General features: G+C 39.9%; 2 protein-coding genes across 2 annotated transcripts; one reads left to right on the top strand and one right to left on the bottom strand.

Moving 5' to 3' along the window:
* Window positions 1-29,792: 29,792 nt before the first annotated feature.
* LOC108666780 (transcription initiation factor TFIID subunit 3) lies at window positions 29,793-53,602 on the bottom strand. Its single transcript, XM_047882053.1, has 9 exons — window positions 53,586-53,602; window positions 50,432-52,664; window positions 49,956-50,173; window positions 36,899-37,195; window positions 33,308-33,666; window positions 32,568-32,794; window positions 31,818-31,918; window positions 30,084-30,201; window positions 29,793-29,984 (listed from the first exon to the last, which is right to left on the bottom strand). The coding sequence occupies exons 2-9, from the start codon at window positions 52,619-52,621 to the stop codon at window positions 29,961-29,963; spliced, it is 3,534 nt and encodes a 1,177-aa protein (XP_047738009.1). The 5' UTR covers window positions 52,622-52,664; window positions 53,586-53,602; the 3' UTR covers window positions 29,793-29,960.
* A 3,974-nt stretch (window positions 53,603-57,576) lies between these two features.
* Window positions 57,577-71,038, top strand: LOC108666781. The gene is made up of 9 exons (XM_018153705.2): window positions 57,577-57,797; window positions 60,173-60,261; window positions 60,525-60,679; window positions 61,749-61,879; window positions 62,194-62,333; window positions 63,585-64,091; window positions 64,775-64,959; window positions 65,910-66,090; window positions 66,718-71,038. The coding sequence occupies exons 1-9, from the start codon at window positions 57,683-57,685 to the stop codon at window positions 68,635-68,637; spliced, it is 3,423 nt and encodes a 1,140-aa protein (XP_018009194.2). The 5' UTR covers window positions 57,577-57,682; the 3' UTR covers window positions 68,638-71,038.
* Window positions 71,039-101,135: the final 30,097 nt, after the last annotated feature.

The raw sequence follows: 101,135 nt of genomic DNA on the forward strand, positions 1-101,135 counted from the left end.
TATACTATACTATACTATACTATACTATACTATACTATACTATACTATACTATACTATACTATACTATACTATACTATACTATACTATACTATACTATACTATTAACTTTTAAGTGTGAGATTAACTAAGCATTATCAAAGTGCATGGCTTTGACAGAAGCATCGAGCTTCATAAGTCATGGTATACTTGGAAGAGGAGGCAAAAATTACGAGCGGTGCGTCAGCCTGCTTGCTTGCGGTGGCCTCGATGCGTATAACGTTAATATAACGCATACCGTGCTGAACGTAGCGTTATAACGCTACGTGAACGCTTGCTGTGTAACGCCACCTTCACTTTCTCCAACACAAATGTTGGCCGAGAGCTCGCGCACAAGGTTAGATATCAGCCCAATAACGCCTCTGATGAGGGATGGCTGGTGGTCAGTAGTGAGGGGAAATGATGACATACGTGGCGACACAATCGAACAAATAAATTGTTTATTAGAGCGCAGGAGTTACCTTTCCCTAAAATGAATAAATTTATGAATCTAGATGACTATAATGAGCATTAAAAAAACATGATATGTTCTCACATTTCAATGAAGCCCAATAGTAGGAAATTATTGTAGGCAAGCTTTACATGCTAAAAACGATAAAAAATTACTTAATATTAATGCGATGAAAATGAACTCGACCAAATGAATGATGGCTGAAGCTTGAAGTACACGTAATGGAAGAAATTAATAGTTATTCCAAAACGTTACACTCCGAAAAAAACCTCGTTTAAATAGTGATGCACATTTTAACGTTTCTCTGGGTCATTTTGACCCAGAGAAACTGGATTTTAGTTTTACGTATCAATGTTATGCTTATCAATTGCGGTATAAAAATTGAGTATCGATGTTATGCACGTTTTTTGCTGGTCCTCTAAGAACGTGAGTTGCTATTTGTACAAAATAGTCCATTAATTTCTCCGACATTAATGTCATTAATGTGAATTGAACAACACAAAATGTAGGTATCATTACCCAGCTTTGTGTGTCATGGCCAGTAATTCTTCACAAGAACATCTGAGTGAGATCATCTAGTATTTTTACATCTCCTACAGTGACGAGGGACCCGGAGTTTTATTGTGTTTCTTTAGTGTATGCACGTTTGTCGAGTCATTGTGTGCACCAATTGAAACTGACAATGGAAAGATTGTATACCTACAAAATAAAATAGCATCATCACAGTGTCAATAGAATCACGACAGTAGGAGGCGAAGTCGATACTTCGGGGCTGTTAGTTGAGCCCAATATTACATGGGTAACTAAAACCTCCGATCATCACTCCCACATGATGTAAACGCTACACTCATATAAATCTCTATATTTTCAATTCTATTTAACGATTGCATTGCAAAATTGGATACCTAATTACGATTCCTGATATCAGGGAATAACATTATATTAGAAAATTATTGAGTATTGATAACATCAGTGTTGGAATGACCGAAATGGAATGAGCCGCGCCATGTGCTGATTGCCACGTCATGTGCTGCTCTTGGCCGTCACGGCTCGTGTAGCGGCAAACACTTTCGTCTTCTCGTCGTGTGCTGCTCTTGGCCTTCACGGCTCGTGTAGCGGCAAACACTTTCGTCTTCTCGTCGTGTGCTGCTCTTGGCCGTCACGGTTTCTGTAGCGGCAAACACTTTCGTCTTCTGCGTCGTGTGCTGCTCTTGGCCGTCACGGCTCGTGTAGCGGCAAACACTTTCGTCTTCTCGTCATGTACTGCTCTTGGCCGTCACTGCTCGTGTAGCGGCAAAAACTTTCATCTTCTTCGTCATGTGCTGCTCTTGGCCGTCACGGCTCTTGTAGCGGCAAATACTTTCATCTTCTTCGTCATGTGCTGCTCTTGACCGTCACGGCTCTTGTAGCGGTAAACACTTTCATCTTCTACGTCATGTGCTGCTCTTGGCCGTCACGGCTCTTGTAGCGGCAAATACTTTCATCTTCTTCGTCATGTGCTGCTCTTGGCCGTCACGGCTCGTGCAGCGGCAAAGACTTTCATCTACGTGGTAGTCCTCCCTCGATGCCGCGCATCGCACTTTAACAGCACGAAGGAAGTTATTGGAGATTTTATGACTTAGTTTGTTATGCAAGTCAGTAAGGGTCAAATGCCAGCGGATATTGTGCAGTATAGCGCGCGGTTCATTTCTTAGACAATAGTATGGGCTTGAGAAGGCAGGATTAGAAAAAGCGGAGGGTGGAAAAACCTTGTAAAAGGGCCAACAATCACAATGCATAATAAATTATAAACATTTGGCTAAGTTAGTAAGTAAAGGTAAAAGGGAAATGCAGGACTTGGGTTATCGCGCCTACAATGTGCAGTTGGAATTAGTTATTTTTCCGGGCAGCGGCATTCACAAACCAGACGTAAATGTTGGTGGCATCGTGGCAGTGTGGAGAGGGCTCACGACTGGTCCGTACTGCCACAGCTATGCTGGGCAGTTCAAAGATCAAATGATTGGACGTCTGAGTGGTGTAAGTAGCTGATCAGGAATCAAATGATTGGACGTCTGAGTGTTGTAAGTAGCTGATCAGGAATCAAATGATTGGACGTCTGAGTGGATCAAGTAGCTGATCAGGAATCAAACGATTGGATGTCCGATTGGAGCAAGTATCAGAAAATAGATCAAATGATTGGATGTCTGGATGAAGTAATGATGTCGGTAGTGACTGAAAAAATCAGAGCAGGACGTAAGCTGTATCACTCGATTTCAAGGACCGTCCTTGGAAAGTAAAGGTAAAAGAAAACACGACCAAAGTCCAGTGTTTGATTAACACACAGTGCTTGGCCTCGAAGAAGCAAACACAGATCATTAAGCAATCATTCAGTTAGCTGTGAAGTTACAACACATAATTTATAGCCTTGACACATATTCCAATTGTAAACTGTTTGCGGAAAGTGATGGGAAACCAAGGTTCCAAGAAGCAGGCATATGTCATCGTCAAGCAAGTGGTCCGTTGACGACAGTGCGACGCTTTTTCTCAACTTCAAATTAAGTTCTAGTCTTTAAATAGATGAGACTGTGTTCAAAAACTAGCTACAATGTCTATCTGGCTTACTAAGTCTGGCTCACTCCGTGTGGATGTTATGACAGATGGAAAATCGCTAACGGGAGAGCGCACGTGAGAATTTTTCGCCAAGAGATCCCAGGCGTCACCGCGACCATGTGAACCCTGCATAGAACAATGCAGTGGCGTGATGCAACAAGTAGGTTGTGTCATCTAGATGTATCATCTAGATGTATTGTCTTGATGTGTCAGCTAGATGTAACATCTAAATGTGTCATCTAGATGTGTCATCTAGATGTATCATCTAGAGGCATCATCTAGATGTATCATCTAGATTAGTCATCTAGATGTATCATTTAGAAATTTTAGATGCATCGTATAGGTATAGGTACGGAAACTCGGGTAAGTGCAGTTCAATTTACCCGATTAATATCGCAGTATAATTGAAAATAAATGCCCGAGGCATACACTCCAAGACAATACAATTCCTATGATGCACTAAATCTTTCAGCCACATGCAATGTTGACAACATTGCATGTGGTGAAGGGAAGTATGCGGTGTGTCTGCGTGGTAAGTTGAAGTCTGCGGTGTGTCTGCGTGGTGAAAGACGCAGTCAGCGGTGTTCCTGCGTGATGAAAGACGCAGTCTGCGGTGTGCCTGCGTGATGAAAGACGCAGTCTGCGGTGTGCCTGCGTGGTGAAAGACGCAGTCTGCGGTGTAGGTGTTCCCGCGTGATGAAAGACGCAGTCTGCGGTGTGCCTGCGTGATGAAAGACGCAGTCTGCGGTGTGCCTGCGTGATGAAAGACGCAGTCTGAAACAGACTCAGTCTGAAACACGCAGTCTCTGCTTTGCCCAAGCGGTGTTGCAATTTAGTTATCAAGTTTCATAAAAAATTATATTGGTCTTTAAAGTTGAGGAACAGAAAGTTAAATTTTTGGCAATTTAGATTGAAATTTCGAGGCTCACCTTGAATATATAAAATTTAAAATACACTTTGAACAAATTTTTTTGTGAGCTCCTTAAATAAATGTTTAATGTATGGGCAATTTCAATAAATATTTCGAAGGCTATTTAAAAAATATATATTTAAAGGCTCACTTCAAGGCAAACATTCAAATGCAAGTGCTCCATTGCCACTCGCATCAAGCAGCAGTATCACAGGAATATTAATTAGCTAGGGAAATTGGGCATAGAATTGGACATGGAATTGGGCATTGAATTGGGCATAGAATTGGACATGGAATTGGACATGGAATTGGACATGGAATTGGACATGGAATTGGACATGGAATTGGGCATGGAATTGGGCATGGAATTGGGCTTGGAATTGGCCATGGAATTGGACATGGAATTGGACATAGAATTGGGCTTGGAATTGGCCATGGAATTGGACATGGAATTGGGCATAGAATTGGGCATGGAATTGGGCATAGAATTGGCCATTGAATTGGACATGGAATTAGGCATGAATTGGACATGGAATTGGACATGGAATTAGGCATGAATTGGACATGGAATTGGGCATAAAATCGGTCACAGAAGCACAAACTACTGCAATGACCCGCCATAATTTGATATAAACAAGCCAGCGTAATACGTGACACGTCTGTCTGCAGGCGTGTTGCCCAGCATGTCAGGTTGGTCAGCACGACATGTTAGTCAGCATGACGTGTTGGTCAGCATGACGTGTTGGTCAGCATGACGTGTTGGTCAGCATGACATGTTGGTCAGCATGTCAGGTTGGTCAGCACGACATGTTGGTCAGCATGACGTGTTGGTCAGCATGACATGTTGGTCAGCATGACGTGTTGGTCAGCATGACATGTTGGTCAGCATGACGTGTTGGTCAGCATGACATGTTGGTCAGCATGACGTGTTGGTCAGCATGACNATTTTGGCTGTCGTGTGTCAAGGACACATTGAGTCACATTGTACATAATATTTTATATTGTATGGTGCTCCGTCTCTTCTATTCTATATTATATATATAGAATTCTATATATATAATTTATTCTATTATATATATAGAATATATATATATAGAATAGAATATATATAATATATTCTATTATTCTATGCAGGTCCTTACCATGATGTCAAGCCATAATTTGCAAAAGTAACATTGTATTGAGTTTTATGTTGATAATCTATAATTTAATTTAACGGCAAGAAATAATGAAATTTAAAAAAAGAATTAATTAAGAATTTAAGTTTAATTAAGAATTTGAATCCCCATATTTTCAACGGATATGCTCTGGACATAAGCTTCATTATCAGTTCAACAAAATTTTAATTAATACTAACTTTATAATCGATATCAAAAGCAGAATTTGCACACACTTTAATCCTTAATCAAATACTTGGTAATTACTAATACATTTGAGTCGTTAATCTAACATTTTAAGTCAAACACTATGATAGAACACTTTAGTCAAACACTTTAATCCTTAATCAAACACTTGGTAATTCCTAAAACATTAGAGTCATTAATCAATAATTTTAAGCCAAACACTATGATAGAACACTTAAGTCAAACAGTTTAATCCTTAATCTAACACTTGGTAATTACTAATACATTTGAGTCGTTAATCTAACATTTTAAGTCAAACACTATGATAGAACTCTTTGGTCAAACAGTTTAATCCTTAATCAAACAATTGGTATTTCCTTAAATATGTGAGTCGTTAATCCAACATTTTAAGTCAAACATTATGATAGAAGACTTAAGTTAAACAGTTTAATCCTTAATCAAACACTTAGTATTTCCTAAAACATTTTAGTCATTAATCCAACATTTCAAGTCAAACATTATGATAGAATTAACACTTTGGTCAAACAGTTTAATCAAAGCAATCAAAGTCACAACACGCGCGTCGACCTTCACATCCCGAACACGGAAGGCGGCCGCTGGCGATCACGTCACGCGAAATACGAATGAGTCGGAGTGTTCCCTTCACGCTAGCGGTGGACCGGAGTGTTCCCTTCACGCTAGCGGTGAGCCGGAGTGTTCCCTTCACGCTAGAGGTGAGCCGGAGACACGCTAGCGGTGAGCCGGAGTGTTCCCTTCACGCTAGCGGGGAGCCGGAGTGTTCCCTTCACGTTTGCATTTTTTTTCTTGCTATGCACTCATAATCTTGAGAAATCAACAAGATGTTGAGAATATCACAGAATGTTTTAAAATTCTCATGGTCTTAACAAACTTGAATAATAAAGGAAATTATTTCAGTACACCATATACATATGTGATAATTTTCATAACAAAGATTATGTGACGCAGAATAAATGCTAGGCTTTGAACGCGCTTTATTGTGACATTCTCTGCTTCTGGGGAACCAAATTGTATTTTTTAAATGCTCAAAAAATTCCATCAGCTGAATGGAAACAGATTTGTAGCAGAATCTGTCTGAACTCCAATCAACTAGTTATGCATTGTAATGAGCTGTAATGTACAGTGAAGCATGGTAATGAACTGTGAAGAATTGTAATAAACTGTGAAGAATTATAATGAACTGCCTGAGATGAAAGGAACAGCAATTTACATTACTGAATTGTAATGATGTTGGGTTCAGTCATAGTCATAGTTCGCATTTCAACGAGTCTCTACATTTATTGATAAGTCAGAATACCTCAACGTAGAAAATGAATGAGAGAATTACAAAGAGCAGAGGGAATTCCATCTGTCCTGCTGAGATAAAAAAATGTCGCGAATAAATAAACATTATAATGAATAAGACAGGAAGATATAGTAGCGCAGTACAGCAGCGCGTGGTGAGCGCAGTACGTGTGGTGAATAACAATGTTCAAATCCGTCGCGGATTGACGCAGTTCTATAATTTGTGTCTTGCTTTAGACTCACTTTTTTCATCAACGATTCGACATGTCAGCAAATAATAATGGATTTACTTAGAGATACGAGCAAAAAACTTGTGAAACCATGGTTTTCCGATGGCTGAAATCGAAGGTCAAAATAAAAAATTCATGAACACCAAGTAAACCAAAAATTGGAAAAGCAGGCAAGCTTTGCAGCAGTTATGATGGCGGCAGCAGCAAGCAGTGACCTAATGACCTTATGATGAGTTTAGGACGTCGTATATATATAGTCCACGGTCACGCTGATGCGCCGCCTTCGTCGTCCTCCGTCTCCGGTCGTCGATAGTCAGGTCACCCCGCCCCCGGGTCCCGAATGTAACGTTGGACGTGTTCCGTCTATTTGCCCACCTCCGGACCAGCTGATGCAAGATGCTGTTGCTTGTCACTTGTTGAGGGTAGTTTCCCATAACTGGAACATCCGGGATTTTTTCAAAAATTTGTCCAGTCGATTTTTGATGTCGCAAGGGCAAACTCCCTTCCTCTCAGCTCCATCAGTAAGGTGTTAAACGGCCGCGGCTAGAGTACGACGTACTCTAGCCGCGGCTCGGTTGTTAAATTGAAGAATCCTGCACAGTTTCCCCCTCCATTCGTTGTAATGTGTCACTATTTTGGAGGTCTCACTCTCAAAGTTCGGAGTCAGTCCGGTTATTATCTTCCAAGTGTACAGTATGATATACCTTTCTCTCCTCCTCTCCAGTGAGTACAGTCCCAGGTGTTTCAACCAACCCCAGTAGTTCAGCTTCAGCTCCTTCATACCTCTGATCTTGGACGTAAAGGTCCGTTGGACTGCCTCCAGTTTCTTCACCGCGCCCGCCTTGAGCGGCGCCCAAAGCTGGCAGCAGTATTGAAGATTGCGGAGCACGAGGGCTCTGAAGAGTGTAATCATTGGCGCTGCTTCTCTCGTTCGAAATAGCCGCCAGATCCACTCATCCGTTGTCAGCCTTTCGCAACAACTTCGTGAATGTGGTCATCGAACGTGGCTTTGGTATTCATCAATACTGCGAGATCTCAAAGTAGTTGCTACTTCTCAATTTCTGTGTCATCCGTTGCCAAGTAGCAATGTGGCATCCCGGTCTCTGTAACGACTCTGGATCTCATTACTTTGAACTTGGTGCAGTTGAATTGCATACTATTCATTAGGGCCCAATCAGAGATTGTCGGCAAATCATCCTGTAACCTCTCGCAGTCTAGGTTCTCCGGGATCTTCATCAGCACTCTTGTATCGTCCGCCACACTTGTTTAGACTCACTCTATAGTAGCGGCCAATTGATCTTTGTAGAGACCATGAATGCCTGTTAAGTGTTCAGTTAAAGGAGTATAGAAGTCGAAATGCAAAAGAACACGCTCTGGTGAAAATAGTTGAAGTTTTAAGAAAGTTTTGTGTACAAGTCACCATTGATGAGGTTCGCAAGAAAATTCGTACGTTGAGTTCGCAACTCCATCGTGAAATGAATTTCATTGCAAATGAATTCCATCTCACTTCCATCATCCTGCTTCTGGATTATTGGCATTATTTTGTTTAGCAAACTGTTAAGCAAGTCAACTGGCAGTCCAGTATAATTTTGAAAGTCTGATGAATTCGCAACTGATAATTCTTAAAAAATGTAATTATGTGAGCCCCCTCTCTTCCTTGCAACCATTTTTTCACTTAAATACGGCGACGGCTACATCTTTTCTTTACAGTAGCACGCACACCCGAGAACAATTGTGCAGAGCTCAAATTCAGATACATCCATCCTCACGGACGTCTAACTGACAACTAATCGTCAAAGCGCGCGACGGTCTCGAGCTACCGCGTGCAAAAATAAGTATGAACGGTCGCGGGCGGTGAAGCGCTTGCTGCTGCGCCTCACCACCCGCAACCGCCCATATCGTTGCCCCTAGTATAAACGGGCCTTAACAGGAACGGTTTCGCCGGAAACCATGTTGTCCATTATTATACAGGTCAGCCTCTTCCATATACTGGACAAGCCTCTTGACCAGTATATGGATACTTATTTGTTGTAATTATTATTAAATGTATACTTATTTCCATATCTTCTGGTCCAAATTCAATGTTTTTAAACCCTTTTCCGCCTGGCAGCTCCTGGAAACTTCTATTTCATTCTCCTGTCTTGAGTAGCGGGTGTTACTAAAGACTGATTCAAATTGCGGCCTCAATAACTCTCGTATAACCTTGGTTATCTCCGACAAGGACATCGTTAGCCGTCAGCCGGCCCACTGGCGTCTTTATTTTAGCCTTGGACCGGGCGTATTTAAAGAAATACTTGGGGTTCTCTCTGATGACCTCAATAACTCGTTCCTCGGCAGCTAATTCTTCCGTCCTGAGCTAGTCCAGCAACATTTATTCGGTTTCCTTGTAGAGCTCTACTAGACTCTGACTCATCAGATCACTAGTGCATTCAGCTATCTGTTTATTAAATCACGTGCGTTTTCTCATGATGAATCGCCGGCCTCCCGGAATGCTGTGGAATTTAGGGCCCGTTTTTCTTGGGCTATGACGCATACAAACCTGTGCTTGTTTTCCACTTAGTTTTGATGGTAGAAGTTTGGTCCTGCCAGTCCCTCTTGGGGTATAACCCTGAGCTGGGTTTCAATTCCAATTGTCGTCTCCACCATCACCAGTCAATGGTCGGACAGTGAGTTTTTTCAAACCGGAACGTCAACTACCATTTTTTCATTATTGGTATAGAAGATATCGAGGATATTGTGTTTCATTGTCGGCGACCGTATTTTCTGGCTGAGCAAGTTTTCCGCAGCAAACTAGTTTGGCTTCTTGACTTCTGCATGTCGCGGTTATCAACCTCCAAGCAGCCGCAGGCAAGGTTTAACCTCCAAGGCGCAGTGCAGGAAAGGACTGCATTAGTTATGATGGCAGGCTGCAGCCAGCAGTTCTGGTGCAGTGCAGGAAAGGACTGCGGCAGTTACGATGGCTTCTTAAGCAAGCAGTGCTGGTGCAGTGCAGGCAAGGACTGCAGCAGTTATGAAGGTGGATACAGCCAGCAGTACTGGCAGCCTGTAAGCACTGCAGCAGTTATGATGATGACTGTAGCAAGCAGTTAATTATGATGGCTGTAACGCACACGATAGAATAAACAAGTAGCTGATTCTACTAGTGATCTGAGGAGACAGAGACTAGTAGATTTGCGTAAGGAACCGAATTCAGGCTGCAAGACTCGCACAGAATGGAAGAACAAGCTGCCGAGAAACGAGTCGTGGAGGTCGTCAAAGAAAACCCGAAGTATTCTTTTTTCAAATACGTCCAGTCCGGGGCTAAAATAAAGACGCCAGTACTGGCGTCTTTATTTTTTTTATCGCCTGCCTTCAGCGGGCGCAGGGTGACGATGCCCTTGTCTTATATGACAAGGACATGAGACTTCAAAATTACAGATCGGTGACCTTGACATCACAGGTGATCAAGGTTTTTAAGATGGAAGGGGCCAGGAGGCTTGTCCAGTATATGGCAGAGGCTGGACTGTATAATAATGGACAACATGTTTCCGGCGAAATTATTCCTATTTGTCACAGTTATTGCAACACCATCACCGCCTTATGGCCATACAGGAGCAGGAAGTTGCGTGGACGTAGTATACCTGAAATTTGCTAAAGCTTTTGACAAAGTTGACCATGGGGTGCTCTTCAGAAAGCTGAGACTGTTTGGGGTAGGAGGAAGCCTGTTAGGATGGATCCACAACTTCTTTACAAATAGAGTGCAAGCTGTCGCAATCGGAAACTCGAAATCGAGAGAAACGAGGGTGAAAAGCGGAGTGCCCCATGGCTCGGTGATTGGACCCATCCATTTCCTCATCCACATCGCCTTTAGCGACTAGGACCTTACCTACGCATCTACATATCGTCATTTGCGGACGATACAAGAGTGCTGATGAAGATCACAGAGGACCTAGCTAGTGTGCGAGAGGTTACAGTATGGCTTGTCGATATCTACGACTGGGCCCTAGTGAATAATACACATTTCGAAGTACTGCACTATGTTCGAAGTAATGAAATACAGAGTCGGCACATAGACCGGGATGCCACATCGCTACCTGACATGGGATGACACAGAAATTGAGTAAAAGCAACTTGTTCTAGATCTCGGTGTGTTGTTGAGTACTGAAGCCACGTTCGATAACCACATCGAGCAAATATGTAGTTGCGCGAGGTAAACATGGGATAGAGTGGATCTGGCGGACATTTCGAACAGGAGAAGCAGCACCAATGATTACACTCTTCAAAGCCCTCGTGCTCCCCAATCTTCGATACTGCTGCCAGCTTTGGGCGCCGCTCAAGGCGTGATGCGGTGCGGAAACTGCATGGAGGCAGTGCAGCGGGCCTTCACGTACAGGATCAGCGGTATTGGGAACTGGAGCTGAACTACTGGGAAAGGCTGAAACACCTAAGGCTGTACTCACTGGAGAGGAGAAAAGAGAAGAATATCATACTGTACACTTGGAAGATGATAACGGGACTTGCTGCCAACTTTGAGTGTGAGAACCACAGAATAGTGACACATTACAACGAAAGTAGAGGGAGGCTGTGTAGGATACACCATTCAATAACCATGCCGCAGCCGGAGTACAGACTCTTCGTGAGGGATCACTGTCGTGGTAGGACCAAGGCTATTTAACGCCTTACCATGCAAGGCGTTGAGTGGAGGGTAGTTTACCCTTGTGACTTTAAAGAGACAACTGGACGAGTTTCTGAAGGAGATACCGGATTGTCCAGTTACGAGAAACTGCCCTCAGCAGTTATGTGACAAGCAATTGCATCTTACATCAGCTGGCCCAAATGAGGGCAAATAGACGGAACACTTCCAACGTTACATCCGGGACCCGAGGGCGGGGGAACTGCCTAGCGACGACTCGGAGACGGAGGACAACGAAGGCGGAACATCAGCTTGACATGGACTGAGAAGTCTTAAGTTCAAGCTAATCTTAAGGTCAGTTCTGGTGCAGTGCAGGCAAGCACTGCAGCAATTATAATGGTGGATGCAGCCAGTAGTTGTGGTGCAGTGCAGAGAATCACTGCTGCAACTATGATGGCTGTTGCAGTGCGCAGTGCTGCAGTATCACAGGCAACACAACAGTAAGATTTCCAGAGCACTACTAGTGCAGCATGCTTTACAGTGTGTGAATGCATGCTTCATATACTAATATGTAAAGAATACATGCAGGCTTCGTCTGCTGAAACAATTGTGATTGATGTTTATTGAGGATATCAACATGTCAGTCTACACAATTAAGAGAATCCACATTTTTTTGAAAATTACAATGATCACTGTGATAAAGAGCGTCTGTTGGCCAAGCAGAGCTATATTCCTGTTGGCCAAGCAAAACGAATTTCCTGCTGGCCAAGCAGAGCTATGATCCTGTTGGGTAAGCAGAGCTATATTACTGTTGGCCGAGCAGAGCAAAATTCCTGTTGGCGAAATAGAGCTATATTCCTGTTGGCCAAGCAGAGCTATATTCCTGTTGGGTAAGCAGAGCAAAGTTCCTGTTGGCCAAACAGAACAATATTCCTGTTGACCAAGCAGAACAAATTTCCTGTTGGCCAAACAGAACTATATTCCTGTTGCCAAGAGCTCTTCCATTTATTATCGTAATCAATAGCGTCAACAGATCAGGAGGTTCAGCGGAGCCTTACAACTCCAGCGTGGTTTAACGGAAAAACTTTTACTCCAAATTGTGTGCTGGTTTAAAACTACAAATATAATTAACCTTGAAGAAAATTTTCAAATTTTGTTATATGTCAAAGGAAATACGCTGGCAGTAGGCACTGCGTTGTAGTGCAGTGCTCTGTACTGCGTAGCACTGCAGCCTAACGCCAGTTTTCTCAAAGGTTTTTACCGAGAAATATGAGATTTAAAGTCAGGATCAGGATTCGCAAGGAAGCTTTATAAGAAAATGACTTAAACTTTTCTTGAGGATCGAGAAGTTCTGTTTTTCCTTAAATTGACGAGGCGATGATGTAATTAACCGATGCTGGGTAGGGGCTGGACTTCGTACGTCATGACCATGACCACGTCATACAATATGACCATGACTACTTTACACAATATGACCATGACCACATCACACGTCATGACCATGACCGCGTCATACAATATGACCATGACTACGTCACACGTCATGACCATGACTACGTCATACAATATGACCATGACCACATCACATGTCATGACCATGACCACGTCACACAATATGACCATGACCACATCACACGCCATGACCATGACTACGTCATACAATATGACCATGACCACGTCATACAATATGACCATGACCGCGTCATACAATATGACCATGACCACATCACACGTCATGACCATGACCACGTCGCACGTCATGACCATGACCACATCACACGTCATGACCATGACCACGTCGCACGTCATGACCATGACCACGTCACACGTCATGACCATGACCACATCACACGTCATGACCATGACCACGTCATACAATATGACCATGACAACATCACACGTCATGACCATGACCACATCACACGTCATGACCATGACCACTTCACACAATATGACCATGACCACATCACACGCCATGACCATGACTACGTCACACAATATGACCATGACCACATCATACGATATGACCATGACCCCATCATACAATATGACCATGACTACGTCACGTAATATGACCATAACCACATCACACGTCATGACCATGACCACGTCACACAATATGACCATGACCACATCACACAATATGACCATGACCACGTCATACAATATGACCATGACTACGTCACACGTCATGACCATGACCACGTCACACAATATGACCATGACCACGTCATACAAAATGACCATGACTACGTCACATAATATGACCATGACCACATCACACGCCATGACCATGACCACGTCATACAATATGACCATGACCACGTCATACAATATGATCATGACCACATCATACAATATGACCATGACTACGTCACACAATACGACCATGAACACTTCACACGTCACAACCACGGTCATGTACAGACTTTCAAACAAGTTCTACGGCACCAATTCCCTGAGAATTTCCTCGCTGAGCTACAGACAACCAAGAGATGAAACGACCGTGACCGTCACACCGCACTTACTCAGGGACGGAAATCAACAGTTACTCTGGTACCGTTACTCACGGTAAAGAAAAAGAAGCATTTATTCACTGTGAGCGGCAGTTCAAGAAAACGAGTCAAGGTATCACAATATCAAGCACAATAAAAAAAGATAATAAAATATTCAAAAAATAGTTTTTTTGTGAGCATGAGGTAGCGAGCGAGGCTGTTATTCTGATTCTTTTGATATTTTCTGAGATAACAGCGGCTGAGCAGAATCTTTTTCCGACGTGAAATACAGAGAAATGTATACAAGACATTTTTCCTCAAATCTTATCGATAAGCAGATAGTCTATTTTATGTAACATTCATTCATGTATGTATATAAGTGCGTTAATCACACTTGCAGACACTGATTAATGTCAATTTTTTTCTATTTTTCTAAAATAATCCAAATATAGAAACATGTTCAGAGTAATTATCTGTTTTGTTTACAGCCAGTCAGAACATTACGAGGCTGTTCTTTGAACCTTAGAATTTATTTCAGAGCACGAATCCTGCGGCTTCGCAAAGGACATAGAATTAATAAACTAGAATGAATTTATTTTCAATTTAAAGGATCAAAAAATGTGATTTTATAATTAGACTTTTTTTCATTTTCTCAAAAAAGAGTCATCATCCCTCTGTCTGTACCGAGGGTCAACTCTTCGCAAATCAAGGGAGTAGTTTCCCTCACCATAATATCAAATTCCTAACAATAGGACATATAAAGACAGTAAAACTAAAAGAGATACTCAATTAATTTCTAACAAATTAAATGATATTATTTATTTATAATTGTTAGTACTATTAGCATATTAGTTACTAATTGTTAGTAATTGTTAGATTTGTTACTATTAGAAATGAGAAAAAGCGATACTCAATTAATTTATAACTAATTTAATGATATTATTTATTTATAATTGTTAGTACTATTAGCATATTAGTTAGTAATTGTTAGTAATTGTTAGATTTGTTACTATTAGAAATGAGAAAAAACGATACTCAATTAATTTATAACTAATTTAAGGATATTATTTATTTACAATTATTAGTACTATTAGTATATTAGTTAGTAATTGTTAGTAATTACTACATTTATTACTACTAGAAATGAGAACGTACCTCTTTTCTCAAAAAAAGGGTCAACTGTTGGGGGGTGGGTCAACTTCGCTATGCGAGGGATGACTATTCCTCAAAATATTATTTAATTTACAATATTTAATGATTTGAATATTCTAAATAATGAAATATTAATTCATAACTAATTCAATGATGACTATTCCTCACAATATTATTTAATTTACAATATGTAATTATTTAAATATCCTAAATAATTAAATTTTAATTTATAACTAATATATTTAATTTATAACTAAATTTGTTATATAATTTATTTACAACATATTTGTTGGTACTAGGAATGAAATAAACAATATATTTAATTTATAACTAATTTTCTTTTATAATTTATTTACAACTTATTTATTGGTACTAGGAATGATATAACTAATATATTTAATTTAAAACTAATTTTGTTATATAATTTATTTACAACATATTTATTACTAATAAAAAATGAGAACGTACCTCTCCTGCATGAGATATGTGGTCGCTCATCATTTGTTACTACGAGTAACAAGTGTCGTTATTAACACTTTGAAATAGATTAACAAGTGTCATTAACATTATTATTCATGTTACATCATTTGTTACTACTCATTTATTACTAATAAAAAATGAGAACGTACCTCTCCTGCATGAGATGTGAGGTCGCTCATCCAGCCACTGCAACATCTGCTTCAGCGCTTCAGTCTTGACCTCCTCGACCTCATTGAGCTCCGCCTTAGCGAGCTTCTTCACGGGCGAGCTCAGGGGCTGCTTCATTGAAGCGTCCGCTGAAGCTGAGATCTCAAAGCAGGCCTGAAACGGATTCATTTGATTCGCATTAATTTTACTATAAAACACTATACTATACTACGTATATATTTACTATATTTTATGTCGATTTTTGACGATGGTCAACCGGCGAATATAATATTTAATTGTATCGTATTGAGCATTTATTGGAGAACTGAGTATAGAGTTTACTGAGAGTAAACGTTTCAAGAGAACAAGAAACGTTTACAAAGGTCGAGAAACTTTTCATGAGAACAACAAACGTTAAAATACAATAAACGTTTCAAGAGAACAATAAACATTTATAAAGGACAATAAACGTTTCTCGAGGACAACAAACGTTTACAAAGGACAAGAAACTTTTCATGAGAATAACAAAAGGTAAAGTACAATAAACGTTTCAACAAAACAACAAACATTTACAAAGGACAATAAACGTTTCATGAGAACAATAAAGTTTACAAAGTACAATAAACGTTTCATGAGAACAAGAAACGTTTACTATGGACAATAAACGCTTCAAGAAGATAATAACCGTCTAAAGAAAACAATGATAGCTTAAAGAGGACGACAAAGTTTATGTATAAACTGCATGTTTTTGCATCCAAGGATAAACTAATTTATTTATCTGTAAATTTGATGGAGGAGACTGACTGTAAAAGTATTATCTTCTTTGTTCACGTCTCAACAAACCGAAGAAATGTATCGTGTGTTGAACTTTTTACCCGAAATTCAACAGATTTTGGCATAGGATTGAAGTACAAGCAGCTAGGCAGCTGTTTGCATTCATGAAGACTTGCGTGCGCGTTGCATGAGCGTGGCCGTGGGAGGTACATACTGTAAAACAACCCATAGGTTCCTGCACTGTTCGTAAAATCTCCTTTAAAAACCGTCTTACCGTCACTTCAGAGGTCGACCGGCGTGTAAAAAAATAACGCACAGCCATTTTCTTAAAAATTTAACACAATAAGCTCGTACAACATAAAAAATACGCTGAACCAGTTTATATAAACAGGGCGACCGGCTACTACGCCGGTCACAGGTTTCTTCCCGGTTATTTCGAAGAGTGATGTAACCTGGGGATCTTGAACAGTGATGTAACCAGGCCGGGGATCTTTACCCTAACAAAATTTAGAGTCGCCTCAGCTTCTGGTAATCCAAATCAGAAGCTGCCGCGTCTGTAAATTTTCACTGGTTAAGGAGCGGAAAAAAGTCCCATCATGCAATGGACGTGCAAGCAACGCGGTGACGTGAACCTGACCTCGTTCGCCATGCTGGGTCGCGTGAAAGTATACGGCAATTTATAGCATCGCCGTCGCCATGGCAACCGCATGCTTTAGAGCGGTACTAAAGTTTACCTTATTGCGCAAGTGATTGCCGTTTGAAAACTAATGTAATGGAACGGGAGTCGATTTAAATCTTCATATATATTCAACAGTACTTTTTTGTTTGTTTGAAAATATATTGAAACATATTAGCTCCTACCACTTTATTAAGTAGTTAATATTACAATTGAATTTTGTCATTAAAAATGTAGGACATCAGAGATAGCGGCAGGAAATCGCTTTAAGCTTCAATTTTAGATTCAATAAAGTATGTTTTACTTTCTAAAATGAAATTAATTACCGAATAAAATGTCCAGCAATAAATTATACATCACATTTATATTAGCCTACACAGAGGAACCAAGTTAACAGTGATAATGCACATTACCTGCATGGCCATGAATTTCATTTTTTTTAGACACACTGCATGGCCATGAATTTAATTTTTTTATTAAGACACACATAGAACGTGACACATGGAGCCCTGACAGGCGACTGAACCTCTGAGCCCTGAACGTGTTTTTGAGTGCGGCAATTTAGAGATCAATAGGCGAGATTAAGCACTTCGAGGCGAGGTCGTCTAATCGATGCCAGATATTCACATCAACACTTCATAAATAGATCCAAAATCAATAGACATCGAAGCGATGGTAATTTTCGTCCGCTCCTGAAATAAAACGGAATAATTTTATCTGATGAGAATATAATGCAGTTTGGGGAAGCTTGTTACATGAATTTGCACAAAATTTGCCATGACATTATTTCAGGAAACCATGCAGCGTCTAGCGGCTTTGGCCCAACTTCCCGGCCATAAGCACCCATCAAAATCCTGGTCCCAAGAAATACTGGCTTTACAATCCATCATTGACACCAGGGATGAGGTATTACGGCAGTATGGCACTATTACGGTTACGGTCTCTCTTAAATTTTACGGTCTCTCTTAAATTATACGTAAACTATTGAGTGTAGCAACCTGAGGACGTTAGTACTCAACAGAGAACATTTTAAAGTTGTCGTACGTGGCGGCAACCATCAGTGCAAGGCATTTTGCGCTCACTAGAACGTATCCTTTTTGGGAAGTAGGCGCGTGACAATATTGCTCCGGTTACTCATGTCAGGCGGTAGAGGGTTAAGTATTGCTTTTCAGGTTGAGAAGAAGTGATATTTTGGATGATATTATATAGTGTCATTGATATATGCTTGCCTCATGAGGATACCTCAAGGGGAGCAGATGAATAATATATATAATACAATAATTTTTCATCTCGCTTCGAAACAACGCTTTTACCAGAATTGTTCAATTGCGAACTGTGCAATTCCCCGACTCTAAAAGGAATTGTGCACGAATTTTTCTTCAAGTACCGGTATTGTTTGACATAAAATAGAACTCAAATAACGCAATAAAGATATGATTTTGGCATAAATATGCAACTGTAGAAATGGCTTTGAAATTTCAAAAAGTTGGAAAAATGTCACCAAAGGTATGCGAAATTTCAACTTCAAAAAACAAATAAGTTTTAATAATTTCTTGAAACTATATCCATGACAACTAATATATTTTTAGCTATTAAATTTTTTTCCTATTTCCTGTCGAATTTACGTAAGGAAACTATTTGCTTACGGTATCATATAGTGATTATGCAGTGTAAGAAGATTAAAAAGTTCTAATAATTGTTGTGACACAACAACGTGCAGGAGTACCAATTATCGGAATTGGTATTGGGATAAAAAAAAACATTTTTGCAGAAATCGGCATGAGCGCAAGATAAAAATTGCCGATTTTCAGCTTATTTTTTGTTTCGAATTAATTACCATAGTTGTCGAAAAATAACGCACGATACTGTAAAATGTGGAAACGCTTTGAAATTTCAACTAACGATTTTGAAATCCCACTATCTCCAAACCAATTAATCTGATTATTCGGTAAGGGATTAGTTTACTTTCCTTGCTTTGCACTCTTTTACAAGTGATCATTTGTTAATTTATTTACACATCAAGGATCTGCAAATTAATGAACCTTATTGAACCATGATCAGTTTTATAAGTTAGCTTCTAAGTTCGTTCTTAGCAACTTTCACGAGCTTTAATAAATACAAATTCATTGAATCGACTCATCTCTAGGCCTGACCCCTCACTCATCTCTAGACCTGACCCCTCACTCATCTCTAGGCCTGACCCCTCACTCATCTCTAGACCTGACCCCTCACTCATCTCTAGGCCTGACCCCTCACTCATCTCTAGACCTGACCCCTCACTCATCTCTAGGCCTGACCCCTCACTCATCTCTAGGCCTGACTCCCCTCCATCTTTTCTGGGCATTATTATTTAAATAAGGCCTAGAGAAGAATTATGAAATTATTAATTCTTAATTAATTTATCCCCTAATGTATAAATAAATAATGTCTCAAATTTATACATTAAGGGATCAATTTAAATTAAGCTTTGAAAATCAAATGATAAATTCAAAATTATTTAGAGTGTAAAAATTGCGTATTTAGTGGTGAAAACCGAAGCTTTTCTTCAATTGTAATTTTCATAGCTTTTTCGGTTCCTTTAAGTATTTCTGACCGGACTTCCAGTTTGAATTTCAACTAAGTTTCTTTAATTCAATGAATCGTAAATTCATTCCTAATTTTTGAAGCATAAGTTCGTAGTTTAACGCTCTGCCTATCGGGCGCATTGACTTGAAAAGTTGGAAGTTTGGTTTCCATTTCATTAATTTAATGCTATACTATTCACAATAATTTTATGCTATACTATTCACATTAATTTAATGCTATACTATTCACATTAATTTAATGCTATACTATTCACATTAATTTAATGCTATACTATTCACATTAATTTGATTCTGTACTATTCAATGTCTGCTAGCCTTCAGCAGCACCTAGCCTCGTCGTCTCTCGATATTTTAATCCTTTGCATACCGCAGTTAAGATTGCTTGTCATGCATCTAAAATTTAATTTTTTATAATATAGCAACGAAAGATTATTATGTTGCGCAGTTGAGACTCATATTTTCCGATGATTACGAGTGTCAAAGTCAAAGATATTTTTTAATGTACATGACTTTTGATTGAATCTTCGGTTACTTTTTTTTTGTTGGTAAAAAATCTATCGCGAATATCTTGTAATTTTCATCTCTGAACTTAGCAAGCGAAGAAATATGAGATGTAATCATGATTTGTTATCAGTATTGGACACATTTCACTTAGCCTATAAACCGAGCTTATATTCGCTTCCTTATCAGAATTTTTAGTCGTGATGATCGAGTCCTGTCTGATTATCGGTAGTGATGAGTCCTGTCTAATTATACACTGTTAGAAAAAACGGTGGGAAGACGGTCCCACTGGCGTTCTAGTGGCCGGTCGCCCCGTGAAAATAAACTGTTTCGCCGTTTTTATCAGATGTTTTACGGATTTCTAGTGTTAAATTAGAATAAAAACGGCGACACGGTGTTTCTTTTCACGTGCCGACCGGCCACTGAAACGCCGGTAATACCGTTAACGGTAATTTTTCTAACAGTGTAGGTAGTAATGAATCCTGTCTAATTATCGGTGGTGATAAGTCCTATCTAATTATCGGCAGTGATGTATTTCCTATAAACTCATCACTTCATCACCACCTTTATTTTTCACGCGGACTCAAGGTGACAATCAAACAGATTTCCAAGAAAATATTCCCTGTACTGATTGTTATTGAATTTACACTCCACGATTATGTACAATACAAATTGTATCAGTAAACATTATCATACTCCAACACTGTGAAATTAGGTGCTATGTACATATTGTTGTCGGGTCTGGCACGGTGAGATTAAAGAACACAAAACAACTATTTTGTGGTGTTTTTTTGTGAAGTTTTTGGATATGTGATATGTGAATTTTTTTTTATAATTTCCACTCTTCATAACAATGACAAGCACTTTTTCGATAGCTCATCACAAATAAGGGGTGGATAACATCGCTTAATTTATTACTTCTTGTGGACTGACTTCAAGAGGGCGTCAAAATGTCAGGGTCAGAACACAGAAAAAGCAAATTCTATAAACAAATTAGCGTACTTTGTTAGAGTTATTGATAAAATATAAATTTCTGATGAATGTCGGATATATATGATCTAATCGTACTGATAATGTAATATATTATCGTACATAAAATCAATCTTTTAGCAATACGTATAATCATGAGGGTCTATTATATCTCTGTAGATATGTTAACGTGCCAAGATCAGAGACACGGTAACGTGCCGAGATCAGTTAGTGATTCGTTAAATAACATAGTTCAAGCAAAAAAAGTGCCGAAAACTTTTCGGCTGCATGTAAAACAAAACAAAAAAATGTTACTTTACAAAACTTAAGTCGCGTATATTTTTCATAATCTCATACAATTATTAAGAAACGTTCTACGTAAACTTTTCGGCTGCATAAAAAATGTTACTTTTCAAAATATAAGTCGCGTATATTTTTCATAATCTCATACAATGATTATCATACAGTTATTAGTTTATTATATATTATTTATATTATTCTAATAAATAAAGCTAATTCTCTGGTCTTTAACAAAACTTTATTAAGAAATGTGTACGTAAACTTTTCGGCTGCATGAAAAAAACTTATCAAAAATTAAGTCGCATATTTTTTTCATGATCTCATACAATTATTAAGAAACGTTGTACGTAAACTTTTCGGCTGCATGAAAAAAAGTTACTTTTCAAAACTTAAGTCGCGTATATTTTTCATAATCTCATACAATTATTAAGAAATATTAGTGTAGGCTGGCAGAATTTCTTCTTTTAAGCAAGTTTTGTTAAAGACCAGAGAATTAGTTTTATTTATTAGTTTATTATATATTATTTATATCATTATAATAAATAAAACGAATTCTCTGGTCTTTAACAAAACTTGCTTAAAAGAAGAAATTCTGCCAGCCTACACTACACTACACTCCAGTCAAGAGAATTAGTTTTATTTATTAGCTATTAGTTTATTATATATTATTGATATGATATTATTCTAATAAATAAAACTAATTCTCTGGTCTTTAACAAAACTTTATTAAGAAATGTGTACGTAAACGTTTCGGCTGCATAAAAAATGTTACTTTTCAAAACTCAAGTCGCGTATATTTTTCATGATCTCATGCAATTATTAAGAAATTTTAGTGTAGGCTGGCAGAATTTCTTCTTTTAAGCAAGTTTTGTTTAAGCAAGTTTGGTTTGTCTTTAACAAAACTTCATTAAGAAACGTTGTACGTAAACTTCTCGGCTGCATACAAAACAAAACAAAAAAATCTTACTTTTCAAAACTTAAGTCGCGAATATTTTTCATGATCTCATACAATTATTAAGAAATGTGTACGTAAACTTATCGGCTGCATGAAAAACAAAACAAAAAATGTTACTTATCAAAACTTGCGTTGTACGTAAACTTTTCGGTTACATGAAAAAATGTTACTTTTCAAAACTTAAGTCGTATATATTTTTCATGATCTCATACAATTATTAAGAAATTAAGAAATGTGTACGTAAACTTTTCGCTCACGCGCGCCGGTTGCGAGCCTGACATTGCGTCGCGTTGACCTGAGCTTGCGTCACTGCGCTGTGTGCGTCTCTCACCTCGAGGCTGTGCGAAATATTCGGCGAACGTCGGCTGTGCAATACTGCGCCGTGCAGAATTTGGTCTTTGAACAAGACGATGTGACGTAAAGACGTAGAATATGTGACGTAAAGATGCAGACTGCAGACTATGTGACGTAAAGACGCAGACTGCAGACTATGTGACGTAAAAACGCAGACTTTGTGTCGTGTGTGTCGTGAAGATGTAGACTATGTGTCGTGAAGACGTAGACTATGTGGCGTAAAGACGCAGACTATGTGTCGTGAAGACGCAGACGATGTGTCGTGAAGACGCAGACGATGTGTCGTGAAGACGCAGACGATGTGTCGTAAAGACGCAGACTATGTGTCGTAAAGACGCAGACTATGTGTCGTAAAGACGCAGACTATGTGTCGTAAAGACGCAGACTATGTGTCGTAAAGACGTAGACGATGTGTCGTGAAGACGCAGACGATGTGTCGTAATGACGTAGACGATGTGTCGTAAAGACGCAGACTATGTGTCGTAAAGACGCAGACTATGTGTCGTAAAGACGCAGACGATGTGTCGTGAAGACGCAGACTATGTGACGTAATGACGTAGACGATGTGTCGTAAAGACGCAGACGATGTGTCGTAAAGACGTAGATGATGTGACGTAAAGACGTAGACGATGTGTCGTGAAGACGCAGACGATGTGTCGTGAAGACGCAGACTATGTGTCGTAAAGACGCAGACTATGTGTCGTAAAGACGCAGACTATGTGTCGTGAAGATGTAGACTAAGTAACGTAAAGACGCAGACGATGTGACGTAAAGACGTAGACTATGTGTCATAAAGACGAAGACTATGTGTCGCAAAGACGCAGACTATGTGTCGTAAAGACGTAGACTATCTGTTGTAAAGACGTAGACGATGTGACGTAAAGACGAAGACTATGTGTCGTAAAGACGAAGACTATGTGTCGTAAAGATGTAGACGTAGGCTGCTTGTTGTAAAGACGTTTGTGCAAGACCGTGTGCTGACTGTTGTAAAGACACAGACTGCTTCGTCAAAACGTTGGTTGTACAAATTTATACGCTGTGAAGACGTTTGCGTCTGAGACGAATGTCGTAAAGACGAAGACTGCGCTACGTCAAGACGTTGGCTGCTTATGCTCCGCGAAGACGTTGACCTCTAAGCCAGAAGATGCGCTGTGAAGACGTTGTCTTTGCAAGATTGCAAGACGCCGATTAGATTATTAAGAATCAAAGCAGACGCGCGTGCTGGAAACAGCTGATGTTATTCGCAACTACCCGATAAATGCTATCACGGGACTAAAAAGCGTCTTTTTTCATCTAAATGTGAATACCTTCTATTAATAAGACACAAAATAAAATTTTGTATTGACGCTATGACGGTTTCAAGTCACTTCAATAATGCATGGTCCTGGGAGAGACACCTCACATCCACACTTGCTGACTGCACACGCGCTACTGACGCTCCAGTCCTGGGGCCATACTTTCAAAATTCGCTAAGTGAACGTAAGTACTTACGCTCTATTTTCTTATCTATGATTGGTGGATTTTGCTTGAAAGGCCGTCAATGATTGGCTGATGAACTTACGATCTTTGAACTTTTTTTGAAAGTATGTGCCCAGCTCTGCTGGCCCCAGCTTTTAGAATAGAATAGAATAGAAGTGTCGGCGTTGAAGAAATAGGCCCATGGCCTGTTGCCGATTCTTGAACTTTTCGTGACTTGATTCACAAGGGATCCGGCCTTTGGAACCCGATCTTTCCATAACTGACGATTGATTGAGATAGCTGCTGGACTTATTGCCTGATCCGTAGTTTGCTAGGCATTTTAAGACTGAACATATGCTCCTGCATAGCTTCGTCTGGACTTATTGCTTGGTCCGTAATTTGCTAGGCATTTTAAGACTGAACATATGCTCCTGCATAGCTTCGTCTAGTCTGTTCTTGAAGATGTTCATACTCGGAGCGTCATTTTGAACAGTTTTTGGTTTAGTTTAGTTCTTCTTTTCTTCTTCGGCTTTATTTACTATACAATTTACCTTTAGAGTACCCCATTGACACGAAGATTCACTGAGTAAACACACTCACTCATGGGTATGTAATTTAATTATTACAGAATTATTTTCACCTGAACGACACAGCAAGGGACTTCTGTACATTTGATAAGATATTCACTGTGTTGTCTTGGTTACGAATGGACGTGGCGCCTGTACATGTTAACATGGCTATTAACAGCACAGTTATCATGGCTATAGCAGTACATGTCATCATAGCTATGACAGTACATGTTGTCATGGCCATATCAGCACATGTTATTATGGCCTATACCCGCACATTTATTATGACTGTGGCAGTATAAGCTACCATGGCTCTACCTTCAAAGACTAGTGCGACCGCAGTTAATCTTGTGTCTAGTACAGGAAGCTTGAAAAGTTTTAGAAAATTACTAATTTTTATTATATATCGTTTTTCAGGTCTTGATTTAAGCACTCCACAACAACCCTCCATTACACTCTCATTGATGCCTTTCGGCTCCAGATATGTAACCCGATTAACTATTTATACCATACGGTAATGTAGTCACAACTGAAATGTGTGCTCACCAGCCTGAGAATGCTGATGACTAACAGCTTCTTCAGGCGTAACTCAGGAGAATTCACACGTATTCAATATGGGAAAATATTTATTACGATATTGGAACATGTTGGTACGGTGGCATCAGCTGTAATCAGTTCTAAATTTTATATAAATTCTTCTGCTTTCAAGCGTTTCCACAAGTCAAGAAAAAAGTTGGTTGTTGAATGACGTAATAATCCTGCAATGTAAAATAGGACACCTGAAATCTAATACATTAGAGGACTGATGGAATCAATAGAATATACCATATTACTTCAATTATGAATCTTAAAACATGGATTATTGTGCGAAAAATATTTTAGGAAGCATTAAAGCCTCTTAAGACTCTGAAACAAGACTCCCAGCAAAGAATCATTCTTAGAAGAAGCGCTACGTACAGGTTATGTATATCAAACCAACTCGATATTTTCAGCGCTCTAATTCAAGCTTTGATTCAAGCGCATTTTTTCCACGACTAATTCGGATACAAATCATAGCAAAAATATTCTGGTAGCATAGCATGAAAATCTAATTTAGCGTTTTTAGATCAATTATTTTAGCAGCTTTTCGATAGAACAAATTCCGCCTAAAAGCAAGGCGGAATCGCATCCCGAATGCGAGACCTGTATGCAAGAGCTCGAAATCAAGCTAAAAAAAGTATTCGCACCGCAGTAAAAAACTTTGAAAAAAATATTGCACAAAATGCAAAATAGAACCCGGAATCCTTTTTTTAGGCTAGTGCGAGGGGTAAGACTAAGGACGGTATTTCTGATGTAATAGTAGACCAACGAAAGATATCCTCTGATGAGGGCAAGGCTAACGTTCTTAATGAGTTCTTTGGTAGTAGAAGTAGTAGTAGAAGTTGTAGAATGGTTTGCTAGCGCTTCAGCTATCAAGCTATTTTGCACCGGAGGTCAAAATGTAACATCGCCAGCAAGGCGGAAGAAAATTATTCAATATCTCAAATTATTCATCACCCACAAGGGGCGGAAGGTCTCAATTGTCCAGCCCGCTGAAGCTGGCTTGAAGGAAGCAGCGTTAGCATCTCAAAGAGACGAAGTGACAAGGAGGGACAGGTGAAAAGCAACAGAAACGAAGACACTCGAACAAGAGGTCGCTTACACGGGACGTCGGCCTCCCGCACGAGAGAGACAGAGAAGGGAAATGTAAGGAATCCTACCTACATAATAACTTAACCCCATATAAGATCTGCAGTCAGACACTGCGAGCTCAGCGGTGGGGTGCTCAGGAACATGTTATCATGGCTATAGCAGTAAATGTCATTAGCAATAGGAACGCAAAATCACATAGGACTTCTGACGAGCTCAGACACGCGTCAAATGAGTTCTTTAGCAGCGTGTTCAAAGGTGAGGACTTGAACAGTATTCCAGATATTGAGGAGTACCCAGTCGATTCGAAGTTGACAGGTTTTGAAATAAGAGGTTCTCAAGCACCTGGTCGCTCTAAATCCCATCAAGTCATGTGGTCCAGACGGCATCCATCCCAGATTGCTTAAAGAATTAAGCTACCGTCCTGGCCGACCCATTGACAGTATTCTTTAAAAAACTTGAGCAAAGGAACTTTGCCGACCGAATGGGAAGAAGCTCAAGTAACACCATTGTTCAAAAAAGGTGACAAAAAACGAAAAAAAGACTCAAATATGGTCTAAAATGCAGTAGTTCATGAAGCCCCTAAAGGCGAAGAACCGAGGAGAATCTGTGAATCTCGCTTGTAGCTTGCAATGAAAAATATTGTACGAATCGCAACTGAAGGCGCAGAAACAAGCATTGTTGTCAGATGTTTTCTCAAGCCTTCGCCTCCAGGTAGGAGAGTTGCTGACAACGTGCATTGTTTTGTGACGTTGACGGTGGTAACGTTGTGACGTCGGAAATACTAACACGATATTTTTAGTGAACGGGCAGATAATGAAATTATTTCTTTGCAGCGACGTAGTGGGCTGTTGATGGAATTGGTTAACAAAACGTCGTAATTTCCATTTCCTATAGTATTTACGTTAAATAAACGTCAGGTAACGAGAGAAACGCAAAGGTTTGATAAAAAATTAATCATAAAATTATAGTTATTAGAGAAGTGTACAGGAAAATGAATACGGTAATTGGATCGAGTGTATGATTTTATTCACATGTATTTACACCATTCAACAATATAACACAATAGATCGAGTAACGCTCAACATGAACAACAATCAACAAGATTATTGCGGTTCGCAAAACAACGGCGCTGCAGAAGAGAATAACCAAACAAATATCAATAAAAATTCTTCGCCAGCTACCCTGGCAAGAGAAATTTTTAAAGGTGGAATAAAGGATAAAAAGTAGAAGAAAAATTTAAGATCCATCTTTTAGCTAAAGGTAGATAATGTATTTCCCAGCATTATTAATCCTACTGACAAGTGACAACGACAATTCTAATCACCTATAACGCGTAGCTAACAGTTTAACTATCAGTGCTCGTTTAGCTGACGAGATATGAGGTAGGATACCAGAAGCTGAGTGTAACTGTCACAATTAATAAAGTAGCAATGACAGATCAGGAAATATTGAAGAAAAAATGTAAATACATTAACGAAGAATGTTTGCTGACATTAGTGAATAACAGCAAATAAGTTAAAAATTAGCAATGCAATGATTGAAATTACGGTGCTAGAGGAGCCCACAATACTGTGTTGAATTTCGCAAGGCAACTGCTGTGCAATGTTTCCGATTTAATATATAACAAATGCTTATGAAATGAATAACAAAGGCACAAAGTGAATGGAAATAATGTAACCATTAAACAACCATACAAATTCTAGTTTGTTTTTACAGGTTTCAGCCTCCAGATCTAGGGGGATGGTGAAGGCTGCTGGAGTGAATGTCATCATCCATCTGTTGCAGCACAATAACACTTTCGCAACTTGAATAAGTTATACACGTCGAAAAATAACTTTATTGCGTGTTATGTACGGGCACAATAACACTAAAGCAAATTGAACAAGTTATACCCCTCAAAAAATAACTTTATTACGTGTTATGTACGGGCACAATAACACTTTAGCAAATTGAACAAGTTATACCCCTCGAAAAATAACTTTATTACGTGTTATGTACGGGCACAATAACACTTTAGCAACTTGAATAAGTTATACCCGTCGAAAAATAACTTTATTACGTGGAGAAGTACGGCCAAAAGCGTCCGTACAAAGAACAAGTGGTTCATTGAACACCGCGAGCCGTAAATGTAATACGCTAAGCCAGACGATAAATGATAGCGCAGTTGATGAACACAGTAAACTTAAAGTATGTTAACACGTGCACCATATATACCGTATATACAAGACACAATCTACACAACAAGGCAACAATAATCCTCTCTGAATAATCAACAGAATCGTACACAACCAAATAATAAATGCTGTACAAGTTGATTTATGTAAACAGTTTATGTACAGTTGTATGTAATGGTTCTAATCAACATATAGATAATTTACGGTCACAAACCTGCAAATCTATGCGATTCCTAGTATCATAGTTCACACAAATCATGTCAAATTATAGGTTCATGTAGGTACAAAACTCTAAAGCACAAGCACAACATTAATTCCTAATGCACACTCATCGTATGACATGAACATCAAGCTGTGAATGACCCTGAGTGCTGAATGAGTGACAGTATTGCCGTGAATTTCCTCTAATTATCTACTGCACACTTATTTATTATTTATTTATTTATATTATTTATTTATCTACAGTAGACAATTCCTTGGAATTATCTACTGCAGAAAGATCCCTTGTAATTTCCTTGCATATCAACTATTGTTATGCGTACTAACGGCAATTGTCAGTTTTGGTGCAGTAGGAGTGCAGGCTATGCGTGTTACTGCCGTGGTGGTGCATCACTTGCATCACTTCCTCCTGCCGTAGTGGTGGTGGTGGTGTAAAGGATAGAAATAGTTGGGTATTTTAATGTTATGCGAGGCGATAATTTTTGTTCCAAAATGGTTTATTATTTTGAATTTGTCATTTTAGTTTAGAGTTTACGGAAGGCTATAAGTGCGGAAGGAGAAGGTGATAAGATTATTCTGTCATGGAAAGCCGGAGCGGAGGTATGTGCTGCGTTAGGATGTGGATATGTAAATATATATGTGAATAGATTGATGTGAACAAATTGTGTAAATACTTAGGTTATATATATATATGAATACTTTAATGTTTAGGTAACTATTATTTATCTGTTTTATTTGTTTCTTTTGTAGGAAAGCCTCAAATCTCAGAGTCAAGAGTTAGTCTCGAAAGCCATGCATCCAAGATGAAGTCTTGAAGTGTTAATGTGCCGAAGTTATTATATATTATTTTATTGTGTTCAGAGAGCCCCAACAATGGAGCATCACTTGCATCACTTCCTCCTGCCGTGGTGGTGCATCCCTTCCTCCTGCCGTGGTGGTGCATCACTTGCATCACTTCCTCCTGCCGTGGTGGTGCATCACTTGCATCACTTCCTCCTGCCGTGGTGGTGCATCACTTGCATCCCTTCCTCCTGCCGTGGTGGTGCATCACTCGCATCACTTCCTCCTGCCGTGGTGGTGGTGCATCACTTCCTCCTGCCGTGATGATGTTTCTTCTTCTCGCGCCGCGGGTTGCCCGGCAGGTTGCGCTGCTTGTGTTGCGCCAGACACCGCGGGCAGTACCAGTTCTCCGCCTCGTTGGGGGGCACCTGGATGCCCACGCACACCCTGCGGACCAAGCATCAAACATCAAACATCCAGCATCGAGTTGGGCGGTACCTGGATGCCCACGCACATGATTAGGAATAGGAATAAATTATAAACAATGATTAGGAATAGGAATAAATTATAAGCAAGAATAGGAAACTAGGACTTATGGGAAAAACACATGTCGTCACGAAAATTCAAGCGACGCCAACCGAGTGCGGGTCTACGCGTAATCGGGGCTATATAAGGCGAGCGCGGCGGATGTGGAGTCAGTTGAGCGCGGAGGCCCTTGTATTCCGCATGTCGTTGTAGCGCGACCAAGACTGAAGGTCGTGGACGGTGCAGGTGTTTTCTCTGACTTAGCCGACGTAATTGTGGAAAGACTTTCGCGAGAGTGAGATGAAAAGTGTTGCAAGTAACCGACGAAGGAGATAACTGTGAAAACCGAGACGAACACCGTGAGCCTTGTATAGGATTCACCACGACGAATTGCCACTGTTTCACGTTCGTACTGCCGCGAGAGGAAAACTGAACGACGGATTCGACACCACCGAGCACAGGGGCCACGACAGACTGCTGCGAAGCTAATTATCTGAAGCCGATATCGAAGAACTACAGAGAACCTGATCGAAGAACTACCCGACCGTGAGGATACTCATGTCCTAGTCCTACACCGGGCAACTGATTTCATCCTCGTGTTTTCGACGACTGCCGAAGTCACGATCGCGAAGGAGGCTTCACGGAGCATCCCCGACTCCGGGAACGTAACTGCAACCCACGACAACAGCCAGACCACGCAGCTTCGCCTTGGACTAGATCGTCTCAAACAAGCCCGGTGTGTAGATTAAATTATTAGCGTGCATTGTAGCCACTTTAATTTAGCCTCGCTGAATTAGTCTCAATTAGTTATTCGGAGCCCGTAGTAGTTGTCTAACTCTGTTGTCTCCGGCCCAGATCCGTGTAGGATAAGATTTTTCTTCTGCAAGTAAGCCCGTGCTCTCGTTATTGTCATCATTCCTGGCTCTGTAACTAGGCGTAGGGTATTTGTTTTTTAGTATATGAGGTCGGAGATAAATGTGTGTGTCTTTCTCCTTGTCAAGTCGTAGCTGCCAGTATAGGGAACCTTCCATCGCGACCTATTGACCACTCGGACAATGTACAGAAAATACCAACCTGACAGTAAATAGCGTACATACAAACTCTATCGAAGGAAAAGTTCATTCATGCGACTGATGAGATTAAAATAGGTGTCGAAATACCCGGCTGTATCGAAATAAATATGAATACTTATCGTCGCAACCTCCTATATCGATAAGCATGGCTTCGGTTGCTATCACTACATCAAGACTAAAAGAAAAGTAGAAAAATTAACGAACCGTCATTCTAATCACACACTCTGCGGTCCAAGCACCAAGCATCAGCTTATTATACAAGGGCAACGTTAGTTCAAATAAAGATAAGCTAGCCAAATTATAGCAAACTTATTACTAAGCAGCACAGAACATCAATGATGTCAGCGACTGCATTGAGATACTCGTTAATGATACCCGCGACTGCAGTGCGATATTTACCACTGAGACCTGCGACTGGAGTGCAATATTTACCACTGAGACCCACTTCTTCTCTGCGATACTCACCAATGATACCAATCATCGCAGGTATCGCAGCCGATCATCGGCGATCCATCGTCCTGCTTGCCGCACGTCGGACAGATCCAGACCTCGTTGCCCTGGTCGTCCTGGGGACAGACAGATCATACAGTTACGTCTATCATAATAATCATATTAAACGTCTATTAAATATCTATTATCGTGTCAATTATCAAGTTTGTCAATAGGACAACAATGTAAAACATCGAAGAAGAAAATAATTTTGATTGAAAAAAAAGGTGGTATACAGATAGAAGAATGAGTGATTATACTCAGCAGATCAATAATATAGTTAGCTGTGAATAGCTGGTGCATAACTACTAGTCACTTCACTAATGCATGTAATAACCTGCCACAAAATAACCTACCTACACTAAATAACCTACCACTAAATAACATACCTACCCTAAATAACCTACCTACACAAAATAACCTACCTACCTACACTAAATAACCTACCACAATATAACCTACCTACACTACATAACCTACCACAATATAACCTACCTACACTAAATAACCTACACTAAATAACCTACCACAAAATGACCTACCTACACTAAATAACCTACCACAAAATAACCTACCTACACTAAATAACCTACCACAAAATAACCTACCTACACTAAATAACCTACCACAAAATAACCTACCACAAAATAACATACCTACACTAAATAACCTACCTACACTAAATAACCTACAACAAAATAACCTACCTACCACAAAATAACCTACCACAAAATGCCCTAAGGACGATATAGCATCGGCCACGACGGGCGCCGCTAAGGGCTCCGGTAGGGGCGGGGGCGCTGCGGGCAAGACGGGCACACTGGCGATGGTGGTGGTGATGAGGCCTGATGATGACTTGGTGATGGTGGTGGTGATGAGGCCTGATGATGACTTGCTGCTGCTGACCCCGCGGGGGGATGGTGACGGGACACTTGCAGGCTTTTTCGTCGCGGCTGGGAAATGTCAATATAAAATGTCAATAAATATCAATAAATATGTATCATTATTGATAAATATCAATATATAAATATCAATATAACAAGCAATAGATGAAACATGGAGGAATAAATGCTTATAAATCCTTATTTATAATCTGGCATTATTTCGACAAAAGGGACGAGTTTCTGAAGAAGAAAACAAAAATAATGACATCATCCAAAAATACCTATCAACGTTATGCATAAAATTCATTTAAATCTGCTGTATTGGCTCTACATTTGTCGGGCGGGTTAAAATTGTAAAAAAAACACAGGATATGGGCTTATTTTACAATTATTTTATTTTTATGGGGGATCTCTAGGGCACAACCCACCTGCCACCAGGGCACAACCCACCTGCCACCAGAACACAACCCACCTGCCACCAGAACACAACCCACCTGCCACCAGAACACAACCCACCTGCCACCAGAACACAACCCACCTGCCACCAGAACACAACCCACCTGCCACCAGAACACAACCCACCTGCCACTTTGTCATCAACCACAGCACTCTTAATCTTGAGCGGAGGCACCACCCTGAGACCGGCATCTGGTGGAGGGGTCGCTCGGTCTTTGCTCGGCTTGGTCTCCTTATGGACCAAAGGCGGGCTCTCCCTATGGGCAGAGTTCCTGCCTTTATCTTTGGAAGAGGAGCCGCCGTGGAGCTTTGGAGGACGTGTGATGAGGGCGGAGATCTTGGCGAGCTCCGGAGACCCTGGTTGGTCGTCCCTAGTTAAAGGCGCAGCAGGAGGCGGTGAAGGGGAAGCTCGGCCCGTTGGGATAGAGGAGGTCACGGAGAAGCTCGAGAGACTCGAGTCGTGAGGCTCGCTTCTCTTTATTACGCTGAGGGGGCATAAAGGGATCAGTTAGGCATACAACTATCGAGGAAAAAACGAAATTACGGCTTTTACATATAGAATTTATAACGCTGCGGGGCATAGATGGATCAGTCAGACATACAACTATCGAAAGGAACACAAAATTAAGGCTTTTGCGTATAAAACTATTCGAAATTAAGATTTTTTATGATCAATACAAGTGAGAATACCACATTAAGCAACGCGTGATGAGAAGCTCGAGAGACTCGAGTCGTGAGGTTCACTTCTCTTTATTACGCTGAGGGGGCATAAAGGGATCAGTCAGACATACAACTTTCGAGGGGAAAACACAACTACAGCTTTTACAAATAAAACTATTCGGAATGAATTTTTTGTTTATAATTAATACAAGTGAGATTACCACACTAAGCAACGCGTGATATTTGTCACGTTACGAAGATATAAACTCAAGATGAACTTCCACCAAACTAATGCCCAATTTGGACGGGTTTCTGCAGAACTTTTGCGAGTAAACATGGAAATTAAATAAATTACTCATCGGCAATTGAGCATCCACCCCGAATGATACAAACTAAGTAATGAAACCAAGCTATCGAATAAGCGTACAAATTCATTTTAGTAACTTTTTTTTTGTAGAACGAGACATTCCAAGTTTTAGTGCGCACTAGTTAAGAATTGGGTAGGTATTAAAAAATGACCACGCTATTAGAAATGATTTTAAGAGCATGCCTGCCATTTTTAATGTTCATTTCAAGAGCGAATCCCTAGTTACCTATGATCATTTCAAGAGCGAATGCCTAGTTACTTATGATCATTTCAAGAGCGAATGCCTAGTCACTTATGATCATTGCAAGTTATGTTTCAAGAGCGAACAAGAGACTGAGATCGATAGGTGGTATTTGTACCAGCACTGTGATAACTTGTAGCAGGGGGAGGGTAAAGGCAGATTTCACGCTCATCATGGTTTCCTTTAGTTTAGCTACGAAATATTTCACGAAAGAAGTAATTGATCTTGCGTCTAAATGAATTCAATGCTTTTACTCAGTGAGCGCAAATTCAACGAGAAACATTGTACGAAATTATTACGTACAATGTCTGATATAAAAAATGTAAAGTCTGTATAAAAGAAATTTAAAGTCTGATATAAATTAAAACAGGATGATTAATATCACTAGCTTGTTGAAGGATTAATGACGAAGAAATTCCTGGGCAAAATTGTATTGTTATAAAAACTAGACCATGGATGGCGCTCAATAATTGAAATTTTCGACTTTTAGAAGCCAAATCAGGAACTATGGATCAGTTAGTTAGTTAGTTAGTTTAGTGGCCAAATGTTTACTAGCGCTTCAGCTATTTAGCTATCTCGCACCGAAATTCAAGATGAACATCACCGTAGAGGTGGAAGGTCTCAATTATTCATCACCCACAAGGGGCGGAAGGTCTCAGTTGTCCAGCCCGCTGAAGCTGGCTCGAAAGAAGCAGCGTTAGCATCTCAAAGAGACGAAGTGACAAGGAGGGACAGGTGAAAAGCAAACGGGACGTCGGCCGCCCGCACGAGAGAGACAGAGAAGGGAAATGTAAGGAATCCTACCTACATAATAACTTAATTTAAGGTATCCTGCCTACATAATAACTTAACCCCACAACTGAGATCTGCAGTCAGACACCGCGAGCTCAGCGATGGGGCGCTCAGGAACAATCCCCCCTAGGAACGCGAAATCCCATAGGACTTCTGGCGCGCACAGACACACGTCAGAAGTCCCCCCTGATGGGGAACTATGGATCAGGCCGATATTACCAGCAATGCTACCAAAAACTCTGCGCACTCCTAGTAGGTATGATACGTTAGGGATGAAGCACGTACGTATCAAATCCTCAAGTGCAAATTGACGGACTAACTAAAATATTTAAAATTTATCTGCGACAGAAGCAGCGAAAAGTCGAACAAACATACGTGGGTGTTACCTAAAAAAGAATGCAAGTATTAATCTAAAGCGAGATTTTATAGAAGACTAAGCTAAACTCGCAACTACAATTAGTACTACAATGCCAGGAAAACTTCTCCAAATAAAGTGGCTCTCAATCGAAAAAAGTCAGCCCTATATGAGGAATTGCACATAAATTTCAGAGCAATGACCTTAAATAAATTTGTAAAAGTTTTGAGGGCTCAGTTGTACCACTCAACAGAAAGAGTTCAAAAATTAACTTAGCTCATAAGCTGTTAAAAAGGCGGGCTCCGATCATCCTAAATAAATATAGCTGGTATGAGTAGCTGTCAAAAAAATATACTTAAATCACTAAGAATAAATATAGCTGGTATGAGTAATTTGGTAATAAAACCACTCCAGGATCACTACATAATGAACTTACAATAAGTTAACTGCAAGTTTTAGATGTGGCAACGCCATGTCAAAACCGCGACGTAAGAGAGCAAAACCTTCGCTGAGAATCACGTCAGAGAGTGGATATATTAAGCTAAGATATGAACAAAACTGAAACTTGAGTAACATTGAGTAGAGAACAAACCAAATGAACGAGCTAAACGAGCAAGTTGAGATCAAACCACTTATTAGACTCAAACAGCGCGTATACCGTCCAACGCTGGCCCGAGTTCACAGCCTTACAGAGACAAATCAAACATAAAAAAGAAACACGAAGACATAGCAAGAATATTAGCGGAAAGGCTCTTTGTTGTTGAAATTCCGATTGTTGCACACTAAGCGCAAAAAGAACAACCACAACTATCCATTTGAAGTAGAAGATGAGAGATGAAACAGAACGGTGCGTTTAGGAGAACAGGAGAACCTGAAGAAATCATTACAGACATGACTATCCAGTAAACTTGAAGTTAAATTAATAGCTGTCTTCTGTCAATGTCACAACTGAAGTCATCCTGTGGGTTTTGTACCGCAACTCCTGCGGAATCTGGAGCGCAATATTGCCATGACGATTAGGCATACAAGATGAATGTCAGAGGACCTGTTAGCACCTCAATAAAGGCCACGCACCGCGCAAAGAATGTCTTGCGACCATTGATGTATATATCTTCTGTTGGTATACATTACACGTTGGAATACATTCATTGTTGGTATACATTTACTGTTGTAATACATTTGCCGAGTCTCGCACGACACACTAGTATGTCGGAAGACAAAAAGAAGCCAGAAGCATGCATGGCATAAAAGAGAAGTTGTAATGGCGCAGAGGTGTACATGTACATGGATGAGACAACATACCCAATGGTGGTATGAGGGTGCAACTGGTGCTTAGGACGAGCTTGTTTCCTAGGTCTGCCCCTACGACCAGATATCCTGCCACGACTGAGTTCAGCAGAGCTCGGTCCCGGCAGAGGGCTGCCGTCGGTTATCACGAAGGATACGACACCCTCAGCAGGGCCAGCCGAAGATTTCGACATTTTCCGACCAGGCGAGGGTCGTACGGCAGATCGGCCTCCGTCGTATACGAGTTTTATGTCGGGGTCAGAGTGTATGCTAGGAGATCTACATGATGCACTAACAGCAATTGGTTTGGTTCTGAGCTTGGCAACAAATTAATTGCTTTTGTCAAGAAACGCGTGCAGAAACAAAAAATAAATTGTCCAGAAAATCCAAATCAAATCGTACGTGTTTCAAAATTTGCCGGGTGCATTTCCAAAAATTTTTACAATAAGAAGAAATATGGGTTCGGGTAGAGCAAGCGAGTCAGTAATATGGCTTGTAAATGAAGGCGGTTCATATATTAAAAAAAAAAGAAAAAAACAAGAGAACAAATGGGATTGGCCCAAAAAGTTTTCAATTGCAATTCGATAAGTTCATTTAATGAAAAACCAAAATAAACCACAAAAAGTACCTCAAGACATGCAGAAGTGCAAGTAACGCAACGAACATTGATGGAAAACCAGGACCAAGTGGAGACTCCACAGATATAACGATTAAATAGTCAAATGAAGAGAAATGACAAAGAAACCCAAGAATACGGACAAGGGACGAAATCAAATGTAATAATAGAAGAGACAGAAGTGGGATAAGTGTGAGTGTGAAGCGTTTAGGTGATGGTGTGCCGGAGGTGGCGGTGCAAGGGAGATTAGTTAATTAGATTAATTGCATGATTAGTTACTAAAGCTTCAAACTTAATTGTAACAACATCGGGGCACAGTCTACGAGCATCCAAGCTCATGTCATACTCATGTATGAGTATGTTACTCATACCCATGTCAAACATGACAGTTAGTATGTCATGTTAGTTATGACAGACATGTGTTAATGTATGTCATGTGTTGGTGTATGTGTACATGTTAATACACATACAGACATGCGTTAGTGTATGTTAGTACGTATGTGTTAGTTATGTCATGCCAGTTAGTAATAGTAAAATCCAATTTATAACACTAATTCACAATAATAAAGTAATCAAGATTGTGGCAAGTAAAAATAACCAGGTAACCGATTGATCGGCTTGTAAGAATGTATTTAAAAAAGCATCTGGTAGAACAGTGATAAGGTCAGAAGTTAAGGTATAATTATATAATATTATTGTAATCGTTTTTTAATTGTAATAATTGTATTACAATTACAATTGCATAATACAATTAAGAAATTTTGTGACTGTGACTTACATCTGTCTTACATCTTATAAAAGCTCTAAAGCCCCTACAAATCTAATCTATATTCACACAATTGAAGATAATACTTCTCGATGAACTAAAATACATACAAAATATAGAGAACACTCACCTCACACCGTTGTTCACTTTGAGACACCAAAATATCGACAATGAAATAATGAGTGCGGTATAGTTAATAATGAAATAATAATAAATATTTAATAATGAGTGAGGCTATCCCTAATGAAGAAACGTTGGAGCTAAATAAACACAGTAAAAGGGATACCCCGTAACTTGAAGTGCACGGTACTGACTGTAGGTTTAGATGGCAGGGGCCATACTTTCAAAACTCGCTAAGTGAACGTAAGTACTTACGCTCTATTTTCTTGTCTATGATTAAGTGAACGTAAGTACTTACGCTCTATTTTCTTGTCTATGATTGGTGGATTTTGCTTGAAAGGCCGTCAATGATTGGCTGATGAACTTACGATCTCTTAACTTTTTTGAAAGTATAGGCCCAGATCAATAAATGCAAATGGAAACTTGTTTAATATACCTGTTTGATCGCAGTAGTAAGATGGAAACACCGAGAATTCAATGAGGCAATATGCTAACAAGTTTATTGATTATACGGCACAGAAGCGTCGAACAGCGAAGAGTCTTGGGTAATAAAATTTGTGAATCATTTCAAAGCGTTGTGAACATCATTACTATTGCGAATTAAATCATGAATATGAATACTGAGCCAAATAAGTCGGAGACAACATTCGGCAGTGTTTTTTTGCGATGAATTTCTCCAGTGATAATTCCTTTTAGATACCCGTTCGTGGATAAATATTTATTATGCTCTTTTATTTCATCAATAAACAGAATGAACATAAGATTTAATAAAATCAATAAACAAACGACTCCAGGGGCCATACTTTCAAAACTCTCTAAGTGAACGTAAGTACTTACGCTCTATTTTCTTGTCTATGATTGGTGGATTTGGCTTGAAAGGCCGTCAATGATTGGCTGATGAACTTACGATCTCTTAACTTTTTTAGAAAGTATAGGCCCAGGCCTATGCAAAGCTACCAATAATTAGGGAAGAATTTCTCGCAGCATCTATTCAAGTGCCACTGAAACGTCTTAATTATTTAAGAAGGCGGCGGGAACTGTTTCCTCAGATATAGTGTGCGATTCCTGGAAAAAATGTTGTTCCATACAATTGAACTACAACGCGACCGACAAGACCGAACTTCAATACAATTGACAAGACCGAATTACTATAGAATTGACAAGGCCAAGGTCCAATATACAATTGACAAGACCGAAGTAAAAATACAATTGAGAAGACCGAAGTACAATACAATAGAAAAGACCGAAGTACAATACACGTGAGAAGACTGATATACAATACAATTGAGAAGACCGAAGTAAAAATACCTTTGAGAAGACCGAAGTACAATACAATTGAGAAGACCGAAGTACGTCACCACATACATCATGTACGTCACCACATACATCATGTACGTCACCACATACATCATGCACGTCACCACATACATCATGTACGTCACCACATACATTATGCACGTCACCACATACATCATGTACGCTACAGCAAAGATAAGAAACGAAATATTTTGGTTTTCATGAGATCAAAGGAGGTAGTGCGGTGACTACAGGCACTAAAACTGGCAACGTTTCATATTTTGTTCACATTTCAACTTTAAAAACGAACATAAATCTTAGCAAAGTGCAAAAAAACACTAGACATTTGCCACACGTTATCGAGACATCAGCCTGGCTTATACTTTCAAAAAAAGTTAAGAGATCGTAAGTTCATCAGCCAATCATTGACGGCCTTTCAAGCAAAATCCACCAATCATAGACAAGAAAATAGAGCGTAAGTACTTACGTTCACTATACTTTCAAAAAAAGTTAAGAGATCGTAAGTTCATCAGCCAATCATTGACGGCCTTTCAAGCAAAATCCACCAATCATAGACAAGAAGAAAATAGAGCGTAAGTACTTACGTTCACTTAGCGAGTTTTGAAAGTATGGCTGCAGAGGGCAATGTTCTCTTATTCGTACATCAGAGTTGGATGAACGAGTTTAACCCTCTACCACCTGACACGAGTAACCGGAGCAATATTGTCACGCGCCTACCTCCTAAAAAGGATACGTTCTAGTGAGCGCAAAATGACTTGCACTGATGGTTGCCGCCACGTACGATAACTTTAAAATGTTCTCTGTTGCGTACTAACGTCCTCAGGTTGCTACACTCAATAGTTTACGTATAATTCAAGTTGAAAGTTACTTTAAAATGTTCTCTGTTGCGTACTAACGTCCTCAGGTTGCTACACTCAATAGTTTACGTATAATTTAAGTTTAAAGTTATGTTCCTGGTGTCATAATTTAAAAACTCGCTAAGTTAACGTAAGTACTTACGCTCTATTTTCTTGTCTATGATTGGTGGATTTGGCTTGAAAGACCGTCAATGATTGGCTGATGAACTTACGACCTCTTAACTTTTTTTGCAAGTATAGGCCCAGAAGAGTGACATACGGCGGTAGAGGGTTAAGCAAGCATGCACTCACAATTCACAATCATTTTTCCAAACTTACGATCTCTCAACATTTTTTTTTTTTTTGAAAGTATGGGCCCAGCGGTTTTCACAACCATTTTGCCAGCACAACACGGGACGATAGATTAAATAAAGTGTATAAGGCACACCACACAGCCACCTTAGCTGCGGACGTCATTTGGGACGAGGGTTGTTTCTCCTATATTTGCGACTTGAGATCAAGATTTTTAAATCTAAAACTTGGACACACAAGAAAAAATTTTCCCGACAAACACTCCTATAAAAAAACGATCGTATTGATTATTAGGAGACAAATGCGTGTCTGAAAGACAAGTCCATTATATTCTACGTATGTTCTCAGGTTACTGTTATAAATATTGCTTCATTATTGCTCTCGTTAATATAAATACAAGTCAATAGAGTGATTATTTGGACATTTGATTTAAGGTTCAAATTGGAAGCTTTGCACGGCACGAGCACTAGAACATGGCAATGAATGTTCTCTAATTCGAAGTCCTTAAAAGCTGTCAAGTAATTAAAACACTAATCTCATTAAAATCTAATCTTAGTGAGCAAATCTTAGACGTTAATTTAGAGGTCGTAATTCAAATTTAGTCAGCGTCATGGCCCAGAACTTGGACCCAGACACGTGCAGAGCAAGCCATGGCCCAGAACTTGGACCCAGACACGTGCAGAGCAAGTCATGGCAATCGGGCTGGTCATCAACTCACCCATTGTTATCACGTAACTCACCCATTGTTATCGGGCTGGTCATCAACTCACCTGTTGTTATCACGTAACTCACCCATTGTTATCGGGCTGGTCATCAACTCACCCGTTGTTATCGGGCTGGTCATCAACTCACCCATTGTTATCGGGCTGGTCATCAACTCACCCATTGTTATCGGGCTGGTCATCAACTCACCCATTGTTATCAGGCTGGTCATCAACTCACTCGTTGTTATCCGGCTGGTCATCAATTCACCCGTTGTTATCGGGCTGGTCATCAACTCACCCGTTGTTATCAGGCTGGTCAACTCACCCATTGTTATCATGTAACTCACCCGTTCTTATCGGGCTGGTCATCCCTGGTCTGGCGCTGGGCCGAGCTCAGGAAGGCAGAGAGGCGTGAGGGGGACGAGGCTCCATTGGGGGTCATGTGGCCCCCTGGCCCATCCCCCGGGGCCCCGCCCAGCCCGTTCTGGTCCGGGTGAGGGCTGCCACCCAGCTTACCATCTTCTGTAATTTGTATTTGTTAATAAGTTTATTACAAATGCAGAGAACAGCAATTTTTAAATACCATCTTCTGGAATTTATATTAGTTAATAATCTAGATAATCTACATTAAAAATTAAAAATTACTTATCTCATACACAGAGATTAGCAATTTTTAAAATTCAATTGTTGCATCTATTAGAGATTATTAATTTTTTGTTAAAGTATTCATTTTTACTACTCAACAGTCTAATGACCATTCCAAGAATTCAGTCTGAATATGAATAGCATTATTATCACTCTCCTAAAAACACACACCTATCGTCTCCATGTTTTAATGAAACTAATAAGAGCAGAACTTACAAACCCATAAATTATACTATAAATTCAAATATAAAGCTAATAAGTCACCAATTATTTTATGAATAAAATGCTGGGTGAACAGTGATCATAATAAAAATTTCTAGTAATCTCAATTTGGGCATATAGTTCTCGTAAAATAATAATAGCAGACAATTATTTTGCTCATTAAAAGATTTTATTTGAGATTAAACAAAAATGTGCCTAAGACAAAAATGTGCCTAAGTTCTATCTTGATTAAGCAGAAAGAATATGTACGGTATTTGTATGTACACACATCGGTATTTGTATGTACACACATCGGTATTTGTATGTACATACACGGTATTTGTATGTAACACCGTGTTGAAACAAGCTTATTCTGCCTTCTGATACTAACTTATTTGTATGTAATACACATTCTTTACGTAAGTAGAGTAATAATGTGTAAGAATAATAATACCTATGCAAGTAGAGTAATAATATACATATAAGAATAATAATACCTATGTGAGAACAATATCCTTAAAGATTGCTTCACAAACCATTCAAGTCAGGTAGCATAGGAGGAAGATGTTCATGGATGTGCAGAGGCCGGGACAGAATTTCTCGACTCCCCGGCTTAAGGAAATTCAGTTCACTTGATCTTGGGATCGGGAACTTTGGGATCGGGTCTGGGAAAGGAACGCTGTCCACGGTGCTTGTGAACTCTTCCAGCTCAGGCAAGGAAACTTTCATCTCCAGGAACGCATAGCTGAGATCACTCAGAGTTGGCATGGTTCGGTTGTCTGAAAATATCAGTTAGGAGTTAATGAGTTGTTCTAAAAATTGACAAAATTTTTAATGTTTGAGAGTACAATTCAAGTGCTGGCTGAAAAAATGATATGAAACTTGTCAAAATATGTTTTTTTTTCAGTAAACCCTTTATATTTGATTTTTGTTACAGGCATTTTTTACAAATATTCAACATTTTATACAACTTTAATCAAGAAAAAATCAGGGAGATGTTGAAAAAAATCAGGCATATGTTGAAAAAATCAGGCAGATGTTGAAAAAAATCAGGCATATGTTGAAACAATCAGGCATATGTTGAAAAATCAGGCATATGTTGAAAAAATCAGGCAGACGTTGAAATAATCAGGCATATGTTGAAAAAATCAGGCATATGTTGAAAAAAATCAGGCATATGTTAAAACAATCAGGCATATGTTGAAAAAATCAGGCAGGGAAGTCACTAGTTGATAGCTCACCATGCTCAGCATATCTGTGCGTGAGGACGGCCGTCTCTCTCAGGTAGCGGTGCAGGAGGTCTGTGAGCACCTCCAGGGGCATTGCACAAATTCCCTGTAATTTTTTTGCATTAGAATTGACATTTACCTAAATGACAAATAGATAGCAGAGCATATTCCTGTCTCTTATACACATCTAGATGTGTATAAGAGACAGGTGGTGCTAACCCGACACTGTCCCGCTGTAGTGCTGGGTGAGTGGTGCTAACCCGACACTGTCCCGCTGTAGTGCTGGGTGAGTGGTGCTAACATCACACTGTCACGCTGTAGTGCTGGGTGAGTGGAGCTAACATCACACTGTCCTGCTGTAGTGCTGGGTGAGTGGAGCTAACATCACACTGTCCCGCTGTAGTGCTGGGTGAGTGGAGCTGACATCACACTGTCATGCTGGATTACTGAAGCTAATGACCCAAAAGTGTAAAGTAAATAGTTAAAAATAAATTGTACCAACATCTTCAATGATCATCTTATGTTTTTCAGTCATCACAATACTGATTCTTCACAAGCATTATAATGTTATTTCTCGAGCGCCTAGTGACGTACGGTAGTAGCTAGCTTGTGCAATAATTGATGATGAAGTTACAAGTGTCACTAGATAACACTTATGCAAACATTGCTTGTGTTGTAAGCACCACAATGTAACCCCTGCACCAACATGCCATGTGTTGCAGGCGCCACAACATGCCATGTGTTGCAGGCGCCACAACATGCCATGTGTTGCAGGCGCCACAACATGCCATGTGTTGGGCGCCACAAAGGCAAGACGGCGCAGGAGCTGTCTCTTATACACATCTAGACGTGCAGAGCAAGTCATGGCCCAGAACTTGGACCCAGACACGTGCAGAGCAAGTCATGGCACAGAACTTGGACCCAGACACGCAAACAGTGCGCCACGCCCAGGGTTAAGAAGAGAACTAAGTAAATTATACTAAAATACCTTTCAATTCAATTTTTTCAAATGTCTAACATTATAAATTTAATTCTGTACTATACACGACACAATAATTTCTATAGATATAGAGTGATAAATGCTTGCGAACCCTGCAGCGGTGTACAATAATATTGTTCCGTTAATACTATACATAAGTTATAACTTGGAAATACAATACTAGGGCCATACTTTCAAAACTCGCTAAGTGAACGTAAGTACTTACGCTCTATTTTCTTGTCTATGATTGGTGGATTTTGCTTGAAAGGCCGTCAATGATTGGCTGATGAACTTCCGATCTCTTAACTTTTTTGAAAGTATTGGCCCTGGGCATGTCAATTTTGATTACCCTTGGCTTAGGTGGCCACTTGTTAATTGAAATTTCGTTGCAACAAACGGGAAAGCAGGTAACGAGAGTAGGCATCTCGCCAGTCAAACTTCATTTAGTTGATTAGAAATTACATTAAAACGAAATTTGTTCCAAAAAGTTAGACAGAAGAGACGACAACGTTAGTAAAACCACATCGAGATTATTTTCAATAAAACGATGCGTTCATTTGACCTAGTAGGAACAACAGCACAGAATTTCGTTCGTCTCCTGAGGCTCCTAGTTTGTTTAGGGAGAACGACTGAGCACAATTTCTCCGCATGCCTAGTGCGTATAATTTATGTAATTTTAAATGACTTTTCATTATTCTTATAAAAGGAATAAACCTAGAACTGATGATAGTTGTGCCGCAAGGAAAAACAAATCAAGGATAGGCCATCAGTCCAGGCACACAAAACCTGCTTCAGCTTGTAGAGGAATAGCCACAGAAGTTAGCGAAGGAATGACTAAAAAAGAAGCTTTGAGTGTTGCTTCAGCTTCAAAAGCTGTCAAAGGAATGACTAACAAAGAAGCTTTGAGACTTGCTTCAGCTTCAAAAGCTGTCAAAGGAATGGCAAAAAAAGAAGCTAAGAGTGTTGCTTCAGCTTCAAAAGCTTCCAGAGAACTGACCACAGAAGCTGTACATTGTACAAGTTATGACCACAACAGCCCTTCATGTGATGACCACGAGCGGCAATTAACATCATATTCATGACTTATTTGATGATCCTTAGCAGCCATATAAGTCACAAATGGATGAAGGATTTATGACCACAACAGCTCTTCATGTGATGACCACGAGCGGATATATACATCATATTCATGACTAATTTGATGATCCTTAGCAGCCATGTAAGTCACAAATGAATGATGGATTGTGACGCAGCAGCAGAACATCATATTCATGACTTATTTGATGATCCATAGCAGCCATGTAAGTCACAAATGAATGAAGGACTGTGACGCAGCAGCAGAACATCATATTCATGATTAATTTGATGATCCATAGCAGCCATATAAGTCACAAATGAATGAAGGATTGTGACGCAGCAGCAGCAGAGAAGATCATCGGTATCTGTGAGAGATGGTCCGCACGCGCGACGACACTCTCCTCCCACTCTCATGAGCATCACTGCAACAAACAGACACACACCAACACCGAGGTTAGCACTTGTCATCAACAACCAACACGTCCTATATTAATCACTAGTTAGCAACTTGTACGTGCTTCATTATTGACTAGTTGGCAACTTGTACGGGTTTTATTATTGACTAGTTGGCAACTTGTACGGGCCTTATTATTGACTAGTTGGCAACTTGTATGGGCTTTATTATTGACTAGTTGGCAACTTGCACGGGCTTTATTATTGACTAGTTGGCAACTTGCACGGGCTTAATTATTGACTAGTTGGCAACTTGTACGGGCTTAATTATTGACTAGTTAGCAACTTGCACTCGTTTTATTAATGACTAGTTGGCCACCAGAACGTGGTATTGTAATGATTAATTGTTAACTAGCCTGTGGTATAACATTGACCATTTAGCAACCAGAACATGGTGTATTAATTCTCTTAGTTAGCAGCCAGTATGTTATAAAAGAGTACTGGCAATCACCAGCACGCGGTTTAGTAAATACTAATAGGCAACCACCAGCATGTGTTGTGGTAGACTAGTTGGCAACCACAACACGTGGTTAAATAAATAATAGATACTCGGCGTCAAGACAAATCTAGAGACCGGTAAGCGGTCCAATTGCAATGAGGACTAAAGTTGAAATATTAAACAATATGTTGCCTTTATTTGGGGCCTTTAAATTGGCTGGAAGTGATGGAAGTGTTGGTGTTTTCCCAAGTGCTAACCCAAGGCGTTTAATGCAGCCTGTACAACAAACACACACACTTGCAACAAGGAAATATCGTCCCATCAAACTTACATACTCAAAATTCACAGTCATAAACACGACACAAATAACGAGGACGCAGCTTTGCAACGGCCACACAGAAGATTCAGCACGATGAATTCGTTTAAACTTTACGACCAAAAAGATCGCAACAAACATGATCTGATCAAACCGAAAAGACTTTACCAACAAAGCTCTAGAAATATCCCAACATCCGAAAACAGCAGCTCGGCAGATGAGTGTGAACGTCTCTATTAACGGAAAATTTACAAATTTTTATTTGACAAAAAGCGAAAAAGTCAAGATATTTGCAAACGATCGAGAGTAGTGAGAAGGAGGCAATACATATCATGTTACCTTGATTCAAGTCTCCATCACTGGTAGATATCAAACAAACTTTTAAGGGGAGTAAAGGAAAAAATTCCCAACCCAGAAACCCCACACCAATTAAGGAGAGACTGAGTGCTTCGAAGCAGAAATAAGTTGTACAAGAGTGGGAGCAATATTACTGTACAGCAGCAATCAAGTATTGATAGTATTTACAAGAACGCGTATATTCAAAGCGATTCTACAACAGCGTAGCCTGGGGCTGCTACGTCCGGATGACATACCAAGGATAATAAATAATAAGGTTGACCACTAAGCGGACCATGTACATGTCAAACTAAGGTCATTATGTGAGCACAATACTACGTGTACCATTTGAAACGAGTACCACAATCCAGTGCTGGTGCCTATTGATGAACTGGATGAGGTATGATTGGTTGTTGTCAACCACACGAATATATGGAATTATTGTAAAAACCCATTGGAAACCTGAGTGAGAAATGACGTAGAGACTGTTCCAAAAATAATAATAATAAGAAGTGGGAAAATTACGACTAGGGATATGTTTCTGGTAATCCGTGACAATAAAAACATAAATTTAAGCTGGATGTCCGCAGGATCTCGACACCAATGACGAATGTAGAATTGAAAAGGACAGCGTAGTACCTATTGTATTATTGAACACTCCTGCACACACACAACACCCTTGTTAGAACACCAACACATGCATCACTTCCTTAACGCCCTCATCACAGTTGATGGTGACTAAAGCAGTCGTGTTGCCAACACTTGTGAGCCGTTCTCCTCTCGCTCGTATCATTGCTGATGGATTAACTGAGGCATTAGGAGCAACTGCATGAAGAAACTACATGACAGTGTCATGACAGTCATGTGTGAACATGACAGTGTTGGCAACATGACTGGGTGCTGCCGACATGACTGGGTGTTGCCGACATGAGTGGGTGGTGGCAACATGTGAGTGTTGCCGACATGACTGGGTGGTGGCAACATGCGAGAGTTGGCAACATGACTGGGTGCTGGCAACATGTGAGTGTTGCCGACATGACTGGGTGGTGGCAACATGCGAGAGTTGGCAACATGCGAGAGTTGGCAACATGTGAGTGCTGGCAACATGACTGAGTGCTGGCAACACGACTGCTTCAATCACCACTCACTAGATGACTGAAGCTTGGCACCGAGCTTGCAAGGGAACCTCGAATATAACACAGGAGTAAGATCTGGAGAAGTTACTTCATAATTCAGTCACCCTTATTAAATACACGAATAATAAGGGAGTGCGAGGGTGAACTTTTTCTTTAGGCTAAAGTTCTCATATAAAAACGGAAAACTGAGTAAAGGGAGTTGTACAAGAATCTGAATCACGACGCGCTGGTGTATTCTTGTGGGTATATGAACAAGCACTGGTTTAATTAGTAATTACCATTGTAAACAATTACAACTTGCCGCTGCGAGTTGTAATACGAACGTGGCATGAAAACGCGCGTGACAATAGCAGGTAATTTGTGTTATAATTACATTTAATTTTAAAAATAATGTACCGATAATTTGTCTTCTACTGGCACTTAATTTGAGCGATAGTAGCCAGTAAGTTGCGTGATAATAACCATAAATATCGCACATGCTTTCACCTTCGGCATTTGAACGTAGAAAAATCTACACAAGAAAGCCCTCGGCCAGAAGAGCAGCCAGCGTTTTTAGTTCACCAGAATTACAAATTTAGGAAACGGAGCAAGAGAGATTTCACTGCTGGGCTCCGGAGCCAACAAGTGGCAGTTCAGAAATTGCTCATCTCGCAGCATTTAAATGAAAAATCTCGCATGAATGCAGTTTAATTCACATGAAAATTTACAGCAATTGCAGCAAGCATCAACGCCTCAGGAGTATTTCAACAGCAAATCGTTAACCTCGAACGCAACACTCGTTGAAACAAGTTTATCGTTGTTCAAGTATTGACACACGTAGGTCGTCCTGTCGCGGTTTGACGCTGAAGAAAAAGGCGTATCGGCGCTACAGGCAAAAAGTGTCACTGTTTGGACAATATGACCGATACATTTTCCTTAAAGCAGAACTTGCCTCCTTATCAACAACCGTGTATTGCATCTATGTAAATCCGGCTCGAGAATAATAATATATAATAATAATAGAATAATAAATCTATCTTGGTGGTACTGATCTAAATTGCAGGTTGGAAAGAGATAGTGAAAAGAGATGACAATACTGAAAATATATAAATTGTTGATTTGAATGGAAAAATAACCTAGCAGAACGAAGATCGTACGAAGATCATGGGTAGAAATTACCTTCAGTGTGATGATAAATGCATCCATACGCTGCACATAAAATACCTATAAATAAAGTGAACTTAAACTTCAATAAATATAGTAATTAAGAATACCCTTATGCTGCACATAGAAGTATAACTAAAATAAATCAAATAAACTTAGTAGTAGGTAATTAAGAATACAAAGACTCACAGTTAGCAAGAAGTATAACTAAAATAAATAAATAAACTTAATAGTAATTAAGAATACCCTTATGCTGCACATAGAGGTATAACTAAAATAAATAAAATAAACTTAATATTAATTAAGAAAGACTCACAGTTAGCAAGAAGTATAACTAAAATAAATAAAAAAAAACTCAGTAGTAATTAAGAATACAAAGACTCACAGTTAGCAAGAAGTATAACTGAAATAAATAAAATAATTAAATAGTAATTAAGAAAGACTCACAGTTTGGGGGCGACGGGCGTGGGCGTCTCCAGATGTGTCTGCTGCAGGAGCAGAACGTCGCCGAGCTCGCCGCCCTCCAGGGATTTTTTCTTCTTCTTTTCCTTCTTCTCGAGCTTCTCTTTCTGTTTCTTCTCAAGTTTCTCTTTCAATTTCTTGTCTTTCTTCTTTTTGATTTTATCCTTCTCTTTCTTCTCTTTACGATGCTCTTTATCTTTCTTCTGCAAATAAGTAAATAAAGCTAAATATACTAGTACAGTATGAAGTCTCATGGCAAACCTAGATGGCAAACCAAAAATATCAATTATTATCATCATTGCATATACATATTTATTGATAACAACCCGATAAAAATTCAAATTTTATATACTAACGATAAACATCACCGTGAAACTACTCGCAATTAAATTATCTTCATAGTCAATTGTCTTGATTGTTTCCGATAATATTCTGTATTGCGTATTGGTGTCGGAACGAACCTTCCTCTCGCTGTCGCCAGCGAAGTTGAAGGCGTTGGAGGAGGCCACGTCGAGAGGAGAGTGCGGCCCTGCGCTGTGCTCCCCTTCAGGAGGGGAAGGCGATGGCCCGCTGGAGGACGTGGCTGAGTGGGGAGTGTCGGAGCAAAGGGCCCCTGAAGGCATGAAGCTCCCTGAAGGCGTGACGCCCCTGGAGGAGCGTTCTGGGGTCCTGGCTTTACCTGGGGTCAAAGGCCGCTCTGTCTGCTCCAAGAAGCCATCAGGAGTGCCACAACTCAGAGGGGAGAAGGCGTTCGTGTTGCTCGAGAAGCTGTGAGGGTACAAGCCAGGCGTCGGTGGGTACAAGCCCGGGGTTGGTGGGTACAAACTTGGAGCAGGTGGGTACAAACTTGGTGCAGGTGGGTACAAACCTGGAGCAGGTGGGTACAAGCCTGGCGCTTGGGGGTACAAGCTTGGAGTTGGAGGATACTTTACAGTCGAGAAATCGTGAACGCCTGAAGGAGTGGACGGTCTGCCGTCCCAGCTGCTCATGGGGCAACTGGAGCTGGTGAAAGGCAACGCGTTGTCGTCCAAAGCCCCAGAAATCGCGTTGATGTCAATAGACATTTTCGTGGACTTGGCACGCGGGCTCGACTTAGATTTCTTCATTTTAGGAGACAAGGCATCGCCTGGAGACTCCGAGTCATCATCAAGCAATCTCTTACGCTTCTTCTGCTTCACTATTTTTCCAGGAACATCGAGAGGGGACGCGGAAATGCTAGGCGATGACAGGACGCCCGACATGTCGGCAGACGCATCGGCGGTATTATAAGAGTCCTCTATACAAACATTAGGTTTAGAAGTGAAGGGATCGTCGGACAATGAATCAGCTTTGGTGTGCGTTTTGTTGCTCTTCTTGAAGACACATAATTTGGATTTACTGGCGTCTGGACTGAAGCCAGAGGAGACATCCAGCGATGCAATAGTGGAAGCGTCGGTGAGAGATGGGGAGTGTGGCCGCGATATTTCTGACGTGTCGAGAGACGCGATGGTAGATCTTGGTGACTTGATCGTTGATGCATCAGAAACTTTCTTTAACTTTTTATCCTTTTTCTCTTTTAATTTGATTTTGCCTTCTTTACTTTTCTTCTCCTTGTCCTTCTTTGTATCCTTCTTTGACGAATCTTTCAATTTCTTTGACCCATCTTTCTCTTTTTTCTTTAAATCCTTTTTGTCCCTACGCTCTTTCTCTTCCTTTTTCTTAATTAATTTATCTTTCTTGCTATCAGACTTATCCTTCTTATCCTTATCTTTACGACCTTCCTTGCTAATTTTCTTGAGATCTTTCTTCTCTTCTCTATCTTTCTTTTCCTTCTTGGTTTTAAGGGCGTTCGAGAGGAGGGATGACGACGTTGGCATCTTACTCGTCTTCGTCTCAGGCGCCACGACGCCGTTGAAAGTTTGTCCACCCTCATCACTGGCGTCCATCAGGTGGCCACCACCACTGCCCACGATGGCCCCCAACAGTCCACTTCTGGCGGCCCTGGCCAGTTCCTTCTGCTTCTCTTTCTTCCTCTGCAGCTGCAGCTCTCGCTCCTCTAGCTCTTTGGGGTCTTCCTTAGGCAACGGTAAAACGTCCGTAGAAAATTCCGGTTGCTTTTGTCGCGGGGTCGGAATTTTGAGTTTAGGAGGAGGACCAAGAGGCGTCCCGGCAGCACTGCCGGGTTTCTTAGCTAACAAGTGCGGGGTGGAGGGAGTTAGGAACCTGCTGGTGCCGGGGGGCGTGGCGGGAATCTTAGGCTTAAGTTTTTCTTTAGGTTTGCCGTGTTTTGTGGTGAAACATAAACTAGAATCAACCGCTGCTCCGGCCAGGCTTAAAACAGCTGAGTGACTCAAGCTCTTCTTAGAAGATTTTGTTTTGGGTGTGGAAGTATTGACATTATTGAGGCCATTGAGAGTATTTTGTGCGGCCCTTTTGAGGGCCATATTATGCTTGTGCCTCATCAGCCTCTCCAGAGACATCTTCTTCTTTGCTGCTATAGTCTGTGCCAGAGACTGGGCGCTCGTGGACGAGGGATTGCGGCTGTTCGCCCCTCCAGAGGAGCGGGATGTGGGCGTCTGGTGCGGTATGACGGGTAAAGGAATGTGAGGCATGCGAGCTTCTGGCAGTTTTCCTTCTCTTGCAGATGATATGAAGCCTGACGTCGTCATCATCACGCTGTCAATTTCCCGCACTGGTTCCCCTACACCGTCCAGCCTGGGGACAATCATTGACACGTTTACCTCGAATGTCTAAGTATGCAAAAAATTAATGTCTGATAATAAAAGATGGTTTTGAAATTCGTCTCACACAACTACCTTTTATCCTAGAGATTAGAAAAATATTATGGTCATAGGAAGGCTTATGATCGCTTCAGATTACAATATCAATGCTAGAACTGCAGTCTCATGGAAACATTAGAGCAAACATTCGTACGAACGTAAAGTAATCCTGCCGCAAGCACGGTAAGGTAATACTCAATATTCTAAGATCAGCAGTAAATGTAACACAAAAAATTATAGTCAAAATGAGGTATGGTGCATAATAGGCGGCAGGGCAGCGGCACCAGAGCAAATAAGAGATAACCATGAAAAAGAGCTGAATGAAACTTACCCATTCTTCCAAGCACAGTTCACCCATTGTATCAAGTGAAACTACCCGCTTTTTTCCCGTGAAACTAACTGCTTGTTTCCAGTAAAACTAACTGCTTGTTTCCAGTAACACCAACCGCTTGTTTCCAGTACAACTAACTGCTTGTTTCCAGTGAAACTAACTGCTTGTTTCCAGTGAAACTAACTGCTTGTTTCCAGTGAAACTAACTGCTTGTTTCCAGTGAAACTAACTGCTTACTTCCCGTGAAACTACCCGCTTGTTTCCCGTGAAACTAACTGCTTGTTTCTGGAGAAACTAACTGCTTGTTTCAAGTGAAACTAACCGCTTGTTTCAAGTGGTACTCACCCGTTGTTATCGGGCTGGTCATCAACTCACCCATTGTTATCGGGCTGGTCATCAGCTCACCCGTTGTTATCGGGCTGGTCATCAACTCACCTGTTGTTATCAGGCTGGTCATCAACTCACCCGTTGTTATCGGGCTGGTCATCAACTCACCCGTTGTTATCGGGCTGGTTATCAACTCACCCGTTGTTATCGGGCTGGTCATCAACTCACCCATTGTTATCGGGCTGGTCANATCATTTTGCTTTGCATTCTCGGGAGAAGTGTTGTTCTTATTTCATATTTGATTCTTGCATTAGAATTGACATTGACCTAAATGACAAATAGATAGCAGAGCATATTCAGATCATTTTGCTTTGCATTCTCGGGAGAAGTGTTGTTCTTATTTCATATTTGATTCTTGCATTAGAATTGACATTGACCTAAATGACAAATAGATAGCAGAGCATATTCAGATCATTTTGCTTTGCATTCTCGGGAGAAGTGTTGTTCTTATTTCATATTTGATTCTTGCATTAGAATTGACATTGACCTAAATGACAAATAGATAGCAGAGCATATTCAGATCATTTTGCTTTGCATTCTCGGGAGAAGTGTTGTTCTTATTTCATATTTGATTCTTGCATTAGAATTGACATTGACCTAAATGACAAATAGATAGCAGAGCATATTCAGATCATTTTGCTTTGCATTCTCGGGAGAAGTGTTGTTCTTATTTCATATTTGATTCTTGCATTAGAATTGACATTGACCTAAATGACAAATAGATAGCAGAGCATATTCAGATCATTTTGCTTTGCATTCTCGGGAGAAGTGTTGTTCTTATTTCATATTTGATTCTTGCATTAGAATTGACATTGACCTAAATGACAAATAGATAGCAGAGCATATTCAGATCATTTTGCTTTGCATTCTCGGGAGAAGTGTTGTTCTTATTTCATATTTGATTCTTGCATTAGAATTGACATTGACCTAAATGACAAATAGATAGCAGAGCATATTCAGATCATTTTGCTTTGCATTCTCGGGAGAAGTGTTGTTCTTATTTCATATTTGATTCTTGCATTAGAATTGACATTGACCTAAATGACAAATAGATAGCAGAGCATATTCAGATCATTTTGCTTTGCATTCTCGGGAGAAGTGTTGTTCTTATTTCATATTTGATTCTTGCATTAGAATTGACATTGACCTAAATGACAAATAGATAGCAGAGCATATTCAGATCATTTTGCTTTGCATTCTCGGGAGAAATGTTGTTCTAATTTCATATTTGATTTTTGCATTAGAATTAGCATGCACCTAAATGCTACATAGATAGCAGAGCATATACTGATCATTTTGCTTTGCATCCTCAGGAGAAGTGTTGTTCTAATTTCATATTTGATACAAGATTAATTCTTGAATCAAATTTGATTCAAGATAAATGATATTAATCAATTCTTGAATTCTTGAATGTAATAAACTTCTAGCTTAACCAATAATAAAAAATTGCCCAAAATTGATCCTTGAAGCATTTTGTAAAATGATAATTTGATTAAATAAAAATAGCTAACAAGTTATCAAAATTTTCAATGAATGCACAATGAATGCATCAATCATAAAAAAGAAAAGACAGTAATCAATTCTGAATATTTATAGCAAATGAATGATAAATAACTACAAATAACATCTGTCTTGATGTATTAAGGCTGTGCATGGTGTAGAACTAATAGAAGATAATGTGCAGAATAACTAACCTGGAATCCAATGGTCTGACAAATGAGGCCCACACATTTCTTGAGGGCCTCGCGCTGGAAGTTTTGTTCCATTTTCACCAGCAGGTAGACTTAAAGAGGGCCTGTCACAGGAAATTAGCTATTCCCATTGGGTAAACAAGTTTCTAACTACACATATTTAAAATTTTGCTGCATTTTCTCATTAGGAAACCATTTTCTTTAGTTCTGAAACAAGCAGAATTTAATAACATCAATAAAACATTTAAAAAGCTAAATAGTTAAGAGAACATGATACAAAAAAGACCTCTTAGGCAGACAACAGAACAAGCAAATCCTATAACATTTGACTTCTCAGTTTACTCTGTGAAAGGAAAAGTGTAATTTCAATGACATTCAGGAAAGCAAGCTACCAAGTTTCTAATGAGAATTGAAGGAGTCACAAACAACAAAAAACAGACGCTGCCTGGGCTACCTTTCAGTACTTTGATGAGCACAGACTGTGCTCAGGAAATGTGAGGGTGAACATAAATTTAGGAGCTTAATATCTCTAAAACCGGGACACTGCTGGACGAAGCCAAGTCCAAACAGCAAGGAGAGCAAAAACCAAGCTCTCCTATTTATGTCTAAACTTGTAGGCTTAATACTTCTTCATAATAATTATGCTGACTCTAAAATGAGAAAAGGTTGATATTAATCAAGATTCAATTAAAAAAATACATACTACCTACCATATATATGAGTATGGAAGCTCTGAGAGTTGAATTTAGTGATCTTCAACTATGAAAAATAATTTACAAATTGTGAATTAAATTTCAGTTAAAAAACTAATGGCTGGATTTTTTGAGCTGCAAGTTTTCAATTCTGCAGTCATGAATAAATATGCATGTATAGCCAAGAATACCATCAAACGGGGTAATAAGGGACGGTTTTGAGAGTTTTTGTTAACAACTTCCTACCATGAAACATTTCAGAAACAAGTTTGGGCTCATTTCAAAGCTCTTAATGGGCTATTGAATGGCATCTCCAAAAAAATTCCATATGCTATATACCTATGTGAGGCGCCAGACGCAAAATAAGAGCGTCCCGATTTACCCCTGAGAACCTCAGTATTAGGCCTTTAATGGCCTTTGACAAAATTTTTCTATGGGTAACACGTGCATGCAACCTTGTAAATAAGTTCGTGGCTTGTAAATAGTTTGTCATTACTCAGTGCAAATGGCTTTTCATTAAAAATTACCCGGCAACGCATCTTAAAAATGGTTGGCAACGCTTTGGGCTTAAAACCCATATATTGGCGACGCTGCTTCCATCTTCTGCGCCCTGGGGGTTAGATTTGGATTCTGGTCATTCTGCAACTAGATTTCTGCTCCATAAATTACCTCCTAGGCTCCTAAGTCCTAACTAATTGTCAAGAAAAATTGCACAATCAGACTGCATGATTTCTGATGTATTGAAAGTTAGTCACTATAGCCACAACCAACAAGATTTTATAACAGGTTTAAAAAATTTAATCACGTTTGCAAATTGCCAATTGCAATGCAAGTAAAACAGATAGAACAAACCATATGCATCAATAATCAGGTTCAGGAGGAAGAATCAGAAACTACGTAGAAATCATTACGCTCAAAACAACGGGTTCTTCTTAATTACCAGAACATGCAATTAGAACTGGGCTGCTAGCCTAATGCTACCACAGTTCAACTTTGTATTTCTGCTACCGTGCTATGCTATGCCTGCAGCCTAGCCCTATGTAACTGCATTTTATGTCTGTCCGTAGCATAGGCATCTAGTTTTCGTTTGATGCGACAGATACTCTAGAGTTTAGACTCTAGAGAACAACACTTAGAAAATTCAGAATGCAGATACTGATCTCATTATTCTCATAGCAAATATAAAAATAATACTTCTTTAATCTTTAGCTAAACAGCCGAACCTTTCAATCTTACGTGGACTGGAGTCAAGCTAATTCAACATCCCAATGCGCAGCACCACGATGCTTGACGCCATCTTTGCGTCTAATGCAGAAGTAAGTGAAGAGTTTGGTTGCTCACGAAAGATACCCTAAAATAAGGCAAACATTACTGATCCATAACTTCACGACCATCCATATATTTCGAATATGCCCTCATATGAACTCTCGAGTTATTGCAAATTCAATTCATTTATACTCATGATATCAATATACACGTTATATTAGTAGCGCATACAGAATAATTTGTCGTGGTGGTGGCGGACTGCAGTTGAAGAAGTAGTCGTGTATTGACCGCTTGTAACACCTGGAATCAGCAATAATTATTTAGCTTATGTCTTCATCATGTTTTTCTCAATTTTATTCTTCCCTTTGATGGCGTCAGCTCAGCATTTTGGGGCTACGTAGCTGATTTCTCACCTATTTTTGCGGTATCTAAAAAAATTACCCGGAATATTTTGCTGCGCTCTGCTTCAGGTCTTGGACACGTAAACAATAATGCGACTGCAATCGGTCTTGGTAGCTGTTGATATCAGCTGTGGGCGTTGGTTTTCATTCTTCATGAAATAGTCAAGCTGCGAGGAGTTGCACAAATGGCAGAGGTAGGAGTTCCACCTGCTTTAGAAGCTGCCGTTGAAAGCCTGCGCGAAGCTGTGATTGCAGGCCGCACTGACATCGTACGACGACTTCTAGATGCATGCGATTCCTGTAAGTTTACCGTCAATGTTACGTGAGTCGTCATTCAGAAATACTGCACTAAACTCGCCGTTTGCATGTAGAAATCATACTGTAAGAACTCTGATTTTTTGTCTTAATACGTACGATAAGCCACAGAGGCACGTAATAGCTGCTACGATTTGAAAGTCATTATGAGTTTTGTTTGCTACAGTAGAATTAGAATGTTGTGGTTCAGTTTTTGGTATATTAAATATAAGAATATTTTCTATTGGAAACTAGTGTTTTCAAAAGCCATAGAGACTAGAGAGACTTTTGTTGACCTTCCCTAACTAATCCCCATGATGAACCTACATTTGAGCTGTCCTTCTCCCCACTCCCCAGTATTTAAATTTTAATTACTGGAAAATGGAAGGTGGCTGACTGGCTGCCCATGCCCCATGGTGTTATGTTGGTGAGTAGTGACTAGTGACATAGCTGAAAATTTGTTAGTCTCTCCCACGCCACAAGTTCATTTTTGAGTTTTATAAGTAGACCAGTAAAAGTGAGTAAAGTATCTTGGATACCAGCATTATCATACATAAAAAATTTCTCTAAATCTTGATTTGATAAGGATATTCGAAATTAACTGATTCTAAAAATGTTGTGGTTAGTCAATACCTAGTCACTATTCAATATTCATTAAGCCTGAGGCCCCAGTTAATTGGACCAAACGGCCTGTAAATTTACCCAATTCCACATGTTCCTTTGGTCCTTTTCCAATTTCTTTCAAAAAAAAAAATAAAAAATAACAGCCTATTTTTATCTGTGATATATGAAAATCACATGTTACATGTGAAACCATAATTTTTACCTACAATTTTAGGAATGTTTGGTCCAATGATGCAGATTGGCTGGGAGTTGGGTGGGAGGCAATTATTGATATTAAACAAATTTTTGAAGTAGATCAGGCAATTGACAATGAACACCATGTAAAAATTCCCTCATTTGCCAGTATCTTTAGTGCATTTATTAACATAAAATTTATCTATGTTAATTATTAAACGAACCTCATTCATATTTGTAGTAATCCTCCATTCCTCCCATTCCTATTTCAATAATAATTAAAAATGATCATGTCTTTTTGATTCCCCATTACAGTAAAATTTTTTTCAGACTGAAAAATTGTCAAAATACCAGATTTGAAAAAAATATATGTACCTACATCACATTGTATTGCAATTTGCATCTTCTATCATAATCATGTACCTACCTATTTCAAAATTTTGAACTTGCAGCTTTATGGTTCCACTATGCAGAGGGTGGATGCAGCGTCGCCAATATATGGATTTTTAAGCCCAAAGCGTCTCCGGCCATTTTAAAGATGCGTCGCCGGGTAATTTTTAATGAAAAGCCATTTATGCTGAGTAATGACAAACTATTTACAAGCCACGAACTTAGTTACAAGGTTGCATGCACGTTTTACCCCAAATAACTAATTTTACCCTAAAAACAGTCCGATTGTACAGCAAGTGTCAACTGAACATGTAATAAAGCAGTCTGACCGCTCTAATGTGACCAAAACTACGCAATCGAAAAAACATTGTTTACATTTTTTGCGGGAACTCATCGCAACTGATTTCCGGACAAGCTTTGCTGCATCGTATTCCATCCAACGCACCGTAAACCTTACTTTTTTTTAAATAGTTGGCCGAAGACTGAGAAATATATTAAATGCAAGAATTTCAATCTAAATGTGTCGGCAAGATCTTCTGAAGGCGAAAATTTGGCTACTGAAGCGTCGCCAAAGATCTTGAAATATTCATCCACTCTCTGCACAGTGGTATATGGTTCATATTTATTACTAAGAATTTAGAACATCAGGCATAGGTAATATTTAAAAAAATTGTGGGTGAAAACTATCATTTTACAGGCTATTTTCTAAAATGGCTGATGAAATTATGCTGGTTTTCTTTATTCAAATTTTTTTTTGCTAAGAAATTAGTCATGGGCCAAACAATTATTCAGATGATATTGGTTTATCAAAATACAGGTTTTAGAAAGTAATTTAAATTATTTAATGTTGTTTCTATTATAGGTACGGACTAATATTTCCAGTGTTAACAACATTTTAAAATGATTGTTGTCAGAGTCAAAATGTCATTAACAAATTGAAATTACTTCCCAAAACCTCCATTTTGATCAACCAAAATCATCTGAAGAATTTTTTAGCCCTGAAAATTTAATTCAATGAATTTTATGGTCATCAAAACTGGTCATTCATGCAATAGCTAGGGACTGTACATGAACTTGATAGCAAGGTCCCACCGGCCCTAGTTCAAATACCTATGTAAATATATAATATCTTAGACCCTGAATTTTATAATCCCACTTTTCCTTAACTTGTTTGTTTATTATCAATTATTTAGGTGATGGAGGAGGAAAAGAAGAAAGGAAGCAACTAATAAATTCTCACTGTGCTGGGAATGGAGGAAGTTTCCTTCACCTTGCTGCTAAGGTTTGAGATTTTCTTTATTCTAGTATTGTCAGTTGGTACTACTAAAAAATATTTGCTATCATCATTGGATTTACTGGATGTAACTCATAGAAGAGCAAATTGATTTTGAGTAAAGTCCAAAAATGCTCAATATTTTGCTTCACTTTAAGATATTGAATAGATATGGCATTGGCTAATGCATCAGTTTGGCCTAAAATTTGTAACTCGTATAAGAGCACATCATTAATACCAAAAATTCTAAATTATAATATGCATTGTTGCAGCTGGGTCATGGTGACATAGTGAGAGCACTGCTGGCAGGTGGTGGTGACCCTGGGATTGTCGACAACAATGGTGACACTCCCTTGCAGCTTGCCAAGACCCCTGCAGTGACAGCCGTCTTTACGGAGGACCTCCTCAGAGCCACCGCCCAGTCTGAGTAATAAATGATTATAGCGAACAATTCCTTGGCTACCAAGTCCAAATTGATAATCTATTCTCCAATAAATTTATCATCAATTTTGACTCTTCTAGTCAATTTATTATTAATTTTGACTTTCCTAATAATTATTATTAAATATTCATTTGTTTGTTGTCCTGTATATAATGGTTGTATTAAAAGTTAAACAATGATTGAGCATTGATACTAATTGGTTGCTTCTTTTGAAATTTTGGGTGATAATTAGTCTATTCATATATTAGCAGCATCACCTCTATAGAGCTTAATGATGTTATAGGTAGTTGATTTACCTATATATAAACCTTGTGCATACATATATATCATGTACCTATATAATTAGTTTGATGCTTTGAAGATGCTATTCTTCAGATAAGTTGTTGTGGTAAATAAGTTTTAGTTATGTAGGTATGCAATTTAACTTCGTTATTGGTCTTCATAATTGTTTGGCTGTGAATTTTTCCTTTTTTTGTGGCCATGATCAATCTATGCTAGAGATAAGGTATACTGGTACCGGTATTATCATAAGATTCCAGATGTTAGGATGTTTGTAATTATCAAATTTTTTACTCTTTGCTGGCATCACAAGCTGGATGTGTCAAATATAAATGTAGAGATCATGTACCAGTAGTATGGAATTTTTGAGGTCAGCTTTCAGTAGTTAATAGAGATAGGAATTTTTTTGCTTGCTACCGGTACCTCATTTGCTGGAGAGGATAAATAAATATTTCTCAACAGCCTTAAGAATTATGGTAGAAATGTTTCTTATATTTTATAAAAATATTCCACTTAACCTTTTTTGTTTAAAATTTAAAACTGCAAATTCTTAATTGTGTACCTACCTAACTATAGGTAGTGCTAATTCTCTCCATGAGCGAAATGCAAAAATTTCCAGTTGTTTCAGTCTAACATTTGGTATTTTGTGAAATTTGGATTTAGAGTGCCATTTTATCAGATCATGGTATGGGATGATTATTCATTTCTCAAAATAACTTATATAAAATTGATCCTATCATAAATTACATTACTGATTGATCTGAAAATTGTACAGCTTGGGCCGTGTGTGCCAGCTTCTAGCGGGTGGACTGAGCGTCAACTCCTACGACAACGCTGTGAGCCGCAACACTCCTCTCCACTGGGCTGCTTCATTTGCTGACACAGACACCATTCACTGCCTTATAGGTTATTACAATGGCCCATGTTAATTACTCATAAGTCAAGGTTATGTTAGTTCAGATTAAAACCACTGCTTGGCCAATTGCAGGGGAGTGGCCAAAAAATTTTTCAATGATTTTATATATATATATACTGATTTGTAAAGATGTCCCAGTCAGTCAAAGCTATTAACTTAATTGCATAGCATAGAACTGTTACAGTACCTATCATAAATTATTCTGGATAAACAATTACACTGTTGGTTTTATATATTAAAATATTCTACGTATATGCAGTGCTTGGAAAAATTTGATTTTAAACTCATCTATTTTTTTCATCAGCAAGAGGAGCAAATGTAGATAGCATCAACAGCGATGGAGCAACACCCTTGCATGATGCTGTAGCTCGCTGTGATGCCTCTGTTGTGAAGGCCTTGCTGCAACACGGTGCTAACCCGACACTGTCCCGCTGTAGTGCTGGGTGAGTGGTGCTAACCCGACACTGTCCCGCTGTAGTGCTGGGTGAGTGGTGCTAACCCGAACGTTTTTTTTATAATAAATGACACTTTCGTGTTTGGTTTTTCGGTTTCTTTATAATAACACTTTCGTGTTTGGTTTTTCGGTTTCTTTATAATAAATGACACTTTCGTGTTTGTTTTTTCGGTTTCTTTATAATAAATGACACTTTCGTGTTTGGTTTTCGTTATTCTATTACAAGTCAAATGTTTGTCCTTTATAATAAATACTCTCGTGTTTGGTTCTTCGGTATTATATTGCAAGTCACTCTTTCTCTTTATTTAATCTTCTCCTCTGCTTATCAAGCTTCCTGGTCATTTGAACGCTTTCTTTATAATAAACAAATTTATGTTGTTCATGTTTGTTTTTTCAGTATTCTATTACAAGTCAAATGTTTGTCTTTTATAATACTTTCGTGTTTTTTTTTTTTTTTGGTATTCTATTGCAAGTCAATATTTATCTTTATTTAATGCCTATGGCTGTCGTTGAGGTAGGAAGTTGTAGAATATTTTTCAGCGTTTGTTGTATTAATAAAATAATAATTTTGTCCGATATATATGTAGTAATAAGTATACTAGGTACTACGCCACGTATTTCCTATATTATTGAATGCATTCTTCTTGGTTTGGTGTAGGTGCCTTAAAACTTGTCTTGAGAGATATTTCATGCAATATCATTATGGTTTTTTCCTTTTGCTACCATTTTTCACTCAAAAAAATGACAGGATTTTCACTGAAATAATTATTAAAATTTGAAGTAGTACGGGATGTCTTCAGCAAAATTTTAGCTCAGCTATTTAATTAAATTTATTACATTTTATTCAATGTCATTTCTGTGATGATTTAATATTCTGCACATAATCTACTTTCAATCTACTTTACCCACTCACTCTGTCATACACGTGCATAGTATTAAAATTTAAAAAATGATTGGAACATTGACACTAATTGGTTGCATCTTTTGAAATTCGGGTGAAACGTAATTAGTCTATTCATATATTAGCAACATCACCTCTATAGAGCTTAATGATGTTATAGTTTATTCATATATAAACCTTGTGCTTATTTATTCAGACAGCACTTTGGACATGCGAGCGCTGGCTGGACCAATTAAATTTATTACATTTTAATAAATGTATTTTCTTTGATGATGATTTAATTTTCTGCACATACGTAATCAACTTTCAATCTACTTTACCCACTCAACTCTGTTATACACGTGCTTTCAATCCACTTTACCTTTCAATCAACTTTCAATCTGCTTTACCAACTCAACTCTGTTATACACGTGCAGATGCTTTGGACATGCGACCGCTGGCTGGGTCACTGGAATCTCTGAACAGCATTGGAATCTCTGATAGCCTCTCTGGAATCTCTGAACAAGGCTATCCCAGAGACAGAATCCCCCCTCTTCGTACAAACATGGACGTTGGAGTTTTTTCTTCCAAAACTTCAGCCGCAAGAACTTTTAGCGTTGGAGAGAGCATCTCTGAAGACCCTAAAATTGAACCGTTACTGGTCAACGGCCATGGTGACAATGAGTTGAATGGCCGTGAACAGCTAACGGAGGATAAACATTTGTTATCAGGGGAACAGTTGACAGAAAACCAACATTTATTGGATCGGCAGAAGTTAGGAGACAAGCAACAATTGTCCCGAGGGTCGCTGTCACAGTCTCCTGAGCATTCGACCTCTTCGCTTGACTCCAGTCCTAACCTGGAGCAGGTGATTAAAGTAATGTTAGCACTATTGTAACAATCTTAATTGTTTACATCACATTTTTTAAGTTTATTGTATGAGTAGTCTCTAATATATACATATATATTTATATATAGTACGTAGTGTAGTTAGGCAGAAGTTCTTCATTTATACCTACAGGTTTGATTGAAGACCAGAGCGTACTTTTTTGAACCAATTTTCTTATTGTTTTTTTCGATGAGCCTATATACCTATATTTATATATAGGTATATGAAAAAAATAGTGCCGAAATCGCGGAATTACCGATTCCATAGAATCGGCAATTTCGCGATTTCGGCACGACATTTATGTATCTGTAATAATTTTATTTGTTTGTTTGCTTATAATCCGTCATGATGAGGGTGCTTACTTATATAAATATAATTAATACATATATATAATGGCGGCAGGTAGACGCCGGTCTGCCCTATAATCCATCATGATTAGTACCTATGCTTCATTTTATAAATATAATTAATATATTTAATGGTGGCAGGTATACGCCGGTCTGACCTATAATTTTTCATGACCAGTACCTATGCTTACTTTATTAAATATAATTAATATATATTTAATGGCGGCAGGTATACGCCGGGCTGCTTTATAATCCGTCATGATCAGTATGCTTACTTATATAAATATAATTAATATATTTAATTAATGTTGGCAGGTATACGCCGGTCTGGCGACGCGCAGCAGGAGCGCCGCGTCGCCGCCGTCGCTCGTGACGAGCGCGGCGCTGCACCTGCTGTGGCCGCCCCCCCGCCACCTCACCCAGCTGGGGGGCGCCCCCTGGCCCGTGCCCCCCTCACTCACCATCCTCCTCATCCCCTCTAATGGAGTCACCCTCCACAGGTAATTACCCTCGTCAGTGTCATCTTCGTCAGTAATGTACCCTGTAGGTAATAACACCTTCACGTCACCCTGTGACGTGTTCACCCATGCAGGTAACGCACCCTTCGTCACCCTGTGACGTGTTCACCCAGTCTGGTAACGCACCCTTCGTCTCCCTGTGACGTGCTCCCCCAGTCTGGTAACGCACCCTTCGTCTCCCTGTGACGTGCTCACCCAGTCTGATACCGCACCCTTCGTCACCCTGTGACGTGCTAACCCAGTCTGGTAACGCACCCTTCGTCACTCTGTGACGTGTTCACCCATGCTGGTAACGCTCCCTTTGTCACCCTGTGACGTGCTCACCCATGCTGGTAACGCACCCTTCGTCACCCTGTGACGTGTTCACCCATGCAGGTAACGCACCCTTCATCACCCTGTGACGTGTTCACACAGTCTGATAACGCACCCTTCGTCACCCTGTGACGTGTTCACCCATGCTGGTAACGCACCCTTCGTCACCCTGTGACGTGCTCACCCATGCAGGTAACGCACCCTTCGTCACCCTGTGACGTGCTCCCCCAGTCTGGTAACGCAGCCTTCGTCACCCTGTGACGTATTCACCCATCCTGGTAACGCACCCTTCGTCACCCTGTGCCCTGTGACGTGCTAACCCAGTCAGGTAACGCACCCTTCGTCACCCTGTGACGTCTTCACCCATTCTGGTAACGCACCCTTCGTCACCCTGTGACGTGCTAACCCATGCAGGTAACGCACTCTTCGTCTCCCTGTGACGTGCTCCCCCAGTCTGGTAACGCAGCCTTCGTCACCCTGTGACGTGCTCACCCAGTCTGATAACGCACCCTTCGTCACCATGTGACGTGTCCACCCAGTCTGATAACGCACCCTTCGTCACCATTATTATTTTCAATGTTATCGGTATCTTTCATCATTGATATTGACTCTCCCGGCAGCATGTGTGACGTGGTGATGGCCCACAAAGCACCACTCGAGGGCTGCGGCGTGATGATGATGACGTGTATCTGTGGTGAAGAAGACGAAGTATCCATCCCCCCCGGCAGCGTCGTGTGCATGGTCGCCCCCACCGTGTCCCCTGGTCCCCTGCACTACTCCCTGACCGTCACCCAGCAGGGCGTAAGTTGCCTATCACCCTTCGTCAGTAGGTGCTCGAAGGGCGTTGAAAAAAATAAATAATAAATATATTATATAAATATTATATAATATATATTATATATAAAAATAATTAAATATTACTCTCCTCAATTTGGCGTAAGGGCAGAGTAATATTTAAATTTTTCAAAACCTCCTTTTTTAGCGAATTTTCTCATTTATGGAAAAAATATCCCATTGTTCTCGTCATGTCCGTCCGTCTGTCCGTGACTTCATGTTTTCGTCGACTAGAAAATGCGCTCTCTGTCATTCACTGCATTGAGTAGGTACTACTGAGTTATATTTTATTTTCTTTTATCTTTCAGGGCAGCTAGCTGGAATTGAATTCGTTTATTTTCAATACCTTGCGATCGTGTTTCCGAATCATTTTTTTTTTTGCCGGCAAAGTTCAGGTTTATTTTTCAGTTCAGGTTTTTCAGGTTTATGCTGGCTACTTTTTTTTTCTTGCATAAATGGCAGTTTCAACGCCGTGATAAAATTTCGACTGATCGTGACGTTTATTCACAAGTCTGAAGGAAATTTCATCTTAGTCATATGCACACTAATTGAGTTGTTTTTCATATTTATATAGTAATTTGAGTTTGTCTTCAGGTACGCATTATTTGCGGCAGTCTGGACAGCCTGCACAGCGCCCTCAGTACGCTATGCCAACTCATACGCGTTTACGCCCTCAACTCCCGAGCAGAAGAAACGCGACCTCAAACTGAAGACGCTTCTCAGTTGACGCGGAAAATTTCTGAACCCGCGCTGTCCTTGACCAAACCTCCAAGTTTCTCTCGCTCCCAGTCAGACGGGGGCGTTCTGACCACAGATGCCGCCCTTGGTGACAAAAACCTACGGGATTCCGGGGATCGGAGTCACGGGACCGTGGTCCACATCGAGAGTTTGGTGATCAGGGACTACCCCGACATTAAGCATCGCGCCTTCATGCTGGATGCTGCGCCCCTGGCTAGGGTTCCTAACCCCACGATGATGTACAACATCGTTGACTCACTCGCGTCTCTCAAGATGAACCAACTACACCTCATGATGCGGATTCTACCGCTTATTAACTATGCCACCAACAGCGCCTTAACCAACCATCAATCCAGCAATACCCTGTCTGAAGACTCAAATAGAGCTGGTCTCACAAACGGACATTGCAATAATGCCACGAATGAAGGCATCAACAAAATTGCTAATTCGTATCACTGTCCGTTGCCGTACAGTGCTAGTGAATTACTGGCGCTCTCCCGATACTGCCGTGACAGAGGCGTCGCTCTTATTCCTGCCTTCGACTTGGATCCTACCTACATGATGGGACAAGATGCTCCGCATTCCGTGATTGAAATGGCCGCCGTGGTATCTTCTTCACTGCGATATTTCCCCGACGCAACTTTTGTGAGCATTGGTCCGAGTCTAACCTCGGTTTTTGCGTCGAGTTCTGTTACGGCGCCAACAGCCTTAAATCCCTGGAAAAATCTCGGTCTGAGTGAACGCTCGACCTTGATTGTGTGTGCCAACGTCTTCCAGTCTCATGACTTGGATTATTTGTCACATCGCGTGCCGGCTACAGCTCTTCTTATGGAGTATGGCTTCCTTGCTGATCACGACTTCAGTGCTGGACGTGAGAGCGCCTTTCTTGAGGGCCGCCTACACGCCCTCTGCTGCGGCACTGCAGCTTGGAGTTCTTTAGCGGGATTCCCGGAGGCTGGCCTTTCCAACGTCTACAAAGGATGCGTGAACAACGACCCCATATCGAGAAGCCTTTCTTCATGTTGTGCTGTAATTGCTCATTGGTCGACACCAGCGTCGTTAACGCCACTCGTCTTCATGTGGCCTTCACTCATCGTGGGTGCCGGGCTGTCGTGGAACAGCCAAACTCACTGGGATTATGTGAACTCATCTATAGGCACCTTAATTGATGTCCATCTTGTTAACGTTATTGATGCCGGTTTCGGGAGCGCCTTAGTGGAACTTGGTCGATGCGAAACCTGGCTTACGCGGGAAATGCGCAACCAGAAAAACTCCGACATGAGCAATTTACCCCCGGCGTCCACAGGGCCTGGCTCAACTCTGCACCAGCTCCTTGCTGACCCCGACGGCGTGTTACTTGAAAACCTTTCTACCGAAAAGTTCGCGAGTGTCTTGCGTCACATTAAGCGCAGTATACGCGCCATTGCCAACAACAGAGTCGTTTTCTCATCCTGGCCGTTGATGCCCGTAGCGGCTGCGGAACTGAACCTCTCTGCAGACTTAATGATGACCGCCTGCAGACTCGGCCGTGCTCTTGTTACCATCGGAAGTAACCCACGGAGCAACCTCGGCATGGCGGTGGTCAACCCAGGTCTTGCCCACCTCCCTGCCACCATCAGGACAGACGTGGCCAACAGGCTGCTCTCCCTCCGCGAGTCCTACAGCATCCTGTGGCTCCACGGGTACCAGCCGCCCGGCCTGCAGGCTTCACTGCTCCTGTTGTCCTCGCTGCTCACCAGACTGCTGCCTCACACCAACTATATTCAGGACCTGTAGCTGTGGACCCACACTGCCAACACCAACTATTAAGTGGAGAATCTGCAGCTCGAATTATTTATATTAATGATAATATGTCAACCAAATTTACAGTATCTTATGACAGTTTTTTTTAAAGACCATTGTAACCAAATTTACAGTGTCTTATGAAAGTTTTTTGCAAAGACCATTGTAACCAAATTTACAATGTCTTATGAAAGTTCTCCTGCCGAACAAGTAAAACAACACAATATATCGCGAGAAGATAAAAAACTAACTTGTTGACAAGAAATAAATCTTTATGAAAGGAAGTTTCATGTCCATTGTATAGGCATTGTCCTAAATGTCTGTGATCATTAAGTAAGGTTAGTGATAGCTTGCTTAGCCTCACGCCTTAGTTTCCGCCGCTTCAATTGAGCGTCAGTCTCTGGTTGGGAGCTTGAAATGTTTTGGTATAATTCAATTTTGGTGCATAATACTGGTTATTGACGGTATTGTGGTGCATAATACTGGTTATCGACGGTATTGTGGTGCATAATGCTGGTTATTGACGGTATTGTGGTGCATAATACTGGTTATTGACGGTATTGTGGTGCATAATACTGGTTATTGACGGTATTGTGGTACATAATACCGGTTATTGACAGTATTGTGGTACATAATACCGGTTATTGACAGTATTGTGGTACATAATACTGGTTATCGACGGTATTGTTTTGCAAAATACGGGTCATTGACGGTACCTATTATTGTGCATAATACTGGTTATTGACGGTATTTTTAATGATGTTGCGAAACCTGCGCGTCTCTGACTAATTGTAGTTACGCATTTTTTGAGAGCTAACAGCAAATGACAGCCGTTATATTTGGATGACAATCATTGGCCTAACCGTGTGATTGGCAGATCCCTTATATTGGCTCCTGCCATCGTCTGATTCTACTCACGATTTTTAGGTATGGTTATTTTTTTATTATTTCCTACCGCCATGTTGCGTCTTTGTCTCGCGTTTGCCTTCTGTGTTCCTAGTGTGTTTGTTAAATCCAGCACAGCCTTTATTCGTATTTGCCGTATATCTCACCTATCATTTCGTATTCATTTATTTATCGTTTATATCTTCACTAATTCTTCGTGTTATTATGCGAATTTTATAAGATTTTTTATTGAAACCTCGTACGTTCCTGCCTCACAGCCTGCACCTCTGCTGGTCGTTTGGTTTACGAGCGTGACTTACTTTAATATATATTCCTTGTGTAAGACAATTGTCTTTTGTATTTAAAATTTCATGTTGCGTTTCGATATTTTATTTAGTGTTTTATAGCCAATGAGGTCTTACTTAAAACCAATACCTTGCAGCTCGTCTAGTTTACTATAGCATTCCATGGTTGCACTTGCTAATTTCTTAGGCGCTACTTCTGCTGTAACTTTTAAACCTGATGTCTTTACACTGAGCCCTGCTTGTGGCATGCGGCTAATAAAGATCGCTGCAAAATTTATTTTGTGTCCCATGTTTTTGTCAACAGTACTAATTCAGTACTAATATTAACCATCTACTTTTCGCTCTCAACCTTCCAATCGCCTAGTAGATACGCCTGTGAACGATTGCGCTTCTAATATTCTATTGGCAAATGTTATAAGCGAATTCTTCAAAAATATTGGTCGTTCATTGCTCCGATTGTTCTTCATAAGTCCTCCTGCATTGATATCCGATCCTACAAAGCCGCGGCAGTTTCCGAGTTGTCATCCCTCGTTACTCGACAATTTATGTTATTATAATCTAGTATTACATGTAAGCGTTGTTCATTGTTCAAGTTTGTAATTATACGTTGCCTTATAGGCAGCTCTTACAAAAGACATGCGTCCAGCGCATGCTTTTTAAGGGCTTGGAACGCGTGCCTTTGCTTAGGATCCCAAATTCTACGTATTTTTTGGCTCTTACTTATGAAATGTTTCCTATTAGTAGCCAACACAGTATTAACGCCTTTTCCTGACGATGGCAATATCCCAACGTGTTTTTAAGTTCATATTTTTCTTGTTCTCATCCATCTCATTTATCCTTTGTTGATGTTGAATTGACTGTCGAGCATCAAGTTATTTTTATAGAAGTGAATGTATTTTATCGGTAATCTGTTCTGCTAGTGTGAAGATTCTTAGCAATAATATCAGTATTTTGTAATGTCTAATTGTGTAAGACGATATATTCACTTTTTGGTAATAAAGGAACTAGGCTCAATTTTTATTATTTTTAGAGTGATTTTTATTATGCACAAGGTTATTATGTTATAATATTAATTAAATAAGGATTAATTATTGGGGCCAGACGGTGAACGTGCCCAGCGACGTCTCAGCCATATTGGACCGAGTAATACCACTTACGATTTTAATTTGTTTGAAAAAAATGTTTTTCTTGTTATATTCATTTCCTAATTATTTTTAATTTAAAATAGACTCTCTTACAAAAAATTATTTTTGGGTATTCAGGTTCTTTAGACATCTTTGCAACTCGCAAATCATTTCAGTATTTATTGTATTTCGTTTTGTTTTTTGATAATAAACTTCCATGAACTCTTGACTTTTGTAAACCTGCTGACTGGAAACGAATTGACTTGATTATTATCGACTTTGTTGTTATTTTAACTTTTAATGAATAGGTATTTAACTTTGGTGCTGTCAACTGACGTCAGCCACTGCGTCAGCGCCGCCAGCCTTACGCAGGCGACGCAGCCTTACGCAGGCGACGCAGCCTTACGCAGACGACGCTGCCTCGTGCAGGCGACACAGCCTCGTGCAGACGACGCTGCCTCTGTCTCTTATACACATCTAGATGTGTATAAGAGACAGCAACAACAACAACAACAACGATAATAACAACTATTGACGTCCAACAACAACAAAAACGATAATAACAACTATTGACGTTCACCAACAACAACGATAATAACAACTATTGACATCCACCTACAACAACGATAATAACAACTATTGACGTCCACAAACAACAGCAATAAAAACAAATATCGACATCCACCTATAACAACAATGATAACAACTATTGACGTCCACCAACAACAACGATAATAACAACTATTGACGTCTACCAGCAACAACGATAATAACAACTATTGACGCCACCTACAACAACGATAATAACAATTATTACCTACACAACCATTGACAACTATCACCTACAACAACGATAATAACAACCATTGACATCCACCACCAACAACAACAATAACAAATATCGACATCCAGCAACACGTTGCAGTGTTCTGCACTACTTACATATACGTATCTCGGAAAGTAAGGAGAAATAAATGTGAATGAAAATGCGAATGATGAAGGGAAAAATGTACCCCGCAGCAACGACAATAAAATCGTTGAGTGCTAATTACTGAAACAATAACAATACGGAGGCACCGATAGTTTACATAGGGCGGCTTCCTCCTGATGGAGACGCCTCACGACGAGGCTGGCGTCCCTGAGGCGCGTGAGGCGTGGACGTCGCCCATGGCCGCCTCAGACGCCCTAAAGACGGCAGTCCATTTCATCGTCAGTAAAGTGACGTGCCAGCAACACGTCCCCGGCAGTCCCCTCAGCAGACGACTCCTCTCTAAAGGTAATGTTCTATTACTAGAGACTTTAATTGTAATTACTTATTACAGGGAAATCCTCGATCTTTTAGGAATGATCAAAAGGTAAGCGCTAAGCAGGATAGAAATAAGTTATCATCAATAAAGGCATTTTAATAAGAATTTATTCAAAGCTTCGTATTCGGGGCACTTTCTTCATATTCAAGGCAGTTTGAAATGCATTTAGAAAGCTGCGTCCAAATATAACTTAATTTGGGCAGAAAGGCAAATGTTGAAAATTACTGGAGATACTGGTAAAAACAAACACATTATCACAATAGATTCAATAAGCAAGTAAAAATTCAGACATTTCAGTAGTTCAGTATTAACGTTAATTAAAAAAAGGCTCACCTTAACCAATTAAGATTAAGTGCACATATTACGTAGTGCTTTTAGATGTAGAAATTAATTGTTATAATGATTATCGTTTTATTTAACGCGCGGCAGATTCGAATATAAACAGAGGTCACCTTAGTTTTGAGTATTGATAATGACCACTTTGGACAGTCAAGTTAATAATTTCAAGGTCTAAGGTTTAGAGGTTAACAGTTAAAGTTTAAAGGTTTAAGTCAAAGGCAATTTGACGAGCCGGCCAAAGTGTTCAAAAAAGAAGTGAAAAACGCATGCACCCCAAAACTGAAAAGTATAACTAAGCAAGCGTTGTGCACAACAAATTAAGCACCTCGTATTTAATGATTTAAGGAAACTAAGGTAACATATTATGTAGAGGAACTGGACACGACCGCGCTGGTAGAGTTTTCTCAATAATTAAGCCTCTTCGAGAGCAGCGGCACAGTCTTCTTCTTCTATCTGCTTTCTGAGGACTTGGTTCTTTACCACTCGCCTCACGTCTGGACAGGCAGCAAGGGTTTGGCCGCACAAACCTGAGGGCAAAGGCCTCGGTAAGTTCGCAAATCTGAGATGTTGTTCTGTTAGTTCATTCAACTACTAGGTCCCGGAATTAGTGCTACATGCATGTTAGTAGCCCTTACCTAACTGGAGGGTCTACCCAGACAGAGGGCCAGGGCCAGATGGTCCAGCCTGGGATGGCGCAGCCTGGAGCATCATCTTTATTGGGTACAGGGGAAATAAGTATTTTGTTCAAGACCTGCTGATGCTAATCTTCTACAGCGGCACAGTCATATATGGTCTGAGCACGTTCTGCTTCTTCGTAGTAACCTTTCCAGAAGCCCGGATCGGAAATTTTCCGAACATTATTTTATTTGCTTTATTATGCATCCTGCATTGAGATGATGGTGAGAACTTGGCATGTAAGGTAATTCAAGCACCATCGACGAATGGTGATTGAATTTTCATTTATATTTCAGAGTATTGCAATTACAGACAGTTCAGAGAATTGCAATCTCATGGGCTCCTACCACCCAGAAATTCACCATTCAACCTGTCGAGAGGATCACCATTTTCCCAATCCGATGCATAACCGCGAGTAACATTATTTCCATCACCATCTCCCCATGAGCATCACCATTTTTCCCATCCGCAGCATCACCGAGAGTAACGTTATTCCCATCACCATCTCCAGAGAGCATCACCATTTTCCCTCATCCACAGCATCACCGAGAGTGACATTATCCTTTTCCCAGACCATCACCATACCATAGCCCCCCTCCCCACCCCCTCCATACATCACTTCCAATTCCAGTGGCCGAGCTCAGCTTTGAAGTTCGTCGTAACTCGAATCATTTAATCAACAACCACAAAATTCCGTAACAAATTATCGGGACCACTTGGATTAAAGGAGAACCAATAAACTCGACTTGAATGTCAGGATCGAACTGCGGTTTACCTCCGACTGCTGGTTTAATTCTACCCAAACACGCAATGCTTACTTTAACCAACATTTTTTGCAATCATTAATACCTAAAAAACAATTTCCATAATTTTTACCATTAATGATACCCACATCTGTGCTGGGCTGTGGCGGCGTGTTTAGCTTTTTGGAAATTTCTCATACAGAAAATTTTTTGGTTTGAAAATGTTGAATCAAAGTCAAGCCTACCGGAAATCCGTTTAGTGGTTTGAAAATTGCCCGTACAGGAAATATTTTGGCTGGAAAATGTTGAATTAAATTCTAGTCTACCGAAAATCCCTCTGGAACAAGGACCAACCGTAGTGGTGGTGGAGTATTGGTGTGGTGGAGTACTGGTGCGGTGGAGTATTGGTGTGGCGGAGTATTGGTGTGCTGGAGTATTGGTGTGTTGGAGTATTGGTGTGGTGGAGTATTGGTGTGGTGGAGTATTGGTGTGGTTGAGTATTGGTGTGGTGGAGTATTGGTGTGGTGGAGTACTGGTGTGGTGGAGTATAGGAGTTTTCTAGGATCAATTCTCCAATCAATCGATCCGTGTGTAGATCTATTTCAAGCTCCGAGTCTCTGTACATAGACTCTGAAGACAGACGGGCTGTACCTTCAGACAGTTTTACCTTTAGACAGACGGGCTGTACCTTTAGATAGTTTTACCTTTAGACAGACGGGCTGTACCTTTAGATAGTTTTACCTTCAGACAGACGGGCTGTACCTTTAGACAGTTTTACCTTTAGACAGACGGGCTGTACCTTTAGACAGCTTTACCTTTAGACAGACGAGCTGTACCTTTAGACAGTTTTGGCAAACTCTGCGTATTTACTGACTTAACGAATAGATTGGCTGTGAGTCTAAACTGACTCTACGTATAAATAGACTCTGTAGATAGTCTAATTAAGATATGTCCGTCTTTTTGGCTATTTTCTTACTGTTAACTTTTTGGCTATTTTCTTTACTGTTAAATTCCTGGTAAATTTGCGACTTAAGCAGCCAAGTGATCTTAATAATTAAGAGACCAGAGTTGTGGGAAGCTCCAGTCGCTCTTTTACTCTTTTCACATTCCTTATTTCTTCAGTCAGGTAAAATTGTAGCTTCTTGGGCATCTATATAAATGCGTCGATTGAGCCAATGTTCAATGAAAGTTTGAGTCGCGCTGATCATTGTAGTGACGAGTATTAATTAAATAATGATGTTTTATTGGTCTATAGTTTTACGAGCAAAAACATTAACTGGCATCTCATGAAGTGTTGCGAACGACTAGATTTGTTCACAACAAACTGTGGTTAAAATAGCTTAAATATTGAATATTTATTCGTGAGCCTAGAAGTGAATGTCATCGGAACGAACAAAAAAAAGAAGAAAAATTGATTTTATATGTCCGGTAACTGCAAAACCTTACCTTATTTGACCTTCATTCCTGCGGCCATAACATCAAAAATATTTGCTAAATTGTAATTCCGTCAGCCAATCGCTGACGGCATTTGAGACAGAACCCTCGATCATTCGCAATCGAATGATTGCAAAGAATAAAACTCTACGTTTACTTAGCGAGTTTAGACTGCATGACCCCATAGCAGCTATTTCCTAGTGAGAAACATGGTTGCGAGATGGCCTGAAAAACGGCCAAGTCCGCGGTCAAAAAAGGCCGAAAAGGCCTGTAACTCAACATATACTAGTTTATTTGTAAGTTAAGGAATAAAAAATTAATTTTCATTTATATTTTTAGCGCATTTGCACATTTATGGAAAAAATGCACTATTGTGCTCGCCATGTCCGTCTGTCTGTCTGTCTGTCCGTCTGTCCGTCCGTCCGTGACCTCAAGTTTTCGTCGACGAGAAAATGCGCTCTGTGTCACTCACTGCAGTGAGTACTGAGTTATATTTTTTTTAAATTGACTAAGCAAGTACCGCCATCATAACTTTAAGCCGGCCAACGTAATTGAAAAACCTAAATCGTGGTATTCGTGAGGAAAATAAGACCTTCTGGCAACCCTGGTAAGAACATCGAGCAAAGACCGAGAAGTTGCCTTCGTCCAAAATCAAATGCAGCAATCCCTCAGAGATCGTTAGGTTGGGCGCTGGAGTTGGAAAACTTTTTCGCCTGCCGAATCCTTGATAGGACACTAAGAAAAATTAATGGGTGAACAAGTGGCACAAATGGTGATACACTTTCTCCATGTTGCACTGATACTCCCTTATGCCAGGTGCGAACTGGGTCACGGTGACTCACAAAAGGCAAAAAAAGCATAGCTATTTAAACTGAGGCTCATTGATTACTCCGATTGGATATTTGTATTTTTACAAATTATTTGTATATATGTATTTTACCCCCTCTTTGTAAAAATTTACAAATCGGCTAAGAAACCTAAATATTATAGACATTCCTAGTAAAAATTTACGGACGCTGCAGCTTCTGATTTCGATTACCAGAAGCTGGGGCGACTCTAAATTTTATTAGGGTTATTGATGATCAACAATGCAGAGGTAAAATGTCCCTTAAACAAGAACCAAAGGTAAATTAGGTCGTAGCTTATCCAATGTTGGATGATCCATATTAAGAGAACGAGGTTATTTTCCACCGATAGAAGGTGACATCGAAAGGAAAAATGGTTTACTTACTATAAAGAATTTCTACTGTGATAAATGTTATACCAGAAAATAATTTTAACAGCCATGGAGACAAGCGAATTTTTTTTCGAAGCAGAATGCTGATTAATACAGATCTCAACTATTTATCGACCAACTTGATACTAATATTGATAATGTTATTGATATTTGATTCAAAAATTGTTAAGCATAAATCTTAAATACACGGTTTTCCAATTTTATTCTGTCCCTCTGTTCATTAAAATCACACCCGCAAGACTAAACCATATTCAGCAATACATGAAGTTAGGGATACAAGCATGGGATGTATTTACTCAATTTATTTAGATATTCAATATATAAATGTCAAAGTTACAGTCAAAAATTATCTCTGACTCTTTCATCATCCATAAGTTTGGAAAATATATTGAGTCTTATGACCCTAAAAAGACTTACATAGCGCAATCATTGCCTGGAAGCCTGTGATAATTGTTCTATGCTTGCAAGAGTATCACACAATTATTGTTCTATGCTTGCAAGAGTATCACATAATTGTTCTATGCTTGCATGAGTATCACATAATTGTTCTATGCTTGCATGAGTATCACATTTTTTCATTAACACGTTTTTGAACTACGCCAAATTAGTAACAGAAATCAGGCAAATGTTACTTAGGGCTCTTACATCATTTTAATTCTTCGCGTTGTGATTTATCTAAGTTCTTAACAGTTCTTTTGTTGAATCAATTGACTTGCGGTCACCGCATTCACCTGTTTTTTGCTCATATCATATTGATTTGCAACACTTTTAAACTGACGTATACCATTTTTATTAGATATATTCGATTTAACGACACTTTAAATGTTCCCAAGAATATATATTTGTATCCAAGGCAATTAAAAATCTTTTTATTATCATTGATTGACCACTTTTCGATTTATATTAATTAATAGACCTCTAGAGACCCATTGGAATCGAAATCCCGACCCCCGGGCAAAGGTAAGACCTTTCACATCGTATGCCTCAAGGTGCGGACAATCGCCTGCCTTCGTAGGAAATCAGGCAAGAGTTTACCTTCATAGGCATCAAGGCGCGGACAATCGCCTTTCTTCATAGGCATTCAGGCAAGAGTTTGCCTTCCTAGGCCTCAAAGCGCGGGCAATCGATCGCCTTCGTAGGAATTCAGGCAAGAGTTTGCCTTCATTGGCATCAAGGCGCGGGCAATCGCTTGCCTTCGTAGGAATTCAGGCAAGAGTTTACCTTCATAGGCATCAAGGCGCGGACAATCGCCTTTCTTCATAGGCATTCAGGCAAGAGTTTGCCTTCATAGGCATCAAGGCGCGGGCAATCGCCTGCCTTCGTAGGAATTCAGGCAAGAGTTTGCCTTCGTATACCTCACGATTGTAGGCAATCGCTTGCCTTTGTAGGCATTCAGGTAAGAGTTTGCCTTCATAGACCTCAAGGCGCGGACAATTGCCTGCCTTCGTAGGCATTCAGGCAAGAATTTGCCTTCCTAGGCATCAAAGCGTGGGCAATCGTTTGCCTTCGTAGACATTCAGGCAAGAGTTTGCCTTCGTAGACATTCAGGCAAGAGTTTGCCTTCGTAGACATTCAAGCAATAGTTTGCCTTCGTCGGCATTCAGGCAATCGTTTGCCTTCGTATGCCTCACGATTGTAGGCAATCGTTTGCCTTCGTAGGCATTCAGGCAAGAGTTTGCCTTCGTAGGCATTCTGGCAAGAATTTATTCACAGGTCCCAAGGCTAGTGCAAGATCTCTCTTTCGTAGTTCTCACGGACAATGCAACATTTTCTCTCAACAAGTGTTCACTCCACGCATCTAATAAGATGCGGGGAGACTAAACTGCTGAGTTGGCTGTTCTTGCGAGACAAATTGTGCAAGCGTACCAAACATATAATCGACAAGTTTTATACCTCAATATTGAAAAAGATAAAATATATATTCAATTTATTATGTATATATTATATATTATATTATATATTTAATTTATGATATATATATAATATATTATATTCTAAAAAATATATATATATTATATCTATTATCTATTATCTATCTATTATAATATATAATATATTATATTATATATAATATATTATATTATATATTTAATTTATTATATATTTATATTATATATTTAATATATCAATAACTGAATGTTCAGATTAAGGGCCAATGGAATGATCATACATGATATGTTATCTAAAATGAATAATGGTTTAAATGAATGGAAATGAAATGAATGAATGAAAATGAAAAAGGTTTAAATGAATGACAGTTGAAATTAATTGGTTTATTAAGGTCACGTTTGTTGTTTCTAGAGTGAGAATATCAGACAAATGAAGATCGCTCCGTGATTTGTCAAACATTTTATTTGTTACGTCGCACGACTTTCAATTGATCATGTTGATTAACTTGTGTTCTCGACATTATTCTAGAAACCGCATTTCTTAAATTAAAATTGTTTATTTTTGCTTACCTCACTTGCTATTCATGAGTTTTAAAACCTAAAAGACCGGCCTCGCAAAAAAAAATGTGAGGGTGCCTACAGGTACACAGAGTTTACGGCTATCATTCAACTTTCTAGGTTTCATTAGAGGTCTGAAAGCCTTCATATTTCACGCTTCATATTCAACTATTGCTGCAGCATCTGAAAGCCTTCATATTTCATGCTTCATATTCAACTATTGCTGCAGCATCTGAAAGTCTTCATATTTCACGCTTCATATTCAACTATTGCTGCAGCATCTGAAAGTCTTCACATTTCACGCTTCATATTCAACTATTGCTGCAGCATTTGAAAGTCTTCATATTTCATGCTTCATATTCAACTATTGCTGCAGCATCTGAAAGTCTTCATATTTCATGCTTCATATTCAACTATTGCTGCGGCATCTGAAAGTCTTCATATTTCACGCCTGATATTCAACTATCGCGGCAGAATTTGAGGCCAATAAGTCTTCATATTTCACGCCTGATATTCAACTATCGCGGCAGAATTTGAGGCCAATAAGTCTACATATTTCATGCCTGATATTCAACTATCTCGACAGAATTCGAGGCACGAAATCTACATCAAGCATGAAATCTACATATTTTATGTTTGATATTCATCTATCTCTGCAGCATTGGAGGTCCAAAAGTCTACGGAGTTTAAACCTGATATTCAACTATCTCGGCAGAATTCGAGATCAATAAATCTACAGATTTCATGTTTGATATTCATCTATCTCTGCAGCATTGGAGGTCCAAAAGTCTACGGAGTTTAAACCTGATATTCAACTATCTCGGCAGAATTCGAGGTCAATAAATCTACATATTTCATGCCTGATATACAACTACCTCTGCAGCATTGGAGGTCCGAAAGTCTACGGAGTTTAAACCTGATATTCAACTATCTCAACATGCATTAAAGGTCCAACCTCGAGTGATCAACAGAATCCTGCATGAAATATCTTAGCATGGAGCAGGAGTGCAGCCTTAAATAGGTCAGGAAACCATACAGATTGAATATCCCTCAATGAAAATCTGCATCGCGACAAATTTTTTGTAGTAGAACCGTAACAATGCCAAAATTTAGGCCCTCTCTTACGATTCTGGTTAAAAATAAACTATAAGAATATTTTCATATATCAGGATTGAGGGACTGATTTTTTCAAAAATTTTATTAGAGCTCCAAAAACCAAAAGAATTTGTAATAAAATGATTAGCACCTAAGCACTTAAAACAATATAAATAACTAGTTAAATCCACCCGACTAATGCTCATTTTGCACGTAGAGGGTGAACCTAACGAGACATTCTTCGAGCAGGCTTACTTTCCTCACGTTCATAATAGCAAAGATGGGAGCTAAGCTAAGCCCTAAACAAGACGAGCCTGTATCTGTATATAAATACGATAGTGGTAAATACTAAGCATCATCGGACGCCTGACTCTGCAGAACCAGACAAATTATGAAACTTCTGCGCGAAATTACGAAATACGAAACTACGAAATTTCTGCGCTAAGCGCAATGAGAGAATCGGTGCGCCTCATTTCCCCAACGTTTAACGCTTCAGTCCCTTGACGTGTCAGTGCTTTATTTCCCCGACATGTCAGTGCTTCAGTCCATCCGACGTTTCAGCGCTTCAATCCCTCGACGTTTCAGCTCATCATTCTCCCGATATGTCGGCGCTTCAGTCCGCCGACGTTTCAGCGCTTCAGTCCCCCGACATGTCGGTGCTTCAGTCCCCCGACGTTTCAGCGCTTCAGTCCCCCGACGTGTCGACGCTTCAGTCCCCCGACGTTTCAGAGCTTCACTCCCCCGACGTGTCGGCGCTTCAATCCCCCGACATGTCGTCGCTTCAGTCCATCCGACGTTTCAGAGCTTCATTCCTCCGACGTTTAAGCGCTTCAGTCCATCCGACATGTCGGCGCTTCAATCCCCCGTCAATTAGAGCTTCATCCGTCGCCTCATTTCGCTGCTGGCGTCGGATTCCGACGCGCGTAACTTGACCACCTCAACGGCGTTTTTTTGCACCCGACGCGCGCAATCAGAACGCGCGTTTCCTTTGATGTTAGCTCAGAATATAACTTTATTCACTCACAAAATTCATCCACACAGCTACTATCATTCATTGAGTGGTCATGTTTTTGAATTATGTGTTTGTGTTTATTCATTATGAAGATGTATTCATACATTGGGAATTGAAGTTAGTAATGAAATCTCAGCGATGAAGACGATGTCCCGCACCTATATAAAGGGGTGAGGGCACACCACCCTCAGTGTCGGCTGAGCGAGTGCGCGGTGAGGTCGTGACGTCTCTGGCCAGATCGCGGATCACAGGATCGAAACACAATCACTTTTTATTACTAAAAATATTCATAGATATTTTTCGTTTCCCGAGCACGTGTGCAGAAATTGAAATTGTTTCGTATATATTTATTTCCGGTTGACTTTAAACTGCACTTCGACTCGCTTTAAATGCAGCGGAAACAGACTGGCTGAAGAGCGATATGAGTGATGAGTCTGTGAAGGGTTTACTCAGTGAGATAAGCCGGTCAAATGCTCATTAATTTTATCCATATATTCATAAAACAATTCTCACAGATAATAACATTATTCATAGACCCTTGAAAATTCCATTATTCATAATCACTTGAAACTTCCATTATTCATAGACCCTTGAAACTTCCATTATTCATAATCACTTGAAACTTCGCGTATTAGAATGATTACAAACTTGTTAGGAAACATTCACTTTCAAATCTTTATATACTTCTAAAGTGTTGGAAAAATTTCCTCATTATTAAATTAAATAAATATTAAAATTTACTGTCGAAGGCTGGCCGCCTAACACACGCCTATAATTTAGTACGGGCTTGCCGTGCGTAACGAACTAACGCACCAAATGCGTACGAAGTAAAATAAATGAACGGCCATTATTTGGTAATTTAGCGCACCTGTTCCCTGGACTCTTTAAAAGTTAATTTCTAATCGAAGAAGTACATTTTGCGTGTAACGAGCTGTGAAAAGTTGGAAAGAGTTTCGAAGAATCGATACGAGTTTGAATGAGTTGAAACTAGCTGTACCACGTTGGAACGAGTTTTACGAATTAGGAAGAGCGGTAACGAGTTGGAACAAGAAGAAAATCAAAGTTTCTCAGTTAGCCCAAGACGATTACAAGAATTTATTTGGTATTTTTGAATTCCTGAATTGTAAATCATAAATTTATTTGAAAATTTTATTTTCGTTACGAGTACCCGCAATACAAGGTTATACATCTACAATGCAAGGTTATGAGGCAAATAAATAATACTACAAGGCAACTATTTCTTGTAACGGGAAAGTGATTTAACTCACTATCAACAAATAGCCATATATAATATTCGTTAAATACATGTTGGCTTGACGCTGGTGCGTCTCAATCTCGCAACGGTTTTTCAGTTAAATTTATAATAATAATAATAATAATAATAATAACAATAATATTAATAACGTTATTCATATAAGAAAATGTCACGCAACTCCGCGTCCCCCGACGTCTCGATCCTTGCCACGGCGGCTCCAACCCGTCAGATAACGTTCCCGACACGTCGGCGGGACGACGTAACCGACGACGATGATGAACTGCTTGACCCGCCGTCCGTCGGATCCGACGTACCAGTCCTGACGACGTCGCAACGCAAGGCCCTGGCAGTTGAAAAAGCCCGACGTGCCGCGTCGGCTGACGTCGGCAGGAGGCGGGACATGAGCAGACATCGCAGCACTCACATCATTATCAAAGGTGAGTAAATTCATAGTTATTCATGTATAAGTCTTAAGGTAAGTATACTCGTAGTTATTCATGTATAACTCTTAAGGTGAGTAAATTCATACTTATTCATGTATAACTCTTAAGGTGAGTAAATTCATACTTATTCATGTATAACTCTTAATCGTGGCGTCAAGATTTAAATATTTAACATGTGATTGCATATATTTTCCTTACTAGAATATGGAATCTCGTTACTGTGATATAATTTTGTATGACTAAGGAATGTGTAAGCATATTTTTATTTCCTTTAAATTGTGGCTTTATTCGTCGAGATAACGAATAAAGTTAAACAATACGAATATAAGAACAACAATATGGATAAGAACAACAACAATAACAACAATAATATGAATATGAATAACTTTGTTACTCATATGACTCATGGATGAAGCAAAGCGAGTACTCATAGTCAAAATACATCATAATCGATGTTCAGATATCAAACCTCATTGATGAATTTAACATATATACCAACCGAACCATTACCGGGGGTTCCAAACATCGTATGAATAACTACCATCGTATTGTTTTCGACTCTGAATGAGTAATGATCGCTAGTACTCTTCAAACCATTAAAAGATAATATTAATAAAATAATTATCGTATTATAAAATATTATATGATAGATAATTTAATGATAGTTGATGAAAATAACAATGAATAGTCTGACGTTCGCAGAGATCCGTGACAGGAGCGGCCGATGTTGAGGATATTGCGCAATTGCAAATTTTTTTAGCTGCCAGCAATAAGTTCTAATCAATATATGATACTTTTTTTGTACCGAGACGCGGGCGAGATTTTCTTTTTCCATGGAGACAGAAAATCAGCATACGGCCGGCCACTGGAACGCATAAAAAAATCTGAATTTCTACGGTGCTTTTTGCATTACAGTACATGTCTAGACTGCTTATCCATGTGCAAGGAAAAAATACAGGGGTCTATCCACAACAACTTTTATTATATAAAAGAAAATATTAATGTCACTCATTTGCTTAAATCGCAGGTTGACTAAAAATTTAAAAGCAAAGAATAGTCAACAAAAATTCATATCTTCATAGAAAACGTTCCGGAGTCCAACTCCATCGACGCCATTCTATAAAGATATGACGCCATTTTCTATAAAGATATGAATTTTGTGGAATATTCTTTGCTTTTAAATTTAAAATAAAATATATGATCAAGAGGTTAAGTAAATGTCGTGGTTGTTGCCAGAGTAACGAGCATCAGGCAGAGCAGGCAAGGCACAGGCAAGGCACAGGCAAGGCACAGGCAAGGCACAGGCAAGGCACAGGCAAGGCACAGGCAAGGCACAGGCAAAAGCCTCATGCAGGCGACGTAGCCTCATGCAGGCGGCGCAGCCTCATGCAGGCGACGCAGCCTCATGCAGGCGACGTAGCCTTACGCAGGCGACGCAGCCTTACGCAGGCGACGCAGCCTAACGCAGGCGACGCAGCCTCGTGCAGGTGACGCAGCCTCATGCAGTCAACGCGTGCAGACGACACAGCTGCACGCAGACGACGAAGGCGTCCGCAGGCTCGTGGGTCGCCTGCACGCAACCCACGAGGTTCGCTGAGTGTCGTGACGCTCGTCTGCCGACATTATTGATGATTGTGCTAACCTTTGATGACTCATTTTCATTTGGGTCATAGTTTTGTTGATATTCACGTGTCATTATTATTATTTTTCTGCTGCTTCTTTTAATGATGATGTTCATCTTGATATAAAAAAATAATTAACACTTTACTCGGCCACGTAAAATGTAAATAACTTGTTGTAAAGGCCTCTAAAAATTGATCGACCATATTCATCATGATATTAAAAAATGAACAGTTTACTCGGCCACGTAAAATGTAAATAACTTGTTGTAAAGGCCGCTAAATATTGATCAACCTCCAGTGATATTACTTGAATTTTCTCCCGATGTCAATAAAATTATTGGATTTTAAACCTTATAGTATTGAACCAAAACTAATTTGCATTCCGATGAGATATTTGCAATAACGGTATTTTTATTAACATAAACATAGCATAGTGACCTCGGCGCTGCAGTGTAGGCCTGATGTGGCCTACATAAATAACTTGAATACTACATTAAATAACTTAATAACTTGAATAACTACATTAAATAACTTAATAACTTGAATAACTACATTAAATAACTTAATAACTTAAATAACTACATTAAATAACTTGATAACTTAAATAATAACTTAATAACTTAAATAACTACATTAAATAACTTGCGTGCATAGCTTGACCGCATCTTATTGGTTTATGACGTCAGCGGACGGTGGTCCCAACACTGCGTGGTCCCAGTGTCGCGTGATGCCGGGGCTTAGATTAGTGAATTAAAGGTCGCTTAAAATAAAAAAAGGTCGCTTATCCTTCAGATGTTCTTCCGACGAATGCGTGATGAATTTATATCAATTATTATTACTTTATTTGACAATTTTTTAGAAGAACTCCCATCAATTTGAATTACTTTATTCGCAAATTTATTAGAAGAACTCGCATCAATGATGATTACTTTATTTCACAATTTTAATAGAAAAACTCGCATCAATTATAATTACTTTATTTGCGAATTTTATTAGAAGAAATCCCATCAATTATTATAATAACTTAGTCAATTCGATTAAAACTCTCATCAATTACTATGATCACTTTTGCCAATTTAATAAAAAAAGAACTCGCATAAATTATAATTACTGTATTTCAAATTTTAATGGTAGAATTCACATCAATTATTATTACTTTATTTCCCAATTTTTTTAGAAAAACTCCCATCAATTATTAAAATTACATTATTTGTCAATTTCAATAGAAGAACCCACATCAATTATAATTTCTTTTTTTCCAATTATAATAAAACTTTAGTGATCAAACTATGAAGGACCAGCTACGGGATGAAGCAGTCTATCACACTTCATGAGTGAGAGAAGTTTTCCCTTTTCTCCCCTGAATATAATATATTTATAATATATTATATATATATATAATATAAGTCTATGTCACTTCTCCCCTAAGTTTCCCCTGAATTCTCACTGCGATAAATTCTTCAATTCGCCGAAATTATCCCATGAATTATTTTTGTTTCTTGTACCTGAATTTCAATTGTTTCACCTGAATTCAATCCAGTTTCATGAGACATGACATGTATAGCTCAGCTGGCTTGATTTTACGCCATTAAGCTTCTTATGTGTCATCTTTGATATTAATCTACAATTTTGACAATAAATCGACATGTGGTGCGCTAGTGAATGCATCGTGTATGCACAACAGCGGCAGGTGGTGCGCTAGTGAATGCAGTGAATGCACCGTGTATGCACAACAGCAGCTGGTGGAGCGCTAGTGAATGCAGTGAATACATCGTGAATCTGTCCACATTCTGAAGTCGAAAAGGATCATCAAAAGGCTTTTTGGACCACACCTAAAGTCCACGTCAAATGAAACTGAATAATAACTAAGTAAAATTAAGTATATGTAATTTATCTCTTCAATTATTGGAATTAAGGACTTTAAATACATTCATTCCTATCCAATGGCATCCTGTGATTGATTGTGTAGCACAGGAATGGCAGGTGGAGGTCTTAAAGGAGGAATTCGGAAGGTCGGGGCTTTAGTCGGCCGTGTGAGGCCGTCCGGGTTGCGTGGGACGTATGAGCTCCGCCGTATCCCCGCGTCCGTCATGGTACGGCTGTAGTAAGTCCGTGACCTCAGTCCACGAGGGAATGGATACTAAAAAATATAACTCAGTACTCACTGCAGTGAGTGACAGAGAGCGCATTTTCTCGTCGACGAAAACTTGAGGTCACGGACGGTCAGACAGACGGATATGGCGAGCACAATAGTGCATTTTTTCCATGAATGAGAAAATGCGCTAAAAAATGTGTTTGTCAGTATCCTGAAAGTGTTCAAGAGCGCGGAAGTGCACATCAAATGTTTCCTCAGCTATAGAGTGTGGTTCTACAAACGGAACTGTCGTAAGTGTGGTGTAATGTTTTCGAACTTGTTTGGTGGGGTGGTAGCGGTTGCCCACGACATACGCTATGTAGGATGCTGTAAATTTGGAACTAAGATAAAAAGATCCTCAAAGTTAATTTTGGAGCAGAAATTTGCCCCCGAAAATCCCAAGCCCACGTGAGACTAGACTCTCGCAGGGCAAACTGTGATTACAATTTTTTTTGGGAGGGATGGGCCTTTGGAGGGGAGAGTGTGGGGCTGAAGTGTATCCTGGACCACTTTTGGTTTGATATTCATGTGTCAGGAATTGTGACAAAAAATACATTTTGTATTTTCATTGTTATTTTAAATGCGCTCTCTCGTCCTCAATATATGATACTGCGATGATAACATAGTGCTTGTGAGTTATGAACATATTATTCAGAATTATATTATTATTCACATATTCTATTATATTATTATATTTATATTATAATTATTAATAATTATATTATTATTCTCAATTATTCACATATTTAACAGAATTATGAACATATAATACACTTATGTGGAGGAAAAGGTTCTCAGTGTTATGCTCATTATTCAACTTATCGTTCATGCCGGTGAAATCATAATAAAAGTGCTTAAGTTATTTTATACAAAATTTGTAGGTGTTCTTAACGAGAAATATTCTGAAGTAGTTATTGAATATAATTCGTAAATATATTACTTGTAATAATTAAATTTAGAGTAAATCAAGCATTTTAATATTTTCAATTAGGAAAAAAACGTGAAATATCTTAATTTCGGAAAACTCTGTAAATTTGCCGAAAATTGTGTATTCAAATTTTATGGCGTGCGCGACAGCAATAAGAACGAAGACTGAAATTTAATGAACTGTTTCATATGTAATCTTATTTAAAAATTTCGTGTTCAATCTAGAACCAGCGACAATAAGAACTGTTACCATTTAACTACAACAACAATGATAATAACAACTATTGACGTCCATCTACAACAACAACGATAATAACAACTATTGACGTCCACCTACAACAACGATAATAACAACTATTGACAGTTGGTCTCTGATCGCATTTCTCCATAAAACTTGCTGTTCACTGAGCGCATTTTTCTATAAAAATTGCTGGTCGATGAGCGCATTTCTCAGTGCAAAAATTTCATGGAGCAATTTTCTTTCTATAAAAATGGCGGGTGGTCGAGCGCGTCAAACACAAAAAGCCGATTAGTCGCTCTCTGTGGGGGCGACTAACCGAAATTAAGACCGGGAAAAAATGACAAATCAATTATTTTGTTTCATTTCAAACCCATGACGTCAACATGCATGGCTGCTCCAATCAATCTACGTTGTTTTATTACATGAATTCAACCAAATTTTCTGGCCAGTTTTCTTTTAAGCGCATTTTTCCATTTACGGAAAAAAGGCGCTATTGTGCTCGTCATGTCTGTCCGTCCGTCTGTCCGTCCGTGACTTCACGTTTTGGTCGACGAGAAAATGCGCTCTCTGTCACTCACTGCAGTGAGTACTGAGTTATATTTAATATTGTAATATTGCATTGAATATTCTTAATACACTCCAATGATTATGTAGATTATTATCACGCTAAATTCAGATCATTCTTGTTGGCCGTCGCTAACACGCCTATAATGGCTGCAATCAACGCCTCTGCACGACGGCTGGCCGTTCATAACACGCCGATGCCTCTAAATAAGGGACAGCAACTACTTCTTAAAATTATTATCAATATAATCATTATAATGCAGTTCGTAGTAATGATTCATAGTTTCCACTTTCAGGCACGAATATATAAATGAAAATTGTGCAAGCAAAACGAGGAAAGACGCAAATAATGTCATTTAAATTCTTCAAGTAACCTTTCACCAAAGATTAAATTTAAATGTACTTCTGTAGGCTCTAATTATACGCTAAAAATTTCCTTTCATGAATGGTTCTAGTAAAGTAGAAGCTGAGCAAGCTATTAAAGCATTATATAATATTATTAAAAGACAGTATATTCTATATGATAATTAAAAGTATTATGAAATATTGTTTTGCTCAAGTAATTAGCTAACTCTTTCAAAGTTCCTACGGATCGTCTACGTCCAACGCCCACTACCACATCAATAGCTTCGGGAAACTAAATCATTTCTGTACAGATCATGATACCATTGTTTATGAAATATTGTTTTCTTCATGTAATTTTCGAAATCTATCAAAACCCCTACGGATTTTCTACGTCCATTTTGTTCGTGTAATTATCGAAATCTACAAAAACCCCTAAAGGGTTTTGGTAGATTTAGACGGACTTTCTACGTCCAGCGCCGATGGTGTTCCTCACTTCACCGGTTCCAAGAAATAATCGAAAAGCTATTTTGGTCGTCACGAGATGAGCTGAAATGTGCAGTCCTTTGCTGCTCGTCGCAAAACATGAGCCTGCTGACAACACGTCCTGACGTGTCTATTGCTGGCAGATGACAACACGTCCTGACGTGTCTATTGCTGGCAGACAACAACACGTCCTGACGTGTCTATTGCTGGCAGACAACAACCATTTATGACGTGTCTATTGCTGGCAGACAACAACCATTTATGACGTGTCACTCTTCCTCCCTGTTGCTGCAGCCGTCCCAGTTGTAACCATTCCTCCCTGGAACTGGGAACATTCCTCCCTGGAACCGATTCCTCCCTCCCCCATTGCTGGAACCATTCCTGCCATTCCTCTCACCATTTCCTGTCCTCTGCATTTTCTTTCTCGGCTGGGAAAAGATTTGCAGCGGCAGCGCCGGTGCAGGAAAGCGCTGCAACGTCACCATTTCTTCCCATCATTATTGTTGAGGCAGCGGAAACTAAACGAACAAAATGCAAATGGTTTCTCAGTTAAACCGAATAATAGGACTTGAATAATAGGAACCGAATAATAGGACGTGAATAATAGGAACCGAATAATAAGACTAAAACTTCAGTTAAACCGAATAATAGGACTTGAATATTGGCTTCCGAACTCGCGACTTGAGCTGAGCTCGCTGAATAACAATGTCCAGCTCGTCCTGAGCTGAGCTCGCTGAATAACAATGTCCAGCTCGCCCTGAGCTGAGCTCGCTGAATAACAATGTCCAGCTCGCCCTGAGCTGAGCTCGCTGAATAACAATGTCCAGCTCGTCCTGAGCTGAGCTCGCTGAATAACAATGTCCAGCTCGTCCTGAGCTGAGCTCGCTGAATAACAATGTCCAGCTCGCCCTGAGCTGAGCTCGCTGAATAACAATGTCCAGCTCGCCCTGAGCTGAGCTCGCTGAATAACAATGTCCAGCTCGTCCTGAGCTGAGCTCGCTGAATAACAATGTCCAGCNTCGCCCGATTATCAGACCAGAACTTCTCGCCCGATTATCAGACCAGAACTTCTCGCCCGATTATCAGACCAGAACTTCTCGCCCGATTATCAGACCAGAACTTCTCGCCCGATTATCAGACCAGAACTTCTCGCCCGATTATCAGACCAGAACTTCTCGCCCGATTATCAGACCAGAACTTCTCGCCCGATTATCAGACCAGAACTTCTCGCCCGATTATCAGACCAGAACTTCTCGCCCGATTATCAGACCAGAACTTCTCGCCAGATTATCAGACCAGAACTTCTCGCCCGATTATCAGACCAGAACTTCTCGCCCGATTATCAGACCAGAACTTCTCGCCTGATTTTCAGACCAGAACTTCTCGCCTAGAAGGGGTTCAGTTTAATTTACAAAGTTTTCAAACTGCGACGATTTCGTCCGCGTGTTCGTTATTGCATTTACATATAAACAAATTCCTCGTGTGTAATATATCAGTTCGTGACCAATGATGAAAATGCAGTAAAATTTTTTTGGGAGTTTTTAAATTAACTTCGTTCGTAGTTTTATTTTTCGTAGTTTCATTTTGACTCCCACTAACGAAAAGCAAGCAAGTGCATATGTTATTTCAAAGACTATAATCTGAATAGCTTCATATAAATTCTTGACTATAATATGGATCAAATGTTCCTATGTATTGAATATTTATTGGCTCCTATCTGCTCAGGTTCAGGGCCCTAATGTGGATTACATGTTCCTATACACTGTATATTTATTGGCTCCTATCTGCCCAGTTTCTGGGTCCTAATGTGGATTATATGTTCCTATATACTAAATATTTATTGGCTTCAAGCAGCTCAGGTTCAGGGCTATAATGTGGATTACATGTTCCTATACACTAAATATTTATTGGCTCCTATCTGCCCAGGTTCTGGGTCCTAATGTGGATTGCATGTTCCTATACACTGAATATTTATTGGCTCCGAGCTGCCCAGGTTCGGGGCTATAATGTGAATTCTATATTCCTATATACAAAATATTTATTGGGTCCGAGCTGCCCAGGTTCAGGGCTATAATGTGGATTATATGTTCCTATAAACTGAATATTTATTGGCTTCAAGCTGTCCAGGTTCTGGGCTATAATGTGCACTGAATATTTATTGGCTCCGAGCTTCTCAGGTTCAGGGCTATAATTTGGATTATATGTTCCTATAAACTGAATATTTATTGGCTCCGAGCTTCTCAGGTTCAGGGCTATAATGTGGATTACATGTTACTATATACTGAATATTTATTGGCTTCAAGTTACCCAGGTTCAGGGCTATAATATGGATTATATGTTCCTGTACTGAATATTTATTGGCTTCAAGTTACCCAGGTTCAGGGCTATAATGTGGATTATATGTTCCTATATACTGAATATTTATTGGCTTCAAGCTGCCCAGGTTCAGGGCTATAATGTGGATTATATGTTCCTATACACTAAATATTTATTGGCTTCAAGCTGCCCAAGTTCTGGGCTATAATGTGGATTATATGTTCCTATATACTGAATATTTATTGGCTTCGAGCTGCTCAGGTTCTGGGCTATAATGAGGATTATATGTTCCTATATACTGAATATTTATTGGCTTCAAGCTGCTCAGGTTCAGGGCTATAATGTGGATTATATGTTCCTATACACTGAATATTTATTGTCTTCAAGCTGCCCAGGCCTTTGGATATAATGTGGATTATATGTTCCTATAAACCGAATATTTATTGGCTTCAAGCTGCCCAAGTTCAGGGCTATAATGTAGATTATATGTTCCTATAAACCGAATATTTATTGGCTTCAAGCTGCCCAAGTTCAGGGCTATAACGTGGATTATATGTTCATATAAACTAAATATTTATTGGCTTCAAGCTGCCTATGTTCAGGGCTATAATGTGGATCAAATGTTCCTATACACTGAATATTTATTGGCTTCAAGCTGCCCAGGTTCAGGGCTATAATATGGATTATATGTTCCTATATACTGAATATTTATTGGCTTCAAGCTGCCCAGGTTCAGGGCTATAATGTGGATTACATGTTCCTATACACTGATTATTTATTGGCTTCAAGCTGCCCAGGCTTTTGCATATAATGTGGAATATATGTTCCTATACACTAAATATTTGTTGGCTTCAAGCTGCCCAGGCTTTTGCATATAATGTGGAATATATGTTCCTATACACTAAATATTTATTGGCTTCAAGCTGCCCAGGTTCAGGGCTATAATGTGGATTATATGTTCTATACACTGAATATTTATTGGCTTCAAGCTGCCCAGGTTCGCTGCACTTCAGCGGCTTCCCCTGAAGCGGCAACAAAGCCCGTATTGGCGCCGCTAAAATCTGTAGCGCGGGGCCTGAGAAATCCGTTAAATCGGAGGCCAGGAGCTGCGAATAAAAGACGCTGTTTAAACAGTGCCTCTAGGGCCTCTAGAGGCGCAAAGGCCACGTTGAAGTCTGGATCGCGTACCTCTAGGGTTTATAGAGGCCCAGGGCCTCTAGGGCCTCTAGAGGCGCAAAGGCCACGTTGAAGCTTGGATCGCGTATACCTCTCGGGTTTATAGAGTCCCAGTTCCTCTAGGGCCTCTAGAGAGGCAAAGGCTCCGTTGGGGCCCAGATAGCTTAATTCTAGGGTTTATAGAGGTCCAGTTCCTCTAGGGCCTCTAGAGGGGCAAAGGCCTCGTTTTGGCCTAGCTAGCTTAATGCTTGGGTTAATATAGGCCCAGTGCCTCTAGGGCCTCCAGAGACGCATAGGCCTCATGGGAGCCTGGATCGCGTATATCTAGGGGTTCTAGAGGCCTAGTACCTCTAGGGTTTTTAGCGGTACAGAAGCAACATGGCTCAGATAACTACCTGTGGTGTCTCTAGAGATACAGGAACCTAGACTTAAGGTCCCTTGGAGGCCTGCAAAACTGCCTCTAGGGCCTCTTGCAGCACCACCAGATCTTATCATAGGGCAGAACGTGCCTTCCAAGAGACTCGGAGGCCTCTATTCTGGCATTGTGAAAGCTCAATAATGTGCAGAGAGGCATACGGGAGGAGCTTTTCGGGCCTCATTTATATGGTGGCCTTTTTGAGACTTGAGGTTGCACCACAATCATGCCATGAGACCCCCGATACCAAAAGGTTCAGGAGGATTTAGCCCCAAACACCCCAAGGCGGCCTCCTCCAAGGTGGCCTACTTCAAAGCTGATCACTCTAAAGATGCATACTCCAAGGCGGCACACTTCAAGGCGGTATGCCTCCAAGGCTTCCTAACTCCGAGGCTGCCCCCCTCCAAGGCTATCTACTCCAAGTGTCCCTCTCCAAGGCTGTCTGCTCCAAGCGACCCTTTCCAAGGCTGTCTGCTCCAAGCGACCCCCTCCAAGGCAACCGTTCCAAAGCTTCTTGTCAAGAACGGACAAATGACGCGACTCCAGATTCCTGATTGCCGAGTGAAGAGCCTCCCCCAGCTTGGGGGGCTTGGAGGAGCAGGCGAATCCTAACGAGTCCCTAACTCCTCTCCCCAGCCTGAAGAATTGTGTTGTAGAGATACTTACCTCCCCTCCTGGGGAATAGGGAATAGTATGTGAAATAGGGAATAGTATGTAGGGGGAATAGGGAATAGTAGGTGAAATTTACTCTCTTTCCCAAAGTAGTAAGGAGTAGCAAGCGACTGTTACCATAAATTATATCTGAGTTGTACAGAGATTCCAGTCCCCCGCCCACCACATCTGTGACTGTACAGCTTGTGCCCACCACATCTGTGACGGTACAGCTTGTGCTCACCACAGCTGTGACTGTACAGCTTGTGCCCACCACATCTGTGACTGTACAGCTTGCGCTCACTACAGCTGCGACTGTACAGCTTGTGCTCACTACAGCTGTGACTTTACAGCTTGTGCTCACTACAGCTGTGACTGTACAGTTTGCGCTCACTACAGCTGTAACTGTACAGCTTGCGCTCACTACAGTTGTGACTGTACAGCTTGCGCTCACCTCAGTCGTGACTGTACAGCTTGCGCTCACTACAGCTGTGACTGTACAGCTTGCGCTCACTACAGCTGTGACTGTACAGTTTGCGCTCACTACAGCTGTGACTGTACAGTTTGCGCTCACCACAGTTGTGACTGTAGTCTAGATTTCATCACAATCTCATGAACAAATAGAATTTCAGTTATGAAACAAAAGAATTTTTGGTGTATTTCCGTCTCCGAACTAATTTGTTTGAATTTTGGCTCAATGAGAAGTTGGAGCTCAAATTTTTGCCTTATTAAACACCTCTTGAACTAAAGACTTCAAAAAAATGTCATTTTTACCTTAGAGTTGAACCAAAAATTCTGCTGCAGCTCCGAAAAAACATGGTAATATTCAGTTACTTGGAATAGTTACAACGGTTCAACTTCCTATTTACGTAAAAAATTTGAGTTTTAACTCATGCTATGGCTATTGAAATTTACATGTTAAACTTCATGCTCTGAAAAATTTGTTGTTAAATTCAGTATTCAAGCAGAAGTCAAAGTTCATTGTTAGGCTATGACAAAGTTCAACATAAAGGTCATGAAAATATCAAATTCCAACATCAATGTGAAGTTCAACAACAAGCTATCATGAACAAAAAAAAATTAATCATCAGACTCCAGAAAAATTCAAAATTGAATTTCATGCTCCAGCAAGTTCAAGTTCACTTTCATTTTTCAAAAAAAATTCAAGTTCAATTTTGAGTTGACATTTACGTTCCAGAAAGTCAAAGTTGAGCTCGAGGCTCCAGGAGAGGCTGGCGACCTGCGCCTCAAAGAGTACTCAGGGCCTCATTAGGCGCAGCCTCTGCGAGGCCATTCAGGCCTTCTTCTCATTATAATTATCATCTCTTTTCAGACGTGGCCTCGTCTTGTGTCTAGGTACAGTGACACTATAATTATAGTTACGTTCACAACACGTCTTGTGTCTAGGTACAGTGACACTATAGTTATAGGTACGTTCACAACACGTCTTGTGTCTAGGTACAGTGACACCATAAATATAGGTACGTTCACAACACGTCTGTGTCTAGGTACAGTGACACTATAATTATAGGTACGTTCACAACACGTCATGTGTCTAGGTACAGTGACACCATAATTATAGGTACGTTCACAACACGTCTTGTGTCTAGGTACAGTGACACTATAATTATAGGTACGTTCACAACACGTCATGTGTCTAGGTACAGTGACACCATAATTATAGGTACGTTCACAACACGTCTTGTGTCTAGGTACAGTGACACCATAATTATAGGTACGTTCACAACACGTCTTATGTCTAGGTACAGTGTCACCATAATTATAGTTACGTTCACAACACGCCTTGTATCAATAAATAGTGACACCATATTTAGAGGAACGTGCAGAACATACAGAACCTTCAAACCAAGATTTTTACAAAGTTAATCCAACTATATTATAACTAGTTATAATAAGAAAAACCTGTCCCGATATCCTCAGCGTTTTTCTTCTCGAATATCCTTGATCGCATAAAATGAATCAATTATCTCTCAATCCCTCCATTCTATTAACTGTATTATTGACCCAATTCCTCGGAATATTTCGTAACGTCAGCGGCCGTTGTAGCGCGTATCCAGGATACCTACAGTGTCATGACATTACCGAAACCTAAAAATTGATTCTTTGTAGAAAAATTGCAAGGCACGGCATTTCAGGGCGGAGATGATTTAAATCAAAAGTTGAAATTTTCATTCAGAAATTTCCTTATTTCAATTTCCATTGAAAAAAGCAAAATCGATTTTTCGTATGTGGAAACGAGAGCCTTTAAGTAGTTCTATTTCTTCTATGACATATTAGTTTGAACGGGTCTTTCTTTAAATAGCGTACAACATTATTATTATTATTATTAATATTATTGTTATTATTATTATTATTACTATTATTATTACTAATATTATTGGAAGGCTTCTGGATAAGATGATTCCAAAATTGCAGAGATTATCGATCTCGAGCAAAACCGAACAATTTTGCTACTGTGAAGAAATATCGACAAGAGAAATTGAACGACGATAAACGAGGCTCTAGATTCTATAGGTTCCAACATAGTGTTTATATATGGTTATGTTTATAGATGGTTATATTTATATATGGTTATGTTTATATATGGTTATGTTTATATATGGTTATGAAAATCCGGAACCAAACTCCCAGAAAATTCATTGGTTAGCCTTTCTTTCCAGGTTAACTTGCTTTCCAACACATAATAACTTTCACGCCAAGTTACCTTGCTAGTTAACCACGATTCTTGACTATCAATACGATTAGCTTATAAACTGATTGTTGCATTGACAAATCATTTAGCGAAAAACTCCCATTTATTTCTCGTTTAAATATTCAAAGGAAACGTGAACTTATTGGGACTGATTGAATTGCTTAAATGTCTACTTATGTAACAAATCCCCTTGCTATCATTTTTAAATGCTTCATATATGTATAGTCATTTCGTAACTCGATATCAGAATTAAAACACACAAAGGAACTCATTAAAATATATAATCGACTAATTGGATTTTTTATTACTTTTTTCTAGCCAGAAATATAATTTAAAAATCATCACAAACCTCACATTTTAAATAAATTTAATTTTTTATTTCTTTCCCTACTCCGCTCTATTTGGTGGTGACCATTTTTCTGTAGACTTTAAATCAATGCTAACTTTTTAATACAGGGGATACGGGAAAAGTTTGGTCGAAATAATTATATTTTGGCTCCAAAAACATCGGCACTGAAGTTTTGATGCTGAAAATAATCTCTTTGAATTGGAATCTCGAACCGCCTTTGAGTTTTGTTGGCCAGAGGAGGCAGAGATAAGGCGCCTCCTGGACCCCTTATCAGAGCAGGCGTCGTGATAAGGCACGGTTCTTGTGTACAGCCCTCAGCCTCCATCACTACGCGAATAAAAAAATAATTATTATTACTACATCATTTACAAATTTATTGAATTAAAACCTTGAATACAATATATCGTTCAATACATTGGATAAAAATACATTGGAAATACCTAATAAATACATTTCCAATACATTGGAAATACATAATAAATACATTTCCAATACATTGGAAATACATAATAATACACAAAATAATAATACATTGGATTCATGCACGTATAAAAATTCGTAACATTAATTTAACTTAAAAACTTATATTCTGATTTTAGGCTCCATCGTTGATTCGGAAATTCTGAAAGAAAATTACAATGAATTAGCATAAGCAAAATTTCCATAAACATAGAGGAAACTAACTTGACGAATAGAATACGAAGCAACGGGAATAAATTCCAGGCAGGCTAAGCTATCCCATGGGAATGGATAAGGAAGCAAAAGCTGTATTACAACTACAGTAGGCTGTGAATATAGGCGGTGTGCTTTAAAATTAGGAAAATTTTTGAATATGATTGAAACTCAAATTACTTGACTCACCATCTGCTACCTAGACGTTGCACTGCTCGGCGTCAATGCTTTCAGATGATTGAGAGGGATGCGCAAATGGGTTTCTAGTTAGAAAACTCCTTTCACACTCCACCAGCTTATAATAGAAGTTGCGTGATGTCATTTCGAAGTACGGTGATACGCATCGCGCACAACTGTATTTATAAACGAATGATCATATAGCTTTATTCGAAACTTCATTATACTTCTACGAAGAACCTATTTTAAAATAATTCACCAATCATAGATGGAGATTGATATTCGGCAGGAAATTCATAAACAAAACTCTAAATTCTATCGACATTGTTTCAGATGCTTGACCATAGTACGGAATTTAGCAATAGACAAAACAATGACAATGAACAATAGACGATATTCGAAGTATTGAGCTCTGGATCAACCTTGTTGATCACAGGACAAGAATGTTTTAATTTGAGAAAATGGTAATTGCAGTCTAGATTCGGGCCGTCAGAAGGGTGAAGTTGACGCTCAACTTTGGTCATCGTCACTGTCATCCACTTGTGACAGCCGCCACGGTGCCCATTAGTGACGACCGTACCCGACGGCCACTAGCGACGACCGTCCCCGGCGCCCATTAACGACGACTGTCGCTTAAGCTCATTAGTGACGACCGTCCCCGACGTCTATTAGCGACGACCGTCCCTTAAACTCATTAGTGACGACCGTCCCCGACGCCCATTAACGACGACCGTCGCTTAAGCTCATTAGTGACGACCGTCCTCGACGTCTATTAGCGACGACCGTCCCTTAAACTCATTAGTGACGACCGTTCATTGCACTAACCATCAACGACCGTCCCCGACGTCCATTATTGACAACCGTCCTTTAAACTCATTAGTGACGACCGTTCATTGCACTAACCATTATCGACCGTCCCCGACGTGCATTAGCGACGACCGTCCTTTAAACTCATTAGTAACGACCGTTCATTGCACTAACCATTAACGACCGTCCCCAAACACTACAAACTTCCGCTAACTTCCCTGACCGTGACTGCCTGTCACACTGACGTCCGTCCCTGACAGTAGCAAGTAATGAACGCCACAGTCGGTCACTATTACGACCTTATTCGCCTCTGGCCATTAACTAATAGGCAACCTAATATTCCCTAGCGATGTGTCCAGCACCGGTAGGCATGGACAAGAGCGCAATACGCGAGTGGTCCGAAATTGCCGGCAACTTTTACAATGCTCTTCGGTGTGTTTCCGATCATGATAAATATCAATGTTTATTTTGATCAGAAATATATCAATATTTTCTTGAAGGATAATTACTTCAGGATTCGATATATAGCCTCCCTTTTCAGCCTCCCCCCTTTGCTTCCCTCTTCTGCCTTCCCCTCTGCTCCACTCTTCTGCCTCCCCCCGGCTCCCCACTTCTGCCTCCCTTTTCTGCCCCCCCCTGGCTCCCCTCTTATGCCTCCGCCGGCTCCCCACTTCTGTCTCCGCCGGCTCTCCTCTTCTGCCTACCCCCGGCTCCCCACTTCTGCCTCCCCCGGCTCCCCACTTTTGCCTCCTCCCTCTGCTTCCCCCCTCTGCCTCTCCTTCAGCCTCCCTCCTCTGTCTCCCCACGTCTCGGGGACTCGAGCGTCTCCGCTACCTGAGGCTGCATGTGCTCAGCTTCATCCCCATGGGGAACGCCGTCCCTCGCGTGTGGGAGCAGGGAGGCTGGAGGGGAGGTAGCAGGTTACGGTTAACTTTACCAAGCTTTAGGACGACGGAAGAAGTTAACCTGGAGGAGTAAACGTTCGTGTTAATGTGGCATGGGGTTCAATTGAATGGTTAGAGTTATGGATTGTACCGGGGGTTATGAAAGGCGCTGTTGAAAGAATTAATCAGTTGGTAATAATCACAATTTACCCCAATTAAAAAGTTAGTCAATGAGTCAATATGAGGGGGCGAGTTGAAGGGATTTGCCATCGGTTAAACCTAAGGGGTTCACTAAAATGGTTCAGCCATTAATTAAGTCCGTCGCTTGTATAGGAAAAATAGGTTTCCTAGACCCGTTCTACTTCCTTCAGTGAAAAAAACAACGATTACAAATCTTCGAGTCTTAAACTCCCTCTGCCGTGGAGTGGCTGAGTCTTCTAGTCCCTCTGCCGTGGAGTGGCTGAGTCTTCTAGTCCCTCTGCCGTGGAGTGGCTGAGTCTTCTAGTCCCTCTGCCGTGGAGTGGCTGAGTCTTCAACTCCCTCTGCCATGGAGTGGCTGAGTCTTCAACTCCCTCTGCCTCCCTCTGCCGTGGAGTGGCTGAGTCTTCTAGTCCCTCTGCCGTGGAGTGGCTGAGTCTTCTAGTCCCTCTGCCGTGAAGTGGCTGAGTCTTCAAGTCCCTCTGCCGTGGAGTGGCTGAGTCTTCAAGTCCTTTTGCCGTGGAGTGGCTGAGTCTTTAAGTCCCTCTGCCGTGGAGTGGCTGAGTCTTCAACTCCCTCTGCCGTGGAGTGGCTGAGTCTTAAACTCCCTCTGCCGTGGAGTGGCTGAGTCTTAAAGTCTCTGCGCATTTAGATGAAGATCTGTCTCAAGAGGCAGCAGGTTTGGAAGTCTCAACTTCTTTGAGTGGCGTCAAGGATTCAATCTTTGATGCAGTTATGTCTTTTGGATTCGTGAATTTATTATTCATGAATTATTATTATTTGAAATTTCATTTCATAGCAACTAGAAGAAATCTTTTGAATTTTTTCTCAAAGTAGTCAACCTCTTGTTTATGAATTTTTATTCTTCGAAATTTCATTTTTTTTTCACGACTAGAAGATGTATTTGGCATTTTTCTCAAAGTCTTCCACTTCTTGTATATAGGGTCTTTCCGTTTTACGAGTACACATGTCTTTATGTCTTTACCCATCTATGGTGGCAAGCCCGTCGTCATCTTGGTCTTTAAGACATAAGACTGTGTCAGTCTGCGGGGTAAGACATAAGACTGTGTCAGTCTGCGGTAAGACATAAGACTGTGTCAGTCTGCGGGGTAAGACATAAGACTGTGTCAGTCTGCGGGGTAAGACATAAGACTGTGTCAGTCTGCGGGGTAAGACATAAGACTGTGCCAGTCTGCGGTAAGACATAAGACTGTGTCAGTCTGCGGTAAGACATAAGACTGCGCCAGTCTGCGGTAAGACATAAGACTGTGCCAGTCTGCGGTAAGACATAAGACTGTGTCAGTCTGCGGGATAAGACATAAGACTGTGTCAGTCTGCGGGGTAAGACATAAGACTGTGCCAGTCTGCGGTAAGACATAAGACTGTGCCAGTCTGCGTTAAGACATAAGACTGTGTCAGTCTGCGGTAAGACATAAGACTGTGCCAGTCTGCGTTAAGACATAAGACTGTGCCAGTCTGCGGTAAGACATAAGACTGTGCCAGTCTGCGTTAAGACA

Source organism: Hyalella azteca, unplaced genomic scaffold, assembly GCF_000764305.2.
Source record: "Hyalella azteca isolate HAZT.00-mixed unplaced genomic scaffold, Hazt_2.0.2 contig9563, whole genome shotgun sequence".
NCBI classification, from domain to species: Eukaryota; Metazoa; Arthropoda; class Malacostraca; order Amphipoda; family Hyalellidae; genus Hyalella; species Hyalella azteca.

Coding starts and splice junctions, on each gene's coding strand:
- LOC108666780 (XM_047882053.1), bottom strand. CDS start 52,621: ATGATGACGACGTCAGGCTTCATATCATCTGCAAGAGAAGGAAAACTG. Junction 37,196..49,955: donor ACGCCCGTCGCCCCCAAACT/GTGAGTCTTTCT, acceptor TGCCAAGCTCAG/AACCAAACCAATTGCTGTTA. Junction 33,667..36,898: donor CACCCTCATACCACCATTGG/GTATGTTGTCTC, acceptor ATGCCCCCTCAG/CGTAATAAAGAGAAGCGAGC.
- LOC108666781 (XM_018153705.2), top strand. CDS start 57,683: ATGGCAGAGGTAGGAGTTCCACCTGCTTTAGAAGCTGCCGTTGAAAGC. Junction 62,334..63,584: donor TGTCCCGCTGTAGTGCTGGG/TGAGTGGTGCTA, acceptor CTCTGTTATACA/CGTGCTTTCAATCCACTTTA. Junction 64,092..64,774: donor CCAGTCCTAACCTGGAGCAG/GTGATTAAAGTA, acceptor TAATGTTGGCAG/GTATACGCCGGTCTGGCGAC.